General features: G+C 56.0%; 8 protein-coding genes and 1 long non-coding RNA gene across 15 annotated transcripts; 3 read left to right on the top strand and 6 right to left on the bottom strand.

Annotated features, from left to right (window-relative positions):
* Nucleotides 1-9699: 9699 nt before the first annotated feature.
* Nucleotides 9700-12370, bottom strand: LOC127036774 (gastrula zinc finger protein XlCGF26.1-like). The gene has a single exon (XM_050927981.1). It carries the CDS (start codon nucleotides 12040-12042, stop codon nucleotides 10240-10242), a length of 1803 nt encoding a protein of 600 aa, XP_050783938.1. The 5' UTR covers nucleotides 12043-12370; the 3' UTR covers nucleotides 9700-10239.
* Nucleotides 12371-18454: 6084 nt separating this feature from the next.
* On the top strand, nucleotides 18455-28514 carry LOC127036794 (uncharacterized). The gene is made up of 3 exons (XR_007770227.1): nucleotides 18455-18746; nucleotides 24660-28366; nucleotides 28451-28514. It is a non-coding gene; the product is annotated as an uncharacterized LOC127036794 (long non-coding RNA).
* Nucleotides 28515-28521: 7 nt separating this feature from the next.
* Nucleotides 28522-31287, bottom strand: LOC127036890 (zinc finger protein 22-like). Its single transcript, XM_050928160.1, has one exon. The coding sequence runs from the start codon at nucleotides 28909-28911 to the stop codon at nucleotides 28522-28524; it is 390 nt and encodes a 129-aa protein (XP_050784117.1). The 5' UTR covers nucleotides 28912-31287.
* Nucleotides 31288-44825: 13538 nt separating this feature from the next.
* On the bottom strand, nucleotides 44826-46620 carry LOC127036792 (lysozyme C, milk isozyme-like). Its single transcript, XM_050928011.1, has 4 exons — nucleotides 46479-46620; nucleotides 45920-46078; nucleotides 45350-45428; nucleotides 44826-44892 (listed from the first exon to the last, which is right to left on the bottom strand). The coding sequence occupies exons 1-4, from the start codon at nucleotides 46615-46617 to the stop codon at nucleotides 44826-44828; spliced, it is 444 nt and encodes a 147-aa protein (XP_050783968.1). The 5' UTR covers nucleotides 46618-46620.
* Nucleotides 46621-50543: 3923 nt separating this feature from the next.
* LOC127036782 (lysozyme C-like) lies at nucleotides 50544-53387 on the bottom strand. The gene is made up of 4 exons (XM_050928001.1): nucleotides 53249-53387; nucleotides 52047-52205; nucleotides 51079-51157; nucleotides 50544-50717 (listed from the first exon to the last, which is right to left on the bottom strand). Exons 1-4 carry the CDS (start codon nucleotides 53385-53387, stop codon nucleotides 50651-50653), a joined length of 444 nt encoding a protein of 147 aa, XP_050783958.1. The 3' UTR covers nucleotides 50544-50650.
* Nucleotides 53388-54635: 1248 nt separating this feature from the next.
* Nucleotides 54636-76231, bottom strand: LOC127036889 (metalloproteinase inhibitor 1-like). The gene is made up of 6 exons (XM_050928159.1): nucleotides 76095-76231; nucleotides 57925-58073; nucleotides 57072-57172; nucleotides 55978-56098; nucleotides 55323-55444; nucleotides 54636-54875 (listed from the first exon to the last, which is right to left on the bottom strand). The coding sequence occupies exons 1-6, from the start codon at nucleotides 76229-76231 to the stop codon at nucleotides 54636-54638; spliced, it is 870 nt and encodes a 289-aa protein (XP_050784116.1).
* Nucleotides 76232-80837: 4606 nt separating this feature from the next.
* LOC127036780 (RNA-binding protein 3-like) lies at nucleotides 80838-85876 on the top strand. 6 transcript variants are annotated; one of them, XM_050927996.1, is made up of 6 exons: nucleotides 80838-81158; nucleotides 81504-81610; nucleotides 81706-81811; nucleotides 81902-81983; nucleotides 82492-82553; nucleotides 85423-85498. In XM_050927996.1, exons 1-5 carry the CDS (start codon nucleotides 81056-81058, stop codon nucleotides 82550-82552), a joined length of 459 nt encoding a protein of 152 aa, XP_050783953.1. In that variant the 5' UTR covers nucleotides 80838-81055; the 3' UTR covers nucleotide 82553; nucleotides 85423-85498. The 6 variants fall into 6 exon arrangements, with proteins under 6 accessions (XP_050783953.1, XP_050783952.1, XP_050783951.1 ...); XM_050927995.1 differs by lacking the exon at nucleotides 85423-85498 and adding an exon at nucleotides 82956-83635 and having other exon boundaries at nucleotides 80845-81158; XM_050927994.1 differs by having other exon boundaries at nucleotides 80847-81158; nucleotides 82489-82553.
* A 3768-nt stretch (nucleotides 85877-89644) lies between these two features.
* LOC127036781 (cold-inducible RNA-binding protein-like) lies at nucleotides 89645-96359 on the top strand. 2 transcript variants are annotated; one of them, XM_050927999.1, is made up of 7 exons: nucleotides 89645-89762; nucleotides 91524-91638; nucleotides 93444-93550; nucleotides 94440-94530; nucleotides 94625-94709; nucleotides 95177-95241; nucleotides 95685-96359. In XM_050927999.1, exons 2-6 carry the CDS (start codon nucleotides 91536-91538, stop codon nucleotides 95238-95240), a joined length of 450 nt encoding a protein of 149 aa, XP_050783956.1. In that variant the 5' UTR covers nucleotides 89645-89762; nucleotides 91524-91535; the 3' UTR covers nucleotide 95241; nucleotides 95685-96359. The 2 variants fall into 2 exon arrangements, with proteins under 2 accessions (XP_050783956.1, XP_050783957.1); XM_050928000.1 differs by having other exon boundaries at nucleotides 95375-95762.
* Nucleotides 96360-119191: 22832 nt separating this feature from the next.
* Nucleotides 119192-120148, bottom strand: LOC127036888 (olfactory receptor 1361-like). The gene has a single exon (XM_050928158.1). The coding sequence runs from the start codon at nucleotides 120146-120148 to the stop codon at nucleotides 119192-119194; it is 957 nt and encodes a 318-aa protein (XP_050784115.1).
* Between the last annotated feature and the right edge of the window lie 155 nt (nucleotides 120149-120303).

Here is a 120303-nt window from a genome sequence, read left to right as displayed (position 1 = left end):
CTTCCCCCTCCAGACCTGCCGCAGAATCACTTACACTGGGTAGATTAACCTGCCCCCGTGAGGAAAAGAAAGTTTCTGTGGCCTGGTCCACACTACAGCGTTAAATCGATTTAAACAGCATTAAATCGATTTAACCCTGTAACCATCCACACTACAAGGCACTTTAAATCGATTTTAAGGGCTCTTAAAATCGATTTCTGTACTCCTCCCCAGTGAGAGGAGTAACCCTACAATCGATATTACTATATCGATTTAGGCTTAGTGTGGACGGAAATCGAAGTTATTGGTCTCATTCTTTTACTGAGCTACCCAGAGTGCACCGCTCCAGAAATCGATGGTAGCCTAGGACCATGGACGCACACCACTGAATTAATGTGCCCTACTGTGGACGCGTAAAATCGATTTTATAAAACCAGTTTTATAAAACCGGTTTTAATAATTTCGATTTTATGCTGTAGTGTAGACGTGGCCTGTGAAAAGAGGCATTTTTAATCAAAGGGTGCGACAGAAACTGGCCACACGGTGGCGCCACGCCATCAGGCATGAAAAGCACCAGGCCCCAGTCCGCACAGCCCCGGTGAAAACGGGGTGATCACCCCTCACCTCTGTTCCCAGATGTGTTTTCCCTCCAGGCAGCAGCTGAAATGAATTCCCGGGGCTGCTGGAAGGGGCCCTTGGGGCTGATTTCCCTCGGCGCACACCCAACGTTGGCTGGTGTGAATAGCACCCTGGGCCTCTCCGGGAATGGAGGATGGACCCCAGGCTGCCGGGGAGTGAAGGGTCTTTACCCAGCTACCACTGGACACGCCACACGTGTGAGGTGTTGGTGCAAATAGCCCGGCAGCACAGCCCTTTTCAGGGCTTTCGGCTGGGCCCAGAGCTGCCGGGAGAAGAGCTCACGCCAAGACGGGCTGCACGGTGCCCGCATGCCCTGCCAGCCATGCAGGAGTGATTCTCTAACTCAGGGAGAACGAGTGGCAGCATCACATGCTGATTTTCAGGCTGCGATCCGGGGCTCTGTCGGAGGGAATCCCAGCAGCTCAGACACATGGCTGGACCAGGCCCCTGATTTAGGGGGTGGCCATGTGTTTTCCAGCACTGGTGTCTCAGACAATCTCTCTCCCAGAGCTTCAGGCCTGAGTCCCCCTGTTAGGTTCCTGCACTGCCCCAGTTCCCATCACACAGATGGGGATGCAGATCGATGGACGTGATCATTCCCCTCTATTCGGCATTGGTGAGGCCACACCTGGAGTATTGCGACCAGTTTTGGGGCCCCCACCACAGAAGGGATGTGGACAAATTGGAGAGAGTCCAGCGGAGGGCAAGGAAATGATCAGGGGGCTGGGGCACATGACTTACCGGGAATGGCTGAGGGAACTGGGCTTGTTTAGTCTGCAGAAGAGACGAGTGAGGGGGGATTTGATGGCTGCTTTCAGCCCCCTGAAGGAGGGTTCCAAAGAGGCTGGAGCTCGGCTGTTCTCAGTGGGGGCAGATCACAGAACAAGGAGCGATGGTCTCAAGTTGCAGTGGGGGAGGTCTAGGTTGGATATTAGGAAACACTATTTCACTAGGAAGGTGGTGAAGCACTGGAATGGGTTCCCTAGGGAGGTGGCGGAATCTCCTTCCTTAGAGGTTTTTAAGGCCCGGCTTGACAAAGCCCCCGGCTGGGAGGATTTAGTTGGAGCTGGTCCTGCTTTGAGCAGGGGATGGGAGTAGATACCTCCTGAGGTCCCTTCCAACTCTAATCTTCTAGGATTCTATGAAATAATTGCAATGCCCGGAGTCTGAAATGCAGCATTCAACTAGCAAACCCAGCCCCCAAAGCATGGGGGAAATCAGGGCTGGTGGTCTTATGAGGTGATGGCTGGGTGATTAAGATGTTGGATTTGAAATCCCCTGGGGGTTTCCTGCGAAGGTTCAAATCCTGCTTGCAGCGAGGCCTGTGCTTTCAGCCAGTTGCCAAGCAGGGGAATGTGTCCATGTAATCCCCTGAGATGCTCTCAATTAGCCCCCCAGGCCTAGCAACCCCCTCCTCTGCACCTTCCATAGAGATGCCTGGGGCCCTGCCTCACACTGTGACCTTGTGGTCTGCAGCAAACTGCCCCCCAGGGGGAAAACACCCTGGGTTCTTGGTGCCCCACGGCTCTGAGTGTGATGGGAACTGGGGCAGCGCAGGAACGTAACATGGGGACTCAGGCCTGAGGCTGTGGGAGAGAGATTGTCTGAGACAACAGTGTTTGAAACCATGTGGCCACCCCTCAAATCAGAAAGGTCTGGAGGGGAAGGGACTTCCTGTGAATTCAGTTGGCTTTTCTTGTGCTTCTTCTGTTTAGCAAAGACCCAGGATGGAGGTGGGGAACGTCTCTCCAGAGGGAATGGCTTTGAGTCACTTTGCTGCTCCGGTGAAGATAGGCATTATATGGTTTGCTTTAAAGGAGTCCTTGTTGATGGGTAATGTTACTGTTTTCTTGCTAATTGTTTAGCCCTGGAGTCCACCTTGCTAGCTGGTTAATGTCTAATGGGCAGCCAGTGCCTCCCCTCCTTGCATTAAAGGGCAAAAAATGTCATCAGTGCAGAGTTCAAGTTGCCTGGTGGGATACTGGGCTCTTCTAGAACCTATGCTTCAGCCAAATTCAAGTTCGTGAAATACCTCATTAAGGTTTCCCACATAACCTTAACTCTGCCCTCTTTCAGAACTTTCCCGTTAACACAAATACATTTACTCAGCTGACTCCCCAGTGCGGATAAAATGTATAAGCTTTTCACCTCCGTTTACAGACCTTCAAGCCTAAGCCCCTAGCCTCAGATGGGCCTGACCAGGCACTGACCCTAATCCAGACAGGAGCGGAACCCCCTCTCACCTCTGCTACTCAGAGACACTCTCTGATCACCTCCCTCAACCACTCTGGCCCCACCCACACTCCCTGGGTGGGGAGTTTAGTTTCCCTTTTGATGCTCTGAGCCCCACAGGGTGCAGCTGGAGCTGAGATAGGTGCCCGCAACTAGTCCTCTCTTAGTGCCAAATGGTTAATTTGGACAGTGTCAATTCTCTGTGGATCTGGCCCATGTTGCTTATTGAAAGAAACAGGACTCAATTCTCCATTTTAGATATTTTATTCAAATGGTGAACAAGCACCCACATGACGACGGCTAAACTGCCATACACACGACACCACGCATGAAGGGTTGAATTACACCGGCACACAGTTTAAGGTCAAAGTAGTCCATCCAAGCGTGAACGGTGAGATTGCTTTGGAATCCAGCCGTCAATTAAGTCAAGCCATCAGATTAATCCAAGAGAAGATCAACCCTGATAAAATCTAAAACAGAAACCCAAAAAGCAGGTTTGCGTATTTAGTTATAAACTCTAATCAGTGCTGTCTGCCTAGGCAGTACAAACCAGCTGTGGCTGGCTGAATATCTCAGTATGGAGACCAAATTAGCACTTGCATTTAAAACACCTTAAAGCCAATTAAAGCTTCTTCCTTAGGTGTTAGGTTTCAGAGTGGCTCCCATGTTAGTCTGTATCAGCAAAAACAACGAGGAGTCCTCATGGCACCTTAGAGACTAACATTTCTTTGGGCAGAAGAATTCTCTACACAAAAGAATAAACAGACACAAATCAGACATCAAGAATTGTATCATTCAAAAACCAGTAAGAGAGCGCTTCAATCTCCCTGGACACTCAACAACAGACCTAAAAGTGGCCATTCTTCAACATCAAAACCTTCAAAACCAGACTCCAATGAGAAACTGCAGAGCTGGAATTCATTTGCAAACTGGACACCACCACATTAGGCCTGAATAAAGACTGGGAGTGGCTGGTGCCACGGAGAGTGAGGGAGTCGGGGCCCTGCACCCCCGGATTCCTGCAATTCACCAGGACTCTCGGCCGGCCGGTAACACAGAAGGTTTATTAGATGACAGGAACACGGCTCAAAACAGGACTTGCAGGTACAGACAACAGGACCCCTCAGTCAGGTCCATATTGGGGAGCAGGGAGCTTGGACCCTGGTGCCGGGTCTCCCTCCATTTCCCCAGCCAGCTCCAAACTGAAACCCCCCCCAGTCATCTCCTCCAGTCACTCCCTGGCTCCTCCTCCAGCCGTTGTCCAGTTTCCCGGGCAGAAGATGTCACCTGGCCCCAACCTCCCTCCTGGCTCAGGTTACATACTCAGGTATCATCCCCCAAGTGAAGTCACCCCCTGATATCCCATCACCAATGCAGATAGCACCAGTAAAACTCCCCCGCAACATCCCCAGGTCAATCCATCCCCACTCCCTGCCCCACCACAGATGCAACATCCCCAGGTCAATCCGTCCCCACTCCCTGCCCCGTCACGGACGCAACATCCCCAGGTCAATCCGTCCCCACTCCCTGCCCCACCACAGACGCAACATCCCCAGGTCAATCCGTCCCCACTCCCTGCCCCACCACAGATGCAACATCCCCAGGTCAATCCGTCCCCACTCCCTGCCCCACCACAGATGCAACATCCCCAGGTCAATCCGTCCCCACTCCCTGCCCCATCACGGATGCAACATCCCCAGGTCAATCCGTCCCCACTCCCTGCCCCACCACAGACGCAACATCCCTAGGTCAATGCGTCCCCACTCCCTGCCCTGTCACAGCTGGGTCACTACAAAAAGTAATTTTCCCTCTGCTGATACTCACCCCTTCTTGTCAACTATTGAAAATAGGCCACTTCCACCTTAATTGAATTGGCCTCGCTAGCAGTGACCCCCCCACACATTTGGTAAGGCAACTCCCATCTTTTCATGTGATATATATATTGCTTACTGTATTTATCACTCCATGCAACCGATGAAGTGCGGTTTAGCCCACAAAAGCTTATGGCCAAATAAATTTGGTCTCTAAGGTGCCACAAGGACTTCTCATTGTTTTTTCCTTAGGCAATGTTGACACTGAGTATCTTACCTCGCCGCTGTAAATTCTCCCATGTAGCTGGACTTGGCCAGCGGGAGAGCTCTCTGAAACCACTTCCAACGAGCAGCAGTAGCTTTGTCGGGGGCGTAGGGGGAGCATCTCTCACTGTCAAAGTGCTGGCCATACCGCGGCTTTTCGTCGGTAAAACTTATGTCAGTCGGGAGGGTGGTTCACACCCCAGCCAACAAAAGTTGTATCAACAGAAGTGCCATGTGGACATAGTCTCGGCATTCACTAGTGTGTTGCTGATCCTTCTCCATGCCCTCCCCAGCAACGCGCCAGTATAGATACAGATCTTACAGCGACTTTACGCATTTTATACAGTTTATACCTAGCAACTTAGAACGTTGGAACGCTTTCTCAGATGAGGCTTCAGTCATTTCACAGGGCAGAGATTTGGGACCACTAAGGGCTTGTCTACGCTATCCCTTAAGTAACTGGTCCCCAGAGGTTGAGGGTCACACCCCTCTTCCCCCTCTCCGTACCCCTTACCCCCTCCCCGGAGTTGGGGCCAGGAGCAGGGCCGTGATTCCTGGGGTGAGGGTGGGGGGATGCAGACTGGCATACAGGTGCTGCATCTGGGGCTGGGAGCGGAGCTGAGGCTGGGAGTGGAGCTGCATCTGGGCCACGATGGGGGCCCGCAGCCTGGGGCAGAGCCATGCCAAGGCTAGGGATAGGGCCAGGCACGGTGCCGGGAGCCAGGACCATGGCTGGGGGTGGGGCCAGGAGCCAGGACAGTGGCTGGGGGCGGGGCCAGGAGCAGAGCTGGGGAGGGGGCTGGGTGATGCTCCCTCCCCACCCCAAGGAGGATGGCCTAGACCTGCCCCCTCCGCCCCCCTCCCACACACAGACACCCGTACTCCCCAGAATGTTCCTCTGGTGGGGTGCACCCCATAGTTTGGTGACCTCTGGCTTAAGTCAATGTAATTTAAGTCACTCAGGGGTGTGAAAAAGCCCTTAGATTTGCGTAACTATTCTTTCTATAGCATTCCTGGTATGGATTTTCCAGGTGCTTTTACACGCATGCACACACTGAGCCCCCCAATATAACAGAAAAGCCGGGCTGTCCTCAGTTAACAAAAACAAAAGACCAAAAATAGGGAAAAAAAGTTCAGTAAGCGCTGTAGACGTGTGGACTCACCCCTGCAGCGCCTCCTGCTGGTCTCTCAGGGAATTAGCTCGTTCCAGCTCTGGAGCTCCCTCTGCAGGCCAGTGACCCGCTGCCTCTTGGCCAAGTGTCCCTCTCAGGACCCCGGTGCCCTGTTAGCTGGGGTGCTGCCCCCGAGCAGTAACCCCTTTCTCTCAGAGTCTCCTCTCCCCGGGAAACCCCCACCCACTATCCCCACCTCATCTCAGTGCATGGTTACTGCCAGCCATTATCTAGCCCCCATGCCCTGGGGCAGACTGCAGTTCAGCCACTCATCACTGGCAAGGTTGGGTTTGGACCTGCTGCCTTGGCCCACCCCTGGGTTGCCCCCTATAACCTCCAGTACCTATTAGCCCAATGCTAGGCCACAGCCTGGGGCTTTCCAGGCTGGAGCTCCCCAGCTCCTCTGCCTTTTCCCAGCCCTGCTCCACTCAGGTTCCCTGTGTCTAACTCCCTGCAGCCAGTCCCATCTCCGTCTACAGGCAAAGGGAGTCTATTTGGGCTCCTGGCTCACTGCCTCTTATAGGGGCCCACTGGGCCTGATTGGGGCTTGGCCACAGCTGAGCCTACTTTCCCCAATCAGCCCAGGCTGTTTTCCACCCCGAAGGGCAGGAGCAGGTAACCACCCTGCTACACAGCCTATCATGACAAAGGGTTGGACCTCTGCGACTCTCCCATTCTTCAGATGTGCCTGGAGTTGGAGCTGGAGCTACCGTCGGGGACCTAGGTTGTGGGGTAGCTGACCCCGTGCATCAGGCTTGTGAGGTTTTTCGGGTACAGAGAATCTAGTCAAAGCTGGCCTGGCCCGTCTTTGACGTTGTGACTTCCTTCCACAGACAGGATGAGTCTGGAGGTCCAGAAAAGTCACCCCCTCTTTCAGAGCATGTTGACCTGACAGGCAAAGGACTTCTGCTTCTCCCTTCATCTTGATCCTTGATGATTTTCAGGCCAGTGTCAATTTGGAAAAGTCCCGCTTAGCCCAGCATAAGAATATAAAAACGGCCAGACTGGGTCAGACCAAAGGTCCATCCAGCCCAGTGTCCTGCCTACCGACAGTGGCCAATGCCGGGTGCCCCAGAGGGAATGAACAAAATAAGGAATCATCAAGTGACTCGACACAGGCCTGGCTCACAGTCCCTATAGACAGAATTTAAGCGAACGATCGTTTCTCTCATAGCCCCCCCCCCACACACACAATCAAGCTGAGCTGATGCTGTCAAACAAAACTAATATCCCAATATTTGACCAATCAGGACAGAGAGGAAACCCCACAACACAAAGGCATGTCAGACACTTTCAAATTTCCTAGAAAATGAAATTTCAGAGCAGGTGACGTCTGATGACTCAGAATCAGAACATTGTATTCTCCCCTGATGCATTCAAACCTGCTTCACTCAGGGCCACTTCATTATTATTCAGCAGTCCTAGTTACCAAAAAAAAAAAAGTTTTAGCATCACGGTAATGGGGAAAAACAGCCAACGTTCCTACTTTGCAAAGAATCCCGGCTCAGCAGGAAAAAACTTTTCCGATGGACAGAAACCAGGATTAAACCAGGGAATGAACGCTCTGCCTTTGGGATCCATTCAAATCCCCCCTCCAGCACTTTCACCTCCATCCTCGGTGAGTTTAATTTAGGATCAGAGCGTGATAACTCACCGCTGAGTGCTGCAAACATTGTATCATGATTTGGCACTGCCGGAGCTGGACGGGTAGAAAGTGGGGATTATAAATACTGTGGCAGCTCATGCGGACGGCTGGGCTGGGATTGGGGAAGTGGGATCCTGATGGCGATGTGGAAGGAGGGAATCCCTGATCTTCCTCGGGGAAGAGAGGCTGAAATGACGTTTATCCTCTGTGCTGCTTTCTGTTATAGTGCAATCTTCCCCTACCACTCTGATCAACACGCGAACTGGGAATGAGACATTCTGTCCCATAGGCACCGACTCCGTGGGTGCTCTGGGGCTGGAGCACCCATGGGAAAAAAATGGTAGGTACTCAGCACCCACTGGCAGCCTGCCTCAATCAGCGCCCCCCCCCTCCAGTGTTTTCCACATGCCACTATCAGCTGTTCCACGGCATGCAGGAGGCACTGGGTGGGGGGACAAGGGAGAGGTATGCTCGGGGGAGGGGTGGGAAAGAAGTTGAGGGGGACGGGAAAAGGTGGGGCTGGGTGGAAAGAGGCGGGGGTGGGGCCTTGGGGAAAGGAATGCGGGTGAGGCCTGGGGAAGAGCAGGGGTTGAGCCCCACCCGGCATATTAGAAAATCGGTGCCTCTAGGCTAGGAAAAGTGATGGAGATTTGGTGAGGTCAAGGGGAAAGCAAACCCCATTCTTTGTACTGGGGTTTATATCTGCACCACAACTGTATGTGTGTGTTTACATCAGGACAGCTCCCTTCAAGCAGCAAACTCCACATACAGTCTGAGTGGAGACAAGGGACAGGTCGTGGTGAAGCCTGTCTCCCCCACCCGGGGGGATGAGCCTTCCTTGCAGGACAGACACACGCTCCAGTTCCTCATAAGACCACAGAGTGGACAGAAAGGATCCTGGCATTCGCCCCCCCCAAAAAATGAGCTGCAAAAGGCAGAAGCAAGAAACTCACCTGCAGGAGATGAGAGGCATTGCACAGTTCAGGCAATGTGAAAAGAGCCGTACAGGGTGCTGTGTGGGAATTAGCAAATGCATTTAAAAGGAAAAGAAATCTTTGGCAAGGCTTAGTCAAACCATTCATGGCATTCCTCTCCTGTGCGGACTCGTGCGTGGGCATGGGCAGCGGGTGACCCACTGGCTTGGGGAGGCTGGCACCCAGCTGGCCCTGCCCCTCCTGCCCCCCTTCACCTGCCAGTCCCAAAGCTGCTTCCCCTGTGGCCGCCAGGCCCCCTTCCCAGTGCACTGGGTTGGGGGGCACAGCTCCCACCCCGAGCACAGGGTGGGCAGCCCCAGTGCTGGCGGCCCCCTTCCCCCCCGAGCACCAAGGGGTGCAGCCCCAGCACCTGCCCCCCCCCAGTGTTGTGTGGCCCCAGCCGCCCCAAGTCCTGGCCGCAGACCACGCCAGCCCCAGCACACTGCCCAGAAGAGGAGCAGCCAGCCTGCCTGGGCTGTGGCCAAGGGGGAAGGGCAAGCAGGAGGGGGCCTTCTGGGAGGCACGTGGGAGCGGCCACACTGGGCTTATTTGGGGAGGCACGGCCTGCCCCAGCCTATGATACGCCCCGCCCATGCGACAAGGCCTGAGATTCAACCAAAGCTTTTCCCGCACTCAGAGCACATGTTGGGGCTCTCACCCACGGGGAGTCTCTGATGTGTGATAGGGTGAGAGCTCTCTGTAGGGCAGCAGCTCTCAACCTTTGCAGACAACTGTCCCCCTTTCAGGAGTCTGATTTGTCTTGCGTCCCCCCAAGTTTCACCTCACTTAAAAACGACCTGCTTACAAAACCAGACCTACAAATACAAAAGTGTCCTGGCCACCCTAGTGCTAAAAATGTGCTGATGTTCTCATTTTTACCATAGCATTATAAAATAAATCCATCGGAATATAAATATTGTACTTGCATTTCAATGTACACCCTAGAGAGCAGTATAAACAAGGCATCGTCCATAGGAAATGTGAGTTTGTACTGATTTCGTGAGCGCTTTTTACATAGCCTGTTGTAAAGCTAGGCTATTATCGAGACGAGTTGATGTGCCCCCTGGAAGACCTCTGCGTATCCCCAGGGTGATGTGTACTCCTGATTGAGACCAACTGGTGTAGGGCAGGGGTTCTCAGACTTTTGCACTGGGAACCCTTTTCACTTAGCAAGCCTCTGAGTGTGACCCCTCCTCCCATCTTATACATTAAAAACACTTGTTTAAATATTTAACACCATTATAAATGCTGGAGGAAAAGCTGGGTTTGGGATAGAGGCTGACAGCTCGTGACCCCCGTGTAATGACTTTGTGCCCCCCCAAGGGGTCCCAATCCCCAGTCTGAGAAGCCCTGCTGTAGGGTGTCTCTCCATTGTGGATTCTCAGAAGCCTAATAAGGCTTGAGTTCTGACTGAAGATTGTCCCACACTCGGAGCACATATAGGGTCTCTCACCAGTGGGGATTCTCTGGTGTCTAAGGAAGGATGAGCCATGACTGAAGTTTTTCCCGCACTCAGAGCACGTTCAGTGTGTCTCCCCCATGTGGATTCTCTGGTGAGCTATAAGGTTTGAGCTCTGCCGGAAGCTTTTCCCACACTCGGAGCAGGTGTAGGGCGTCTCTCCGGTGTGAATCCTCCGGTGTGTGATGAGACTGGATCTCTGCCGGAAGCATTTCCCGCACTCGGCGCAAGTGTAGGGTGTTTCCCCGGTGTGGATTCTTCGGTGGGTGGTCAGGGTGGAGCTGTGGCTGAAGCTTTTCCCGCACTCGGAGCACGTGTAGGGCGTCTCGCCGGTGTGGATCCTCCAATGGGTGCGGAGGCCGGAGCTCCGCCGGAAGCTTTTCCCGCACTCGGAGCATTCGTAGGGCGTCTCTCCCGTGTGGATTCTCCAGTGCGTGGTCAAGGCAGAACTGTGGCTAAAACGTTTCCCGCACTCGGAGCATGGGTAAGGGGTCTCCCCAGTGTGGATCCTCAGATGTCTAATAAGGGCAGAACTGTGGCTAAAACGTTTCCCACACTTGGAGCATGCGTAGGGAGCCTCTTCCATGTGGATTCTCCAATGTGTGATGAGGGTCGAGCTCTGGCTGAAGCTTTTCCCACACTCAGAGCACGTGTACGGTGTCTCCCCCGTGTGGACGCGCCGATGTCTAATAAAGGTGGATCTCTGACTGAAGCATTTCCCGCACTCGGCACAGGAATAAGGCGTCTCCCCGGTGTGGATCCTCCGATGGGTGTTCAGGTTTGAGCTCTGCCGGAAGCTTTTCCCGCACTCAGCGCAGGTGTAAGGCATGTCTCCCGTGTGGATCCTCCGATGTGCAATGAGGGTCGAGCTCAGACTGAAGCGTTTCCCGCACTCGGTGCAGGCATAGGGCATCTCTCCTGTGTGGATCCTCTGGTGTGTGATCAGGGCAGAGCATCGATTGAAACTTTTCCCGCACTCAGAGCAGGTGTAGGGCGTCTCCCCAGTGTGGATTGTCTGATGTCGAATGAAGGTCGAGCTCTGACTAAAGCATTTCCCGCACTCGGCGCAGGTGTAGGGCATCTCCCCGGTGTGGATCCTCCAATGTGTGATGAGGTTTGAGCTCTGCCTGAAGCTTTTCCCGCACTCAGCGCAGGTGTAGGGCGTCTCACCGGTGTGGATTCTCTGGTGCATGATCAGGTTTGAGCTCCGCCGGAAGCTTTTCCCGCACTCGGCGCAGGTGTAGGGCGTCTCGCCGGTGTGGATTCTCCTGTGGGTTACCAGGGATGAGCGCTGGCTAAAGCGTTTCCCGCACTCGGCACACGCGAACGGGGTCTCTCCTGTGTGGATTCGCTGGTGTCTAATAAGCGAGGAACTCTGGCTGAAACTTTTCCCACACTCAGAGCATGGGTAGGGTCTCTCGCCCGTTAGGATGCTCTGACGTCTCATAAGGTGTGAGCAGCTCCTGACACTTTCCTCTGCCCTGCGCTGACTCTCACAGGCTTTGGTCGGTGGCCAACCACGGCAAACGTCCCTTTTGCATCTCCCTGCAAACGTCCCGCGAGGCACTCCTGGATCAGCATCTTCCTGCTGGGGCTTCTCCTCCCCGTTCTCACTCGCCATCCCGGCATCACCTGCTGGGACAGAGAGAGAATCCAGACATGGGTCACCCCTTGTGCCGGGGAGACAGAAAACCTCCGAGAGAGGGATGGGGAAAGAGAGGAAGGAACAGCAATAAGGGACGGATGGATCAAAGAAAACAGGAGCTGAAATCTCCCTCCCCCCCAAAAACCCTTCCCCAAAGGAAAGAGATGGGAGGGGATCAAATCTGGATCCACAACCCGCCCCTGCATTCAGAGGAAGGAACATATTGGTTTCTTCACCAAGGAGGGTAACTGACAGTAAGAGTTTTTTCCCCGGAAAGATGGATCACAGCCTATTTGGCTCCAAAATGGGTGAGCTACAGACATGAGGGTCTCTTGTTCATGAAGGGTTCATGATTTTATTTGTATATGTAGCCATTTCTGTCCAATACTTCTGCTTCCTGCGACGGAACCTCTACGCTCGATTCAATCCGGCTCCCCTTGCTTTTTCCACTACCTCCTCCAGGGCTGCCCAGAGGGGGCGGGGGCAAGTGGGACAATTTGCCCCAGGCCCTGGGCCCCGCAGGGGCCCCCACGAGAATATAGTATTCTATAATATTACAACTTTTTTTATGGAAGGGGCCCCCAAAATTCCTTTGCCCCAGGCCCCCTGAATCCTGTGGGCAGCCCTGAACTCATCAAAGTGCTGTAAGTAGAGAGGAGCTGTGATCTGAGGTGAAACGGGTACGCTGGAGCAAACTGTTTCTTTGCAAGAAGCAGATCAGAGAAAACGGTCAGTGTCCAGGGAACACTCGGGAGTTCTCGGAACAAACTTTTTGCTGGCCAACTCTTGCTGGTGACCACTCGGACAAATTTTCCTAAAATACTTAATTAACTTTGGAGAAAAAAACAAATAAATTTGCATACGTACAAGTCCAAATCATTGTAATTTATTTCTTTTTTTTTCAGGCTCCATAATAAAAATAATGTACTGCTGTATTTTGGTGCCCCTGGCTCCTGCTCCCTTCCGCCACCCCCTACCCATCACCTCTAGCCTCCACTGCCTCCCCCGACTCCCCAATGCCCCTGGGCCCCACTCCTTTCCCCCCCCCATTGCCCTGAGCTCCCTTCTACTCCACTTCTTGCCTTTTCACCATGGCGCCCGGTAAGACTGGCTCTGCTGAAACCCAGAGCCGGAGCCCCATGGCTGAAGCCAAGGGAGCCTCCTCTGGAGCCCCTGGGCACTGAGGGGGCACAATCTCAAAGGAAGGACATGTGAGCACTCCCCGTGTCTCCTCTGCCCAGCTATTCCCCAGCCCTCAGCCCAGGTGACACGCAATCCCCACCCCACATTACCTGAGAGGGGGGCTCCATCCTTTCCCCCTGCACTCCCCCCTCCCGGCACATTCAGCTGCTTTCCCTAGCAGCCAGTCCTGGGCAGGGAGTGGATGGAGCCGCTTCTCATGACGGCTGAAGCTGGCTGCTCCGGTTTGCTGCTCTAGAGCCTGGCTGGGGAGGTGGCGGTGGGCTGCTCCCCTCTGAGGCTGGCTACCGGGCACAGGGTCCGACCATGCCAAGGGCAAAAGAGTGTGAGGGGGGTTCTGGCTTTCTCAGCCCCTATCACCAGCAGTCAGGCCCCCACCTCCTCCCCAGCCTGGGTCTCTCCATTCTCCCGCTGCGACAAAGTGGGAATAGGAAGCCAATGCCTGCCTCAGTTTCCCTCATATGCTGCATGGTTACTTAGTGGATGGAAAGGGATTGTTTGGGCTAAGACACGGGGGTGAACAGTGCTTAGCTGCCTGGGGTCCTTAGGTCTCATGTCGATTGAGCTCTGGCAGATCCAATTGCCCGGATGTGGACACTCAGCAACTGACTTCCCTGCTGCTCAGCGGCAGGGGGAGGGGGGGGCAGAGCTGCATGTGCCCCAGCACGGGAGCAAAGGACTTGTGGGGGTATGAGATGAGGAGTCGGGGGGCTGCTCAGAGGGAAACCTGATTGAGGAGGTCCGAGGGAGTGACACAGGGAGACAGCTACGGACTCCGGCTAACTAGAATGGACTCTGTTTATTTCTCTGTGCTAATCCCGGTCATCCTGTGCCGTGCTGCGGTCAGCTAATAGCCCAGAGGTGAGCAAACTCTGGCTCACGGGCCACATCCGGCCCACAGGACCCTCTTACCTGGCCCCTGAGCTCCTGCCCTCCCCTGCTGTTTCCCCTCCCCTGCAGCCTCAGCTCCCCCCATCGCCAGTGCAACGGCTGCAAGATCTTGCCGGACAGCGCAGCTGCAGATCTGCAGCCTGACCCAGTGGTCCACGCTGAGCAGTGGCGTGGCTGCCTGTCCTGGCGCTCTGAGCAGCGCGGCTGTAGCACCACCAGCCACCGGCGCTCCAGGCAGCACGGTAAGGGGGCAGGGGAGTTCGGGGGTGAGGGTGTAGATGGGGGTCAGGATGGTCAGAGGGCAGGGAACAGGGGGTCAGGAGTCCCCAGGGCACTCAGGAAGGAAGGGGGATTGGATGGGGTAGCAGGGGGCAGTCAGAGGCAGGGGCTCTGGGGCCGGTCAGGGGATAGGGAGAAGGGGTGGTTGGATGGGGCAGGGATCCCAGGAGGGCAGTCAGGAATGAGAGGAGGGGTGGATGGTGCAGCGGGGGTCAGTCAGGGGTGGGAGGTCTGGAGGGTGGTCAGGGGACAGGGAGCGAAGGGAGGCCAATGGGGCAGGAGTCCTGGGGGGGGCATCAGGGAACAGGGGTGGTTGGATGGGGCAGGAGTCCTGGGGAGACAGTCAGGAATGAGGGGGGGTTAGATGGGGCAGTGGGGTGCAGTCAGGGACAGGGGTTCTGAGGGCGGTCAGGGGACAGGGAGCAGAGGGGATTGGATGGGGCAGGAGTCACGGGGGGGCCATCAGGGGGCAAGAATCAGGGGATCAGATATGGGGCAATTCTGGAAACCCAATATGGCCCTCAGGCCATAAAGTTTGCCCGCCCTGTAACAGACCCTCCTCTTTGCCAGCAAGGGCTGAGTGCCACTGACAATGCATGCGGAGGCGTACTGGTCCCTAAGACTGTACGAGTCTCCCTCAGGGGGTCTGTCTCAGTGGGACTCCTTGAGCGGCTCTCGCGGGGCGGAGCAGGGGTGCTGACGGCTCAGAGGCCCCAGCCTAATGAGGTGATGAAGCTGCGTGGCTGACCCTGGTGGAAGAGTGGGACCCGCTATGGGATCTGGCCCACTAGAAGGGGTCCTCTCAGGGACTGCTCCAAAGCTGTGACCACGGCACCGGTGCTGGGGATCCATGACACCTCCCCTGCCCACTTCCCAGGGGTGGGGGCCTTCCTCCCTGCTCTCCCTTCATGCCTGGCACCACAGATACTCTCCCGTCAAGAGAGGGCCTCATCTGACTGTCCCACAGTCTGCACATAACATAGCTGGGGTGGCCAACTTTGTACTATTTAAAAATAGGACCCTCCAGCAGGAGTGCCAGAACCTTTCCCGATGCCCCGCCTCTTCCCCCAGAAGCCCCACCCCAGGCCCTTGCCCCACCCCTTGCCCCAAAGCCCCGCCCCCTTAAATCCTCTTCCTCCCTCTCCCTGTCACATGCTGCTTTTCCCCCTCCTGCCCAGGTCGGGAGGGACTAGCCCGCGGAGCCAGGGTTGGGCCCTGCAGCTGCCCGACGCAGGTAGGAGGCAGCCCCCGGCTGAGTAGGGGGTGGGTTGGGTGATGACCTGGTGCTTCCGCATCTCCCCAGCCTGCAGTAACAAGACTTTTGCTGTCCAGTCAGTAGATTTGACCGAACACTGTCAAGTATCCTTTTCTACTGGACTTTCCGGTCGAAAACTGGGCTCATGGCCACCCTAAATAATAGACCTATTTCCTAAAACAGGGCTTCTCAAACTGGGGGGTCAGGATCCCTCAGGGGGTCATGGGGTTATTACATGAGGGGTCGCAAGCTGTCAGCCTCCCCCTCAAACCCCACTTTGCCTCCAGCATTTATAATGGTGTAAAATATATTAAAAGGTGTTTTTAATTTATAAGGGGGGGTCGCACTCAGAGGCTTGCTGTGTGAAAGGGGTCCCCGGTGCAAAAGTTTGAGAACCACTGGCTTTATGTAGTATTGTACTAGCTGCAAATGTTCCTCTCAGAATGAGGACAAGACCCCAAAGCTCAAAGTATTAACTTCGTTTTTACATCCCCCCGAGAACGAGAGATTACATTTAAAAACCATATCGTTCAAAACAGCCACCACCACCAAAAACACGCAGGTCCAAACATGACACCAGGGACAGCAAACAGAAAGGGGGCATGGAGACCTGCCCAAATTACACAATCGAGTTATCACTCCTCTGGATGTCACTATCCTTACCCCACTCACTGCCCCCTGACAACCTCACTATTCGCAGGGGAGCTGGGCCAAGAAGTTTTTTGAGGGATTCCCGTGCCTAATCCACTCAAAGCAGCCGGGAGGCAACAGGGTGAGGGGAGAGAGAGCCCTCCCCCACATCCCCAGGATGCACGTTTTTCATATTTATCACACATGTACTAGCCGGAGGCTGATACAGGAGATAAAAGCCCCCAGAAGAGTCCAAGGACAGCCGGAATCCCAAAACCCACTGCATTAAAAAAAATGATAAAACAATAGACAGTAGAACCCCAGAGTTACGAACTGACCGGTCAACCACACACCTCATTTGGAACCGAAAGTACACAATCAGGCAGAAGCAGAGACACTATATATATACATGTTAAATGTAAACTAAAAAAATAAAGGGAAAGTTTTTTTTAAAGAAAAAGATCTGACAAGGTGAGGAAACTGTTTCTGTGCTTCTTTCATTTAAATTAAGACGGTTAAAAGTAGCATTTCTCTCCTACATAGTAATGTTTCAAAGCTGTGTTACATTAGTTGTAAACTTTTGAGAGAACAACCATGACGTTTTAGACATTTCAGACTTGTGAACAACCTCCATTCCTGAGGGGTTCATAGCTCTGAGGTTCTACTGTATAACACATAAAAGGAAGAGGAAGTTGATAGAAAAGAATATGAGTCAGAGGCTGGAATTGTAGAACATTAATAAGGGAAGCAGAAGGATACAAGCAGCATATGGCACCTGTGGTCAGCATAGTGAAACACAACATGAAGCAGTTTTTTTAAAAACAAGAAGAATCCTAACCATGAGATGGGCCCATTACTAGAGGGAAATGCTAAAATATCAATAATAATGCAGAAAAAGCAAAAAGCGTTCAATATATATTTCTGTTCTGTATTTGGGGAAAAACAAACAGATGATGCAGTCACATCATATGATGATGGAGACACTCTGTCCATTCCACTAGTAACTCAGGAGGAGGTGAAACAGCAGCTACCATAGTTAGACATTTTAAAATCAGCAGGTCCAGTTAACTTGTCTGCAAGAGTTTTAAAAGAGCTGGCTGAGGTGCTCGCTGGACCAATAATGTCCATTTTCAGCAGGTCTTGGATACTGAGGAGTTCCAAGACTGGAGGAACGTTAGTGCTGTGCCAATATTTAGAAAGAGTGAAAGTCCAAGTAATTATAGGTCTGTCACTCTGACATTGATAACATGCAGGCTAACGAAGTAGCTGATATTGGATTTGATTAATTAATACCAATCAACATAGATTTAGGGGCAATAGATCCTATCAGACTAATTGGATATCTTTTTTTGCGGAGATTAAATGTTTGGTCAATAAAGGTAATAGTGTTGATCTGCAGACTTTGGTAAGATATTTGACTTAGTACACACGATACTTTGATTAAACTAGGATAGGGGTCAGCAACCTTTCAGAAGTGCTGTGCCAAGTCTTCATTTATTCACACTAATTTAAGGTTTCGTGTGCCCAGTCATACATTTTAACGTTTTTAGAAGGTCTCTTTCTGTAAGTCTATAATACATAACTAAACCATTGTTGTATGTAAAGTAAATAAGGTTTTTTAAACGTTTAAGAAGCTTCATTTAAAATTAAATTAAAATGCAGAGGCCCCCGGACCAGTGCCCAGGACCCAGGCAGTGTGAGTGCCACTGAAAATCAGCTCTCGTGCCGCCTTCGGCACGCGTGCCATAGGTTGCCTACCCCTGAACCAGGACAATACACAATTAACACGACACACAGTAAATGGATACAAAAATGACTAACTGAGAGGTCTCAAAAAATAATGGAGAACCACGGTCAAGCGGATGTGTTTCTAGTGGGGTCCCCCAGGGATCGATTCATGACCCTACACTATTTATCATTTTTATCAGTGACCTGTCAGAAAACATAAAATCCTCACTAATAAATTGCCAGACCACACAAAGTTCGGATAGGGGCAAATAATGAAGTGGGTCAGGAAAGTCAGGCTCCAGCTCTGCGGTCTGGGAAGTTTTTCCAGCCCTGGATAGGTGAGTTATTTCCTCTTCCACAAACAGGGAACAGCCCGACCCCTAGGAGTCTGTTCCTAGAAACTATGCCCCACCTTAAACTAGGTCTGGCAGATTTTTCGCACCAGCGCTCTCCCCTTCTCCCCACTGTGTATTTCCTGCCCTCCTCCCACCTCCAGCAGCTCTCGTTGTCCTGTGCGTTTACTGCCTCTCTTCTTCTGTCTGCAACCTCCCCTGCCCCACCTCTTCCCCTGAGGCCCCTCTCCTGCCCCACCTCTTCCCCTGAGGCCCCTCCCCTGCCCTGCCTCTTCCCTCTGAGGCTTCACCCCCCATTCACTCCTCTTCCCTCCTTCCTCCCATCGCTTGCTGCTTTTCCCCTCCCATCTCCCCGCCCGGGTCAGGAGAAACTCGGCTGCAGAGCCAGGACTGGGAGCTGCAGCTGCCCAACGCCGGTCAGAGGCGGCCCCACCTCCCCTACCCACAGTAACCGGACATTGGGTGTGCGGTCAGTAGATCTGACCGGACACTGTTAGGTCCCCATTTTAACCAGACTTCCTGATTGAAAACCGGGCCCCTGGCCACCTAGATCTGGAGTGCAATGGGAATGCTCTTCTGCAGCTGTAAAGGTAAGACGAGCAACTGGAGAGATTTCACACGGAGCTTTTTCCTATTTCCCTCCCTGATTCCACCGTGGGCTTTTCCTCCTACAGTCAGACCATCAAGACTCTGCCTCCCCGGGAAACAGGCAGGCCATGTCTACACGACACGGTTTTGTCAAGAAAAGCCAGGAGGAATCCCACAATGCCATCTGGGGTGTCACCAGTTTACAAGGTTGTTTGATGCCTCAGCCTTTTCCCCATCTCTCTTGGGAGCACCCCTTTAGCAGGCAGAAGAGAGAATTAAAGAGACCCGGTACCTCTCGGTACCAGGTAGCGTCTACAAATACCCAACTGCGTAGGGCATGACACTGGGGGCACCAAATTGCCCCGAATGTCGTGGTGCCCTATTCAGCTGCTTGCTTTGTATGCGGCGGCTAGCCCCATCCCCCAGCTGCCCCCCCTGTGAGTTCCTAAGGGGGTGTGGGGCCCAGGACAACTCCCTCTGCCCCTGCCCTGCCTCTTCTCACTGTGTCGCTCCGCTTCCTGCTGCCGGTGAGAGTGGGGGGGAGGCGGACCCACTTCCCCCAAGCCTCCTCCCCTGAGCGACACAGCTGGGGCAGGGGGAGCGGAACAGGCTGGGGCCAGGTCATTCCACTTCCTGCTCCCTACCACCCCACTAATCCCTGGGGTCCACGAGCCTTGAGTGCAGCCCAGCCCCTCCGCGCTGCGGGGGGGGGGGAACAGGTGCTCAGGCTGCGTAGGGCACCTGCCCCAGTGATGCCAAAATAGCTTCCTGTTTTAGGGGGCCCCTGGGAGGGATTTTATACCAGGGGCCAACAGGCGGTAAAGAGGGAAAATGTGAGTGAATTTCGTAGCAGGATTTGATAAGCAGAGAGAAAAGGGGCGACAGGCACTGGACTTTTATAGCAATGGTCAAGAATTTAGGGAAAGGCCCAAATCTGTGGAGATTTTAGACTCATATTTGATCATTAGAAAGACGGGGAAATCTCAGGGAATGTTAACTGAAATCGTAGGATTGGAAGGGATCTCAAGTCCAGTCCCCTGCATGCAAGGCAGGACTATGTATTATCTAGACCGTCCCTGACAAGTGTTTGTCCAACCTGCTCTTGGCAGAGATTCCACAGCCCCCCAGGTAATTTATTCCAGCGCTTAGCCAGCCAGACAGCTAGGAAGTTTTTCCTAATGTCCAACCTAAACTGCCCTGGCTGCAATTTAAGCCCGTTGCTTCTTGTCCTATCCTCAGAGGTTAAGAAGAACAACGTGAGTAACATGACTGGGGGGGGGAAAGCAGGGTGAGATGTTAGGGTATTTTATATCAAACTTTGAGAATTGGGGAGAAAATAGGTCAAAAAATGAAATATTTGATCATACAAGAGAAAAAAAGCCAAGATCTGAAGAGAAGATCTGAGCAATCTAAAGACGGTCAGTCATGCAGACTCCACCACAACCAGTGGTAAATTGTTCCAAGGTTCACCAGTGACTCTCACTGTTCCAGATTTACCTCTTCTTTCGAGGTTTTGTGTCACTGTTAAATAACTGAGGGGGGGGGGGGGGGACATTAGAAGGGATGGTGTAGGAAAGTGAAATAGACTCGCGGACAGGAATAGTCCCCCCACCACCACCTCCAGAAGCTTTTGGGATGTTGCTTTAAGAGGGCAAGTGATGGGTTGTGGGGCAGGCAGGAAGGTGGGCAGGTAACTGGTAGGCCATTGTGGGGACAGTACCTGGGGCTGAGGAACCTCGAACTGGGCAGCCCCCTCATTACCCCTTCCATGCCTTCTTGCTGGCAGAGAATGGCTGCCCCAATCCACCCCAGAAGCAGCCGAGTCTCCGGGATCCTCCAAGCTGCACCTGCTGGCCCCCTTCCCATTTGGGGAGCGACTCAGGGGCCACCATTTCCCATCTAAACAAGGACAATTTTCGGCAGGTCAAAGGAGTGGGAGAATACCCCACATCGGAGGAGATTTTAAAGGGACATTGAAGAATTAAGAGACAAAATGGGGCAAGATCAGAGGAGGAGATTAGAGACAGAGGAAAATAATTTGAGAGAAAAGCGGAGATGGGGGGCAGGGGGACCTGCAGGGATTTTATATTCATAGGTGATCATTAGGGAGAATTTTATCTGCATTTGAGGGACAAGTGGCAGAACCAGGGCAGATTTCATTAGCCCCCTAACCTCTCTGCCCCTGGAGAGTCCTGGCTACACAGAGAGAGTCCGATCCACCACCTTTCACACTGTCTTTGACTCCCCTCCCTCTCTGCCTTGTTTTCCACACCCTAGCCTCGCCTGGCCCACCTCCCCCTCCACACACACACAGGGAAAATCCCTTTTCTTTCCTCCACTGAATCTCCCCCGTTTTGCTCCTGGGGCAGCAAATTCAGTCAAAGCACCGACCAGCCCAGTCTCATGAACAAGGGAGAAAATTCTCAGGGGCTGCCAGATCTGAGGCTCCCAACCCCACTGGGGCAGAGACTCACTTTCCTCCCCGTCCCCAGCACACACCCCTTCTCCCCCTCAATTACCTGCTGTCTCCAGCTCAGGGGGTGGTGTCCGCAGAGCCCAGGGCTGCCCTCGGTGGGCTGATTCCAGTCGGAGAAAGTCTCCCCCCTTTAATGAAGGGCTCTCCCACTGCACAGACCCCACCGGGGAAGCAGCAGCTGCTGCATCTTGCATCTTTCCAAAGTACCCACGCCCAGAAGCTGCCCAGGGCTGCTTCTTTGTTCTCCCGGCTTCCTTCCTGCCAGCACCCCCCTGCTCCTAGCTATTCCAGCCCCTTCCTGTCTCCTTCCAGACCAACCCGGGCTGCAGCCTGTCACACACTCCCTGGGACAGGGGGAGTTCTCTGGAGGGAACTGCTAACCCTCCTCTCTGCTGCTCCTCCTCCTCCACATTCGCTGTATTTATACACACAGAGGTTCTGGCTCCTGTTAGCCCCGATCCCGCCCCAGGAGGGTGAACGCGCCCCCCCTGGAACAGGAAAGTGACTCTTGTCTACACTACAAAATTAGGTCGACTTAATTCAGATTCGCTTCCAGACCCCACAGTAATTCAATCCGCTGTTGGTGTCCGGGCGCGACCCTCCTTCTGCCGGTGATGGGCTGCTCATCAGCAGCATTTGCACCCTCCGAAGTGGGGTGCTGACACACCTCTGAAGGAGAAAAGTTGTGTCGTTCAGTTTCCAGTGTAGAGGAAGCCTCAGGCTCTTTATCTTCCCCGAGGCCGGGAGGCCGCAGGTGAGTAGGGAGGGAGAGCATCAAGAAAGGAAAGGCTTGGTTTGACCTTCATGTTTTTCATTAGGTTCAAATTGATGGTGATGATGCAGGGACGTGCCTGTCTCTGCCCGTTCCTGCCCCTGTCTGAGGCTTTGTCTACACCGGCTAGTGAAAGACAAAACTGTTGTCTTTCAGAGGTGTGAAAAAACACACACACGCCCTGAAAGACAGAAGTTTTATCGAGGGAAAGCGTCGGTGTGAACTGCTCCTGCCGACAATGCAAACGCCGCTCATTAGGGGTGGAAGATTTTTTCCTGCCTACAAACGCATCTTTTAACATCCTAGCTGTAGCACGGCACCAGTGTGTCGTTAAAAGCTGCGCAGTGTAGACAAAACCTCAGTCATGAAATGGAGAAAAATATTTGTTTTCCTCTACTGGGAAACGAGCTCACTGGGGAAAAAAACAAAGAAATGGGAATTTTCAGTGTTGTGTGTGTCATGCGTAATGAAATTCCCAACTCTTTCCTGGGAGTCTAGTGCAGCAGTTTTCAATCAGAAGCATAAGAACATAAGAACGGCCAGACTGGGTCAGACCAAAGGTCCATCCAGCCCAGTATCCTGTCTACCGATAGCGGCCAATGCCAGGTGCCCCAGAGGGAGTGAACCTAACAGGTAATGATCAAGTGATCTCTCTCCTGCCATCCATCTCCACCCTCTGACAAACAGAGGCCGAGGACACCATTCCTTACCAGCCTGGCTACTAGCCGTTAATGGACTGAACCTCCATGAATTTATCCAGTTCTCTTTTAAACCCTATTATAGTCCCAACCTTCACAACCTCCTCTGGCAAGGAGTTCCACAAGTTAACTGTGCACTGTGTGAAGAAGAACTTCCTTTCATTTGCTTTAAATCTGCTACCCATTCATTTCATTTGGTGACCCCTAGTTCTTGTACCCAGAGGTCTTCCAGGGGGTAACATCAATTCATCTAGACATTTGCCAGGTTTAACCACAGGCTACATAAAAAGTGCTAGCGAAATCAGCACAAACTAAAATTTCATACAGACCAGGACTTGTTTATACTGCTCTGTAGTCTATACACTGAAATGGAAGCTAGGTCCATGGAAGACAGGTCCATCAGTGGCTACTAGCAAGGCTGGGCAGGGATGGTGTCCCCAGCCTCTGTTTGCCAGAAGCTGGGAATGGGTGACAGGGGATGGATCACTTGATGATAACCTGTTCTGTTCATTCCCTTTGGGGAAGTTGGCATTGGCCACTGTCGGAAGACAGGATACTGGGCGGGATGGACCTTTGGTTTGACCCAGTATGGGCCGTTCTTATGTTCTTATGTTGTGTTCTTATGTTCTTAAGCACAATAGTTATATTCCAATTGATTTATTTTGCAATGATATGGTAAAAATGACACCGTCAGCCATATTCTAGTCATAACGTGCTGGGGCACTTTTGTGTTTCAATGTCTGATTTTGTAAACAAGTCGTTTTTAAGTGGGGTGAAACTGGGGTAGGTAAGACAGTTCCGACACCGGGAAGGGGGTACAGTCATCTGGAGAGGTTGAGAGCCAATGATGCAGCAGTGGGGATTTGCTGCTCTGTTTCTCTAGCCTGTGTTTGATTCCTGGAAGACAAAGGCTTTTCCCTACCTAGGCTGGGCTTTCCTGAAATTAAAGGAACTGGAATCTCACAAGAACTCCCCACGCAGAAGTTTCTCCCCTGCCTGATTGCGGGTACGCATGTCACGGGGCAACTCTGCCCCTTGGAGAGGGAACATATCTGGCTTCAAGACTGAGCTTGATAAGCTTATGGAAGGGATGGTATGATGGGAGAGCCTAATTTTGGCAAATAATTAGTCTTTGACTACTAGCGGTAAATATACCCAATGGCCTGTGATGGGATATTAGTGGGGCGGGAGTTGAGTTACTGCAGAGAATTCTTTCCTGGGTGCTGGCTGGTGAGTCTTGCCCACATGCTGAGGGTTTAGCCGATCGCCATATCTGGGGTCGGAAAGGAATTTTCCCCCAGGGCAGATTGGCAGAAGCCCTGGGGGGTCTTCGCCTTCCTCTGCAGCGTGGGGCACGGGTCACTTGCTGGAAGATTCTCTGCACCTTGGCATCTTTAAACCACGATTTGAGGACTTCAATAACTCAGACATAGGTTAGGGGTTTGTTACTCCCATACTAAGGCCATGTCTACACGTACAAGCTTCCAGTGACACCACTGTAAGGTCGCTCTGGCCACCGTGTTCAACATGATAAACCCAGCTCCACAAGCGGCAGAGCTGTGGGGATGGGAGAGCGTCTCCTGCCAACACGGCACTGTGCACCCAAGCGTTTATGCTGGCAAAACTTACATCGCTCGGGGGGGGTTCACACTCTTGAGTGACAAAAGTGTTGCCAACACCATGTCGCCATGGCATAAGAAAGGAGAGCTCCAGAGAGAAAAAGGAGAGAGAGAGAAAGCCAGACAGCTCCACATCTGCCGGTCTTGTGGGAACTGGATTAAATCTCTGCTTTGGATTCAGCCGGTATTATCTGGGACCATCAAGTACAGCAGCATGGGGGACTTTCAGAAGAGGGGCACCATGGCTAAAGCACCTGCCTAGTAAACAGGAGGTCCTGGGTGTAACTCCCCGTGATGCCTGGCTCTGCGTCCTTTGTCTCTTCTGCTCCCGTTTTCCTTTCTCCTTCCAGGAAACCAAAGACCCCTCCCTTGGCCAGGCTGGCAAAGGCTTGTAAAAGAAGAGACCTCTTTGTGGAGCAGCCTTGGAAAGAATCCAGCCAGGAGCTGATGAAAAGACGGCTGTGATGGGCATAGGCAAGGAGGTGGCTTTGACTGCAACAGGACGAGAGCCTGTGCCACGTGCCCTTGCGATTCGCTGGGGATGTCATCGTGCGGAGATCCCAAGAGTGCCACGTCTGCAGGGCTGGCAGGAAATGGAGCGTTACTCCCAGTTCACCTCACTTTCGATTGTCGTTGGGGAAGATGTGGAGCAGGGAGGAGAAAAGCCCCCCGAGGGTGGCACAGTGGCTAAGCTGACAGCAGGATCCGCCGGGTAAAGAAGAGATTCTGGATCCGGCTCCCAGGGTGCCTCGCCAAACGTGTCTCCTCTTCCTACTTTGTTGTCTATCTTTGGAAGAAACGGAAAAACCCACTGGATCTGCGGAAGACACTAGGCAGAGAACTAAGCACTCTGTGGCCACAGCTGGGGACAGAGGAGTCTCCGCCAAAGTCCTTTCCCACTAGCAGGGACCTCTCTGTGCACGGAGCTCCTGAGAGCTGGGTGTCTCCAGGGAGTGGAGAACTCTGTGTCGGCCGCTCTTTGGGTCTTTCCCAGTGAACATCTGCCGTGGTTGTTGCAAGGCCTCCAGAGAGTGGCCTTTCGGGAGAGCTGGCCGAAGAGCCTTCCCGGTAACCAGGAGATGCCGGCATGGCCGGCCAGTTGTTCCTCGCTGAGCCCAGCTTGTCTGTGCGGCTCCGTTTTTTGTCACTCTTCCTCGTAAGCCGACACACACAGCCCTTTACAAAGCAGCTACGCTGCCTACTCTGACCCCAGCCACAGGGACCCTATGGGAGCTGTCCCCAAAACTACCCCACCCAAACTCCAGAAACTTCCGAAGGTGAAGGAACAAATCCACCTAGCAACAATGACCCAGACACAACTCACGCCTACTCCTTCGCCCCGCTGCTAAGGGGTCTCTTAAAGAGATAGCTCCCTATTAGGCACATGGGTTACAAACGCAGAGTACAAACCACTATGTGACCTCGGCTGCCACTTTGAAAACTCTCTCTGTGCCCACCTGTGGCTTTCTGTGCCCAGGGAGCCGGACAGCTCCATGTCCGCCGGGCTTGCAGAAAATGGGTTAATTCTCTGCTTTGGAATTGGCCAGTTTCCTCTTGGACCACCAAGTGGGGCAGTTTAGGAGGGCTTTGTGAAGGGAGGCACCGTGGCTAAGCAGGCTATGAAAAGGCGGCCATGACGGGCATTGGCAAGGAGGTGGCTTTGACTGCAGTTGCTGCGGGACAAGAGCTGATGCTGTGTGCCCTAGCAATTCGCTGGGGATGTCAAGGTGCAGAGATCCTGATATTCAGTGGAGAACAGCCATGTAATGCATTGCCCACCTCCCAGGAGAATAGACTCATAGATTCATAGACTTTAGGGTCAGAAGGGACCAATGTGATCATCTAGTCTGACCCCCTGCACAAAGCAGGCCACAGAACCCTACCCATCCACTTCTATAACAAACCCCTAACCTATGTCCGAGTTATTGAAGTCTTCAAATTGAGGTTTGAAGACCTCAAGCTGCAGAGAATCCACCAGCAAGTGACCCGTGCCCCATGCTGCAGAGGAAGGCGAAAAACCTCCAGGACCTCTGCCAATCTGCCCCGGAGGAAAATTCCTTCCTGACCCCAAATATGGCGATCAGCTAAACCCTGAGCATGTGGGCAAGACTCATCAGCCAGCACTCAGGAAAGAATTCTCTGCAGTAACTCAGATCCCATCCCATCCAGCATCCCATCACAGACCACTGGGCATACTTATCTGCTGATAATCAAAGATCAATTGCCAAAATTAAGCTATCCCATCATACCATCCCTTTGATAAATTTATCAATCTTAGTCTTAAAGCCAGATATGTCTTTTGCCCCCACTACTCCCCTTGGAAGGCTGGTCCAGAACTTCACTCCTCTGATGGTTAGAAACCTTCGTCTAATTTCAAGTCTAAACTTCCTAGTGTCCAGTTTATATCCATTTGTTCTTGAGTCCACATTGGTACTAATCTTAAATAATTCCTCTCCCTCCCTAATATTAATCCCTCTGATATATTTATAAAGAGCAAGCATATCCCCCCTCAGCCTTCTTTCGGCTAGGCTAAACAAGCCAAGCTCTTTGAGTCTCCTTTCATAAGAAAGGTTTTCCATTCCTCGGATCATCCTAGTAGCCCATCTCTGAACCTGTTCCAGTTTGAATTCATCCTGAATACCCTGATCATCCAAGCTGTCCAGTCATTCCTGCCCTTTTCTGGACCAGTAAACAGGGCTTCATTTGTGCCTGGCACCTCTGGGCCTGGCAGTTCAGAGCCCTGGCACCTCTGGGCCTGGCCATTCCTAGCCCTGGCACCTCTGGGCCTGGCTGTTCCAAGCCCCGGCACCTCCGGGCCTGGCCGTTCAGAGCCCTGGCACCTACAGGCCTGGCTGTTCAGAGCCCTGGCACCTACGGGCCTGGCCGTTCCTAGCCCTGGCACCTCTGGACTTGGCACATCAGTTAGGAAAGTAAAAAATTGCTTGAGTCCCGGCACCTCTTCCATTACAAATGAATCCCGGCCAATAAGTAACACTGGGCATGTGGCACAGACGCTGTTCACCAGAGCTCAGCATCTCAGAGCTGCCCCAGTCGTGGAGGTGATTCGATCCCAGATGGGTGAGGTCTCCCGGATGGCATGGTGTCCCTCTCTGCCTTCCCCAGAGATCCTAGTCCGACGTTCCTTCCAGGGGTCCTGCTGGTTCTTTACCTTTTCTTTATGGCACATGCAGACTCAGGGAAAGGATGGGTCTGGAAGTCAGTGCTCCTGGGGTCTCAAATTGTGGGGTCACAACCCCTCGGGGGGGGTCACAAGGTTATTATGTGAGGGCTGCAAGCACACGCCTCCCACCTAGCTAGCAAGTCTGGTTGCAGGCTCCCAGGGATTAATTAACGCCTGCTCTGTGGCCCTGCGGTGACATGAGGTTTGGGGAGGCTTAGCCTCCATCAGCCTCCATTACGTATTGCCAGTGGGGGAGCTCTGTAATGAATATTCCCTTGACCAGTATTGATGTGATGCTCAGGGCTTGTCTAGGCTAGGAAAAGTGATGGAGATTTGGTGAGGTCAAGGGGAAAGCGAACCTCATTCTCTGTCCCAACGTTTATATCTGCACCGGAACTATATGTGTGTGTTTACATCAGGATAGCTCCCTTCAGCAGCAAACTCCATGTACAATCTGAGTGGAGACAAGGGACAGGTCGTTTTCACCTCACTGGAGCTAGCTGTGGTCAAACATATCTCCCTCACCTGGGGGGATGAGCCTTCCTGGCAGGACAGACACACGCTCCAGTTCCTCATAAGACCACAGAGTGGACAGAAAGCATCATGGCATTCGCCTCCCCAAAAATGAGCTGCAAATGGCAGAAGCAAGAAACTCACCTGCAGGAGATGAGAAACCACAATTCAGGCAGTGGCGCAAAGCGCTTGACAGGGTACAACGTGGGAATGAGATGTGTATTTAAAAATAAATAAATAAATAAATAAAAGAACACTTTAGCCCAGCCTTAGTCAAGACATTTGTGGCATTATCCCATGTGTATTCCCTGAGGAGTGACAGGGCCTGAGCTTCAACTGAAGCTTTTCCCGCACTTGGCGCAGGTGTAGGGTGTCTCGCCGGTGTGGATTCTCTGGTGCGTGATCAGGTTTAAGCTCCACTGGAAGCTTTTCCCACACCTGGCACAGGTGTAGGGCGTCTCGCCGGTGTGGATGGTCTGATGACGAATGAAGGTCGAGCTCCGACTGAAGTGTTTCCCTCACTCGACGCAGGTGTAGGGCATCTCCCTGGTGTGGATCTTCCGGTGTGTGATGAGGTTTGAGCTCTGCCGGAAGCTTTTCCCGCACTCGGCGCAGGTGTAGGGCATCTCGCTGGTGTGGATTCTCTGGTTCGTGATCAGGTTTGAGCTCTGCCGGAAGCTTTTCCCACGCTCGGCACAGGTGTAGAGCATCTCGCCGGTGTGGATTCTCCGGTGTGTGACCAGGGATGAGCGCTGGCTAAAGCGTCTCCCGCACTTGGCGCACACGAACGGGGTCTTCCCTGTGTGGATTCGCTGGTGTCTAATCAGCGAGGAGCTCTGGCTGAAGCTTTTCCCACCCTCAGAGCATGGGTAGGGTCGCTCGCCCGTGAGGATGCTCTGACATCTCATAAGGTGTGAGCAGCTCCTGACACTTTTCTCTGCCCTGCGCTGACTCTCACAGGCTTTGGTCTGGGGCCAAGCACAGAAAACGTCCCCTTTGCATCTCCTGGAGACTGTATTATGCTGAGAATCCAGATATGGGCCACCCCCTGTGCCGAGGAGACAGAAAACCACCGACAGAGGAATGGAAAAGGGGGGGAAGGAACCAAAATAAATACCAGAGAGATCAAAGAAATCAGGAAATGAATCCCCCCCCCGCAACCCTTCCCCAGAGGAGAGAAAGAGGAGGGGATAAACTCTATATCTAAGCCCAAGAGAGACACACTGGATCCTTCACCGAGGAGGCCAGCTGACAGCACAGGTTGTCCATTGGGAGAGGGATCACAGCCTCCTTGGCTCTATAATGGTGTGAGAATGGTGGAGGAGCTACACATTGGTAGGCATGCATGTCTTGTTAATTAAGTCTAGCCTTTAGAAGGCGAGTTACAATTTTATTTTATTGTAACCGTTTGTGTCCAATATTCCTACTTCCTACGACTGAACCTCCATGCTCCGTTCAATCTTGGTTTCCCTGTACACTTACCAAAGAGCTGTATGTTAAGTGGAGCAGGGATCTGGGGTGAAACTGGTAAGCTGGGACATACTGAGTCTGTTTGCACTGTGACATAAACCTGTGCGTGAGCCTCAGCGCTATCCCAATCCCTCCTGCATCTACATTGCAACCGAGTTAACCCAGGAATCAGACCAGAGCCCCGGAACAAACAACACTGATTACCCCTGGCCGCTCTTGCTAAAGGGCCAATGTAATCAAGTTGTAAACCAGCTCCAGGCCCTTTTATTTGCTATTTTAGAGGCTATAAAAGGGTTCAAAAAGAACTAGATCAGTTCATGGAGGACAGGTCCATCAATGGCTAGTAGCCAGGCTGGGCAGGGCTGGTGTCCCCAGCCTCTGTATGCCACAAGCTGGGAACGGGCAACAGGAGATGGATCACTTGGTGATTCTTTACAATCTGTTTGACATTACTGCTTATATGTGGCCACCAGCCAGTGGCTTGCAATTTAGCCAAGGTTTTTTGTTTAAATGCCCCCCCCTTTACAGACTAGGGAAATTATTTTTGTTTTTAAATCTGTGGTTACTACTCAAACCCCTTTTAAAAAAAAATGCTTAGTGTCCCAACCCACAGTCTGAGAACTGCTGCTCTGGTATCGTTCTGGGTTGTGGATCTGGCCTGTTAAACTCTCTGTTGTGTCTGTGTAACTCCTGTGCAAAGGGAGTGTAACATCCCAGCAGGATGGCTTCTGTCACCGGTGACAATTTGCAGTTCTTATGGCTTGTTAATAAGTCTCTCATCAGCATTCAAAACATGACGTCGTTACACCCCCAAAGAGAAGCCAAGTGCAAGCTGAGAGCTTTCACCGACGTGAGTCTAAACAACACACTGTTCCTTCACACATCATGTTGCTTGATTACGTTTTTCTGAAAGGCTCTGAAGAAAATCTTCCAAAGTGCCTAAGTCAACTGGGTCCTTCTGAACATTTTGCGCTTTAGTGCATCATTTTGTGATCACGTGGCCCTTTTTGGAAACTGACAACTAAACTTGGATATTTCCCTCCCTCCAAAATGCCCTAGAAAATGTAAAATGCTACAGTCAGCATTTCAAATTGAATATTATAAATCAAAATGCTAGGAGAACTTTATCATCCAGCTAAAATAAAGCCGCTTACAAGCTTAACTAGGGTGTTGCTGCCATATGAGATGAATGATTATTGTTGACAAAGTCATATCCAAGGAAACACGGAGGATAAACTATAGTGGAAAATGGGAAATCGTTTCCAGTCTGCCAGCCTAACTACTCGAGACCCTACTGAAATAAATAGGGTGCCGTTTGTGAACAATATTCGTATCTAGACAACAGCACTTAATGGAACCACCAAGAATGGGATGTTTTTACAAGGTGTGGCAAAATGGCCGACATTGGTATGGTGGGTCCTGTCATAAACAGATAGTTAAAGATTAATGTCTCTTTTACCTGTAAAGGATTAACAAACAGGGAACCAAAAACACCTGACCAGAGGACCAATCAGGAAACAAGATACTTTCAAATCTCAGTGGAGGGAAGCCTTTGTTTGTGGTTTTTGGGTTTTGCTTTGTTCTCTCTGAGTCCTGAAAGGGACTAGACGTGCAACCAGGTTTCTTGCCAATCTCCCTGCTACAGTCTCTTATATATTCAGAATAGTGAGTATTGAGTAGAAAGGCGGTTATAGTCTTTTGATTGTTTTCTGTATTTGCAAATGTGTAGTTTGCTGGAAGTATTTTAAATTGTATTTTTGCTGGGGGGAGGCTTCTCTCTGGTGTCTATAAGCTGAAAGACCCTGTAATATTTACCATCTAGATTACAGAGACAACTTTTACTTTTTTTCTTTCCTTTTATTAAAAGTTTTGCTTTTTCAGACCTGTTTGATTTTTTCCCCTTGTTGAGGCTCGAGGGAATTGAGTCTGTACTTACCAGGGAAGTGGTGGGAGACAGGGAGAAAGAAGGGAGGGGGAAAGGGGAAATCTCTTTGTTTAGATTCACGGAGCTTGAATCTGTCTGTCTCCCCAGGATAGCTCAGGGAGGGAACGCCTGGGAGGGGGAAAGAAGGGGGGGAAACAAACCTGATTTCTCTGTGTTGTGATTCAAGGAGTTTGAATCACAGTGATCCCCTAGTGTACCCAGGGCGGGAAAGATCTGGGAGGAAGAAAGGAGAAGAGGGGAAGTGGTTTATTCCCCTTTGTTGTAAGACTCAAGGAATTTGGGTCTTGGGGTCCCCAGGGAAGGTTTCTGGGGGGACCAGAGTGCCCCAAAACATTATATATTTTTGGGTGATGGCAGCTTATCAGATCTAAGCTGGTAATTAAGCTTAGAGGAATTCATGCTGGTACCCCATTTTTTTGGACTCTAAGGTTCAGATTGGGGATAGAATACTATGACAGGTCCCCTGCTTTTCTTGGCAGGGGCCTAGGATCCAACCCCTTGCTCCTGCTCTTGGGGTGCCAAGGGCCCTGCAAGGGGCCCAGGAAGGTGGTAGAAGAGGGAAGTGAGGAAAGGGGTCTGGGTTTGCTCCTTGCTCTGAGCCCCAGCCTCTCTCAACCCCTGCAAGTTTCTAACCCTCTTCCATCCTTGACGCTGGGGGAGGGGAAACGCTGGGGGAAGGTCATTCAATTGTCAGCCACACAGAGACACAGACCCCCAACTCTATGGTTGTTGTTGGGGAGTTTTGTTTTGGTGTTTTTTTCCTCTCTTTCTCACAGCCTCTCAGTCAGTCACACACACTCTCACTCACACACAAGGATGTCTCTAGGTATTTTGCCTCCCTAAGCAAGGCAGGCAGGCTGCCTTTGGCAGGTCCCCAGTCCTGTGGATTCGGCGGCACACCTGCGGGAGGTCTGCCGAAGCCGCGGGACCAGCAGACCCTCCGCAGGCATGCCACCGAAGGCAACCTGCCTGCCGCCCTTGTGGCGACTGGCAGAGTGCCCCCCACGGCTTGCCGCCCCAGGCATGCGCTTGGCGTGCTGGTGCCTGGAGCCACCTCTGCTCACACACAATCTGCCTGAAGCAGGGTTTTTTAGTAGAGTCCTGACAGGGCCTTAATTGACTACAGGTGCTCCAATTAACCTGTAGCCACCCTCCCTAATTGACAGGGAACTAGCCTAGGGCTTATATATCTCCCCTCTCCCACTGCTCCCTGGCCCTGCTGTGTCACCTATCCCCATCCTCTGCTGCAGGGCTGGCATATCTGCCATCTCGTATGGGTGTGGAGCTGCTGTGCTTGCTGCTGTTGTTGTCGGGCCTTGTGGGGCTTGGCTGCTGGCCTGGTTCCTGGAGAAGGAGTGAGGGACCCCGCCTCTGCTGTTGCTGAAACCACCCCAGAGCTGCCTCCTGCCTGGTTCCCGGGCTGCCTGCTGCAGCCTCTGCTGCCTGGGAGCCTGCTGGTGCCTTGAGGAGGAAGACGGAGACCTTCGCTACGAGGGGGATCAGGCAGGAACCCTGCAGAACTGAATCACTTTCCAACTTTGCTCTTGTGCTGGGGGTATTCACGGTTGCTGTGGGGAGACTGGGGGTGTGGCATGGACAGGAGCCTGCCCCCTGGTCCATGTGTCCCCCCTGCACCCACCCCCACTGTTGCCCCCCTCCACCACCCCCACCAACCCTCTGCCTCCGCTCCTTCCTCCGGGACTCTGCTGCTGGCCTTGCCCCGCTCTCCACCAGCGGGGCCTGTGGCAGGAGCCAGCAGCGCACTGTGTAAACAAGGGCCCAAGGGCCCGTGGGCGCATGTGCCTCCCCTTGGACTGGCCCTTCTATCTCTGGCTGCTTTCTCTTGGCGGACTTTCCCCGTCCTCTGCCTTGCCCGCCTGTCTCCCTGCAGCAGTTCCGCCCCCTGCCCCGCCCGTCCCTTGATGCCCTTCTCCCTCCCTCAATTTTTTTTTTGGTTTTGCCATGGCCCCAGGTAGCTTCAGTTTGTTTGCCTGCCCTGCCCCAGCCCCCGGAGCTAGTTCTTTCCATTTTCCTGCCTTGCCCCCAGTCTGTTTGCTTCACCCTTCTCCCTCTTCGGTACCCCCTCCCCAGCTAGCCCCCCTGCTCCATGTGCTCATGTCCCCCCCGTGCTTCTGCTCCACCTTTTACGTTGAACCCCAGTATTCACCACACTCCCCAATGACAGTGTAAGGATCCCGCCCTCTGTTCTGCTGGCAGGTGCTGCTCCAACTGGGGGCGGAGAGGCCCTTGAGGGTCCTTTTTGGTCCCCTGCTAGGGGGCCCAAATCCGGGAACGTTATTCCTCAGGGGAGGCCCGATTCTACCTCTGCTGGGCAATGGGGCACATCCAGAGGGACTGCCCCCTGGCCTGGCATGGAGGAGCATCTGGGACCCCCAAACTCCTGGTGGCCTGGCATCCATAGTCACCCCTCCTCCTTCCCAGCCTACCACCACTCCCACTCGGGCCCTGGGGGCAATCCCACCCCAGTACACCCGGGTGGGAAGGCCCCACCTCCACGGTGCATGGTCCAGTGGGGCCCGTGGAGGAGAGTACGGTGGGGTTATCCCTGAGTGTGGGAGAGGGCCCGTCCCAGGGGGAGTTTTCCCTTCCTCATGCTGCCCCCCCACTACCCTCCCGACATCCCATCCCACCGCCCTGCCCCTGCTAGACAGCCGTCCGATGACACCTCGGAGTGCTGGGTCCTCATTTGGGGGAAGCGGGGCAAGCGGAGGGGGCGGAGGCCCCCTGTAAGACCAGGAAGGGGGCTGCTGGGAGTGAGCCTTCTGTCTTGCTCCCAGATACGCTCCGACCACCGGAGCCAGCTGCGGGTGTCGTGGCAGCAACGAAGGGCAATGCTGCCCCTCTTCTGGAGTCCCTCCTCGTGGGGCCCTCTGCTGGAGCCTCTCCCACCCCCTTTCCATCCGTGCCCCCCATCGGCACCAGGGTGAGTGTTGCCCCGGATGCCGCTGGAGAGCCCTCCGGGGTAGTGGGTGGAGACTTCTCCTCCATTTTTGAGGAGATTGAGGCCCTGGGTCTGACCCCAGTTACCCAGGGAGAGGACGACCCTCCGTCAGCGAGCCTCGATCTGCACAGCTTTGCACCTCCCACTTCCCGCAGTTGCTTACTCCCGAGGAGCTGCCGGACTCATCTGCTTGCCTGGCCACGGACGGCATCTCGCTAGTGGCCACCAAGCGACAGTTGTTGCCACGTATCCGGGCAGAGCGCCACTGGGCAGCGTCCGCTGGCTCCCTAGACTCCTTCGAGGAGCAGTGGGGGCTGTCCGGGGTTCTCTGCTGACCCAATCTGACTACTCTCTCCCTGCAGTGGCAATATTTTCACTTTCATTTTCACTCCTACTTAATTATCTCTCGAAGTGGAGAGGAGCCACATAACCCAAACGTCTCAGCGTTTCTGTCCCTGGTCCTGAGTTAGCAGCAGTCTGGTTTGCAAGGCAAAATGGAACTTAAGAAGAAATTTATTGAGACTTGGCAAAAAGGATATGGGATTGCATCTACTTCAATTGTCTTATTAATTTTGATAGGGATCGAAAAGGTAATGGAAGTTGAATTTAAATGTCCTCCAAAGAAGACCTTAAGAGACTGGTACAGTGTCCTCTATTTTGTTGTGCCAGCTGTGCTTTTCCTTTTCATGAGCATGGCTTTTCAGCAAAAATATCTCAAGAGATGCTGCCGTAGCTTTGATCACTGTTTTGAGTCTTCCTTTAGGATTGTCTTGCCTTCTATTATATGGATTGTCATTCTTCTCCTGGATGGAAAATATGTGGATTGTCTGTGTAAAACATCTGAAGACTTCACAGCAGACAATACAGACCAGCCCAGTGACTGTTATGTAACATCACAGGTAAGGTTCTCCCATTACAGATCTTTCATGAGAAACTCAACCCTCTCTGGCATTTTGCTCTCAGCTGTCTTGGATTCTTGGTCCAGTCTGGAAGAGATGAGACAGTTACAAATGCAGGGTTGAAAAAAGTACCTTGATCCAAAGCCTGGGTCAGCCATGAGACATTAACGCTGTATAAGAATGACTGGTAAATGCTATGTGAGATGTATTGCTTGGGGGCACTCAGGCAATAAATAATAACACACAAAACAGATCCAAAATAGAGAGTTAATTCAAAGCATACGTAAAACAGATCATCTTAAAAGAATATTAAGGTTGGAAGTCAAATGCTCTGAAGTTAGGAAATGCAGCTTTATGGTTGCCTATGTGGCCTTAATTCTGTCTTTGTTATGATGCAGTCTTTAATTACACAATTACACACTATTTTTCCAAGCGACCCCTGTTGTCAAAAGAGAGTCTCAGCAGCACTGAAACATATGGGATCACAGCCACAGTTTTGTGTGCTTCTTTCTTCACTTTTTGGCTTTGTCTAGCTTAGGAAAAGACGTATCATTCGTAGGTAGGGTGACCAGATGTCCCGATTTTATAGGGACAGTCCCAATTTTGGGGTCTTTTTCTTATATAGGCTCCTATTACCCCCCCACACACACACCCCATGTCCTGATTTTTCACATTTGCTATCTGGTCACCCTATTCGTTGGGTTTCTTTGTACAGTTGAACCTCAGAGTTACGAACCTCTCGGGAATGGAGGCTGTTCGTGACTCTGAAATGTATGTAAATGTGAACAAAACGCTGACCATTGACTTAATCCAACTTTGAAACTTTACTATGCAGAAGAAAAATGCTGATTTCCCTTTATTTGTTAGTAGTTTACAGTTAACACAAAACTGTTCTGTATTTGCTTTCTTGTATTTTCTTTTCTGTCTCTACTGCTGTCTGATTGTGCACTTCCAGCTTCCAAAGGAAATGTGCGGTTGACTGGTCTGTTCGTAACTCTGAGATTCAACGGTATCGTAGTAACACCTCAGAGACCAAGTCACAGCCCCGGGCGCCCACTCAGCACCCACTGGCGGGCCCCACCAATCCGATCCTCCCCATCCCCCCCAGCAGCTCCCACCCACTGTTCGTTGGAGGGCTGGATGCACTTGACAGAGGTGGCGGAACAGGGCAGGAAGAGGGGGTGGGGGTCTAGGAGAAGGGGTGGAGTGAGGGAGGAGTCTGGGGCAGAGCAGGGGTCAAGCAGAAAGTTGGCACCTCTGGCAGGGAAAGTGGGGCAGGATAAGGGTCTGTCAGTGTCACATTCTCCCCTCAACCCAGATTGTTTTGAAATGTGATGTGTTACGGGGCATGGAGAAGGGAAGGGACCCAGATTACTAAATTATACTCGTGATAACTAGATTGTGTCAGTAAAGCCTCCAAGGCTTGATTCACGCCTACCTGTGCACAGGGACCGTAAACTATACGTCACCCTGTCCCTACCCCCGGTGGTGGGACGCAAAACATTTGTGAAGAAAAAGTCCAATATAAATAACAAATCTGAATGTGCTGATTTTTCTTTTTCCTCTCCAGATTGCGGGTCTAGGCTTCATTTTCGGGGTGACTGCCTTTTTTGTCATATACAAGCGGTCACTTTGGTGCTCCAACTGCTGTGAAAGCGATGAGACGCAAGATCAGTTTGAAATGACCACAAAACAAAAATGTATGGAGAAATTAGTGAAAGACATCGTGGAACCTCATGTCTCAGTTTGTTTGGACAAAGTTCTGGCGGTTATTGAGGAAGAGCGTTCATGTGATTGACGTCAAACTGTCCCTGAGTAGAGTGACCGGCTAGCACACGGGTGGGCAAACCTTTTGGACTGAGGGTCACTTCGGGGTTGCAAAACTGTATGGAGGGCCGGGTAGGGAAGGCTGTGCCTCCCCAAATAGCCTGGCCCCCACCACCTATTCGCCCCCGCCCACTTCCCACCCCCTGGCTGCCCCCCTCAGAACTCCTGACGCATCCAACCCCCCCTGCTCCTTGTCCCCTGAGCGCCCCCTCCTGGGACCCCTGCCATTAACCCCCCCAGGACCCCACTCCCTATCCAACCCCCCCTTCTCCCTGTCTCCTGACTGCCCTGACCCCTATCCACACCCCTGCCCCCTAACAGGCCCCTCAGGACTTCCACACCTATCCAACCCACCCTGTTCCCTGTCCCTTGACTGCCCCCCCGAACCTCAGCCCCATCCAACCAGCCCCTGCTCCTTGTCCCCTAACTGCCCCCCGGGACCCCACCCCTTATCCAACCCCCCTTCTCCCTGTCCCAACTGTCCCCCCGACCCCTACCCACATCCCTGCCCCTAACTGCCCCCTGGGTCTCCACCCCTCCTGCTCTTTGCCTCCTAACTGCCCCAACCTCTATCCACACCCCTGCCCAAAACTGCCCCCTGGGTCCCCACCCCCTATCCAACCCCCCCTGCTCCCTGCCTCCTAACTGCCCCAACCTCTATCCACACCCCTGCCCAAAACTGCCCCCTGGGTCCCCACCCCCTATCCAACCCCCCCTGCTCCCTGCTTCCTTACTGCCCCAACCCCTATCCACACCCCCACCCCTAACCGCCCCCTGGGTCCCCACCCCCTATCCAAACCCCCCTGCTCCCTGCTTCCTTACTGCCCCACCCCTATCCACACCCCTGCCCCTAACCGCCCCCTGGGTCCCCACCCGCTACCCTGTCCCCTGACCGCCCCTTATTGATTTTAGTATCCTGAAGAGAGTCTGGTCTGTACTTCCCACTGCTGGTGAGTGCAGGCCTGGCCCTGTTGCAGTTCTCAGGGGAGTGGGGGCTGGGGTGGCTAGGGACGACCCTGCTCGGCACCCACTTTTTTTTCTGTGGGTGATCCAGCCCTGGAGCACCCACGCAGTTGGCGCCTATGAACCGGATTGTAGGCCTTGCGGGAGCCCTTGACATAGGAACATAAGAGCAGCCAGACTCAGTCAGACCAAGGGTCCAGCCAGCCCAGTGTCCTGTCAAATGCCAGTGGCCGATGCCAGGTGCCCCAGAGGGAATGAACTCCTCAGTTTGGCATAACTAACAGTGTGAACCGGAGTACGCCTGGCCGTGGGCAAATACCAACCCACTCGGTATTATCTAACACCAAGTAAGCACATTCCTGACCGCAGAGGAGGGTACGAAACCCCACAGATCTCTCAAGTAACTGTGGAAACTAGTTGCTAAGAAGTGCTCCAGCAACACCCCGACCCCGTGGATAAGATAAGGACGGGCAGGCACAAGGAGAGGAGTGGAAACTAGCAGACGGCGTCCGGAACGTGATACGTAACTTGTTTGTGCCAGTGTCTAAAGGAGAAGTCTGAGGAGGGCAGCGTCCTGGTGCACTGACTGAGCGGGTCCGATTGCCGCGGACACGGGTGTGTTCATAGGTGGCGAGTTGTATGGGCCCATGGTGCCCAGGCTCCAGCAATATTCAGGGCTCGGGGGCCCGGCTCTGCCAATGTTCGAGGCCGGGTCTCTCCCCCAGCCCCACCTGCTGCCCCCATGCGCCTCCCCCGAGTGTCCCCCGGCCCCCACTTGCTGCCCCCCCCCGCATCTCCCCGAGGCCCCAGAGCAGCTCCATGCTGCCTCCTGCATCAACTGCCGCCGCAGGGTCCTAGTGCCCCCCACCCCGCCACTACTGCCAGGGCAGACTGACCCTGAGCCTGCCCTTCCCCCTCAGACCTTTTCATTTTTCTATGGGACCCTCCACCAGCACAGGGGGCCCCCTCCCCGCCTGCAGTCACCACTCCTGCCCCACGCTAGACAAGGGGCAGCCCCACCCCCAGTGAGGCTGCAGGGAGGGGCAGCAGCAGGGGCGGAAGTGCACATGTGATGGCAGCCCCCCCACCCAGCACAGGGCTGCAGGGGAGGCAAGGGGGCTTCCTGTACCTGAGGGGGGCACTGGGAGCACACGCAGTGACTGTGGTGTGAGGTGAGTGAGATGCAGGGCAGGAAGTGGCGGGGGGGCTCCCCTGGAGCTGGCTGCTGCCTGGAGGAGAGGGCTGGGGGGAGTCCTCCTCCCTGGCCCTTGCCCTGGGGCAGCCTGTCTGCACCCCAAACTCCTCATCCCCAGCCCCGTCCCACCCCAGAGCCTCCAGCCAGAGCCCTCACCCCCTGCACTCCAACCCTCTGACCCAGCCCTGAGCCCCTCCCACACCGCAAACCCCTCATCCCCAGCCCCACCCCAGAGCCTTCACCCCCTGCACTCCAACCCTTTGCCCCAGCCCTGAGCCCCTCCCACACCCCAAACCCCTCATCCCCAGCCCCATCCCACCCCAGAGCCTCCAGTCAGAGCCCTCACCCCCTGCACTCCAACCCTCTTTCCCAGCCCTGAGCCCCTCCCACACCCCAAACTCCTCATCCCCAGCCCCATCCCACCCCAGAGCCTCCAGTCAGAGCCCTCACCCCCTGCACTCCAACCCTCTTTCCCAGCCCTGAGCCCCTCCCACACCCCAAACCCCTCATCCCCAGCCCCAACCCAGAGCCCTCACCCCCTGCACCCCAACCCTCTGCCCCAGCCCTGAGCCTCTCCCACACCCCAACCCCTCATCACCAGCTCCACCCCAGAGCCCTCACATTTTTATAGTATTTTAAAAAATATACAGTAACTCCTCACTTAATGTTGCAGTTATGTTCCTGAAAAATGGTACTGTCATGGTATAATTCCCCACTCTGAACCTTAGCGTCCAAAAGATGGGGTACCAGCATGAATTCCTCTAAGCTCAATCCCAGCTTAGAACCTGTAGCGCTGCCACCAACCAGGAATTCCAGTGCCTGGTACACTCTGGTCCCCCCAAAACCTTGTCCGGGGACCCTGAAGACCCAGACCCTTTGTATCTTAACACAAGGAAAGTAAACCCTTTCCCTCACCATTGCCTCTCCCAGACTTCCCCTCCCTGGGTTACCCTGGAAGATCACTGTGATTCAAACTCCTTGAATCTTAAAACAGAGAGGAAAATGCACCTTTCCCGCGCTCCTTCTCTCTTCCCCTCCCAGACTCTTCCTGAGAGAGAAAGTAATCCTAACACAGAGAGAAATTAAGCTCTCTCTCCCCCTTCCCTCCTTTCTCCCCACCAATTCCCTGGTGGATCCAGACCCAGTCCCCTGGAGTCTCACATCAGAATAAAAAAACAATCGGGTTCTTAAACAAGAAAAGCTTTTAATTAAAGAGAGAAAAAACAGTGAAAATTATCTTTGTAAATTTAAAAAATGGAATAGGTACAGGGTCTTTCAGCTCTAGACACTGGGAATACCCTCCCAGCCTAAGGATACAAGTACAAATTAAAATCCTTCCAGCCAAATACACATTTGCAAATAAAACAACCATAAGCCTCACTCGCCTTATCTACCTAGTACTCACTATTCTGGACATATAAGAGCCTGTATCGGAGAGATTGGAGAGAAACCTGGTTGCACGTCTGGTCCCTCTGAGCCCCCGGAGTGAACAACAACCAAACACTAGCAGCACACACAAAAACTAACAGCACACACACAAACTTCCCTCCCCCAAGATTTGAAAGTCTCCTGTTCCCTGATTGCTCCTCTGGTCAGGTGACAGCCAGGCTCACTGAGCTTGTTAACCCTTTACAGACAAAAGAGACATGAAGTACTTCTGTTCCATTAACTCTTAACTATCCCTTTATGACAGGTACGTTAGGCGAAATGATGTTAAGTGAATCCAGTTGCCCCATAAGAATTAGTGTAAATGGGGGGGGTTAGGTTCCAGGGAATTTTTTTTTTGCCAGACACAAGACTCATATATACACAGTATACGTTTTAAACAAACAATTGAATACTGTACACAGCAATGATGACTGTGAGGCTTGGTTGAGGTGGTGGAGTCAGAGGGTGGGATAGTCCCCAGGAAGCCTTACTGCTAAACGATGAACTAGCACTCGGCTGAACCCTCGAGGGTTAACACATTGTTGTTAATGCAGCCTCACGCTCTGCAGGGCAGCACAAATGGAGGACGGGGGGAGGCAGCATGGGAGAGAGACACAGAGACACACACACCCTGTGTGTGAGAGAGAGACACAGAGACAGCAGCCGCTGCCAGCAAGCACCCTCCATTCTGAGCCCTGTCGTCCCCACCCACCCACACACACACATGCTGCTCTGTGGAGATGGGGGGCAAGAAAGGGGCAGAGGGACACCGTCACAACAGCATCCCTTTCCCCCCCTCACCCCACTGCACATAGGGTGACCAGACAGCAAGAGTGAAAAATCAGGAGAGGGGTGGGGGGTAATAGGAGCATCTATATGAAAAAGACCCAAAAATCAGGACTGTCCCTATAAAATCGGGACATCTGGTCACCCTACCTGCACAGCAAGCAGGAGGCTCCCGGAGGCAGCTCCAAGGCAGAGGGCAGGAGCAGCACATGGCAGTGGGGGCAGGAACAGCTGAACTGCCCAGCAATTGATAGCCTGCTGGGCGGCACAGGGAACTTAGGGGAGCTGATGGGGGGCTGTTGTCCCACCCTGGTTCCAAGCCCCCACCAGCTCACTCCAGCGGGCTGCTCTTCCTGCAAGCAGTGGACTGTGATTAATCTCTGAGCAAAAGTATTGCCAAGCTTAAAATGAACAAAGGTATCGTCAATGTTAGGCCTCAAACTTCCACTTTGCAGGGTGATAAGGGCGAGCTTTGCAGGGTGATAAGGGTGACCTTTGCAGGGTGATAAGGGCGAGCTTCGCAGAAGTGAAAAGGGCGAGCTTTGCAGGGTGAAAAGGGCGAGCTTTGCAGGGTGAAAAGGGCAAGCTTCGCAGAAGTGAAAAGGGCAAGCTTTGCAGAAGTAAGATAAGACTTATGGTCAAAACGAGCTGCAACCAGATAACACATTCTAACTCCTATGAAGTGAGATAACTTGTGCCCCCAGGCACAGCTTGTCTAACCCACTATTAAAACAACTGGCTACAAGAAAATAACTAAATATAAATTATACGGTCAAAGAAACACAAGGAGATATGTAAGCATAAATTCTGCAGCCAAGGCGACAACATTAACCACATTAAAGATTTGGCTGACCCTAATTGATCAGTCTGTTTTAAGACACGGCCGACAGATCAGATAAAAAGTACGAAGGCACGGGACTGTGTGTGTGTTTTGGTCATAAGGGAAACCTGACCCACACCCCCTGAACCGAAGGGACGTGCTCTTCGCAACCCTCTATACCTGGCCAGTGCAGAAAACGGCCAACTGAAGGGTAACGTCAGGGCCGGCTTTAGGAACTGCGGGGCCCGATTTGAATACCTGGCAGTGGTCCGGGTCTTTGGCGGCACTTCAGCGGTGGGGGGTCCTTCACTCACTCCAGGTCTTCCACAGCACTGAAGGACCCGCCGCTGAAGTGCCGCCAAAGTCGAAAGTCATTCAAAACTTTTTTTGAGAAATAATCAGTAGTTTTAGTTTTTCTTATACAGGTGCCACTCAACCTCATTACATCTGTGTTGGGTGGTGGGAAGTCGTGATCACCCAGGGCCCAATTAGGGTCCTGACGCCTGCCTCCCTCTTCCTTTATCTCCACATGGACAAAGCAGGCGGCTGCCAAACAACACTATAAAGGAGTGTTGGGCAACTTTAAACGAGCACTCAGAGGTTCTCAGACTGTGGTCCATGGACCACCAGTGGCCCGCGAGCTCCATTCAGGCGGTCCGCGGATAGTTCCCTCTAAGGAGCACCCCTGGGCGGCCGCCCACGAGAGAATGAAGGGCCATCCATCTAATTAGTGGAGCTGCGCAGGCGGGGTTCCACTAATTAGGTGCCTGGACCCTGGAGAAGATGCACATGTAAGGTGGGGTGGTGGCCTTGGGGGGAATAGGGAGTAGGTGGGAGGGGGCAGTGGGGTGAGAAGAGGGAGTGGGGGGAATTTGGGACCCGCAGGGCTACGGTGGCCACAGAAAGCGTCTCAGGGCTGTGGCTGCTGGGGAGAGACCCTCCCCTTTCCAGTCCCAGCGTGGGGGCTGCTGCAGCAGAGGAGAGACCCACCCCCCTCCTTTCCAGCCAGAGCTCAGAGGCTACTGTGGTGGGGGAGAGAGGGAACATCCATCGCACGTCTTGCTTCCGCCATGTAAGCTGGGCCTGTTAGGACAAGGGGCCCTGAGTCTCCACCTCTGTTGGAAACAAAGCAGGTTAGCACGTCCTCTGCGGGTCTGTCTCCCCGAGAGTCAACAGGAAGTGGGTTGGGCGCAGGAAATAGAGTGGCTGCCTGAGCTCAAGCTAGTTTCCTGAGCAAGTGGAGGCAAAGAGAGAGAGATCTGCCCGCAGCAGATAATCCTCCAATTCAGTGCTGGTCATCGGAGGTGGCCCGAGAGCTGCCCCGTAGCTGGTCCCATGGTGCTAGGGTCCCATGGTGCTAAGGGTCCCACGCTGACTCCTCTAAGTGCAAATCCCCGTGGGACCGGGACGTGCTAGCAGGAGGGATGGAGGCGCCATTGTCTCACCTGCTGTTTGTGCAACCCAGGCAGTGTTGGCTCCAGGCCCCAGCATGCCAAGCTCGTGCTTGGTGCGGCATGCCGCGGGGGGCGCTCTGCCGGTCACAGGGAGGGCGGCAGGCAGGCTGCCTTCGGCGGCATGCCTGCAGAGGGTCTGCTGGTCCCGTGGCTTCGGTGGAGCCACGGGACCAGCGGACCCTCCACAGGCACGCCTGCGGGAGGTCCACCGGAGCCAAGGGACCGGCGACCGGCAGAGTGCCCCCCGCGGCAAGCCAGCGTGCTTGGGGTGGCGAAATATCTAGAACTGCTCCTGAAGTCAGGGGCCTAACAAGGAGATCGCTCTGCAAGAGACCCATTGCCGGGAGGCAGGCCTGAGCTGTGTCTGGGTCTTTGCTGCGAGGCAGATTTAGCCTGCCACCTTTGGGGGGTGGTAATATGGGGTCTGCTCTGATAGGTTCCCTGCTGCTGGGATCAGACGCCATGACAGCAAGCAGTCAGGGCAACTGCTTTGCAGGGGGCAAGGCCGTTCCTAGCGGGGGGCAGAACATAGGTGCCGGGTGTTTATCTGCCAGGGGGAGCTCCCCAAGTCTCTGCCCAGGCCACAGCCCCACCCCACGGAGGTGTGTGCCTCAGTTTCCCCTGAGTACCACATGATTTACCAGGGGAGAGGGAAAGGGCTTTTCTTTGCAGAAGAATCCAGAGATCCTGCACCCTCTCCCCACCCCCCAACAATGGCCTGGCCCTCTGCATGGAGGGGCACTGGCTGGAGAACAAAGAGTGCGTCGGGAGGAGACAAGGTGACCTTGTTAGCCCTGGCTCTGGGTACCAGGCTGGGGTGGGCCCTGGGGCCTGATCTGTTTTCACTGGAGGGTTTTCATTGACTTCACTTCACTGGTTTCACTTCACAGGGGTCTCAGGGCCCCTGGCAGCCTGCGCGGGCATCTGACCAGAGAAACACAGCAAGAAGATTTCAACCAACGGGGTTTATAAATTCCTTCGAGACTGCTCAGTGCAGGGAGCATTCGTGTGAACGGACAGACAGACACAGGGAGAAGGACAGACGTCCCCCGTGGGGGAGACACGCTCGGGCCTCACAGATTACAACTCTCAACCCACTCAGTCAGGTCTTGCTTCTCGCAATGTTCCTTCCAGTCGTCCCTGAGGGAGGGGAAGTGACAGATGAGATGACGCGTCACCAGGACAGTAACACTGAGAGAGAAGCTGTGGGGATGGCTTGCCCAGTGCTGAGATGCAGCCACTTCTGGGGAGGGGCAGATGGAGAACAGTTGCACATAACACTACACTGGGATGGCTCACCCGGTGCTGAGATGCAACCACTTCTGGGGTGGGGCAGTTGGAGAACAGCCGCACATAACACCACACGGGGATGGCTTGCCCAGTGCTGAGATGTAGCTACTTCTGGGGCGGGGCAGATGGAGAACAGCCGCACATAACGCCACATGGGATGGCTCGCCTGCTGCTGAGGTGCAGCCACCTTTGAGGCGGGGCAGCTGGCGAACACCCACACATAGCACCGCACGGGAAGGTCTCGTCCAGTGCCAAGATGCAGAGCTCCTCTGTTGGGAATACCCCTCTGCCCAGGGAGCCCCCTTACCAAGCCTCCATGCCCTGAGGATCCTGCACCACTCTCTTCACACAGTTGATGTCATCCTTGATGTCGGGGTTCAGCAAATCTGGGAGCAAGGGAGGGAGGGTAAGGCAGGGATGGGCCCCCTCAGGGAGGCTGCAGAGTTGCGGGGCGGCTGGGAAGAATGGGGAGGGGGTCAGATTGGCTCCAACCACAACAGCCAAATCCACCACCACCCCGAATCCCTGCTGCCCCCCGGTGTCTGCTGACGGGAAGGGCGTGTGTTCTCACCGCACCCCATAACACAGCCCCCGGTGTGGCTCAGCAGGCAGGGAAAATACTCCAGATCCTGGGGGGCTGCAGGACGCAGGAGTGGTTAGAAGCATGACTGGGTGTCGCACAGGAATGTACCAGAGCACAGCGCCCCACTGCTGAGCCCCCCCACTAACCCCCTGCCTGACCCCTGCAGCCCAGTGCCCCTCACTGAGCCCCCCCACTGACCCTGCAGCACAGCACCCCCACTGACTACCACCCGCCCCCTGCAGCACAGAGCTCCCCACTGACCCCCCCACAGCCCAGTGCCCCCTGGCGCCTCACCCTGGCAGCGCACATGGCACAGGTTCTCCGACGGGATCTGGGCGTCCTGGCACCACCAGCCACTGTTGATCTGGAAGATCCCGTAGTCGGAGCTGCCATCCGCATTGGCCCCCACAGCTGCCGTGTCGAAGCCGCTCGTGTAGAATGCCAGGCAGACCCCTGGGGGGCACAGCCCCATACAGATGGGAAGTGGGGGGGCACACAGCCCCATAGAGATGGGGAGCAGTATGGGAGGGGCACAGCTCCATAGGGAGTTCCCGTGGGGACTGGGGGGCACACAGCCCATAGGGAGGTCCCATGGGGGGAGCGGTGCAGGAGGAACACAGCCCCATAAGGAGGTCCCATGGGGGGGGGTGATGCAGGAGGGACACAGCCCCATAGGGAGGTCCCATGGAGAGCGGTGCAGGAGGGGCACACAATCCCATAGGAAGACCCCATGGAGAGTGATGTGGTAGGGACACACAGCCCCGTCTGTTAGTCTATAAGGTGCCACAGGACTCTTTGCTGCTTTTACAGCCCCATAGATAAGCCCGTGGGGCAGGCCTGAGGGCTCACTCACAGTTGGCCAGGCTGTATCCCTCGTATCCGTCCATCCCGCTGTCCTGCAGCGTCTCTGCCAGCTCACAGCGGGTGAAGATCTTCCCCCGGCCCCCCATGCTCAGAGAGGCCAGCAGGGTCACCAGCCCCAGGACCCCCATCCCCACAGGGCCAGGGGGGGCAGCCGGACTGCGGATCGAGGGGAGCTGAGATGGGGCGCGCCAGGAACGGGCCAACGGCACCGTCGGGGCCGCACTGGGCAGACAAAGCGATGGAGAGAGAGATGGAGGGTGTTTGGGGCTGGCCAGAGGGGGGCTGGGCAGCAACTGGGAGCTGTATGGGGGCCCCCCTGCTCTCCGTGGCTGGGGGTCATGGCCTCCCTTCTAGAACACCCTGTGGTGTCATGAAGGCCCCGTGTTCTAGAACCGCCCCTCGGGGTTCCGTGAAAGGGAGTGACTCTGGATTGACCCAGGGACAGGGGTGAGGTCAGATTCCCAACTCCACCCACACTGCAGTCACGGGGTGACTTCAGCTGGAGCCAGGCTGCAGTGCGCCCCAAGGATCTCTTGGTGCCGACGGGCAGGGGGCGCTGGGCGTAGGGTGACCAGACGTCCTGATTTTATAGGGACAGTCCCAATATATGGGGCTTTGTCTTATAGGGGTGCCTATTACCCTCGTCCCGATTTTTCACACGTGCCGTCTGGTCACCCTAGATGGACATTTCACGTGGATCCCCAAGCTCCGATCTGTGCCCGAGCCCTCACTAAGGGGGGGCGGGGAGGTCGCTCCCCAGAGCCAGTCGCCCTCTGCGGGCAGGTCTACAAATTCTGGGGCCTTTGGGATTTGAGTCCGACCTCCTGTCTGCCAGGCAGGGGACCTTCCCCACAATAATTCCCAGAGCAGAAACACGGCCCAGCTGGATTTAAAAGCAGCCAGGGATGGAGGATCCGACGCCCGCTTTGGGGAAATGTCCCCATGGGTAATTGCTCCCAGTGTTAAAAAAAATCCCACCTTCTTCCCAGGCTGAATTTGACCAGCTTCTACTGACACCTTTGTCTGCCAAATCAAAGAGCCCGTTATTAAATATTTGTCCCCTAAGTGGGGCACCTTGCTGGCTACAGCCCAGTCCTCCAATTTATCAAGATCCCTTTCAACGTTAGCTCTGTCCTCCCCCAAGGACAGACACACTCCCCCCTCCTCGATCGCAAACCCCTCTCGCTCTGTATCATCTGCAGACTGGATCTGTCTGCTCTCTTCTCCTACCGCTGAGCAATGACACCGGACCCGGGACACTTCCCTGTGGAGACGTATAAAATTCTGGGGGCTAAATTAGCTGCTGCCCCTGAAGGAAAAGAGCTTGGAGTCATTGTGGGAAGTTCTCCGAAAACAGCGGTAGTGAGAAAAGCAAACGGAACGGTGGAGTCGTTGAGAAAGGGAGAGATAATAAGGCAGAAAATACCATGTTGCCTCCATATAAATCCATGCAGGGCCGCCGAGAGCGGGTTCAGGCCCCCCCCAGCAAGGGTGGACCAGCTAAACAGGGCGGGGAAGCCGGGCCCCCTTCCAGACCAGGACCCCCTGGCACAGCACCCCTGGGGCCGGGTGGGGAGATGGGGCAGTGTGGGGACCCCCTGGCACAGCGCCCCCTGGGGCCGGGTGGGGAGATGAGGCAGTGTGGGGACCTCATGGCACAGTGCCCTCTGGGGCCGGGTGCGGAGATGGGGTGGGGCCGGGACCCCCTGGCACAACACCTCCTTCCAGATCACCGGGCCTCCCCCCACCCCCCCGCCTCATCATCCCTGAATCCATGGTACACCCAAATCTGGAATACTGATGCAGGTGTGGTCACCCCATCTGCAAAGACATATATTGGAATTGGAAAAAGTTCAGAGAAGGGCAACAAAAAATGATTAGGGGTCTGGAACGGCTTCCATATGAGGAGAGATTAATCAGACTGGGACTGTTCAGCTTGGAAAAGAAACAACTCAGGAGAGATATGATGGAGTCTATAAAATCATGACTGGTGCGGAGAAAGTAAATCAGGACGTGTTATTTACTCCTTCTCAGAACACAAGAACTAGGGATTCCCCAATGAAGTGAACAGGCATCAGGTTTAACACAAACACAAGGAAATATTTCTTCACCCAACACACAATCAACCTGTGGAACTCCTCGCCGGAGGACGGTGTGAAGGTCGAGACTATAGCAGAGTTCAGAAAAGAACTAGGTCAGTTCCTGGAGGATACGTCCATCAATGGCTACTAGCCAGGCTGGACAGGGATGGTGTCACTAGTCTCTGTTTGCCAGAAGCTGGGAATGGGCAACAGGGGATGGACACTTGACAATTCCCTGTTCTGTTCATTCGCTCTGGGGCACCTGGCATTGGCCACTGTCGGAAGACAGGATACTGGGCTGGATGGGCCTTTGCTCTGACCCAGTCTGGCTGTTCCTTGAGGGAGGTTCCCACTCAAGACCTCCCTCCAGACCCTCATCTTTCCATTAATAACGACTCTTTATTTGCAGTTGTTTAATCATGTACAGAGCCACTTAATGGCAGGTCTGCTGAGCCCGCCTGTCTCCAGCTCACACCTCAGGGCTTTGTGGAAGGAAATCGGCCAGAGGAAGCCAAATCGGGTCAGGTGCAGAGACCGAGCGGCTGGGCTGACCAGGGGATGGAGGAGACTACGGGGGGCTGGCTGGTTTAGGGGAACAAAATGAGGGCGCTCTAGTTTCTTTCAATAGCTACATTGGGGGGCTACGCCCCAGGACCGAAGAAGAGTGACGGAAGCTAAGGGACGATGGGCAGAAACGTGCCACCAACAAATTCTGGTTGGAAATTAGGAGATGGTTTCTAACCATCAGCAGGATGAGGCTTGGGACCAGCCCCCCACTAGGAGAGGCGAGGAGCAAACAACGTAATTACTTTGAAAAGCGAGCAGATGAGGGCGGTCAGAGGCCGGCATTGCTTGTGAGAGCAGGGACAGGGCTCAGCTGCCCTGGGGCTCCCTTCTGGGTTATGTCGTATGTCATTAATGTTCATGCTTCAGGGCTCCCGTTGGCCGCCGGCAGGGGTCAGGAAGGGATATACCCCAGGACAGTTTGGCAGGGACTGAGGGGAGGGTTCCCCTTCCTCTGCAGCAAGGGATGTGGGTGATTCGCCGGGATTATATGGGTGTCTCTCCCTTAATCCCTGCCCTGACATTGGGGGGCCTTGAATGTTGGTACACCCCGGTTCCACCTCTCTGCACAGCGCAGTCTCGTCTCCCATGGGCTGTGATATGTGGGTCTCGCTCGGCCATGGGGGTTGGTGAGTCGGCACTGGGGGTGGTCTGTGAGATCCAGAAACTCAGACTGGGTGAGCGGGGCTCTTCTGGCCTGAACTCAGAAAAGCCAGGAACAAGGAGAGCGCAGGGCCCGTCCCCTCCAGCAGGGGGCAGCAGGGACACACACACCCTGCAGGGCCAGTCCCTCCAGCAGGGGGGGACAGGGACACACACACCCTGCAGGGACAGTCCCTCCAGTAGGGGGCAGCAGGGACGCACACACCCTGCAGGGACAGTCCCTCCAGCAGGGGGCGACAGGGACACACACACCCTGCAGGGACAGTCCCTCCAGCAGGGGGCAGCAGGGACACACACACCCTGCAGGGCCCGTCCCCTCCAGCAGGGGGCAGCAGGGACACACACACCCTGCAGGGCCAGTCCCTCCAGAAGGGGGGGACAGGGACACACACACCCTGCAGGGCCAGTCCCTCCAGCAGGGGGCGACAGGGACACACACACCCTGCAGGGACAGTCCCTCCAGCAGGGGGCAGCAGGGACACACAGAGGGAGAACATTGTCTACACTTTGGGGCTGCTTTCGCCATCGGGACACGTCTCTCACTGATCAGACCCCTCTCCCCCCACCCCAGCCTCTGGAACTCCCCTCGGGTCCCTCTGGCTGCAGTGACGGTGCCCCTTGCGGTTCCAGACACCCCGGGGCCCCGTGCCAGCCCCCAGCCCCGATCCCAGCCACTCCACAAGCCCAGCGAACTCGGCCCTCGAAGGGATGGTTTATTGACTTTCCCCTTCCCCATCCATTGTGTCTAACTCTCCCTTGCGTGTGGGGGGCCCCTCGCCCAGCCCTGCCAGTGGAGCTGGATGCAGAAGCCGGCTGGGTCCTTGGAGATGGGCGCCGAGGTCCTCTGGCCAGATCACAGGTTGCAGGAAGCCACCCAGTGACTCAGGTCCCGACCCTTACAATGGTTGCACCAGGGCATCCTGACCGGGCAGAGAAGAAAGGTCAGGGTATAGGAGCAATGAAGATGCTGAAATGCAGCCACCTCTGGGGCAGGGCAGCAGGGGAACAGCTGCACATAACAGCGATGGGGCATCCAGAAATGAAGGTCAGTTTCATGTTACCTTGTGTGGTGATACATTATATAACACCTTGGGTTGCACTGCACTGTGTTGTGTTCTCTTGTGCTACATAATCCATCCATTTGTTGTATTGTGTAGTGATTCTTAGGGTTGCAAAAAGACAGAGCTAAGAGTGGAGATAGATAGATAGATAGAGGGGGTGGCTGGGGATAGATAGACAGAGGGGGTGGCTGGGGATAGATAGATAGATAGTTTCCCATACCAGACTCCCATCCCCTGCCAGTCCATCACGACTTTCTTGACACAGTTGATGTCGTCCACTAGGTCGGCAGTCAGTAAATCTGTGGGGAAAGAATGAGATGAGATGTGAAGGGGGTCAGGCTGCGCGGACTCCGATCCCCGAGCTGGGCAGACCCCCCGGGCAGGCCCTGGGGCCAGCTATCCTGGCCCAGACAAATCTACACTTCACAGGGCTGCTTCACCCAGCGCTGAGATGCAGCCACCTCTGGGGCGGGGCAGCTGGGTTACTAGACTGCAGGTTGTATGTCATGCTGGGAAAGGCCACATGGCTGAGGAAAGCTGAGTCCTACCTATCTATCCCCTCTATCTATCTATCCCCATACACCCCATATCTATCTCCCCATCCACCCCATCTATCTATCTATCTATCCCCATACACCCCATATCTATCTATTCACAGTCACTCCCTCTATCTATCTATCCATCCCCAGCCACCCCCTCTATCTATCTATCCCCATACACCACATATCTATCTACCCCTATCCACCCCATCTATCTATCTATCTATCCTCATACACCCCATATCGATCTATCCCCAGCCACCCCCTCTATCTATCTATCTATCTATCTATCTATCTATCTATCCCCAGCCACCCCATCTATCTATCTATCCCCAGCCACCACATATCTATCTACCCCTATCCACCCCATCTATCTATCTATCTATCCTCATACACCCCATATCGATCTATCCCCAGCCACCACCTCTATCTATCTATCTATCTGTCCCCAGCCATCTATCTATCTATCTATCTATCCCCAGCCACCCCCTCTATCTATCTATCTATCTATCTATCTATCTACCTATCTATCTATCCCCACAGCCCCTCTAGCTATCCCATACTCTCCCAGTCTCTCCCCTGCCCAGCTGGGTGGCCGTGTGGGGCTGGGGTCCCTACCCCCTCTCCCCCGGGGGTGGGGGGGCCGCACCGCGGCAGCCTGTCTGGCACAGGTTCAGCGTGCGGCTGCGCTGGTCGCTGCACCACCGTCGGCTGTTGATCTGGAAGATGCCGTAGTCGGAGCTGCCGTCCAAGTTCTCCGTCACGGTCCCCGTGTCGAAGCGGCTGGCGTAGAAAGCCAGGCAGAGCCCTGGGGGAGGGGGAGACATATCAGGCAGCCCCTTGGCCTCCAGTGCCAAGAGAAGGGGGGTTTCCCTCCCTCCCGGCTGGCAGGCATGGCCCCCAACAACTGAGAGCCTGGAGGGTGGCTGGAGGCAGAGAGAACTGAGGCTGGGACGACCCGAACCAGCAGGGCCTGTTCAACCCATATTGCCCAGGGCCAGGCGCTACCCCCAGGAAGGAGGAAGGCCGGCCCAACTGGGGACTGTGTTGTGCAAAGCAAGGACCCTGGAAAGGATCTTGGGGTCCCCGGTGGACAAGGAGCCCAACCGGAGCAACCCAGGCCAGGCGGGGGAAACAGGGATCTGGAAATCCTGGGGCGGGCAGACAGGAGAGAGGTGCATGGGAGCCAGGAGACGGTTTTGCCTCTAGCTGGCCACTGGTGAAACAGATAGTGGCAAACTGAAGCCTGTTTCCCAGCCCCCCCTGCTCTAACCACTAGACCCCACTCCTCTCCCACAGCCAGGGAGAGAACCCAGGAGTCCTGACTCCCAGCCCCCCCGCCCCCGCTCTAACCACTAGACCCCTCCTCTCCCAGAGCTGGGCAGAGAACCCAGGAGTCCCAGCTCCCAGCCCCGCCTGCGCTAACCCACTCGACCCCACTCCCTTCCTAGAGCCAGGGAGAGAACCCAGGAGTCCAGGCTCCAGCCCCCCCTGCTCTGACCACTAGACACCACTACTCTCTCAGAGCCAGGAAGAGAACCCAGGAGTCCTGGCTCCCAGCCCCCCCTGCTCTAACCACTAGACCCCACTCCCATCCCAGAGAACCCAGGAGTCCTGGCTCCCAGTCCCCCCCCCCCCGCTCTAATCACTAGACTCCTCCCCTCCCAGAGCCAGGGAGAGAACCCAGGAGTCGGGCTCCCAACCGCCCTTGCTCTAACCCACTTGACCCCATTCACCTTAGTTGGGGGGGGCGGATGAATTGTTGGGAGATTTCAAGGGCGAGAGCCGGAGATGCGGGAGCAAAGGGCTGGGAGGGGGGAGGAAGGAGGAGCATGGGGGATGGGCACTCACAGTTGTCCAGGCGGTACCCCATGAACCCGTCCAGCCCCCCTCTCTTCAGCAGCAGGGCCAGCTCACAGCGACTGAATACCTTGCCCCGGGCCCCGGCGCTCAGGCAGGCCAGGATGGGAAGCAGCGTCAGAGCCCTCATGCCCACACGGCGGGGCAAGGGCGCCGGGTTTGGGGCCCCACACCCTCCGTGCTACCTGCGGGGGGAGAGAGAGATGAGGGAGTGGCGGTTAGAAGCGTGATGCTGGCCTCCCGCATAGAGCAGGCAAAGAACCCAGGAGACCTGGCTCCCAGCCCCCCCTGCTCTAACCACTAGACCCCACTCCCATCCCAGAGGACCCAGGAGCCCTGGCTCCTAGCACCCATCCCCCTCCCCCACTCTTACCACTAGACACACACACACCCCTGCCTCACCTGCTGGGGCCAGAATAGAACCCAGGAGTCCTGCCTCCCAGCCCCAACCTCCAGTCTAAGGCACTTGTGCCCAAGCCATTCCATGCCTCTGTTTCCCCAGCAGGAAGACGATGCAGAGCGGGTCCCCCGGGGCAGTAGCTCTGGGGCACTTACCAGGCCCTGCAGCACCACGGACCCCCAGTGACCCCCAAAGCCACACACCCGCCCCTTGCTCTGATGTCTCCCAGCCGCCCCGGGTTCTGGAACATCCCCGTGGAGACCTACCATGACAACACACCGGGCCATAGCCTGGAGTCGGTCAACAACCCCCGCATCTGCACACAGCCCGGATGCCTGGGTTCTCTCCCCAGCTCTGGGAGGGGAGTGGGGTCCAGTGGCTAGAGCAGGGGCGGGGCTGGGAGCCAGGACTCCTGGGTTCCCTCCTTGTTCTCTGGCAGGGGCAGTGGGTCTCAGGGGCACCGGCAGCACTTGGGGTGGGGAGCCCAGGCCCGGGCTGGCAGGGGGCTGGTGTTTTGTGTGATGTGCGGCCATTCCTCAGCGACCCCACCCCAGAGGTGGCAGCATCTCGGTCCCAGGCGAGCAGTCCTCATGTAACGTTTTGTGTGTCTGTTTGCCAGCTTCCCTGCCCCAGAGGTGGCTGCAGCTCAGGAGCTGTACATAGAGAACTCCACTCCTGGAGGGTGCAGTGGATGGGGGAGCAGCCAGGGATTGGCACCTGGGAGTGCTCTGGGGTATGTGCCAGGGGGCAGCTGGGGCTGGGGTTCAGTACAAGGGGTTCTCACGCGCCCCCAGCCCTGGGCTGGCAGACGACGGTGCAGATCTGGCTTCCAGCAATTTATTTATTCAAGAATCAAACTCAGCAAAACCATTTTAACAGAGCCCGACCTGGGGTGGGGGAGCAAAGATCGGGGGGGTCAAAGGGAGAGGGGGTGACAGTTCTGGGGGTTAGGGTGGGGGTCAGGGGTGTTTCAGGGGGTCACGGCCCGGGGGAGTTGGCTGTAGCCTCGTCGAAGCTGTCCTCGAGGGGTTCCCAGGCGCAGAAGGGGCCAGCGCTGGGGGGGTCCCCCTGGCTGGGGCGGGGCAGGCAGGCCTGGTCCTGGTCCTGGTTCTGGTCCTGGTCCTGGGGCCCCTGCCAGCGCCAGTCCTGCAGCCCGTCGGTCCAGAGGCACTGGGCATCGCCCGACAGCTCGCACGGCGGGGAGCGACACGGCACCACCTGGGGAGGGGGCGGGGTTAGAGAGAGCCACGCCCACCCACATACCCCACCCTCATCTCATCGGCCTTGCCCCCTGAACCCCATCCCCCCACTTGTGTGCTGGGAATGGCTGGGGGGGAGTGGGTGGAGTTAGAGAGAGACACGCCCACCCCGCATAGATTTCCCCACCCACCCGCAGAGGGGCCCCCTGGGGCACACCCCTCCCCCACAGACCCAGCGCCCCCAAGCCCCACATCTGCCCCCCACCAGGCCTGATGTTACATGGCATCACCTGGGGTGGGGAGGAGGTGGGGTTAGGGACACTCCCAGCCCTCCAAGGCCCCCGCCCCCCATCTTCCAGCCCTCCAAGGCCCCCTTCTCCCAGCCCCAGCCCCCCCAGGCCTCCCGCCCCCCATCTCCCAGCCCCAGCCCCCCAGGCCTCCCATGCCCCAGCCCACAAGAACTCACGTCACAGGCGCAGCCCCCTCCATAGGCCTGGCTGACCCCACGGCGCTGGCTTGGAGGGAGGTGCCCCCAGGGGCGCACGAAGGAACAAAACGAGATAATCAGGCGCTTGTCCTGCCGCTCGGCTGGGGGGAGAGGGCAGAGGGAGTGGCTGGCACTGCGCCCCATAGTGATCAACAGCCCCCCACAGTGACCCACAGAGCCCCCATAGCCCCCCCAGATCCTGTAGCACCCCATAGCACTGCACCGCCCTCCCCCTCGGGACCACTGGGCAGGGAATGCTGTGTTTTGGGGGGCAATACCCGGGGGGGCTAAATGGGGAGGGGGCTGTCTCTAGGGTGAGTGGGGGGCACTCAGCAGAAGAGGTAGATGCAGAGGCTTGGAGGAAGGGCAGGCGGATGAACATCTGCATTCACACGGCTGGCGGGAGGACTTCACTGCCTTGGGGGGTGCGTCTCCCCCCACAGGTCCAATTGAGGGCCGGACCCAGGACGTGGGGAACTCGAGTGGCTCGGCCCAGGGAGCACCCGACCTGTGGATCTGGGACCAGGGGGAATTACCCCAGAAGGGGACTGGTGTCGAGGGGCCCTGAGGGGTATTGGGAAGTCCCTGGGAGGGGCTGCCCCAGGCCGGTGTCAGGGTGCTGGGGGTACCTTACCCATGATGAGATACTCCTCCTCCCCGTTCAGGGGCGCCGGGTGCTGGTACCCACAGAAGTGCTCCTGGTCCCAGGAGTCTATGAAGAGCACATCCCCCCATGACTCGAGCCCCTTGTAGGTCTGCGGGGAGGCGCACGTCAGAGCAGCAGGGGGTGCTGTGGGGAGCACGGTGGGGGACTGGCTGTGGGGGGAGCTCCTGGCTACGCCAGTCCCAGCCTGGACCAGCAGGGGGCGCCATGGGAAGTGCGGCAGGGAGGTGTGGAGTTGGTGGGGGCTGGCTGTCGAGGGAGCCGTGGGGAACAGGGCAGGGGGGTTGGTGGGGGCTGGTTGTGGGGGGAGCCGTGGGGAACAGGGCAGAGGGGTTGGTGGGGGCTGGCTGTGGGGGGAGCCGTTGGGAGCAGGGCGGGGGTGTTGGTGGGGGCTGGCTGTGGGGGGAGCCGTGGGGAACAGGGCAGGGGGGTTGGTGGGGACTGACTGTGGGGGGAGCCGTGGGGAGCGGGGCAGGGGGGTTGGTGGGGGCTGGCTGGGGGGGAGCCATGGGGAGCAGGGTGGGGGGGTTGGGGGGCTGGCTGTGGGGGGAGCCATGGGGAGCGGGGCGGGGGGGTTGGTGGGGGCTGGCTGTGGGGGGAGCCGTGGGGAACAGGGCAGGGGGGTTGGTAGGGGCTGGTTGTGGGGGGAGCCGTGGGGAACAGGGCAGGGGGGTTGGTGGGGGCTGGCTGTGGGGGGAGCCGTTGGGAGCAGGGCGGGGGTGTTGGTGGGGGCTGCCTGTGGGGGGAGCCGTTGGGAGCGGGGTGGGGGTGTTGGTGGAGGCTGGCTGTGGGGGAAGCCGTGGGGAGCGGGGCAGGGGGGTTGGTGGGGGCTGGCTGGGGGGGAGCCATAGGGAGCGGGGCAGGGGGTTTGGTGGGGGCTGGCTGTTGGGGGAGCCATGGGGAGCGGGGCGGGGGGGTTGGTGGGGGCTGGCTGTGGGGGGAGCCGTGGGGAGCGGGGCAGGGGGGTTGGTGGGGGCTGGCTGTGGGGGAGCCGTGGGGAGCAGGGCGGGGTAGTTGGTGGGGGCTGGTTGTGGGGAGCAGCGGGGTCTTTGGGGGGCAGGTACCTTGGTGATGTTGATCTCGTAGCGAATCCAGGACTCGAACTCCTGGGTGCTGCTGCTGGTGGGGCTCAGCGGAGTGACCCCCATGAACTTGCCCCGAATCACTGCATGGCAGAGGCAGGGGTCAGGGCACCCTGAGCGGCCCCCCACCCCCGCCAGGCCCCCAGCATCTAGAACCACCAGAGTCCTCTAATATGACCCAGACAATGGCGGGAATCCCTCCCTCCCGGACTCCGGGGTCCCCCTGTGCCTTGGGTCTGGGATTCAGGACTCCTGGGTTCTTCCATGCCTTGGAAAGAGGAAGATTCCTCCACACACACACACTCTGTGGGGCATCGGGGCTGGAGCCGGGACCCCAGAGTCAGTTCAGGGCCTCTCCAGCAGGTAATAGCTATACTGACGCTGGGGCACAGGGGGAGCGCTCCCTGGTTGACGGTGCGAGAGGGCGGCAGGACGTCTCAGCTGGGGGGTGGGGTTTATAGCTCTGGGGGAGGGACACAAGAATTTATGGGTGTTCGGGGGAGTTGCAAAAATTACAGGGGGAACTCTGCTGGGGGATGGGGCATTGGGGGTCACTCACCTATGTCAGCCTGGCAGAACGGCATCTGGGGGTGCTGGGGGCAGGGTGGGGGGCTCAGAGGGGTGCTGTGGAGCAGGGGGGGTCAGGGGTCACTCACTAACATCGGCCTGGCAAAACGCCATCTGGAGGTGCTGGGGGACAGGGTGGGGGGCTCAGAGGGGTGCTGGGGGGGTCAGGGGTCACTCACCAACGTCGGCCTGGCAGAATGCCATCTGGAGGTGCTGAGGGCAGGGTGGGGGGCTCAGAGGGGTGCTAGGGGGGTCAGGGATCACTCACCGACGTCAGCCTGGCAGAACGCCGTCTGGGGGTGCTGGGGGGTGCAGCTGCAGGCGTCTGTGGCGTCCCCCAGCACCAGGACCAGGATCGCACCCGCCAGCAGCCAGCTCGAGGTGACAGGGCTCATGGTGACGCTGGGTTCAAGGGGCCTGAGGGTGGGATGGAGCCAAGAGATGGAGACACCCCAGAATCACCCTAGCCTGGCCTCTCTCAACAGGGGGCGCTATGGGGGGGCTCCCCATTACTCCAGCCACGGACTCTCCTAGCAGTCGCCTCTCCAACCTGAACTGGGCCTGGAGATGGGGAAAACCCAGGCCTGGGCTAGCAGGGGCTAAAGGTCGGGAGTGGGGGGCACCTGCAAAGCTGGGGGGGAGCCCAGGGCTGGGAGAGCAGGGGCTGTGGGTCAGGAGTGAGGGGTACCGTCAGGGCTAGAGGGAGCCCAGGGCAGGGCTAGCAGGGGCTGTGGGTCAGGAGAGAGGGGCACCAGTACAGCGGTGGAGGGGGGGGGGTATTTCTCTGCCAGAAAATAAGGGCAAGTTAGAAGATGGGGGGGCAGCATGGGAGCTGGGGAGACCAGTGGAGGGGGGCAGCAGGGGGGCTGGTGGAAGGGGAGCTGGGGGGGCCCAGTGGAGGGGGAAGGGAGGGCCCAGTGGAGGGGGGCAGCAGGGGGGCTGGTGGAAGGGGAGCCTGGGGGGCCCAGTGGAGGGGGCAGGGAGGGCCCAGTGGAGGGGGGCAGCAGGGGGGCTGGTGGAAGGGGAGCTGGGGGGGCCCAGTGGAGGGGGGCAGCAGGGGGGCTGGTTGAAGGGGTGCTGGGGGGCCCCAGTGGAGGTGTCTGAGGGGCCCAGTGGAGGGGGGCGGGAGGGGGGCTCCTCTCCCCTACCTGAGACCATGGAGCAGGCGAGGGCTGGAATCTCGACTTGCTCGGTGTGAGGTTCAGCCCCACTGGCTCCTATATAAGCAGCACCACACTTCTCCCCTCCCCACACACACACCTGCCAGGCTGGACAGGAGGAAGGGAGGTGATGTCAGCCGGACGTCAGTCTGACGTCTCTTGCTCAGTGCAGGGGGGACACCACCCCCCAGCACCCCTCCCTGGGGGTGAGGGAAATTTCTGGTCACTCAGCACCAGCAGCAAGTCGGGGAGGAGAGGGATGGAAACCCAGGGGAGGGGGACAGCATGGGGCAGAGCAGGGACTATGATGCAGGGGGTAGGGGGCCTGTGCTGGGGGCAGGGGGGGCTCAGTGGGGCACTGTACTCTAGGGGACAGGTGGGGGGCAGCGTGCTGCACAGGGTGGTTGGGGGGATGGATGGAGTCATGAGAGAGTGGATGGATAAATGGATGGGGGGGGATGTGTGGGGGTGGGCAGGGATGGACGGATGGATTAGTGCAGGGGTCGGCAGCCTTTCAGCAGTGCTGTGCCAGTCTCTCTGATTTACGGTTTCGCGTGCTAGTCATACATTTTAACGTTTTTAGAAGGTCTTTCTGTAAGTCTACGATATAGAACTAAACTATTGTTGTATGTAAAGCAAACCAGGTTTTTAAAATGTTTAAGAAGCTTCATTTAAAATTAAATTAAAATGCAGAGCCTCCCGGACCGGTGGCCAGGACCCGGGCAGTGTGAGTGCCACTGAAAATCAGCTCGCGTGCCGCCTTTGGCATCCGTGCCATAGGTTGCCTTCATGTATCAATTAACACGGTATCATATGCATATGATATTATTACACTCATGCACTCACACTCACACACACACACAAGCACACACCATCTTATTGTTGTTACCAACTAGTTGCTCCCCCTAACTGCACTGGCCAGGTGAGTTAGATGGGGGAGGGGTGGAGCCAGGCTTCTGCCGATCCGGATCAATGCTCCATGTGGACAAGACGAGACGGGGTCCTCTGCAAGACACCTCCCATTTATAGCAGCTCTTCTCTCCTGCAGATCTGCACCAGCTTCAAAATCTGTGTCTGTGGCCGCTGGGCCTTTGTGCTGCTTCCTTCGGGGGGCTGTTTCAATGCTGCATAGAGGCTGTTTCCAAAAGAAGGTGCTGGCTTCTGACCCCCGTCAGTGTGTCTGCTTGTCTTTACTGAGCCCACTTGACCGGTTTTATTGTCCTTGGGCCTGACTCCCAGCCCCCTCCAAGGGGTGCAGCTGTCTGGAGGTGCTGCCTTCCCGCCTTCCCCCTTCACACCTCGGTCATTCCACAGGGCAGTTGATTAAAAGACTTGGGGAGGGGGGCAAGATCTTGTTCTACTCTGAGCAAAAAGACATTTTTCTTCTATCTTATTCTGTCCTTAGGGGCTAGAACATTATACCAAGGGCAGTGATACAAAGTGTCCATATACCAAGGTGTGATGTTATGATTGTGATATAATATCTCGTTAGAAGGTGACAGGGCCAGAAAGAGTTAATTACCTTCCAGACTCACCTGACCCATGGGTGAATCTTAAGGACTGGTTAGGAAGATATGTAAATGAAGAGAGCTTTGAAATGTAAGTCTGCATTGTTAGAGATCTCCAGGGGAGATGTTTGCTCAGGTCTTGTGATATAAGCAAACAAGTCTTGCCCATTGCTATAGTTTTAATTCAAAGATACAAAAGGGAATATTAACATTTATAATGATACTTAAGTGAAATAGTGTTATTGTCTATGTGTCTCTTTGAGGGGTGTGGTAACCTGTATTTGAACTGTTTAATGGATAAATTACTCTGTGCTAATTGCCAGGATGTTTGGGAGAAGGAGTTAAGCCTATTATTTTCTCAGGCCATAAGGCTGCTGGAAATGTATAAGCAGCCTGGGACACGGTCCTTCTTCATCTCAGATCTGCTTTGGGTTTCAAGAGGGGGAAACCTTAAGCCACAAGGATTGAGATCCCCAGTCACTGACTGGAGCCATCCTGAATATGGACATTGGATTGTAACTATTTCTAAAAGGTCTTTTGACAGCTACAAGCTCACCACTACTATGTGTCTGAACCTCAAGAATTGAATTCAAGTCTGTCTGTATATTGATCTTTTAACCAACACTCTTTCTCTTTTCTTTTTTAATAAATTTTAGCTTAGTTAATATGAATTGGCTGTAGCATGTATTTTGGGTAAGATCTAAGTTGTAATTGAACCTGGGTGTGTGGCTGATCCTTTGGGATTGGAAGAACCTTTTCTTTTATGTGATGAGATCAGATTTTCAGGAATCATCATCATATCTGACAGGTGTATCTGGACAGAGGTCTGAGGCTGGGCACTTTAAAGGAACTGCAGTGTTTGGACTTCTGAGTAACCAGTGAGGTGCTACAGAATCTGTTCTGTGCTGGTTGGTAAATCTAAGTATTGGAATAACCACCAGCTTCTGGGGTTTGTCTGCCTCATTTTGTTTGCAGTTCACCCTAATTGAGTGACCTCGGCTCTCACGGGCAGCACCGTCACACAAGGCTCATCAATACAAGGTTTCTGTATGAGGCTTTGATACAAAGTCTCATGAAAACAGAGTCACACATGGGTAGACCCCACTACAAGGTTATATGAAGAGGCACAATGTAAAGTCATATGAAAATTATCAGAGATTTATCTACAGGTGGTGGAATGGCTGGGTAGGTGCATAAATGAGTTCTGAGGAGGGAGTGTGGATGCGTGGGAGTTGGGAGGATGGATGGGAGTGTGGGTAAATGGATGGACTGGTCAATGAATGGGTGGATGGATCAATGGATGGGTTGATGGATGGATGAGTCAATGGGTGGGTGGATGGATAGATGGTTGGGTGAGTCAATGGGTGGGGTCAGAGGGTGGATGGAGGTTTGGGTGGGTCTGTGGTGGGTAGATGGATGGATGAGTCAATGGGTGGGTGGATAGATGGATGAGTGGGTCAGTGGATGGATGGATGATGGGTGATCAGGTTTGTGAGCACGTAGACGGTGGATAGGTCAATGGGTAGATGGACGGTGGGCTAGATGGGTCAATGGATGGATGGGTCAATGGGTGGGTTGATGGATAATGTATCAATGGTGGGTAGATGGGTGGATGGATGGATGATGGGTGGGCAGGTTTTTGCGTGGGTAGATGGGTGGATGGGTGGGTGGGTGGGGGAAATCACAGTCATACTCTGCTGTCTCTGGGTGTCTCCCCGTCTCTCCCCCGCAGTGGACGGGCAGTGGTCCGAGTGAGGGGAGTGGTCCACTTGCACCCGGCTGGGATGCACCGGGAGCATCAGCTGCCGGGAGATCATGGGGCAGCAGAGGCGGATGCGGGAGTGCAAGGGGAGCAGCCCTGATGGGAAGCACTGCAAGGGCACTTATATCCATATCTGCAGCTGCTACAACATGTATCGGTGCAAACGTGAGTGTCCGAGGTGGGGCAGGTGGGATACCGGGCTGGAGGGGCCCATGGGTCTGATCTGGGGGGGCATCGGGCTGGAGGGGCCACTGAGTCTGATCCAGAGGCCCATGGGAAGGGGCTGAACCAGGTGCTGATCTCTCCCCTTCCCCGTAGGATGGTGACCCAATGAGTGGGGACCACTAGGCCAGTGAACGTCAGCCCATCAACGGGCAGGCCCTGGAGGAGAAGGATGGTGAGCTGGGGGGATGTTGAGTGGGTCAAAGATGGGGGGGTGGGGAGGGCTGGGAACCAGGACTCCTGGGTTCTTTTCTCATGGTACAACCTGGGTGCAGGGCTACAAGGCGGATGAGGTTCTGCAGCAAGATCTGCCGGTTCTGGTGATACCTGCCCCTTTGGCCGGGACACTGTTACTTGCCTTGAGCATGAACCCAGGGCTGAGCTAGCAGGGGCTGCAGGTCAGGAGTGAAGGGCATCTCTGCCCTGTGTGTGCCAGAATGGGGTTAGCCCCCCACAGCCAGTGTCCTGCTCCCCATAGCGCCCCCAGCTGGGAGATGCTGGGGCTGGAGCAGTGAGGAAGAGATTGTGTGTGGGAGGCTCCATGTGGCTGGAGGGGCAGGGGGGAGGAAGAAAAAAATCCGATGACTGCTACAAAGTGGGGACTAACTGGCTAGGTGGTCGCACGACTGAAAAGGATCTGGGGGTTCGAGTGGATCCCGAATGGAATAAGAGTCAACAACAGGACGCAGCTGTGGGAAAGGCTAATCTCATTCTGAGTGTGTCAATAGGAGGGTCTTTTGCAAGACGCGGGAAGTCTTGGTCCCACCCGGATCAGCACTGGTGGGGCCCCAGCAGGACGACTGTGCCCGGCTCTGGGTGCCTCACTCCTTAGGAAAGTTGAGAACATATTGGAGAGAGTCCAGAGCAGAGCAACCAAAAGGACTGAAGGGTTAGAAAACCTGACCTAGGAGGGATGGTTAAAAGAAACCAGGCATGTTTGGCCTGGAGAGAAGGAGACTGAGTGAGGACCTGAGAACAGCCTTTAGCTACATCACGGGCTGTTCTAAGGAGGACACTGGTCAATTGTTCTCCGTGTCTGCTGAGGCAGGACAAGAAGGGCTGAATCTGCAGCCAGGGGGATGGAGGTTAGATATTGGGAGAAACTTTTTAACTCAAGTCATTCAGTTCTGGAATTGGCTCCCAAGGGGGCTGTGGGACCCCGTCATTGGAGGGGTTTAGGAAGAGGTTGGACAAACACCTGTCAGGGCTGGTCTAGGTTGACTTGGTCCTGCCTTTGCACAGGGGGCTGGATGTGGTGACCTCTTGAGGTCCCTTCCAGCCCGACACGTCTATGATTCTATTCCAGTCTATCGATGTTTTTATATTGTGTTCACCACGGAGTATCTGGCTGGGTGGGAGACAGGAATGGATGGATGGCAGGTGGATGGGTAGTTGGCAGGGCCAGTGCAAGGAAGTTTCGCGGCCTAGGCGAAACTTCCACCTTGCACCCCCACCAGCTAACCCTGCCCCACCCACAGCAGCTAACTCAGCCCCCCACCAGGGGAGCCCTCCCGCAGCAGCTACCCCCCCCCCGCAACAGCTAACCCCTCTTCCCTCTGTCCCCCCATGGCAACTAACCCTGCATGGGGAGACTTCCCCCCTTCCCCCGGCAGCTAACCCTGCCTGGGGAGACTTCCCCCCTTCCCCACCCCCCGGGCAGCTAACCCTGCCTGGGGAGACTTCCCCCCTTCCCGCCCGCCGGGCAGCTAACCCTGCCTGGGGAGACTTCCCCCCTTCCCCCCCCCGGGCAGCTAACCCTGCCTGGGGAGACTTCCCCCCTTCCCCCAGCAGCTAACCCTGCCTGGGGAGACTTCCCCCCTTCTCCCCCCCCCGGGCAGCTAACCCTGCCTGGGGAGACTTCCCCCCTTCCCCCCCCCGGCAGCTAACCCTGCCTGGGGAGACCTTCTGCGGAAGCTAACCCTGCCTGGGTAGCCCGCCCCAGCTCACCTCGGCTCTGCCTCCCACACTGAGCACGCTGGCGCTGCTCTAATTCTCCTCCCCGCCCAGGCGTGAGGCGCCGATTGGAGGAGACTTAAAACTGGGCTCTGTGCTCAGCGGAGGAGGCAGACTGGAGGTGAGCTGGGGCAGGGAGCGGTTCACCTGTGCGCGCCCCCCCCCCGTTATTGCAGGCAACCCTCCCCGCGCGCTCCCTCCACCCAGCTCACCTCCACCTCCTCGCCTGAGGGGGCTTTTAGGTGCCCCCAACCACTAGGCGCCCTAGGGCAGCCACCTAGTTTGCCTAAATGGTTGCACCAGCCCTGGTAGTTGGGATATGGGGGGCAGGGATGGATGATTGGGTGGTTGCATGGACAGATGGATGGATACATAGATGGGAGGGTGAGTGGACAGGGATGGCTGGGAGGATGATGTTGGGACCTTATCCACTCAGTTCCCAAGAATTCAGCTGGACACCAAGCTCATCAAGGAGGTTTCTCTCCTGGCATCCAGGCCCTGATGCTGAGGCTTAGATGCAGGGGGTGGGTCCAGGGTGAACCACTGTGACATTCTCTACCTGTGGGGGAATGTGCAGTAACCCCCATGTTCCTCATTTTCATATAATCGTGATCTTACGTATAAAGCAGGCCTTGTAAGGTATCAGGGGAAAGGCTATGATCTGAGGAAAGTCATTTCTCTATCCATATATGTGTATCATTAATATATATGAAGTTATGAGAATTGTGTTGTGTGGTTGTCACTAAAACATGCTGTAAGTTGTGGGAATCAGACAGATATTTGCTTCCCAGAGGCAACAGCAAGGAACGTAGCCAACATCTGGGCGGGGTGTGAAACAAGCCAGCAACAGCTATTGTCCCGCAAGGAGTACAATGCAATGACTCACCTGGACGAGCCCACAGCAGGGGAATTGCTCAACCCTGCCGGGAGAGACTCACAAATGCTCACCTGACTCTGAAGGTGCTGGGGGGAGCCATGGGGGAAGAAAGGACATGATAAGAGGGAGAGATGTTTGCCATGGTCTTCCTCTCCCTTCCACCTCCATCTACAGACAACACCACCAAATGACAGAAGCGCCGATCAAAGGGGAGAGCCTGGCTGAAAAGTACCTAGGCCACGGCGAGAAGCACCTAAGTTTGAAAGGACACTGAAAGTGTTAAAATCAGCTTAGAATGCGTTTTGCTTTTCATTCATTTGACCAAATCCGACTTGTGGTGCTTTGACTTATAATCACTTAAAATCTATCTGTACAGTTAATAAATCTGTTGGTTTATTCTACCTGGAGCAGTGCGTTTGGTTTGAAGTGTTTGAGGGGCTCCCCTTAGGTACATATCAATTTCTTTGTTAAATTGACCAATTTATATAAGCTTGCAGCGTCTAGCGGGCATAACTGGACACTGTAAGACAGAGGCTCCCAGGATTGTGTCTGGGACTGGAGATATTGGCTAGTGTCATTTGCTTGCAAGTAGCTGGGAGCAGCTGACACACCAGAGGCTGCACGTGAACGGCCCAGGAGTGGGGTTCTCACAGCACAGCAGGGTAAGGTTGGCTCCCAGAGTCAAGGATTGGAGAGGCCTAGAACATGACCGGTCCAGACAACACCAGAGGGGAACGTCACAATGGCACAGTGAGCAGGGGATCTGTACGGCTCGTTACTCCAAGCGAAGTTCACCCTTAAGCCCTGATATTTGCAATTTTAAGTGAATCTGAAGTGCGATGGCTAAGGACAGTCAGGAGCAGGTCACCGTTTTGTTATTTTCTGAAAGGGGAGTAAGAACAGGAAAGCAGGAAAATGAGTGAAAGTGGAGAAGCGACGGCGAAGTTGGAGCTGTTGGGGCTTCAGTCTGCAGAAAAGGAGAGAGGGCACCAGAGATTACTGCAACTGAAAGAACTGGAGATCAGAGAAAAAGAGAAAGAGGCAGCCAGGGAGGAAGCAGAGGAAAAGAGAACGAGAAGGAAGAAAGAGAAAGAGTAAAAATTTGAAGATGCTGTTTTGCAAAGTTTTCCGATTACCACTGAAACATAGAGAGTTAAATTTAGGAATGTTAAGAAAGATATTGGTCTGAATAATGGATGTAAACGAAATGAAAGACTTGTCACAACCACACACCCAAAGTACAATTCATTCACCAGCTGGTAAACACATCCTCACACAGACATCGCCCACGGTGTTCTACATCGCTTTGCATACTCTGTGGTCAGTTCCGTACTTCCTGGGAACCAGTCCCCGTACAGGTGACCGGCTGTTCACACGTTCACCATTGTCCTGCTGTTCCCTTATCTACTAATTACATATTTACAAGGCTGCTGGGAATTCGGTTTTTGTTCATTGTTCCGTGGCCTTTGTCAGAACAGATCTATAAATAGGTGAGGGGGTAGGGATGGTTGGGCGAAGGGATGAATGGATGAGTGGACGGGGTTGGGTGGGTGGGTGCATAAATAGGTGGTTGGAAAGGGATGTGTGGGTGGGTGGACAGGGATGGATGGGGGACGGATAGGTGCTTGAATGGGTGGGTGTTTGGGGAGGTATGGATGGGTGGGTCAGTGGTTGGAGGGAAGCTGGGTGAATTTTTCCCAGTGACCTGGCCCAACTCCTTAGCTCTTCGTTCTCCTGCAGAGGGGCTGACTGTCCATGGGGGTTAGTTCCAGATACCCATGGCTGGGCAGTTGTCTGGGTCCAGGCAGGCGTCAGTCACACCAGGATCTCTGGGTCCTTGCGCATACCAAACAACCATTTCTCACCACCTTATTAGCCAGGTGCCACATAGGGGAAACTGAGGCATGTATAATATTCAAAATATGATGAAAATTTCCACTTCATCACACATTCTCCAGCAGGGGGCGCAGGGACACACACACACACACACACACACACGAGTGCAGGACTAGTCCCCTCCAGCAGGGGGTGCAGGGGACACACACATACACACACAGCGCAGGGCTTGTCCCCTCCAGCAGGGGGCACAGGGACACACACACATAGTGCAGGGTTTGTCCCCTCCAGCAGGGGGCGCAGGGGACACACACACACACACACACACACACACACACACACACACTCACACACACACACACACACGGCGCAGGGCCCATCCCCTGCAGCAGGGGGCACAGGGACACACACACACAGCACAGAGCTTGTCCTCTCCAGCGGGGGACGCAGGGGGGGACACACTCACAGAGTGCAGGGCTTGTCCCCCCTGAATACATTCCGTGTCCCCCCCCCCCCCCCCGCCAGTTTGAGACCCTCTAGGTCAGTGCTTCTCGAAGTGGTGGTCCGCGGACTGGTGCCGGTCCGCGAGACATCGGCTGCCAGTCCGCGGCGAGTTTCCTCATAAGAGCATCCAATAGGATAATAATATGGCACCGGTCCCTGGCACATGGGGGGGGAATTGCCGGTCCCCCACATCAGACAGCTTGAGAAGCACTGGGCTAGGTTAGAGCGGGGGCAGAAGTCAGCTTGGATTTCATGTTTACTCTTGGCCTTCTGAGCGTGGGAAATCAAAACGCCACTAGAGGGGAGCAGAGGCCCATGGTAGAATCACAGACTCGTACAGATTCGGGTTGGAAGCAGGGTGACCAGACGGCAAGTATGAAAAATCGGGACAGGGGATGGGGGGGTAATAGGCACCTAAGACAAAGCCCCAAAAAATCAGGACTGTCCCTATAAAATCGTGATATCTGGTCACCCTGGTTGGAAGGGACCTCAGGAGGTATCTACTCCCACCCCCTGCTCAAAGCAGGACCAACTCCAACTAAATCCTCCCAGCCAGGGGCTTTGTCAAGCCGGGCCTTAAAAACCTCTAAGGAAGGAGATTCCTCCACCTCCCTAGGGAACCCATTCCAGTGCCTCATCACCCTCCTAGTGAAATAGCGTTTCCTAATATCCAACCTAGACCTCCCCACTGCAACGTGAGACCATCGCTCCTTGCTCTGTCATCTGCCCTCACTGAGAACAGCTGAGCTCCAGCCTCTTTGGAAACCCCCTTTCAGGGGTTGAAAGCAGCCATCAAATCCCCCCTCACTCTTCTCTTCTGCAGACTAAACAAGCCCAGTTCCCTCAGTGTCTCCTGAGTCATGTGCTCCAGCCCCCTGATCATTTCCTTGCCCTCCGCTGGACTCTCCACTTTGTCCACATCCCTTCTGTGGTGAGGGGCCCAAAACTGGACGCAATACTAATGCTGAATAGAGGGGAATGATCACGTCCCTCAATCTGCTGGCAATGCCCCTACTAATGCAGCCCCAAATGCCATTAGCCTTCTTGGCAACGAGGGCAACCTGCTGACTCATATCCAGCTTCTCATCCACTGTAACCCCAGGTCCTTTTCTGCAGAACTGCTGCTTAGCCCATCAGTCCCCAGCCTGTAGCCATGCCAGGGATTCGTCCGCCCTAAGTGCAGGACTCTGCACTGGTCCCTGCTGAACCTCATCAGACGAGGTTTCTCTTGGCCCTACCCTCCAATTTGTCGAGGTCCCTCTGGGAGCCCTACAGAAGGTGCTTGGAAGCCGGCCACTCTCACCAATAACAGATCTTACCTCCCTCGCCTCGTGTCTCTAGGACCCGGGGACTGCCCCGCTTACAGTCCCACTGCATACCTGATACCGTGAAGCGGGGTCACTCCCAGAGCTGGGGGGTGGGGGTGGAAACAGGAGTGGGTGAGCAGGGGGTTGTGGGTCGGAGATGTGGGGGTCAGCCCAGGGCTGGGCTGGCAGGGGGCTGCTGTTTTCTGTGTCCTGCTGTAAGTGCATGAGCCCAGGGCTGGGAGCTGTAACAAACCTGGGGGTCTTGGAAAGGAAATGAGAGAGAATCGTTAGACCATTGGAAAGCAGGGAGCCAAAGAGAGAGAGCAGAAAATGAGACATCAGGTCTGTCCCCTCTAGGGGGCGCTGCCCAGATCCAGCCTCAGAGTGGGGACTGGCTGGCTCACGGGGTGGGGAATGGGGCCTGAGGCCTGTCCCGTCTGGGGACGCTGGCTCCCATTGGCCACATGGCAGGGACCGGCTGGCTCGGGGGGTGGAGAATGGGGCCAGGGTCTGTCCCCTCTGGGGGCCCCGGCTCTCATCGGCCTCAGAGCAGAGACTGACCGGTTCAGGGGGTAGGGAATGGGCTGGGGGCCTGTCCCCTTTGGGGGGCGCTGGCTCTGATCTCCAGCTCTTTAGCCCAAGGGTCCTGACAGGACCGAGTGCTTCGATCACCGTCTTTTAGTCCCTTATGGGGAAGGAACTCACTAAGGGGCTGGTCAGTCCAGCGCCGGCAGGTCGAACCCCGTCCCATGGCTGGAAGTTGAAGCTGGACAGAAGCCTTTGTCCCGAGAGAGCAGCGAACCCTCGGGACCCTTCCCCGGGGCGCAGTGGAGTCTCCAGCATGGACCAGGTTTAAATCCAGACGGGCGGTTTTGCTGAGTCTTGCCCTAGATCAAACAGGAATTAATTCGGGGCAGGTCTCTGGCCTGTGCGATCCAGGAGGTCAGACGAGAGGCTCACAATGGTACTGACTGCAGACTCTGCCCTCCGCTGGCTTGGCCAAATCCCTATTTTGGGAACCTCGGTCAACCAAACACAGAGAGTCCTTCAGTTCATTCCCCGTTTTGGGGCTCTGCTGTTCCGTTCTCACCCTGCTGCCTTGCCCCAGACGCGGCTGCATCTCAGCGCCGGGCGACCCATTCTCATGTGGTGTTATGTGCAGCCATTCCCTAGTTGCCCTGCCCCATAGGTGGCTGCATCTCAGTAGCTGCACATCTAAAACTCAGCTCCTGTCCCAGAAGCAGAGACCTGGAGCTGATGGAGGAATCACTATTAGCTCTTGGTTGTGTAGGGAACACAAGTGTCTGTGTTTCAAGCTCACAGCACTAACACACACACACACACAGCAGGGGCCGGCAGGGACACACACACACACACACGCAGAGCAGCCACCTGGGTTCTCTCCCTGGCTCTGGGAGGGAAGTAGGGTCTAGTGGTTAGAGTAGGGGGGGCTAGGAGCTAGGACTCCTGGGTTCTCTCCCTGGCTCTGGGAGGGGTGTGGGGGCTGGTGGTTAGAGCGGGGGGAGCCAGGACTCCTGGGTTCCATGGCAGAGCTTGCTCCAGAGATAACAGGAAACCCATTTATCCGGCAGTTGCTCAATGCCTCACAACGCTAGGAGCAGCCAGAAAGGGGGCAGGCTGCTCAACCTCGAACCCACCCATTACAGGCCCCACAGGGAAAGGCCATCAAAACAAATCCGGCCCCCTAGTGCCAGGCACTGCTCAGGGCTGGGCTAGCAGGGGCTGCGGGTTGGGAGTGGGGGGCACCAGTACAGCAGTGGGGGGCAGGGCTGGGCTAGCAGGGGCTGCGGGTCGGGAGTGAAGTGCACCGGCAGGGCTCGGGGGGGGGAAGGAGGGGGCTTGTTTTGTCTCTGCTGCTGTTCCCAATCTCGGTGGATTTACACTGACAATGGGCAGCCCTGATTACTGGAACCTTATCCCAGACCTGGGCCGGGGGGGTGGGGGTGGGCTGCCACACACAGAGCCCCCCTCCCCTGAGCTTCTCAAATGCCTCACCCCCACCATGGAGCTCCCCACAATGACCACCCCCATTGGGTCACTCCAGCCTCTCCCCCCATTACTGACCTCCCCGCTCAGTGCAGACCCCTCCCTTCCCAGGTACAACACAATCTGCCACACACAGAAAGGGCCCATCCCCTCCAGCAGGGGGTGCGGGGGCACAGGGACACATACACACCCCTAACTACCCCCAACAGTTGCGCCCCTGCTGTCTAGGGCTCGCAGCACCTGGGGCCCCTCTCTGGCCCTGACCCCCACGCCTGCCAGGACCTGCCTTGAGGGGAGGGATGGTCCCCACTGAGGGGGGAACTGATTGGTCAATGCAGACACCCCCCAAGAGGGGAGGGGCGGAGTCAGAGCCGACTTAAAAGTTTGGGGTGGGGGCCCAGGGCGAGGAGGAGGGAGTGCAGGGAGGGAAGAGGAATGGTGCGGGGTTAGGTGACGGGTACCCCCAAACTGTCAGCACCATGGCCGGTGAGTGGGGACCCCCCCGCCTTCAGGGATGAGTCCCTTCTAGAGAGGGGGCAGAGAGAGGAGGGGAAAGAGGGGTCGGGGTTCAGGGAGAGAGATGGGGGAACCTCTCTACAGCCAGAGGGGCTGGTAGCCAGGACTCCTGGTTTCTCTCCCTGGCTCTGGGAGGGGAGCAGGGTCTAGTGGTTAGAGCAGGGGAGCACAGCTGGGATCCAGGACTCCTGGGTCCTACCTTATCCCCCAAGGCTGTTCGTCAGCGATTCCTTCCGACGCCGCCCTGTCCCCAGGTGCTGAGCCCGACCACCCAGCACTGACCCCACATCCTCTGGAGCCATGGCAGGGACTGGCAGCTCGAACCGTGAGTGGGGTCCAAGGGGGGGACCTGCCACTACTCCTCCCCCATGCAGAAGCAGGGTGAGGGCTGGGAGCCAGGACTCCTGGGTTCTCTCCCTGATTGGGGGGGTGGAGTGGGGTCTAGTGGTTACAGCAGGCGCGGGGGGGCTGGAAGCCAGATCCAAGGCCCCAGGTCATGTAGACGTTAATGAGAAAACTGCTTGGCACAGACTCTCGGGGGCTCAAATTCCCTCCCTGCCTCCCACCCCCCAGTCCCAGACTAATTAGCCTCCCGGGAGCATTGTGTCCCCCGGGCGCTGCGTTCTCACGCTCTCAGGTTCGGTGGGCCGGGTGGGGAGGGGTGATCAGGTTCCCCCCACTTAATCCCGGGGATCACAGCCGGGAATGACAACAGCCTCTGTCCCCAGCGGGGCGGGCGGGGGAACTCTCAGAGGCTGCCACCGACCTGCCGAGAAGGGACCTTGTTGGGGCGTAGAGACGTTCCCCCCACAGCCGGCGACGCGCCACCCCAGTGGTGCAGACCTCCATGCACTGAGCTGCAGGGGGAGCGCTCCCCACAGCAGAGGTATTAGGGCTTTTACCATTGCTGGGCCACTAGGGGGCACAGGACCCCGCCACGGGCACTGCGCATTGCAGGCGAACGCGGGGACAGAGGTTAGAAATATCCCCCCATTTAAAGTAGAGGGGGTGGGGGGCAGGGAGCCCAGGGCTGCGCTAGGAGGGGCTGCGGGTTGGGAGTGAGGGGCATCAGCAGGGCTACGGGGGGACAGGGCTGGGCTAGCAGGGGGCTGCGAGTCAGGAGTGAGGGGCACTAGCAGGGCCGGCGGGTGTCAAGTCTGGGCTAGGACAGGATGCGGGTCGGGAGTGAGGGGCCCCGGCAGAGCTGGGGGGGTCAGGACTGGGCTAGGAGAGGGCTGCGAGTCAGGAGTGAGGGGAACTAGCAGGGCTGGCGGGTGTCAAGGCTGGGCTAGCATAGGATGCGGGTCGGGAGTGAGGGGCCCCAGCAGAGCTGGGGGGGTCAGGACTGGGCTAGGAGAGGGCTGTGAGTCAGGAGTGAGGGGCACTGGCAGAGCTGGGGGGGTCCGGGCTGGGCTAGCAGGGGCTGCGGGTCAGGAGTGAGGGGCACCGGCAGAGCTGGGGGGGTCAGGGCTGGGCTAGGAGGTGGCTGCAGGTCGGGAGTGAGGGGCACCAGCTGAGATCCTGACACCGCCCCCTGTCATCTCCAGACACTATCAGCCCCGCCTTCAGGAAGGCCCCAGAGATGCCTGGCCTGGTGGGGGGACCCCCGGCTGATCCCCCTTCCCTGCACTTCACTACCCCCACGCGCCGGCGCCATCGCACCAGCTTCACCCAGGAGCAGCTGGAGCAGCTGGAGACCGCCTTCGCCAAGAACCACTATCCGGACATCTACGTGCGCGAGGAGCTGGCCCAGGCCACGCGGCTCAACGAGGCCAGAATCCAGGTACCCGGTGGAGGGCAGCAGGGCGGGGCGGGGCGGGGGGTGCTCCCCGGCAGTCAGTGCTGGGCACTGCAGGGTGTTCTGTGTGGCTGTTCCCCAGCTGCCCCGCCCCAGAGGTGGCTGCACTCAGCGCCGGGCGAGGCATCACTGAGGTCCCGGCCAGGCGCACTCCTGGGTGAGGGGCTCCGTGAGGTAATGCAGCTGGATCTGGATGGCGTCTTTCTCTTTCCAGGTGTGGTTCCAGAACCGCCGGGCCAAGCAGCGGAAACAGGAACGGGCCCTGCTGAAGCCCAGCCCCCCGCGGGGCCTCTCGGTCAGGCCGGTACCTGCTCCCCCACCCCGGCAGTACCAGTACACCCCGACCCTGGGCCCCCCCCACCACCACCACCTCCCCCGCTTCCCTGCCTCCTACCCCCCAGGGCTTCCGCCTCCCCCTAGCCAGTTCCCGTGCCCCCACCCTCCGCCACCCCCTCGTGCCCCCGAGGACTGGTACAGCTCCCTGCGCGCTATGACCTCCACCCCTGCCCCCCCACCCCCTGTCATCTCCCTCAGCCTGGACCCAGCCGCCCACTGGAACTGAGGCCCATGGGGCACTGGATGCAGCATGGAACGGTCATAAAGATGTTGAAAGATCTCTGACTCAGTCTCCTTCATTCCAACACAGGAGGATGGCTCTCCCAGCACTGAGATGCAGCCACCTCTGGGGCAGGACAGCTGGGGAACAGCCACACATAACGCCGCCTGGGGATGGTTCGCCCGACACTGAGATGCAGCCATTTCTAGGGCAGCGCAACTGGGGAACAACTGCATATAACACCGCATGGGCATAGCTCACCTGGCACTGAGATGTGCCGCCTCCCATTATTATTACGAAATAATTCAATATGAGCAAACAGGACGTTCCAACCTGTAACATATTTTTTTCTATGTGCTTTGAACAGGCTTATTTCCTAATGGAAAGAAAAATTATGAGTGAAATTGCCTTGGAGGAAAAAATTAGATCGTAAAATACGAATGCAAATGAGGAGTTTTCTAAGAAAAGGTTCTCAGATGATCAAAAAGCCACAATTCCAGAAATCAAGAAAGTGGGGACACTTGACTAAAAGCCCATGTTCTTTCAGTGGGGGAAATGAAGGCATCCGTTTGACATTTAAAAAGCCACATATAAAAAAATGGGAAAAAAATACGAGCTAGTAATGGATATAAATTAGTAATTGATATAAATTAGAAGTGTATTTGGCTAGAAGCAGGATGAGGTACTCATATCAAATGCGGGTGATGGAGCACTTTCCAGGACATTAGGCCTGGACCCCCAAAGGGACTTACTTTAATCTTTTTATTACTGACCTTGGCACAAAAAGCAGGAATGTGCTAACAAACTTTGCAGCTGACACGAAGCTGGGAGGTATTGCCAACACAGAGAAGGACCGGGATATCCTACAGGAAGATCTGGATGACCTTGTAAACTGGAGTAATAGTAATAGGATGAAATTTAATAATGAAAAGTGCAAGGTCGTGCATTTAGGGATTAATACCAAAGATTTTTGTTATAAATTGGGGACACATCAGTTGGAAGTAACAGAGGAGGAGAAGGACCTCGGAGTATTGGTTGATCACAGGATGACAATGAGCCGTCAATGTGATATGGCCGTTAAAAAAGCTAATGCAGTTTTAGGATGAATCAGGCGAGGTATTTCCAGCAAAGATAAAGAGGTGTTAGTACAGTTATACAAGGCACCGGTGAGACCTCATCTGGAATGCTGTGTGCAGTTCTGGTCTCCCATGTTTAAGAAGGATGAATTCAAACTGGAACAGGTACAGAGAAGGGCTACTAGGATGATCCGAGGAATGGAAAACCTGTCTTATGAAAGGAGACTGAAAGAGCTTGGCCTGTTTAGCCTAGCCAAAAGGCTGAGGGGGTATGATTGCTCTCTATAAATATATCAGAGGGATAAATATCAGGGAGGGAGAGGAAATATAGAAGCTCAGTACCAATGTGGACACAAGAACAAATGGATATAAACTGGACACTAGGAAGTTTAGTCTTGAAATTAGACGAAGGTTTCTAACCATCAGAGGAGTGAAGTTCTGGATTAGCCTCCCAAGGGGAGTAGTGGGGGAAAAAGACATACCTGACTTCAAGACTAAGCTTGATAAGTTTATGGAGGGAATGGTATGATGGGATAGCCTAATTTTGGCAATTAATTGATCTTTGATTATCAGCAGGTAAGTATGCCCAGTGGTCTGTGATGGGATGTTAGATGGGGTGGGATCTGAGTTCCAACAGAGGATTCTTTCCTGGGTGCTGGCTGGTGAGTCTTGCCCACATGCTCAGGGTTTAGCTGATCCCCAGATTTGGGGTCCGGAAGGAATTTTCCTCCGGGGCAGATGAGCAGAGGCCCTGGGGGGGCTTCGCCTTCCTCTGCAGTGTGGGACACACACGGGTCACTTGCTGGAGGATTCTCTGCACCTTGAGGTCTTCAAACAACGATTTGAGGACTTCAGTGGCTCAGACATAGGTCAGGGGTTTGTTGCAGGAGCGGGTGGATGAGATTCTGTGGCCTGCGTTGTGCAGGAGGTCAGACTAGACGCTCACGATGGTCCCTTCTGACCTTAAAGTCTAGGAGTCTATGAGACCCCCCCCAACAAACTGGCACCGAAAGACACACACCCCAACGACCCGATGCTGCCCTTCTAGGCCCCTTAAAAAATTGCTGCGATCCACAGAGCCCAAGTTAGGAGCCTGGACTCCGCTACAGAGAGCAGGGAGTGACAGGCGCCCCAGAATGTGACCCACAAATGTGACCCCAGAATGTGACCCTGCCCCTCTTGCGGCTTTCAGCACCTAAGTCTGGACTCCACGCAGGTCCTGCTCGTCCACTAGGGGAGGAGCCGGGACCTCTCCGCCTCCGAGGACTGGCCCACTTCCCATGATGCTCAGCCTCCCCCCTCCTTTAATGTTGAAATGCCTTTTCCGGCTTGCCCAGCTTGGTGGGTGCATCTCACCGCTCTCCAGTGTCCTGGGCAGCTCCCCAAGCGGCCCTGCCGACTCCTGGATCAGACGGGAGGTGTCGGATCTCCACAAAACTCAATGGTGAGAGGGACGCCCCTCTGGCTGCCAGCCTCCCGGTGAGAGCCCACATCCAGCACGGGGGAGAGGCCCCCCTCTTCGCCTGCCAAGAAGAAGAGATTTGAACAGGAATCTCTACCAGGACCCCTAAGCACCAGGCTGCAGAATCACCGGCCCAATTAATGCTGAATGAGTTAACCCAACAGGGGAGGGAGAGGGACACGCCTGAGAACGTCCCCCAGTTCAGAGATCAGGGCGCTTGGCTAAAATACCCGTGTTCAAATCCTTCCCGTGTCTTGGGCGAGCACTGTAACCACTGGGCTAAAGGCAACCCTAGGATCAAAGCCGCAAGGAGCCCCCGGGCTCATCTCGTTTGTATCACACAGGCCGGAAACCATCCCCAACATCATTCCTAGAGCTGATCCGGTAGAGAAACAGCCCGGCTTGACTGAAAAACGGCCAATGGTGGAGAATTCACCATGACCCCTGGGAAATAGACCTGGTGGCTCATGACTCTCATGGTAAAAAACTGATGCCTTATTCCCAGGAGGAATTTGTCCAGCTTCAACTTCCAGCCATTGGCTCAAGTTCTGGACTGAAGAGCCCATTAATAAATATTTGTTCCCAACGTCGGTACGTACAGGCTGGGATCGAGTCATCACCCTTTCACCGTCTCTTTGGTCCGCTAAACAGATCGAGCTGCTGGCGTCTCTCGCTCTCAGGCAGGGCCGTTAATCATCCTCGCGGCTCTTCTCTGACCCCTCCCCGATTTATCTGCGTCAACATCTAGGAACAAAGGATGAGGGCCAGACTCACCTGCTGGGGGACTCTCTCCTGGGAAGCAATGACTCTGAAAAAGATTTGAGGGGTGTGGGGGAAAATCAGCGGAACGTCCGATCACAGTGGGACGCTGGGACCAAACAGGAACCTAATGTGATCCCGGGATGTATAAACAGGGGAATCTCGAGTTGGAGCAGAGAGGGGATTTTCCCTCTGGCTTTGGCCCTGGTGCGGGCACTGCTGGGATCCCACATCCCGTTCTGGTACCCGCATTTCAAGAAAGATGTTGCATAGGCGCTGACTTTTCTCGACATCGTGCTCAACCCCCCAGCCTCGCCCCCATTCCAACCCCTTCCCCAAAGTCCCTGCTCCAACTCCGCCCCCTCCCTGTCCCTGCTGGACTCCTGCCCCAAATCCCCACCTGGCCCCGCCTCTTCCCCGAGAGCACCTCGTTTCCCCTCCTCCCCGCTCCCTCCCAGGGCTTGCTGCTGCAAAACAGCTGTTTCGCGGCCACAAGCGCTGGGAGCTAGGGGGAGAAGCGGAGCCGCAGCGTGCTCAGGGGAGGAGAGCTACTGGTGGGTGCAGAGCACCCACCAATTTTTCCCTGTGGGTGCTCCAGGCCCGGAGCACCCACACAGTCGGCGCCTATGGGCTGTTGATCAGTTGGGGAGGGGTCAGAGAAGGGCCCTGTCTGAGAGTGAGACACCAGCAGCTTGGTCTATTTAGCTCAGAGGTTCCCAAACTGGGGGTGCGGACACCTCAGGGGGTTGTTAGGTTATTAAGTGGGGGGGGTGCGAACTGTCAGCCTCCACCCACTTCGCCTTCTGCGTTTATAATGGTATGAAATACATTAAAATGTAGTTTTAATTTATAAGGGGGGGTTGCCCTCAGAGGCTTGGTGTGGGAAAGGAGTCACCAGAACAAAGGTTTGAGAATTTTAGCTGAACAAAGAGAAGGTGAAGGGGTGACTCAATTCCAGTTTCCAAGTGCCACCCCGGGGAACAACCACGGGTAACAGGCCAGTCAGACCAGTGGAGGAAGAGCTCACGTGATCCAAGGGCTGGAAGTTGAAACTAAACAAATTCAGCCTGGAAATAAGGCGTCCGGTTTTTACCGAGAGTAATGACCTGGGGGCAGTTTCCCAGGAGGACACGGTGGATTCTCCGGCACTGGCCATTTTTCAGTCCGGACGGGCTGTTTGCTACAAGATCTGCTCTGAGAATTAGCATGGGGGAGCTCCAGCCTGTGCGACACGGAGGTCAGGCTAGATCATCACAACGGGGAGATGAAAGCCAAAAGGGGCGGGGGGAGGCTGTGCTGGACCACGGAGGTGTTGGGTTATTGTAGGGTCTCTTAGGAGTGCTCGAGTCTGGTTTGTTATGGGGGTGTCTCTCGGGGCCGGGTCGTTGGAGGGGGGGGTCTTGGGGCCAGATTCTAATGGGCGGGGGAGGTCCTCTGGCAGGAGGGTTGTTATGGGGGGTGGGGTCCTTCAGGGCCGGGTCATTGGGGGGTCTCGGAGCCGGGTCATTGGGGGGGGGGGGTCTCGGAGCCGGGTTCTAATGGGCGGAGGGGTCTCGGGGCCAGGTTATTAGGGGGGTCTCGGGGCGGGGTCTAATGGGCAGGGGGGTCTCGGGGCTGGGTTCTAACGGGCGGGGGGGGTCTCGGGGCCGGGTTCTAATGGGAGGGGGGGTCTCAGGGCCGGGTTATTGGGGGTGGTCTCGGGGCCAGGTTCTAATGGGCGGGGCGGTCTCGGGGCGGGTTATTAGGGGGGTCTCAGGGCCAGGTTATTGGGGGGGTCTCGGGGCCGGGTTCTAATGGGAGGAGGGTCTCAGGGCCGGGTTCTAATGGGAGGGGCGTCTCGGGGCAGGTTATTGGGGGGGTCTCAGAGCCGGGTTCTAATGGGCGGGGCGGTCTTGGGGCGGGTTATTGGGGGGGGGTCTCGGGGCCAGGTTCTAATGGGCAGGGCGGTCTTGGGGCGGGTTATTAGGGGGGTCTCGGGGCCGGGTTATTAGGGGGGGTCTCGGGGCCGGGTTCTAATGGGCGGGGCGGTCTCGGGGCCGGGTTATTAGGGGGGGTCTCGGGGCCGGGTTCTAATGGGCGGGGCGGTCTCGGGGCCGGGTTATTAGGGGGGGTCTCGGAGCCGGGTTCTAATGGGCAGGGCGGTCTTGGGGCGGGTTATTAGGGGGGTCTCGGGGTGGGTTATTGGGGGGTCTCGGGGCCGGGTTCTAATGGGTGGGGGGGTCTCGGGGCCGGGTTATTGGGGGGGGGTCTCGGAGCCGGGTTCTAACGGGCGGGGGGGGTCTCGGGGCCGGGTTATTAGGGGAGGTCTCAGAGCCGGGTTCTAACGGGCGGGGGGGTGTCGGGGCCGGGTTATTAGGGGGGGGTCTCGGAGACGGGTTATTAGGGGAGGTCTCGGAGCCGGGTCTTTGGGGGGGGGTCTCGGAGCCGGGTTCTAACAGGCGGGGGAGGTCTCTGGCGGGGCCGGGTCTCTCGGCAGCACGGTGACGGGAGGGCCGCGGGGACTAGGCGGGGACAGGACGGGACCAGGCCGCGTTGCTATGGTAACCACGGCGCGCAGGGTGGGCAGGACCCGGATGTCGGCCGGGGGTTGGCGCTCAGGGCCGTTCTCAAGGAGGGGGCGGGGCTCAGGCAGCGAAGGGACCCGGATGTTCCGGGGCGGGGCTATATAAGGAGCCGGATCCGGCTCGGCGGGCGGGGCTGTCGAGCAGGGGGCGGGGCTCAGCGATGGACCCGGATGTGCGCCAGTGGAGGGGGAAGGCGGGCTGAGCCGTGCGCAGGTCCCGGGTTTTTCCCTGAGCCCGGCTTGGCGGGAACAGGCGGGGCGGGATGGCGGTTGGGCAGGACCCGGATGGATGCCGCGTGCCAAGGTCCCGGATGGGCGCCGTTCGGCTGGCCCCTCCCTCCCGCGCGCGCGCGCTCTTCGGCGCCCGGTCCAATGGGAGCGCCGGGTGCGCGTCACGTGACCTGAGGCCGGTGGGCGGGGCCTCTATATAAGACTCGGCCGGGCGCCGCCTCGGCCGCCTTCTCAGCAGCTCCAGCCCGGGACAGGTCCGCTCGGTGAGTGTGGCGGTCTCGCGCAGCTTGAGGGGCGTCTGCGAGGCCTTGCGTCGCTCGGCGGCCCTCACGGAGGGGAATCGGGGGCTCGCTGAGGCCGCAGCGGCAGCCCTAAAATGCGCGTGCGCGGCTGGCGGAGCTCGGGTGAAACGGTGGCCTGGGGGTTCTCTTCGGCTTGGGGGGGGAGGGGCTGAGGCGCGCGCATGCGCGCGGCAAGTCTCAACTATCCGGGGTGTTCTGTGGGGGCGGGAGGGTGGAACGCGGCGGGCGCGCACGCGCGGGAGGCGCCTGCTTCGTCGTGTCGCTCGGGTCGTTCCCGCGCTGGTTGGGGGGGGTGGAACGCTGGGGGGGCCGGCGTTCCATGCGGCGCTGGCCTCGCCACTGCGGCCACGTGACCGCCGCCGCCGCCATCTCTTCTGCGCGGGACACAAGATGGCGGCCCTCGGGGGAGGGAGGCTGGGGCCAGGCGCCCTTCAGCGGGGTGGGGTTTGTGCGAGGTGCTCCATTGGGTTGGCGGGAGCAGGGGGGTCCTTGGGGTGGCTGGGATGTGGGCTGGATCTGTGGAGGAGGGGGCCTGGAGACGCATGCCCTGCCCGAGGCCCTCTTCTGTGGGGTCACCCTGCGAGCCCAGCTCTCACTAGGTTAGCAGCTGTAGCGTGCAGGTTGGCAGATCATCCCGGAGCTGGTGGTGACATTCCCTCTGCCAGAGAGCTTGTACAATGGGATCCTGGAATCCCTTCTCCCTGGAGGGCGGGAGCAGACAGGGATAGGGCTCTGAGGCTTAGGAACAAGCTGAGGCTATCAGGCTCCCAGGGAGAAGGGACTCTAGGAAGAGCAGTGCTGTCCAGTTGCTCTCAGGGGGAGGGGGAGAGAGCTCTTAGGCTCTTTACCAAGGCAGGAAGGGCCGAGGCTGACACTGGGGAGAGTGCCTCCCCTGTTGCAGTGTTTCTCTTGTCCTCCTTCCGTGTGGGGACTGCAGCTGTTCTGGTCCTTCTAACCACTTTGCATCTCCCTCCCCAGACTCCTCCTCCTCCTCCTCACCATGTCTTCTGAAGAGGGAAAACTCTTTGTTGGGGGTCTGAATTTCGAGACTGACGAGCAAGGCCTGGAGCAGCATTTCAGCTCTTTCGGCCCCATCTCTGAGGGTAAGGATCCGGTTATGCCCATGCACCTGGTCCCTACCGCTGTGAGGAGAAGTGGTTTGGCTGGAGCACTTGGGAGGGCAGGGGGGAGAGGGAGAAGAGCTGTCTTGCTCTAAGCCTTAATACCAGCTGCCCTAGTAAGAGTTGTACAGATCTTGGTATAAGAGGTCATCTGCTGATACCACATGGCAGGTTCAGATACCCAACACCTGAGCACACTGCTGTATCTCTGGGACCAGCAAGGTTACATAATGTCTGCACTACGTAAGGACGATCTGTAGACCCAGGGCAGTTCCTGTTGCGTAAGCTCAAAGGGTGAGGACCAAAAGTTATTTCTTTTCCTTCCAGTGGTTGTAATTAAAGACAAAGAGACCCAGAGGTCCAGAGGCTTTGGCTTCATCACCTTTGCCAACCCGGAACATGCATCAGATGCCATGAGGGCAATGAATGGAGAGGTGAGTCTCTTTCCAAAGTGACGGGGACTGCTGCCTAACCTGCTCCCTTGTGTGCCTAGCTCCTCCTTTCCCAAACATGTCTTGTTCCACTGCAGTCCGTGGATGGACGTCAGATCAGAGTTGACCATGCTGGGAAATCTTCCCGTGGATCCAGAGGTGGCTCATTCGGAGGCAGAGGCCGAGGCCGTGGCTACTCCAGAGGTGAGTCTAGCAGCCCTCCTGTTCTGAGCTGAACGCCAGCTGGCCCTTGAGAGGAAGAGCACTCATGTTTTTCTGTCCTTTGCGCTGCAGGAGGCGGAGACAGAAGCTACGGTGGTGGCCGCTATGACAACCGAAGTGGAGGCTATGGCGGGTCCCGGGACTACGGCGGCAGGTAACTCATGCAGAGAGGTGGCTGGTACCCTGCTGGTGGTGAATTAGAGGGGGCCCAGGCAGAGCCACCAGAATGATTAGCAAACTCGCTTAGTAAGGCTCCGGGAGCTCTATCTGTGCAGCTTAACAGCGAATGTTAAAGGGTGACTTGATTGAAGTCTGTAAGTACCTACATAGGGCTCAGCACTTTGACATTGAGTGCTCTCTGCTGAACTGAAGAGGTCTAACGTGATCCAAGCACTGGAAGTTGAAGCTAGCCAAAGTCTAGAAATAAGACGTGGTTTGTAAGTGAGGGATGTTACCTACTGGGACTGAGTGGGCTTTGGGGGATTTGCCATCACTGCTACATAGAACTCAAAACTGGGTCTTTTTTTAAAGCACTTAGGTTCTTGATTAAACTAATCTTGGCTGGCCTGTCTTATGGGTCAGATGAGATCAGTGTTCCCATTGCCTCATGAATTGAGGGCATCTGGAGCCAGTGTAAAACAGTTGTGCTTTGCTTTCAGAAGTCAGGGAGGATATAACGACCGCTACTCTGGAGGCTCTTACAGAGACAACTATGACAACTAAGGTAGGTGAAGCTCAGAGAATGAAATACAGCACTTCTCTTGCTTAGCAGGTGTACTTAAACATTTGCAACGCACCGTCTTGTGCTGAGCAGTGGCCGTACTCGAGCCTTATTATCTGGGACGACTCTTTATCCGCCTTAACAAGCCTGTCTGAGTCTTATTGTCGGGCCTTGGTTCTGTGACCCTGGTCAATAGCTAACGTTAAATGCATGTGGAGGCTTAGAATTCCATTTAACACCAATGACGGCCATCGAGCGTCCAGTGACTAGCTAACTGGGGGAGGGGGAGTCCTGGAGATTCCTAGCCTCGCTGAACCCAAAAAAAAGGCTAGGAGTTGGTGAAATGCTACAAACATGTCCGTATGCTACAGTGCCTTTACGATTGTACCTACTTCTTGTCCTCAGCTCGCAACGAGTAAAAACCCTTCCTGACTCAAGATCGTCCTTCCAATGGCCGTATTTATAAAGAGTTTTGGAGCTTCGCTGAATCTTATTGTTTAGTTCTATCTACCTGTATCTTCCCTTTTGTAGTCTTGTCACATGCAGCCTGACAGCTTCTGCTACGAGATGGCCCGTTGAGACTTTCCTCAAGAAAGCTCTGTTTATTTTTGAGGTTTTTTTAAGCATTTTTGAAATCTGGTTTATTTTTCTCTTGATTTGTCGTCAACCTGAGGTTTCTTTTAAATTGCCAAGACAGGGCCCTGAAACTCACTTTAATGTGTTGTTCCCGCAAGCTGGAGTTTCTAAGACAAGTGCAATGATACCTTGGAGTTCTGTTCCTTTAGTGTATAGCAAGGGAGGGGTGAAAGGCCTGACAGCCTTTGGTATATCTAAAGACACAAGTGACTCGTAAGTTTGATCTGCAGAAAAAAAGGTATTTTCACTGTACAATGTAACAGCCCCCAGAACTAAGACTTGCAACAACTTTCCACGAGCGGTTCTTGGAAATGTTTGTTTATATTGTCCCGTTTTTACTGGAAGAAATGCGCATAATTCCATTGGTATTGTATTTGAAGTGGTGAAGGAATTCCTGTATTCAGTTCTCTGGCTTTACGAAGCCTATTAAAAGACCGTTCTGAAACGAACTCTTTGCTCTCGACATTTTGACATTTCGTTGCACTGCACAAGACAGACAGAGATGGGAGTGAGGTTAGGGCAGAGGAGACTGTTTCTGATCCCATCTACGCTGACCTAAATGTCGCTGTACGTGGAACTAGAAGGCAGCCTGGCCCTGATCTCCTGTCAGCGTAGCACAAACATTAAACCCCGTTATCCCCTCTGTCTGCCTTGTTGAGCAGCCTAAAATATCAAAAGGGGTTTGCAGTCTAATTCTGCTTCTGAAGCTTTGCAGCCGCATAAAGGACAAATTCCCAGCTAAACCGGCAAGGATTCTTGAATCTGGCTCCAAAAGTTAGCCTTGAAACCAGCACCGGTTTCCATGACTCCTTGGGTACTCCGTCCAGTGTCTTGCAATCCAAACATTGCCACCATGAGCTGCAAAGTGAAAGTGCTTGAGCCTAAGCCAGAAGCTCTCGCAATTGGATTTGGTGGTGGAGGTGATTTTTTGGGAAAGCCATCATTGGTTTCCTTAGAAACCAAAACACGACGCAGCTGGCTGGCCAGTGATGCCGGAGGATCTTGGATTGTCTAGGCTGCTCAGTTCCTAAACAGCACGAATCCCTAACTGAAGTCGCTTCAACTTCAGCCGGCACGTCACATCTTCCATTAGTGCCCAAGTGAAGCTGGAAAAGGGACAGTAACTTAAACCACTGAATCTCCTGGAGCTGGCACACATGCCACAGGGGTACGGCTGCCCCTCGCTCTGTGCTGTGACACTGGCTGGGAGGGTGTATTTGCTCACCCTTCCCAGGGTGTGTGGGAAGCCAACCTGGAGTGCGTGGCCAAGATTAAATCCAGCAGTCTCATCCATAGTTGATGAACGTGGGAGCTGTCCTCCCAGTCCACAGCAGCAGGATGGTGTGTCAAATCATCCTGTTAGTGTGCCCCCCACCTTGGGGGTGCCTCGTCCCTCCGGTCTCCTTTTAATGCTTGGATCTGTCGGCTGAGCGGTCAAGAGGCGCTGCTCTTTGGACCCGGCAGCCCAGTTAGCACAGAGCTAGGGTCAGAGATGGCCAGCTGGTGTCAGAGGGGTAGGTGGGCCTGTTGTAGCTAGCCGTGTCCTGATCTTACCCGCTGTGAGCATTCTCTGCTAGCGTATGGAAACCAGTGTCCTTCGAGACCCCGAAGTGTGTTGTGACTCCTTCAGTGCGATCCGTGTGAGACGAAAGCTGCTCTCTTGCCTAGTTCATATGTGGATATAGTCCTGTAATTCGAGGTAACTCTTTTGCTCGTGTCCGCATCTTCTCTCCTCCACAGCTCGTTCCCTAGGGCTAACGCTGGCTTTTTTTTTTTTGACTGACTCTTTTTGGAGGGCCTGTCTGAGTTGGGCCTGACCCCTACTGCTATGGGAGTGGCGGGAGGCAGTTTGGCCTGTACCAAACACCCAGCCTACCCCTCGCCATCACTGCCGTTTGGTCCAAGATTTTAATCCATGCCTTGTGCAGCCCTTGGACTCGTTGCTGGGAGGGGCTGTTCCCAGTACAGCAGGGGGGCGGGGGGGACTCCGGTGCCTCTGGACCTGCCAGGTTAAATTGCGATGCGCCGGTGACAAATAGACAGACACCTTTTGGGTAGGGTTCTCAGAACGTGGGGTTGGGTGGAGCCTCCGTAGTGACTTACACTCCAGGGCTGGCCAGTGGACGGCATCGGCCAGCCCTGGAGTAGCCTGCGCAGACCGCCGGGTTCAGCAACTGGTTTGTGTAATGTGCTGGGTGAGCTGAGACCGGCTGGTAACGCGGCTTTGCTTTGGCAGGTGCAAGAGGATGGTGCCAGCTGCTCTACCTTGAAACAGAGGGATACGGAGACCAGAACGGACAGTTCGGCCCAAGGTATGGATCCTGGCCACATCCCATGGCAAAGGGCATAACTCCACCATGGCTATGAAGCAGGGGTGGGCCCATAGCCCATTGGGCTCGGATGGGAGCGGATGGAGGGAGGTGTCTAGTGAGGAGCTGGAAGTGGGGTAGACAGTCAGTAACTTAGCCCAGACCCTCCTGAAGCATAAACCTGAGTCATCTCTCCTTCCAGGTGGTCAGCACACACAGGAGTTTGCCACAAGGGCACCTGCATGCCTGAGCTGGACAGGCCCAATGACCGTTGAGGAGAGAGTCGGGCCCTGCTGAGCCCATTAGCCGGCGGGGGCACAAACAAGCAAATCCTGCCTTGGCCAGAGTCCTTTTTAGTGTAACAATAAAGACTGCTGGACACAGTGTCTGTGGTGAGCCTTGGTCTGGGCAGTGGGGCTGAGAGACTCCTGGGGGTCTCACTCAGACCGTGGAGGTGGGGGACGACTCCCTTTGCTACCCCTGCATTGGGGGCCATCTGGAACCAGCCCAGAAGAGGCACTGATGCGAGGGGTTGGCAGTGTCTTGGCCACGCTGCTCAGTGGAATTAAGGCCTGGGGGTGGGGGGACAGCCACAGCCTGAAAAGGGAAGGCAGCTGGTGTGCAGGGGCTGTAGGCTCCTGCTTTTCTCTCGCAGTAGCTCTGGGCTGCTGGACTGAGTAGATGCCCAGGAACGTACCTTATTTAGTCTGCTCAGAGCTCTTCAGCTTCCTTCCTGTTAAAGCAGCCACCCTCCCTCAGGGCAGGAAGCAGGCACCTCTCAGAGGCCCAAAAGCGGAGCTCTACGGGATAGCAGCCGCTGCAGGCTTCTAACCTCTGGCTGGCCAGTGTCGGCTGGGCTCTCGCCAGAGCAAGCTGGCACCTACTCTGCCTCTGGTCTCTTCGTTCTGGGCATAGACCCGGGCCCTGGAGGGGCTCACATGACTGGAGGGGCTGCCTTGGCAATGGGGCTGGGGGAGCCGTGGCTGCAGCCCAAGGCCTGTGGGCTTTGGGAGGGAAGTATTGAGCAGCCTGGCCCTTACTGGCCAGATCTCAAGGGAGCAGTGTCTCTCCGCTCCCTGCTCTGGTATCTGAGCTCCCAGGTGGAGCTGAGATTTCAAGGCTGGAAGGCACGGGTGGCTGCTGCTCCTGGGGCCAGCTTGCCTCAGAGTGGCCACTCCCCATGTGCTAAGTACGGTGGGTTTATTGTTGTGGGAGGGTGTGGGGCTGGCTGCGGGGAGGAGTTAAGTGCCTGCCAGGAACCTCCCTTTTTAAGCCAGCTTCCTTGTTTGGGTGTTTGCCTGTGACTGTCTCTCACCACGGTGGGAGGCCTGGGCCTAGCAAAGCAGCCTGCTGAGCTACCCTCTGCTTACAAACCCCCTCTCCCAGTCACTGCATCCAGTGGGTGAGGGCGGGGGAAGACCCTACAATAACACAAGGGCAGGGGCCCTCCTCCACCCAGTGGCTGGCTCTCCTACAGCAATGCTGCCAGATGTTGGAAGGCATGGGCCAAACTGCGCCTGGCTTGTAAATCAAGGGGCAGCTGGGGTCTGGAGGTGGTTGGGGGCAGCAGGCCCAGCCATGCACCAGAGCAAAAGGCCTGAGGGTCAGGCTGGGGTGGGGGGTCTTTCCCTCCAACCCGAGTTAGGAAAAGCCCTTTCATTCCCCATGTTGCTAGGCCTGCACTGCTTTCTGCACACCCCATAGCTGCTCCAGCTCTTGGCCCAGAGGGTCTGAGAGCAAGAGCTGTAGGTGACACCACCACCCTCCTTCATAAGCCTAGAACAAGCCAGCTTTGCCCCCAACTTGTCACCCTCTCCTCCACCAGCATTGGGTGTGACCTAAGGGGTGCCCCAAACCTCTTGGGCTGGTCAGGAGGGGGAAGCTCTTTGTTTAAATGCCTGCCTGCTTTGAGCTGGATCTCAGGGCTGACTTACAGTGGGCGCGTAGAGCTCACAGCAAGGAGCCTTACCCCGGCAACAAAGCAGGAAAGAGATCTTGGAGTCAGCGTGGACAGTTCTCTGAAGATGTCCATGCAGTGTGCAGTGGTGGTCAAAAAGCAAACAGGATGTTAGGAATCATTAAAAAGGGGATAGAGAATGAGAGAGAGAATATCTTATTGCTCTTATAGAAATCCCTGGTACGCCCACCCCTTGAATACTGCATACAGATGTGGCCTCATCTCCCAAAAAGATCTACTGGCACTAGAAAAGGTTCAGAGAAGGGCAACTAAAATGATTTGGGGTTTGGAGAGGGTCCTGTATGAGGAGAGATTAAAGAGGCTAGGACTGTTCAGCTTGGAAAAGAGGAGACCAAGGGGGGATATGACAGGTCTATAAAATCATGAGTGATGGTGAGAAAGTGGATAAGGAAAAGTTATTTAGTTGTTCCCATAAGACAAGAACTAGGGGTCACCAAATGAAATTAATAGGCAGTAGGTTTAAAACAAAGGAAGTTCAGCACACAGGCAGCCTGTGAAGCTCCCTGCCTGAGGCAGTTGTGAAGGCTGGGACTATAACAGCATTCACCCACGAAAGCTCATGCTCCAAAACGTCTGTTAGTCTATAAGGTGCCACAGGATTCTTTGCTGCTTTTACAGATCCAGACTAACACGGCTACCCCTCTGATACTTGACAGCATTTAAAAGAACTAGATAAATTCACGGAGGTTAAGTCCATCAACGGCTAGTAGCCAGGCTGGGTAAAGAATGGTGTCCCTGGCTGCTGTTTGTCAGAGGGTGGAGATGGATGGCAGGAGAGAGATCACTTGATCGGTACCTGTTAGGTTCACTCCCTCTGGGGCACGGCATTGGCCACTGTTGGCAGGGAGGATACTGGGTTAGATGGACCTTTGGTCTGACCCAGGACGACCGTTCTTATGGCGTGGCCTAGCTTCACAGGCTGGGTGCTCCACCCTGGCTATTAAACGGGCCTGTGGAGGAACCTGGGCAACGAGGCAGGCCCTTAAGGGGTCACACTCTGCCTGCTGGGCAGGCCATGTGCCCTCCACCACCACCCCAAGACAGTCTCAGCTCCACCCCTCCAGGTGAGGCCAGAGCCAGACTCGGGGTAGAGGTGGGTACCTGCTGCTGGGGGCCAGGAGGGCCAGGGCCATGTGCCAGCCTGGCTAAAGCCGCATCGTGGTGTTACCAAGCCCCTTAACAAGCCATCCACAGCACCCCAGGTGGAGATGTACCACGCCCACTTGGAACCCACCTGTCCTCCCCAGGAGCCCTCGCCTTTCGCCTCTGGGACAAAGTACAGAGGGACGCTTAGGCAGGCAAGGCCTCCTACCTATCTCTGAGCACAGTTCTACAGGAGGAGCTGAGAGCCTGGGGGACTGGTTCTCACCCCTAATTTCAGCCTCCCCTCTGCTCTTACTGTGTAGAGCCTATGGGGGGGGCTGGTTCACACACACCCCACTCTAAGGGCCTGGGGCCCATGGTTATGGGGGCTGGATCTCACCCCTAACCCCCCTCAGGGCCATGGGGGGGGCTGGTTCACGCGCTCAGGGTTTGGGGCCCATGGTTATGAGGGGCTGGTTCTCACCTCTGCCCCCCAGCTCAGGGCCAGGGGCCATGTTTATGGGGGGATGGATCTCACACCTACCCCCCCCCCCTCAGGGCCATGGGGCTGTGGCTGGATCTCACCCCAACCCCTCCCCTCAGGGCCTGGGGCCTATGGCCCGGGGGGGGGGGGGTTGAAATGGGCGTGGCTTTATTCTTTTGCCCCGCCCCCTTTCCGTCCGTCTCTCTGTGCCTGCCAATCAGCGTTACTCTCACGTAGGGGGCGTGGCCTTATCTTGGTCCCAGCCCTGGCCATTCCAGCCAATCAGCGCTCCCAACAGTGAGGCGGCTTCTTCACTAGCCAGTCAGAGCTTCAGGCTGTGAGGGGTCGTGGCCCTCCCGCTGTCTGTCTCTGTGCCAGCCAATCAGGCTGCCAGGGGGCGTGGCCTTATTTCCCTGGCTGTTTCCTACTGAGCCAATCAATGCTCCCTGCGCTGTGCGGGGGCGACCCAGCTAGCCAATCAGGGCCCCGGCCCGCGAGGGGGGGGCCTGGCTCTTGTTTCGCTGACCAATAGGCGGCGCGCTCACAGGACGTGACCGTGGGGGGGACGGAGCGCGCGCCCTCCCCCTCAGCTTCCGGCCGCCAATCAGCGCTCGGTGGCGGGAAGGGGTGTGGCCTGCGTAGCCTCGCTCTCACTCTCGCTTCTCCCGCCGACGTCGAGGCAGCAGCAGCAGCTCCGCCGCGCTCCGCTCCGACTCATCCCGGTGAGCGCCGCTGCCCGCAGGGCCGGCAGCGGGGAGAGGCTGAGGGGGGGCCGGCGATTGGGGCGGCCTGGCCGGGGAGAGGGAAGCGGGAGCGGGGGGTCAAAATGGCGCCGCTCGCCGCCGCCTCGGCTGGGCCTTGGCTGCAGGGGAAGAGGCGCTGCGCAGCCTGCGCATGCGCGGCGGGCGCCGAGGTGGCGGCGCGCAGGCGCGGCCCCGCGTTTCCTTGGCCTCGAGGCGGGGCGGGTGCGCAGCGGCGGGCGGTGGAAGGGCCGCGCGCGCTGGGGAGCCCCCGCGCATGCGCCTGGATGCGCGCGCGCCCTCGCTCGCGGCCCTGCGGGAGCCTGGGGTGGTCGCCACGTGCGGCGACCGGGCCCCACGTGCTCGCTGCCATCTTGATGGGACTGGGGGCGGGAGGGGATCGCGCCCCCGCTAGGGATTGTGGGGCAACAGCGCCCCCCCAGCCTGGGGGCAGGCCCCCTTAACTGAGGGGGCGCCGCTCCTCCCCCCCGTCGGGGGGGGGGGCTGCAGGTGACTCCCCCAGCATCGCTTGCAGCTCCCCCTCTGGGGGCTGTTCCCCTGCTCCCCGAACTGCAGCTGGCTCCCGATCCTCCTGGGAGGGGGCACCGGGCCCATCTCGCTGCATCCGGCGTCCCTGGCCTTGGGAGAACTCCTATTTGGCGGGTATCCATGTAAATCTATCAGATCCCTTCTCTGGCAGCACCCATCTTACTGTCTGCACCTTTTTGGTGATGGTGATATTTTTTCCGCTAGTTTGTTTGTGTGTCTATTGAAATCGATATTTGTTAACATTTGCCAATAAAAATGAAATCTGACCTTTGGTTTACCATGGAGCCACGTGGTGGGGGGGGAGGATGCCCATGTGCAATGCTCTGTACACATGTACAACAAAAAGAATTCTTGCCTCAAGGATCTCACCATCTAAGTATCAGAGGAGAGACAACAGATGGAGACAGGCAGATGGGGATACAAGGAAACAATGAGACAATATTAATCGGCAGTGGTTTTAGCACACCAGCGGCCAGGCTGTTGAGAGTTTTGGTGTTTTGGGGTGTGGGATAGGATTTTTTTATAGTTTTCAGGAGGGGTTTGACAATAGCTAATGGGGTAGCTCTGCAGATGTTTACAAGGAGAACTCCCAAGGGGGAAGGGAGGCATGGGCAAAAGCATTTTCAAACAAGCCCCGTCATGCACCAAGTGGGAGCCAAGTGGAAATGTGCGTGGATACCACATGAGGGCCGATGGGCCATGAAAGGGCCAAAAAACAGAACACAGCTCGCTCGTGTCTGATGCAGTAGAGGAGGGGGAAATGGTGGAATGGGACACGGGATAACTTGGTCTGTAGCAGCTCTGAGGTCTCGTACACAGAAGAAATTCCCCCTCATTTCATTTATGATGGCACTTGCACTGAGTGTATGGCTCTCTGAAGAGCTTTAATAGTGCCTGCCACTGGAGATGATATGCTAGGCAAACCAGGACCACCAGTCTGCTCTATCATTGGGCAACTGGTCTGACATGGGGCAGCAAAGATGGAGTGTGGGGCAAGTACTTGTCTGACTGGGACAATTGGCCTGATGGGGTATAGGGCAGGAATACTGGGCTAAACGTACCATTTCCTTGATCTAACAGTCTCAACGGCACATGTGATGCCTATTAAACTGCAACTTTTCCACTAAGCCAGGTGTTCACTTCAGAGCCTGTCTGCGCCTGCCTTGATTGACCAAGTGTTCCCTTCATCTGCAGGTGACTTCAGTCATGGCATCTGACGAAGGCAAGCTCTTCATCGGAGGACTCAGCTTCGACACCAATGAGCAGAACCTGGAGCAGCTTTTCTCCCCGTATGGTGACATAGCAGAAGGTGAGTTTGCCTGTCATCCAACCCCACAGCAGAAAAACAACCCCCTCGCTAGGAGCCCGGTGACATCCATGACTCAGCCATGGAAATCCTAAAACATGCAGCCTGCCTGTTAGCATAGGGGCTGCTTATGCATAAATGGAGGCAGGTCTTCAGGTGTTTGAGTGAAGTGCTGGGAGAGGAGAGGTTGGCATGGCTTAAATATTGCTGTGGTTATGTTTTAACAAGGGGACCAGACAGGAAAGTGGATTTCTTCATGGAAAACGCCTCTTCCCTGCAGGGAAAACATCAATATTTTGGCTGAAAAGTCCAGAAAGTTTCAGGTTTGGGCTGAAAACGGGGCTTGCTGGGGCTCATTCAGCCAGCCCTAGCTAACAAGAGTAGAGACTTGTGGGAATCCACTTTGCATCTTCCAATCATAATCTGGGCTCAGACCAGCCACGTAGTCCCATGACAGATGAAGATTGTGCCTGAAAGCGGCTCGAGCGAGAGCAATTGAACTGAATTGTCACAAAGAACACTCCAACTTTAACCCCAGCTCGCTTTCAAGCAATTGCATCTTGGTGCCGGCAGTGTATAGTTAGCCACGGCAGTCCCAGGATAGGAGAGACGCGAGGTGATACCTTTTAATGGGCCATCTTCTGTTGGGCAAAGAGACAAGTTTGCGAGCCAGAGATGTCCTATGTAGCTGGAAAGCTTCTCTCTCTGCCAGATATTACTTCCCACCTACCTGGGACCAGGCTGATTACAGCTACACTGCACACATTTGTAAGCTGTCGGTTACTGTTGAGTAAGGGCCAGCCAAGAACAGGCTCCTGCTTTGTCTGTCCAGGGCAGGAGAGCAGAAAGGCCTTGCCCTGAGGAGCAGAGTGGGAGAAAGCAGAGACATCAGTCAGTGGAATGGCAGGGAACACAGAGTTTTTGGAGGGGATCAATGAAATGTAAATTAAAGGGAAAGAGGACATTGATTGAAGGGGCAGGGCTGGGGGAATGAAGCAGAGGTGCAAGATGGGAGAGCTCTGGCTCCTCTCTGTAGTCCCCCCACCTACCCACACAGGCCACCGAGGGGTTCTCTCCTGCACTGGTCTAGGTTGGGGACAATGCTGGGTGGGAGGGTTGGCCCCAGCTGGGTCTCATTTTACCCCCGTGCCCCTCCAACACTGTCCCTGCTTTGGCTGTTTCTGCCCTGGCCGGCTAGAGTCTGGTGTCTCCAGCATGTCGCCCTGACTTGTAAAGCACTGCGCAGAGGGGGAGTCTCACTCCCTCTTAAAGCGAGCCCCTCCACCCCGGAGTCAAGCGTAGAACCCAGGAGTCCTGGCTGCCAGTCACTGGTCTCCACCCCCAGGCTGTCTCCCTCTGCGCCTCGGATCCCTGGCGCTACAAAATGGGTGAGTTGGCTCCAGTAGGCCCTTGCGGGGGGAGTTGACCAGACACCATGGTGACAGGTGACACCAGTTAGGACGGTTGTCTCCCAGTGCATGGGGGGGGGAGGAGTGAAAGTGCAGGCACCCCACTATGACCCTGGCCCCTGTCAGTGTGCACAAAACCAGTAGCTTATAAGGCCTCAGAATTAATTCAGACCAAGGCAGGGTGTGAATGATGTGAAGCCCAGCTACTGTTCCTGACTATTTCCATGTATGGATGGGCCCAGCCATGGGGCGCTGTGAGCAGGATCTCTAGGGCACATCTTGGCTGCAGCTAGCCTGGGGGCAGCATCCATGTTGCAAACTGGAACCCTACGCTGGGATCCCTGGCGGGGTGTCCCTGGCCTGACAGGAAGCCTGATGCCCTACCTCTTGCTCTCCCAGTGGTGGTAGTGAAGGACCGGGAGACCCAGAGATCCAGAGGCTTTGGCTTCATCACTTACCGCCGTCCAGAGGATGCCAAGGACGCCATGAGAGCTATGAATGGGGAGGTGAGTGGGGGCCAGTCATCTGTTCCCCCCCAACCCCCAAATCACAGGCATCGATGCCAGAGCACCCGCGGGAGACATCTGTCGCCATGTGCCTCCGCCCCATCTCCCCACAGCTGGCCTGCTCTCGTACCAAACATGCTTCCAGCAGCCCTGTACGTTGGGGGCCCACAGGCAGCAGCTCGGGTGCAGTAAAGGGGGCTGGGAGCTTGGCAAGCCGGCAGCCCCTGGGCCAGGTGAAAAGCTTTTCCAAGCCCAGTCTGTGATCCTCAGACACCCTCACTGGGCCGTGGCTCTGAATGCAGCGCTCCTGGGTGTGCGCATAGCCAGTCCCGGACAGCAGAGAGGCTGCAGGTCAGTAGCCCAGGCAGCAGACACGGTTGCCTGGAGCTGAGAAGATCTAGGCTGATCTTGTCTGTAGCCCAGCCATTAGATTGCCCCCAGCTGCCCGAGACTTTAGTTAGACCAAAACATCTCAGCCCCTGGGAGGCAGTGAAGCCAGGGTGCCACCAAGGGCAAGGATTTGGCAAGGTGGGGTTCCCGGATGTCCCCACAGGTGACTCGTGCCAGAGAGGAAGGTGAGAACCCCCAGGGTCCCCACTGATCCACCTGACCCCAAATCTGAGCATGACATGGCTGCCAGGCCCCTGAAGTGGGGTTGCCCCCTCACTCACAACTAGGGCCGTTGCTCTGAGGCCATATGCCTCAGAGGAAGGCAGGTGATAGATCTGTTGTGTCTCATCCATCTGGCCTGGCTCAGCAGCTGACCTGCTGCAGTTGTGGCGCATGAGGGCATCTTACACTCATGGTCTGCATCCCCGGCTCTGTCGCAGCCCCCCTTTGCTGCCGGGCCTGCAAAGCCACTTCTAACCGCATCCTTTCCTCTCCCCAGTCTGTGGACGGGCGCCAGATCCGAGTTGACCAGGCTGGGAAATCGTCTCGTGGCTCTTCTGGGGGCAGAGGCCGTGGTGGCTTCTCAAGAGGTGAGTGTCTTCATCCCCCCGTTTCTCCTCCCCCCTTTGCCAACCCCCGGGTGCAGCCAATGCCAAACACCCCCTCCTTCTTTCTCCACTGCAGGAGGCGGTGACCGAGGCTATGGTGGCGGCCGTTACGACAACCGAAGTGGAGGCTACGGTGGGTCCAGGGATTACTATGGCAGCAGGTAAGCGGGCCTGGGGGGTGCTGTGATCTGGTTTTGATAGTAGCTAGAGGATGATCTGGGGTAGGGGTGGGATTTATTCAGGACGGCCTGTTTGTAACTAGTAACCAGCCGAGATTGGAGCCCTGTTCGCTCTTCTGCCATGTGGTGTGGGCTGCCCCGTGCCCTTCACCCGGCTCGTTGTGTGGCATGATGGGGAGAGAATCTGGTCGACTCTCCCTCCCCAGCTTCCTGTGGCCTTCGCAGGCCACCTCCGGGAGTGAGGCTGTGACCCTAGCACTGCCCGTGTGTGTGAAATTAGCGCATGAGCAATGCTGGAACCGCAGGAGGCGGGCAGAGAGCAGGTGTGACTCTACTGCTAGTGTTCCTGGCCCTCCTTCGACTGATCTAACTAGATCCCTTGCAGCCTCCCCACTGCAACTGAGATCCGCTGGCTGGGGTCCCGGTTTCACGTCTCGCTTTCCCCACAGGAATCAGGGAGGCTATGGAGACCGCTACTCCGGAGGCTCCTATAGAGACAGCTATGACAACTAGGGTGAGTGTGTCCTGAAGTAACCAGCCTGAGCAGCCCGGTCTCTTCCATCCGTCCCGCCCGCCGTCTAGCCTAAATGCATGTGGAGACTTTAACCCACCAGGGACTTTTAATCCATCCAACTTCTCTCTTAAAGGGGTGCTGTTGGGCCGTCTTATAAAACCCCAGAGCTGCCTTTAACCTGACTGGGGGAAAACGCCCGCCAAACTGTAAGTTTGTAGGGGGATTTAATGCCCCGCCTTCACGCAGGACCTACTCCACACCAGTGGGGGCTGCAGACGATGCCCGAGCAAGGAAATAAGCGACGGCTGGAAGCCGACCTGGGTCCTTTTAAGAACAGCACCCTCCTGGCCCCCCGCCCCAGGGAGGGAGGCGGGGCGCGAAATGCCGCCGGCATGTCTGAATGCCGCAGTGCCTTTACCATTCTACCTGCTTCTTATCCTCAGCCCGGCAATGAACAACAGCCCTTCCCGAACTGAGATCGTCCTTCCAATGGCCGTATTTATAAAGATTTTTGAAGCTTCGCTGAATCTTACTGTTTAGTTACATCCGCCTGTACTTTTCCCTTTTGTAGCCTGGTCACATGCAGCCCCAAGAGGGGAGGCCCGTTCCAGGGGCCCCCCCTCCCTTCCACCTCCCCTTCCCCCCCCTGCAAAGCAAAGATCAGGCTGGTTTCACGAGTTCTTAAGCATTTGGGGATCTGTTTCTTGTTTTCAATTTGGCTTCTTTTAATTGGCCAGAATGGGAGGTGGGGCCTGCCTCTGACCCGCGGAGCATGAGCTGTGGAGGGGTTTTCACTTTTTTTTATAACACCTTTGTAGTTTTGTAAATTTTCTTTAGCATGTAGGAAGGGGAGAGGCAAATCTCTCAGGTAGAACAAAGGGAGACTCACGACTCGTGTGCAAAAGGTATTTTTCCTGCGAGATGTAACCGAGCCCGAGCTTAGATTTGCAAAAACTTTCTGCGAGAGGTTCTCGAAAATGTTTGTTTATATCGTCCCTTTTTTTTACTGGAAGAAGCGCTCATAATTCCATTGATACTGTGTTTTTTGAAGTGGTGAAGGAATTCCTGTATTCAGTTCTTCGGCTTTACGGAGCCTATTAAAGACAGTCCGAAACAAACTCTCTGCTCTCGACCTTTTGCCAGTAGCTAAGACGGCCAAAGTTGGACGGGGTTCTGAATGTTAGAGAGGGTGGAGTGACAGGAATTCGATCACAGGATGACTGAGCTGTCGAGGCGGCTCTGAAAAAGGCCCCCCTAAGAACAGCCATCCAGCCCTGTATCCTGTCTTGAGGGGAACGTTCAGGTCAGGGCGATTATGGAGTAATTCACTCCTGTCTGCCTCCCCCAGCTTCCAGTAGTCGGAAGTTTAGAGTGGCCCCAAGCGTGTGTCCCTGAGGGTATGCCAGCTGGGCTGGGACTCGGGAGGGGAGTGGAAGGGCTCTCCTGGGCCCTCATCTCTGCTCCTGTTGGCGCTTTGAGAGCCCTGGTAAGAATCCAGCTCTGCCCGTTGACCCAAGGCAACCTGCCAGGGAGCTGTGGCTGGCCCGGCCAGACACAGTTGCATTGGGCAGGGCTGAATTCAGCCTGCGTGTAGCTAGCTCTCTCCTGACCTGGCCCACCGGCAGAATTATCTGTTAGCGTGTGAGACCCAGACAACGGCCAACCTGCATGGGGTTTGAGGTAACGCCTGCTCCCACGTTCCTCCTCCTCGAGGCCGGTCTGACACTTCCCTTGGGGGCAGCCTGACCCCCAAGGCTCCATTCCAGATCCTTTAGCCATGCCTTGCAAAGCAGCTGTGCCACAGCGGGTAAGGGAGGGCAGGAAAATAGACTGTGGTGGCGGGACACCGGTGTCCCCAGTGAACAGCCCTGCATAAAACCCCTGAAAACACCCATGGCTTATTGCTCAACCTGGGAGACTCACCTGGAGCTGGTCTTGTGCCCGCTCTCACCCTGGCCCCGCATTGTCTCTTGAGAAAGCATGTCCACCTCGCTGCCACTTTGCAAGGGCAGAAGAGGAGCACAGAGCAACAGCAGGAACTGGTAGCTGGGAACAGCCCTGAGAGAGCTTTTGGGCAGAGGGCTGGCTGAAAGAGACTAGGAGCAAGGAAACTGTTCCGGGCTCTGGAAATAACAGGGATGGCCAAGGGAAGTAGCTGACTAGCACCGATTTCTCCAGCAGAACCCTTGAGTTTGGCTCGCTAATAGGGTAAAAAAGGGTAAGATCGCAACAGCTGAGCTGCGTCCATCTAGCCCAGCATCCTGTCTGACAGCAGCCGGTGCCAGGTGCCAGAGGGAATGAGCAGAACGAGGCAATTATCAAGTGATCCATCCCTTGTCTACAGATTCTGGCACTTGGAATGTGGGCTTCCCTCCCTGTCTGTCTTGGCTAATAGCCACTGAGGGACCTATCCAGGAACTTCTCTTTCTTGAGCCCAGTTCTACTTTTGGCCTTCACAATGTTCCCCGGCAAGGAGTTCCACTTGTGTTGGGTTAAGATCCTTTTTGTCTGTTTGAAACCTGCCTGCTTCATCAGGTGCCCCCAGGTTTGTGTGTCATGTGAAGGGGTAAAAACACTGAATGTTTCCCTAGTCACTGTCTTCACCCCACTCATTGATTTTCTAGACCTCACACATCCCCACTGAGTCGTATCTCCTACGGTGAACAGTCCCCATCTCTTTACTCTCCTCTCATGGAAGCTGTTCCGTGCCCCGGTTGATTTGATTGCCCTTCTCTGCACCTTTTCCAATTCTGATACAGCTCAGCTTTTCCTGGCTGATTCTGCAGGTGGCAGAGGGCCCTTTGCCCTTGGGTGGGGTTCATGCCGCGTTGCGAGCCCGGCAGCATCACCCTTGGCAAAGGGCAGGGCCAGGTGCGTCAGCATTGGCGTTATATCTGTGGCCTGCTCGGACGCTCATCTGGGGCTGGCCTGAAGGCAGCAAGATCTGGGGGCCAGTACGAACCCTTTCATCCCCTGCTGGGGTAGAAGAGAACCAGACTGAAGCTTTTCTTCCCCAGAGCTGGGAGAGTCTGTGCTTGGCTGCCTTTGGGGGCTGGAACCACCCCAGTGCTCCCTGGCTTCCAGCTGTTGAGTGTCACTCTGCACCTGGGTCTCCTGGGAAGTTGAGTCACCAGAGGGGAGTTGATGGGGGGAGATTAGCAGAGCTGGGAGCTGATCTTGGGGTGGGGGATCAGAGCAGGAGGGGGCTGGGAGCCAGGTCTCCTCTTACAACTGTAGCTCTGGGAGGTGAGGGGGGTCTGGGTGGGGATCCAAGACTCACTTCTGTCACTGAGTGTCAGTCTTATAATAGCTGTCTGGGGGCTGGGATGAAGGCTGGCCTAATGCAAATGGAAGACTCTTCTCAAGCCATCAAATGGTTTCTTTCCCGCGAAGGGCGTTTTACACTCTCACCGTTTGTGATGGGGCAGCGAGCTGCACCCTCGACATGGGGCTGGACGATGCAGGAGGGTACTTAGAACGGCTGTGAGTGGTGGCTGTTAATATTTGTTTCAAGGACACGTCTCTCCTGGGACAATCCTGGCATCAGGAGAAATTCACCTGGGTTCCTGTTGTTGGGCCCCCACGTGGCTGAAGTCTTCAAGTCTCCCATTTGCCAAACATGAGATCCTAGGACTGGACGGGACTCGAGAGGTCTACTCAGTTCTCATGGCAGGACTGAGTATTCTCTAGAGCAGTGGTTCTCCATACCCGTCTGCGGCTTGTTCAGGGAGGTGTTGGCTGCCCTTCCCACAGCACCCGCACGCCTGGAGTGGCGAACCGCGGCCAGTGGGAGCCGCTATCGGCCAAACCTGCGGACGCAGCAGGTAAACCGGCCCAACCCACCAGGAGCTTTCCCTGAACAAGTGGCGGGGGGACCGGCTTGGAGAACCACTGGCCTAGACCACGGCAGGGAACCCACGGGCTGCATCTGCCGTTGCTTAATTTCATCTGGCCCTTGGCAAGTCTCTGATTTCCCCCCGTTGGGCTGCAAGCGCCAGCTCACCCTGCTGCTGGTGGGAAGCCCCCAAGCCTTGGTGTCTACCCCCTACGGGGCTGGATCCACAAGCGCTGGCTCACCGTGCTACAGCTCTGCGCCTCCCCGGACGGGTGAGTTGAACATTTATATTTCAAAACTTGGCGGGGGGTGCAATTTTTTTCTGTGGGTCAGTGGCCTGTGATAAACGGTTCCCCCCCCACACACACACACACTTGATCTAGATCATCTCCCCCCACCACCTCCTTCCCTTGAGGTTGGTCACCATTATAAATGGAGGGGCCTGTTCCCAGCTCAGATGTGGCTGGATTTAACTTTGAGGGAGGTGTGTTTCCCTGCTACAAAGAGGCAGCATTCGATGCAGGAAAAAACAGCATCAGGAGGACCAGAGTTCAACGCCCCCCTGTGCTCGACCTGCTGGAACCAGACCCTGCAGGTACGTGAGGGGTGCAGTGTTTGAGAATCAGGTGGGACAGTGTCAGAGTGCACTGCCTTTTAGATTTGTTGCACCTCAATTTGAGGGTCAGGGTCTTCCCTCCCCCCACCCGCTAGCTCATCAGCACCGCAGGGGTTAGCAGAGGAAATACAGCAATAGAAACCAGTCATGCCTGGAAACTGGCCTAGTGCATAAACACCAAATAATTGAGGTTATTACGTCCAGCCCCTTGCCTCAGTGCTTTACAACACCCCAGTGCCCTCGAGGCCAGGGGTCAGCAACCTTTCAGGTTTCGCGTGCCAGTCATTCATTTTAATGTTTTTAGAAGGTCTTTCTGTAAGTTTATAATGTAGAACTAAACCATTGTTGTATGTAAACTGAATGTTTTTAAAATGTTTTAAGCTTCGTTTAAAATTAAAATACAGAGCTTCCCCCTCCTTGCCCCCGGACGAGGCCAGGACACAGCAGGGTGTGAAAATCAGGTTGCCACCTAGGCAGGGTTGTGTGACAGTTGGTCCCTTACACCAAACATCACAAATGTGTGGTTAACTACCAGTCCCAAAGGACTCGCCAGGTAGGCTATGGGCATGTTTCCTGCTATAGACCCCAAACAAACCATTTTTGTTTTCAGAAGCCTGGCTTAGCCCTGGGTACACCATAGCCAGAGAAGCATAGACCCTGCTCAGCTGTGCAACCTTCTTGTGAAGGGAGAGACATTTCTGCACGGGTGGGATGGGGATCCTGAAAATTCTTCACTGCCATAGCAGGGCAATGACAGTAACGTGCACTGCTTTATCTGCATTTTCCCATGCCATCCTTGCTGTTGCATTGTTTCCCTGAACCTCCTCCAACCCCCCCACCCCTGTAATAAATAAGAGTATTTCAGTTCTTGAAACATTGACTTTTTATTGCACAAACCAAATACAGTAACATTGGGTAAACTGTGATAAAACTGGGAGGGGAGAAGCCAAGCCAGCCTGCTCTTTGCTCGTAGCACTCACCTCCTCTGCAAAGTTTAGGGGAGGGACATTGGGAAACAGGCTATGTTTGCAGGCCCTTTTGCGGAGGGAGTTTAGCCTCAAGAGTTTAGCCTCAAGCTGTTTTTTCTTGAAGCTCAACCAGATGCCTCAACATTGGTCCTTCAGAAGGTGCCATGCATCTCCTGCTGCGTGGCCTTTAGAAGGTGCAGCTGCCCTTGTTAAAGGTGATTGTGGAGACCATTAAAATAAACTCAACAATGGGGGATTTCAATTATCCTCATATTGACTGGGTACAGGTCACATCAGGATGGGAGGTAGAGGTAAAGTTTCTTGACACCTTAAATGACTGCTGGTCCTGAAACCCATTAGAGAGGTAATTCTTGATTTAGTCCTAAGTGGAACACAGGAGGTGACCCAAGAGGTGAATATAACTGGAGGGCTTGGTTTAGTGACTGTTATAATTAAATTCAATATCCCTGTGGCAGGAACCCAACACTGTAGCATTTAATCTCAGAGGGGAACTACACAAAAATGAGGTTAGTGAAACAAATGAAAAGGGTGCAGTGCCCCAAAAGTGAAATCCCTGCAAGCTGCGTGGAAAGATGCCAGAGGCTCAACTTAAATGTGTCCCCAAAGTAAACAACCCAAAGAGGCACCGTGGCTAAACATGTAAAAGATGCTGTGAGAGGCAGAAAAGCATCCTTTAAAAAAGTGGAAGTTAAATCCTAGCGAGGAAAATCAGAGTATGTCTACACTTAGTTTTGCAGCGCTGGTAGTTACAGCTGTGTTAGTACAGCTGTATAGGGCCAGCGCTGCAGAGTGGCCACATTTGCAGCACTTGCGCTGTTGGGAGTGGTGCGTTGTGGGCAGCTATCCCACAGAGCACCTCGTCCCATTTCGGCGCTGTGGCTTGTGGGAAGGGGAAGGAAGTGTGTCTTTCCGCTTCCTGTTCCAACGCCCCGTGGTGCTTTGCTACACATTCCGAGCAGTTTGGCGGCATTGTGATTCTACAGCGCTTTTTCTGCGATTTTTGTTATAAATGGAGCCTGAGCAGCTGACGACCTTATTGATGAATGTTGCCAGCACATCGCGCATGGCAGTGGAGCTATTCCTTCAGCTGCAGGTGACAGTGACAGTGAGGAGTCAGACGATGATATTGAATCGCCTCACGGTGAAGACAATAAAGTGCTTGTGGCAGTAACAGACGTGCTCAGCTCCGTGGACAGGCGCGTTTGGGCTCGGGAAACCAGCACTCAGTGGTGCAAGCCTGGGATGACGAGCAGTGGCTGCAGAACTTTCGGATGAGAATAGCCACTTTCATGGCACTGTGTGCTGAGCTCGCCCCTACCCTGCGGCGCAGGGACACGAGATTGAGAGCTGCCCTGCCGGTGGAGAAGCGGGTGGCTATTGCAATCTGGAAGCTAGCAACTCCAGACAGCTACCGATCGGTGGCGAACCAGTTTGGAGTGGGAAAGTCGACAGTTGGAATGTGCTCGTCATCCCAGACTTCCATGACGATGTGATCCCACCACCCAGGGCTTGTTTCCCGAGGCCAAACGCGGCGTTCCACGCTGCTGAGCACGTCCGTTACTGCCACAAGCAATTCAGCGTCACACGCGTCAGGTGACTCTATATCGTCGTCGGACTCCTCACTGTCACTGTCACTTTGGAGCTGAAGGAATAGCTCCACTGCCAAACGTGATGTGCTGGCGACACTCATCAGCAAAGTCCTCAGCAGCTCGGGTTCCATTTCCCACGGAAATCGTGCTGCACAGAAACCGTTGGGAGAGTCACAATGGCGCCAAATGCGGATGGAAAAACAGTGACGCTGGGATGTGTAGCGATGCACCATGGGGCATTGGGACAGGAAGCGGAATGACCCACACTCTTCCGTCCCCTTCCCACAACCCACGGCGCCAAAATGGGACGAGGTGCTCTGTGGGATAGCTGCCCATAATGCACCACTCCCAACAGCGCTGCAAATGCTGCAAATGTGGCCACACTGCAGCGCTTTCCCTAGACAGCTGTAACTCCCAGCGCTGTACAGCTGCAAGGGTAGCCATACCCTCTAATTAAGGCCCCTGGGCTCGTTCCAGTCAGGCAGGGGAGAGCCAGGGAGCCAGAGGAGAGGAAGTGTGGCTGAAGGGCTGGTTCATGACGACACCCCCAAAACATCATTAAGGGAGCCCCAAAGTAACAGTGAAGGAGGGAGAAGCGGGAGAGCTGTGGGGAAGAGGCCCAGGGAAATGTAGCAACTCTGGCAGTGAAAGGTTGGCTGCCAACAGCTGCTACCATAAGGGTCCCTGGGCCAGAACCCAGAGTAGGGGGAGCCTGGGTTCCCCCCCAACCCACCACTACAGGAACATCACCTGGGAGGGGAAGTCAGGCTCATGAGGCTAAACGGTTGTGAAATAAGCCCCCAGGGACACACAGAGTGGGAGTTCTCTCACCAGCCTCCTTGCAGGCCCATGATGAACAGGGCTCAGTAGACTAACCCTGGCCCTAGAGAGAGAAGGGCTACGTGGAGGGTCATGGTGAGCCCCTGAGGCTAGCAATAAACTGCTTAGAAGCGCAGGACCCATGGGGGCAAGGTCAGAGCTCTGCCACAGACCAAATAGATACATGAAACCGCAAGTCACCAGGACCTGATGGGGTTCACCCAAGAGCTCTGAAGAACTTCAGTGTGTCGTCATAGGCGGCCGTGGGATAAGAGGGAAGGAAGATGCTCTGCTGAATCGGTCACTGGTTAAAAGACAGGAAACAAAGGTTAGAGATAAATGGTCTCACACACACAGCACCAAACAAAGCAGAACTTGTCCCGTCCAGCAGGGACATGCATTGAGCCAGGCTCTTCTAGGGCGGCCTGTGGCAGAGGGTCAGGTAGGAATAGGGGCTGGAGTAGGAGGCAGGTTTCAAGTCCAGGCCAGCCCCTCTCCCCATATCCCCACCTCAGCACTCAGTCCTGTCTTCACATTCCCCTCCCTGCTCACAGATCAGCCCGGCGGGATACCGGCCAGTCCCTACCCAAACAATGCAGCACTTTCCCAGCGAGGAGAGCAGGACAGTGCCAATGTTTGGGCCGGGACCGGCCAGGGTGGGTCTGGGTGTCCGGCTGGCTCCACACCCCGGTCCTTGCAGAGAGTCTGTCCCGAACCTCACCCAAACGATAGAGCACTTTCCTGGAGAGCAGAGCAAAGAAAGTGCTATTGTCTGGGCCAGGGGCAGGCAGTGACCTCCTGCTCCTACCCCTGGGGGGCGCCCTGTTCCCAACTCCATGGGGCAGCCCATCCTCTCAGCGAATCCAGGCCTGAGGGGGAGCCAGGGGGGTTCCCCACCCCCACTGCACAGCCCGGCCCCTGCCCCACACAAACAATATAGCACTTAATTGAAGCTGAGGTCACAAAGAAGTGCCAGTGTCTGTGTGGGGTGTGGGCAGCCACTTTGGTGGGTGGGTGGCCCCCCCAAAACCCTACTGCACATGCATCCCCAGACAAGCACAGAGCGGTGACATGTTCTGCCCAGCATAGTCAATCAGTAGATCTCAAAAATCACTTCACACCAGCAGCGTTCTCTCTTTTTAACAGGGAAACTGAGGCAGGCCAGCAGAGCTGAGAGTGGAACCCAGGAGTTCTGAGGCTTGGGCCAAGCCGTGCCACTCTGTGTGTGTGTGTGTGTGTGTGTGTCCACTCACAAATGCACACAACTCAAAGTGTGGTGACATCATTTTTCTGGCTTAGTCAATTCCTTCATCTGAATTAATCTTAATTGATTTAGCCACCCATGTGGTTGCGCCTTCACAATGAAAGTGACCTCACTCTGGTTCAGCAGAGTTCACTTTGGCAGTGAACCAAACTGAGACCACTTCTAGTGTGAATTTGCAACCCCACAGCAAAGAATTCCAAAATGGAGAGGACTCTCCGAGAACTGCAAATGGATAAAATATGACAGACACAGGGAAGTACCTGGAATCAGCACATGGCTATCACACATTTTAGATCATAGAATACATGTAGAATTGGAGGAATATAAGACAGTATGTGTGTGTATATTATACACACACACACACAGACACACACACACACACACACACACACAGAGTCTTTAGTAAGAGTTTCATATTGTGGCTGCATTTAATGTATTATATACAATTTTCTACACACATTCTTTTACACAACCGTGGATTCCGTACATCCATTTTCTAATTACAATCCAATTTCTATTTAACTGGAATTTCTATCCATTTTATAATCCAACTTGGCACACGATTTCTTTATTAGAATCAAACTGGCATTCAGCATGCAGTTCCCATCCATCCCATCGTATAACCAAATTTGATTATACAGAGAGACAATTTCTAGACTAACATTCTCCGGTATGGCAAGTCTTCTGCCTTGTTTTATAATCAAATTTGAACAACTTTTCCTGTACCCTAAAGCTAGATTTACAGGGACATACAATTGTTATGCAGCCATCAGATCTGAACATGCACACAATTTCATACAATTATTTCATACAGTCGCTGTATAGTGTCTGCAGATCATCTCATTCATATAAATACTTGTTTCACAAGTATTTATATACAGTTCCTGTCCTCTTTAATCAGCTGTGAGTTATAGAAACAAGAATGTGCATCTCCTGTGTAGTGTGAAATGATCTATAGCAATCTTAGAACTGTGAATTGTAACATCATATGTGCAATAATGAATATACATTACACACAAGGGGTATTATGCACAATTCCTGTCTATGCCCTATTTTATAATCAGTGTAGCCATATACAATATTGTTTTATATATTCATATAGAACATCATTTCCATTAGATACATGCTAGATAATATATAGACACACTAGGAAACACGTCTAACTACATGTACATTTTATATATAAGGAAAATAAACTAAATCGATCACTAGTTTGTATATATTTTAAAAAAATATACTATAGACACTGTATAAATATTACATATAAACTATACTATAGAGCATATAGAAAAACTATTCAACTTAATCAAATAAAGATATGTATATAATTTATATATAATACTATATATACACACACCCAGTAAGTCACACTATATATAAACAGAAACCTATAGTGTATGAGCACAAACTGCAGACTAAAAATGGAGCTATATACAAATTATATGCTCTATCCACACTGCACTATAAGAACTATTTATACAAACTAACATAGTATATAAACACAGGCTACATATACACTAATTTTATATATGGCAACCTATACAAGGCTATAAACTATATATCATATACACACATAGTACTATATATGTGTATATATTATATATACACACATGCACACACACACACACACACTATATACATATGTGTACATACACAGAATACTGTATTTACCCACTAACTATATACTGTTAATTTATTAAGATTTCAGTACATTTTAACGTTTCTAGAAGGTCTTTCTGTAAGTCTATAACATAGAACTAAACCGTTGTTGTATGTAAAGTAAAGAAGGTTTTGAAAATGTTTAAGCAGCTTCATTTAAAATTAAGTTAAAATGCAGAGCCCCCGGCCCGGCCCCCATAGGCTACCCACCCCTGCACTGTGCCCTCGCATGGCTGGACAGCCGAAATGGGATCACCCAGCAGCAGGGGCTGCTGCAGGCCGTGTCTGACAGACTAGATCAGGGGTTCTCAGACTTTGTACTGGGGACCCCCTTTCACCCAGCAAGCCTGAGTGCCACCACCATTATCAATACCGGAGGCAAAAGGGGTTTGGGGTGGAGGCTGACAGCTCACGACACCCATGTAATAACTTTGTGCCCCCTCCCCCCCCCCGAGGGGTCCCGCCCCCTAGTCTGAGAAGCCCCGGACTTGCTGGATCTGGAGTCAGGGAGCGCCCCCACGTGCTGGGGCATTGGGAAGGAAGTCAGTGGACTGGCTGGGTGTAGACAGGATCTGGAGTCAGGGAGAGCCCCCACGTGCTGGGGCATTGGGAAGTCAGTGGACTGGCTGGGTGTAGACAGGATCGGGAGTCAGGGAGAGCCCCCACATGCTGGGGCTTTGGGAAGTCAGTGGACTGGCTGGGTGTAGACAGGATCTGGAGTCAGGGAGAGTCCTCACTTGCTGGGGCGTTGGGAAGTCAGTGGACTGGCTGGGTGTAGACAGGATCTGGAGTCAGGGAGAGTCCTCACTTGCTGGGGCATTGGGAAGGAAGTCAGTGGACTGGCTGGGTGTAGACAGGATCTGGAGTCAGGGAGAGTCCTCACTTGCTGGGGCATTGGAAGTCAGTGGACTGGCTGGGTGTAGACAGGATCGGGAGTCAGGGAGAGTCCCCACGTGCTGGGGCATTGGAAAGTCAGTGGACTAGCTGGGTGTAGACAGGATCGGGAGTCAGGGAGAGTCCCCACGTGCTGGGGCATTGGAAAGTCAGTGGACTGGCTGGGTGTAGACAGGATCTGGAGTCAGAGAGAGTCCCCACATGCTGGGGCATTGGAAAGTCAGTGGACTGGCTGGGTGTAGACAGGATTGGGAGTCAGGGAGAGTCCCCACGTGCTGGGGCATTGGAAGTCAGTGGACTGGCTGGGTGTAGACAGGATCGGGAGTCAGGGAGAGTCCCCACGTGCTGGGGCATTGAGAAGTCAGTGGCAGGCCCACACCCGGGGTCTGGACCATACAGCCGGGGCAGTGTGGACGTGGGTCTGTCTGGAGCTGTAACGTGCAGGTTTCAGGGGCCAGTTGCAGGTCTGGGATGGGCCGAACTGGACGGGGGCCCGTTTAAATGGCATCTGAGCCCCACCCCATCTCTATGGGTGTCAGGCAAGAAATTAGCCCCAGTGCATGAAACTCTCCTTTGCCCACCCCCCTCCCCATCCCCGGTTCGTGTGGGCGTCCCTGACCCCGGTTCGTGTGGGGGTCCCTGGACCCCGTTCGTGTGGGGGTCCCTGGCCTCGGTTCGTGTGGGGGTCCCTGGCTTTCCGCCCCCCAAGCGCTATGAGGCGCAGGATGCGCACCCCCGGCTCTCCGGGGGCGGGGGTTGTGGTGGTGGCTGTGAAGGGAGGTTTGGCTGGGCGGATGCCCCACTGCCCCACCTACAATGAGGATCCCTGGGGAGCCAGCCCCCCCCCCGGCTGCCCCACTGCAGAGGTGGCCGGACCAGAAGCTGCCAATACAACGAAGCACTTTCAAGGTGGGGGCACAAGACAGTGTCACGGTATTGGTGGCCTCCGGCCGGCGGGGCCACACGGGCCCCAATGCATAGCGCCCCCACTCCCCACGCGCGGCCCCACAACACCGCCCCACGCCGGTCCCTAGGGATCCGCAGCCCCACAGCTCTCCGCCAGGCCCCGCTAAGCGGCCTTCAGACCCGACTGACCCCGCACATCAGCCCCAGCCCCTCCTAACTCCCATGCAGGTCCTACTGCCCCCAGACTCGCAACCCCAGCCCCACAGCTCACCGCCTTCAGACCCGACTGACCCCCTGCACCCAGCCCCACACATCACCCCCAGCCCCTGCTAACTCCCATGCAGATCCTACTGCCCCCCCGACTCCCCCCAACCCCAGCCCCACAGCTCACCTCCAAGCCCACCCTGACCGCACTATAACTCCATCCAGCCCCACACCACTCCCTAGGGACACCCAGCCCCACAGCTCTCCCGGGACCCATTAACCCCCCCCCCCACACACACACACACACAAACTCACAGCTCACTCCAGGACCCATTAACCTCACACACACGTCCAGCCCCACAGCTCCCCCACGCACACACACACACCAGCCCCACACTGGCCTATAGGGATCCCCAGCCCCACAGGTCACTCCCAGACCCCAACTCACCTCATCACCTAGCCCCCCCGGGAGCACCCCCTTCCCAGCCACCCAGCTCACCGTTCCCTACTCCCAGCCCCTCACCAGAGCTTCTCAGCCCCGGGACATCCTACTAACCCCCCTCCCAGTTCTACCTCTCCCCCAGGTATATCCAGACTCACAGTTCGGCCCCCCCAACACCATATGGGTATATGGAGCCCTTCATTTCACCCCAAGACCCCACTAACTCCCCCTCCCCCCCAATATCCAGAGTTACAGCTCACTCAGACATCCTCAGAGGCACCCCCCATTCAACCCACCGATCCTAGCCCAAAGCCCAGACCCCACCACCCCACTCCAAGCCCCCCCATCCCCTATTCACCCCTCTACACCTCAACCCACCCCTCACCCAGAAAGGTGAGTCTCCCTGAGGCCCCCACCCCAGCCCCGAGATCTCCCCCATCCCATAGCTCATCCCCCCTTCACCCCACTACCCCCCTACATACCTGCCATCTGCTGGGCCTGTGCCCTCCTGAGCTCTGCGGGTCCTGGCCTGCCCCCCAGCTACTCAGGACCTTATAAAGGTCGCACCCCGCGGGCTGCCCCCTCGCGCCATTGGCCCCCGGGCTCCCTCCACTCCCAGCCTTTCCTCCAATCAAGTTCAAGGCCCCCCCTCTCGCCCCCCAACTCTTGGAGAACAAAGACCCACCCAGCCCCTCCCTGGGTGATTCAGCTCTGGAGGGGGTGGGGGGCTGGATGGGCCATTGGCCCCTCATCAGCCAGAGACAATGGGCCTGGAGTGGTGGGTTGGGGGGGGTCTCTGCATACCACACTCCCTCCCCTAGCCCCATGGCCAGAGGGGTGGGGGTGGGGTCCACTGGGGAGCAGGCCGCTGGGGCCGGAGGGCTGAAGTCCTGAATGGGTAGGGGGAGTTGGGTGCCCAGATAGAGCCATGTATCCCCCTTACTCCCGCAAATCAGACCCAGAAGCCCATCTACCCTGCTATCAGGCCTCTGTCAGTAGCTCTGGGGAGTCCGGCCCTGCCCAGCCCCCCAAAGCTGGCTCAGACCTGGGCATGACAGGGGCAGCAGGAGCCTCTCCCCACCTGGAAACGGCGCTAGCACCCCACAGCTCCTATCCCCAGGGGTGCGGAGGGGGGAACCCTGGTGTCCTGGCCAAATCCTCTCCCACGGGAGTCCAGTTACTCTGCCCCAGAGGCAGCCGCACCTAGCACCATGATCATGTGGCCTTATGCGTGGGTGTTCCCCACCCGCCTCACCCCAGAGGTGGCTGCAGCTCAGCGCTGGGCGAGCCATCCTGGGTTAGTGGGTACAAACTGTTTCGGGGCCCTTTTGCAGCCTGGGGAAATCTTCAGTCCCAGCAGGACACCCCCTGGGTCAAATGAGCTCCCCCAATTCACCTCCGAAACCTCCGCCCAGCTGGAAGTGCCCAGAGGGGGGTGTATGCAGGCCCCGGTGCAGGGCAGGGGGGAGCAGCTCTGGGGCTGGGCCCTGATGGGGAGACATCTCCCCCTTTTGGTCCTGGGGGGGCAAGATGGGGGCTATTTGGATTTCCACCAAGCGGGGGAGATGCCTCCCTTGGCTCAGGGGGGTCCTGCATCTGAATGGGAGGGGGGCTTTGCCATGAACCCCAGAAGCTGCTCCAGGGAATCTCCCCAGCCTCCAGCAATGAACCCCTTTTACATCTGCTCCTGGGCCTCCCCCTGGGCAGAGGATCCCTCAACTCACAGACCCCCTCCATCCCATCTCCCGGGGAGGGGATCCCCCAGCTCACAGACCCCCCCATCCCATCTCCCGGGGAGGGGATCCCCCAGCTCACAGACCCATCCCAGCCCTTCTCCTGTGGAGGGGATCCCCCAGCTCACAGACCCCCCCCAGCCCTTCTCCCGGAGAGGGGATCCCCCAGCTCACAGACCCCCCCCATCCCATCTCCCAGGGACGGGATCCCCCAGCTCACAGACCCATCCCAGCCCTTCTCCTGTGGAGGGGATCCCCCAGCTCACAGACACCCCCCCAGCCCTTCTCCTGTGGAGGGGATCCCCCAGCTCACAGACCCCCCCAGCCCTTCTCCCAGGGAGGGGATCCCCCAGCTCACAGACCCCCCAGCCCTTCTCCTGGGGAGGGGATCCCCCAACTCACAGACCCCCCCCAGCCCTTCTCCCAGGGAGGGGATCCCCACACACACCTGGGGATCAGCCCCATTGACCCCACTATAGCTATGAAACCCATGGATCTTAGTTGGGGATCTGGCCCTCCCCCCCAACCCACCCGCCCCACTGATTGACCCCTGGGGGCCCAGCCCAGGCTGTTTGGGAGTCATTTATTAAGTTGTTGACCAAGGTCTGGGCTGAATGTTCCCCCTGAAGAGGGTGAATCCCCCCCCCCCCCAATTCAATCAGCTGGTCCTGGGTCAGTGGGTACAAGGCCCTTTCGCAGCCTGGGGAAATCTTCAGTCCCAGGACACCCCCTGGGTCAAATGAGCTCCCCCAATCCGCCCCTCCAACCTCCCTCCAGCTGGAAGTGCCCAGAGGGGGGTGTATGCAGGCCCTGGTGCAGGGCAGGGGGGAGCGGCTCTGGGGCTGGACCCTGACGCTGGGGCATCTCCCCTTTTTGGTCCTGGGGGGCAAGATGGGGGCTATTTGGATTTCCACCAAGTGGAGGAGATGCCTCCCTTGGCCTAGGGGGGTCCTGCATCTGAATGGGAGGGGGGCTTTGCCATGAACCCCAGAAGCCGCTCAAGGGAATCTCCCCAACCTCTGGCAATGAACCCCCTTTTACGTCTGCTCCTGGGCCTCCCCCGGGCAGAGGATCCCTCAACTCACAGACCCCCTCCATCCCATCTCCCGGGGAGGGGAGCCCCCAGCTCACAGATCCCCCCCCATCAGGGGATCCTCCTGGGGGGAAAATCCTGTTAGTCCCAAGCGGCCTTCTCTGGCCCAGCTAGGGAGCCAACAGGCCCGCCCAAGGGAGCTCCCCTGAAAAAATTAAACCAGGCCCAGCAAGGGGGGAAGATATGTGAAGGCCAAATGACCAGAGATTGAACCCAGGAGTCCTGGCTCCCAGCCCCCTGCTCTAACCATCAGACCCCTCCTCCCCAAGTCAGGGATTGAACCCAGGAGTCCTGGCCCCCAATACCCCCTGCTGTAACCACCAGACCCCACTCCCCTCCTGGAGCCAGGGAGAGAACCCAGGAGTCCTGGCTCCCCTCCCAACCACAAGCTGCCACTTCCCTCCCAAAGGAGAAGGGCCTTGGGCCATCACCCCACATCAGCTCCCCAAATCCCTGCAGGCCCTTTCTCCGCTGTGTCCCTCACTGCCCCCCCCATAGATTCCCCCCAAACTCTGGGATAGTGACCAGAATGCACCTGGCTCACGCTAACCCCAGCTATGGGCCAAGAAATCCTCCATCAGCCCCGGCTCCCTGCCTTGGCCCCAGGGCTGGGCTGGGGGTCTGAGTGGGTGGGGACAGATGGGCTGGGGTGAGGGGCAGCTCTGTGATGGGGGGCAGAGGGACTGTGATCAGGGCCAGCTCCAGAGATGTCACGGGGGGCTGACAGACTATGATGGGGGTGGCTCTGTGACCAGGGGCAGACGGGCTGTGATGGGGGATCTCTGTGACGGGGGCAGATGGGGTGTCATGGGGGGATCTCTGTGACGGGGGCGGATGGGGTGTCATGGGGGATCTCTGTGATGGGGCAGATGGGCTGTGATGGGGGATCTATGTGATGGGGGCAGACGGGCTGTGATGGGGGATCTCTGTGACGGGGGCAGATGGGGTGTCATGGGGGGATCTCTGTGACGGGGCGGATGGGGTGTCATAGGGGATCTCTGTGATGGGGTGGATGGGCTGTGATGGGGGATCTCTGTGACGGGGCAGATGGGGTGTCATGGGGGGATCTCTGTGACGGGGGCGGATGGGGTGTCATGGGGGATCTCTGTGACGAGGGCAGATGGGCTGTGATGGGGGATCTCTGTGACGGGGGCTGATGGGGTGTCATGGGGGGATCTCTGTGACGGGGCAGATGGGCTGTGATGGGGGGATCTCTGTGACAGGGGGCAGACGGGCTGTGATGGGGGATCTCTGTGATGGGGCAGATGGGGTGTCATGGGGGGATCTCTGTGACGGGGCAGACGGGCTGTGATGGGGGATCTCTGTGATGGGATGGATGGACTGTGATGGGGGATCTCTGTGACGGGGCAGATGGGGTGTCATGGGGGGATCTCTGTGACGGGGGCGGATGGGGTGTCATGGGGGATCTCTGTGATGAGGGCAGACGGGCTGTGATGGGGGATCTCTGTAATGGGGTGGATGGGCTGTGATGGGGGATCTCTGTGACGGGGCAGACAGGGTGTCATGGGGGGATCTCTCTGATGGAGGGGATGGGGTGTCATGGGGGGATCTCTGTGACGGGGCAGACAGGCTGTAATGGGGGATCTCTGTGATGGGGCGGATGGGCTGTGATGGGGGATCTCTGTGACGAGGCAGACGGGGTGTCATGGGGGATCTCTGTGATGGGGCAGATGGGGTGTCATGGGGGATCTCTGTGATGGGGCAGATGGGCTGTAATGGGGGATCTCTGTGACGGGGGCAGACGGGCTGTGATGGGGGATCTCTGTGACGGGGGCAGATGAGGCGTCATGGGGGATCTCTGTGATGGGGGCAGATGGGCTGTGATGGGGGATTTCTGTGACGGGGCAGATGGGGTGTGACAGGGGATCTCTGTGACGGGGTAGATGGGCTGTGATGGGGGATCTCTGTGACGGGGCGGATGGGGCGTCATGGGGGGATCTCTGTGATGGGGGGCAGATGGGCTGTGATGGGGGATCTCTGTGACGGGGCGGATGGGGTGTCATGGGGGGATCTCTGTGATGGGGGGCAGATGGGCTGTGATGGGGGATCTCTGTGATGGGGAGATGGGGTGTCATGGGGGGATCTCTGTGACGGGGCAGATGGGCTGTGATGGGAGATCTCTGTGATGGGGTGTCATGGGGGGATCTCTGTGACGGGGCAGATGGGCTGTGATGGGGGATCTCTGTGATGGGGCAGATGGGCTGTGATGGGGGATCTCTGTGACGGGGCAGATGGGGTGTGACAGGGGATCTCTGTGATGGGGGGCAGATGGGCTGTGATGGGAGATCTCTGTGATGGGGTGTCATGGGGGGATCTCTGTGACGGGGGACAGATGGGCTGTGATGGGGGATCTCTGTGACGGGGCAGATGGGGTGTGACAGGGGATCTCTGTGATGGGGGGCAGATGGGCTGTGATGGGGGATCTCTGTGACGGGGCAGATGGGGTGTGACAGGGGATCTCTGTGACGGGGTAGATGGGCTGTGATGGGGGATCTCTGTGACGGGGCAGATGGGGTGTGACAGGGGATCTCTGTGACGGGGGGCAGATGGGCTGTGATGGGGGATCTCTGTGATGGGGCAGATGGGGTGTCATGGGGGGATCTCTGTGACGGGGCAGATGGGCTGTGATGGGAGATCTCTGTGATGGGGTGTCATGGGGGGATCTCTGTGATGGGGCCAGACGGGCTGGGGTGGGGAGCGGCTCCGGGAAGGGGATGGGGGGGCCGATCTCTATTGTTCTCCCTGAGCCTTTGTCTCTATTTGCCTTTCTCCCCCCTCCCACTCCAGCTCATTTGCAAACTAATCCAGCTCAGCCCTGGGCCCAGATTCCTGCATATCAGTGGGGCCCGAGGGGGGTGGGCTGGGCCCAGCGGGGAAGGGGAAATCTGCTGTAGAAAGTCTAAAGACAGCTACAAGCCCATTTACTGGGGGGGGCTGGGAGCCAGGACTCCTGGGTTCTCTCCCTGGCTCTGGGAGGGGAGTGGAGTCTGGTGGTTAGAGTGGGGGGCGCTGGGAGCCAGGACTCCTGGGTTCTCTCCCCGCTCTGAGAGAGAAGTGGGATCCAGTGGTTAGAGCACTTTACATTTGGGGGTGATGGTTTCCAAGGCTCCCATGGGGTGAATGTGGGGGGTGGCTCTCTGTGGGGTGGAATTCTGGGGGTTCAGTCTGAGCGCCAGGGAAAAAGAGCCCCGTTTGGATTTCAGGGTGAATGTGGAGACTTGAGGGAGTCACAAGTGTAACTTTGGGGCTAAGGTGAAATGCGGGGTTCTCAGAAATGGAGGTTAAAATCAAGGCAGGGGTCTGAGGCTGGGGGGACAAGTTTTGGGGCTGGGACCTGAGTTTGGAGGTCCAACATGTGGCTGGGAGCTGAGTTGGGGGCAGGGGCTGAATTTGAGGGTGGCTGGGATGCAGGGATTTGGGGGGCCCAGAGGCTGGGATGGAAGTTATGTTGGGTTTTGGACAGGAGCTGAGTTGGGGGGCAGAGGCTGAATGTGAGGGGGCTGGGATGGAGGTTATGCTGGGGGCTGGGACAGGAGCTGAGTTGGGGGGCAGGGGACAAATGTGAGGGGGCTGGGATGGGGATTATGTTGAGGGCTGGGACAGGAGCTGAGTTGGGGGGCAGGGGCTGAATGTGAGGGGGCTGGGATGGGGGTTATGATGGGCCAGGGGCTGAATGTGAGGGGGCTGGGATGGAGGTTCTGTTGGGGGATGGGACAGGGGCTGAGCTGGGGGGCAGGGGCTGAATGTGAGGGGGCTGGGATGGGGGTTCTGCTGGGAGATGGGACAGGGGCTGAGTTGGGGGGCAGGGGCTGAATGTGAGGGGGCTGGGATGGGGGTTATGTTGGGGGCTGGGACAGGAGCTGAGTTGGGGGCAGGGGCTGAATGTGAGGGGGCTGGGATGGGGGTTATGTTGGGGGCTGGGACAGGAGCTGAGTTGGGGGCAGGGGCTGAATATGAGGGGGCTGGGATGGGGGTTATGTTGGGGGGAGGGGGCAGGGGCTGAGCTGGGGGCAGGGGCTGAATTTGAGGGGTTGGGATGGGCGTTATGTAGGGGGGTTGGGAGCTCAGTTTGGGGGGACTGGGGAGAGAAGACTGTTTGGGGGGACTGAGTTTTGGGGGGCAGGGGCCGAGTGTGGGGAGAAGACGCAGGAGGGGGGATGGGATCTAGTTTGGGGGCTCAGGGCTTTGCTTGGGGTGATTCCGAGGGGCCAGGGCTGGGCGAGGGGTCAGGCCTGGGGGGTCCCGCCCTGGCTGACTCTGGCTCCTGCTGGCCGGCAGCTTTGCATGCCAATAGCCGCCTGGAGCCAGGGCCCAGCCCCACACAATGGGCCATCTCCTGCCCTTTGATATGCGCAGCTGGGTGGGGAGCCTCATGGCTGGGCGGCGGGGGTGGGGGGGGAAGCTCTTAGACCTTTGGCCCAGAGATCTCTTCCTCTCTCCTCAGCCCCCCCACTCACCCTGACTGAGCCCCCAAACCTGCCCCCCGAACTCAGTGAGCCAGGCCTCCCCCCAGCTATGGGAGGGGAGTGGGGCCTGGTGCCTTGGGGGCGGGGGCTGGGAGCCAGGACTCCTGGGTTCTTTCTCAGCTCTGGGAGGGGAGTGGGGTCTGGTAGTTAGAGCAGGGGGGGCTGGGAGCCAGGACTCCTGGGTTCTCTCCCCGGCTCTGGGAGGGGAGTAGAGGCTAGTGGTTAGAGCAGGGGGGCTGGGAGCCAGGACTCCCCGGTTCTCTCCCCGGCTCTGGGAGGGGAGTAGGGGCTAGTGGTCAGAGTGGAGGGCTGACATGCCAGTCCTGGGCTGGAGAGAAGCGAGAGGCTTGTTCCACTTCGTCCCAGGCCTTGGCCACATGAGGTTCGATTCAGGGCGGGGGGGGGAGGATCTCCGTGCGACGTCCGGCCTCGGCCCGCGTGCGAGGGGCCCGTTCAGCCTGAACCGCCGGGGCCACGACGCAAGCTCCGAAGCCCTTGACGGTGCTTGAGTTACAAACTGATTTCAGCTCATGTAGGGTGATGCTCTGGTGTAGACAGGGCCTGGCTCCTAGCCTGGCTGGTTAGAAAGGGGCGGACGTGTGCCCGTGTCCCCTGGGGTGTAACCCAGCCGGCTCCTCACATCTAGAGCGAGCAGCGGGAGCCAGCTGGGCTCTGCCCTCCTGGGGTGGCTCAGAACTGGCCCCTCCCAGAGGGGAAAGGCACCAGGTCCTGTTCCCCACCCCGCAGAGCCAGCCAAGTCACCCTAAACCTACCCCTACTGGTCCCCACTCCCCTCCCAGAGCCAGAAGAGAATCCAGGAGTCCTGGCTCCCAGCCTCTTCCTGCTCTAACCACCAGACCCCACTCCCCTCCCAGAGCCAGGGAGAGAACCCAGGAGTCCTGGCTGGTCTGGGGCTGGCACTGGGGGCTGCCTGAAATCGTGTGAGAAGCTGCCCTGCTGAGCCCATGGACCGGGCGGGTTTGCGGGGGTCCTCACTGAGAGAGTCTTTGCAGCTTCCTAAACCCTTCTGCCAACAGCTGCCCAGACCCAGACAGAGATCGGGACCCCATCATGCCCGGCGCAGCCCAGACCCCGACCGAAATCAGGGCCCCAATGTGCCAGGTGCTGCCCAGACCCCAGCTGAGATCAGGGCCCCCTGTCGTGCCCGGTGCTGCCCAGACACACAGTGACACAAGCTCTCGCAGTCTAAATAGACAAAGAGTGGGAGAGAAAGCGAAGCCCGAAGCAGGGACATGACTTGCCTGGGCTCATCCCGCAGGGCAGAAGCAGAGCCAGGAAGAGAGGCCCCATGATTCTGGAGACTCTTGTTCTCTGCATCAGGCGGGTAAATTCGCAGCCTGATTTTCAAACGAGCTGAGCAGCCGACAGCTCTGCTTGATGTGAGGGCAGCCTGGGGCATTTCTGAGAAAGCACTCGCTCGACCAGCTCAGCCCTCCGGCCCACCTAACCTGGTTTTCCAGCTCCACCAGAGCCTGGCATCTGATGCTGCAGAGGAAGTCCTCGTAGTAGCAGAGGAGAGGTGATCTGCACCCCCCCACCCCTACCATAATCCCTACTACCCAGGCACTGGGTATGGTCAGAGTAAATTCAGAGTAAGGGCTGAGTAAACCCTGGGTGTGGGCCGAGTACATTCAGAGTAAGGGCTGAGTAAACCCTGAGTGTGGGCCGAGTACATTCAGAGTAAGGGCTGAGTAAACCCTGGGTGTGGGCCGAGTACATTCAGAGTAAGTGCTGAGTAAACCCTGGGTGTGGGCCGAGTACATTCAGAGTAAGGGCTGAGTAAACCCTGGGTGTGGGCCGAGTACATTCAGAGTAAGTGCTGAGTAAACCCTGGGTGTGGGCCGAGTACATTCAGAGTAAGGGCTGAGTAAACCCTGGGTGTGGGCCGAGTACATTCAGAGTAAGTGCTGAGTAAACTCTCATGGCCTATTGTAGCCTACAAAGTTAGGTCGATCTAACTACGTTGCTCAGGACTGTGAAAAAATTCAGATGTGAGTGTTGTAGTTAAGCCTATCTGAGCCTCAGTGTAGACACTGCTAAGTTGATGGAAGAATTCCCATTGTCCCGACGGTTCATTTCCCTTCCCATTAAAAACATACGTCCTATTTCCAGTCTGAATTCGTCTAGCTTCAACTTCCAGCCACTGGATCGGGTTAGAGCTTCCTCTGCTGGAGCGAAGAGCCTGTTATCAAATCTTTGTCCTCCACGTTGGTCTTTATAGACTGGGATCCAGTCACCCCTTCACCGTCTCTTTGTTCAGCTAAATAGACAGAGCTCCTGGAGTCTCTCGCTCTCAGGCCGGGTTTCTAACCCGTTAATCATTCTCATGGCTCTTTTCTGACCCTCCCCGACTGATCAACCTCCTTCCTGAACTGTGGCCACCAGAAATGGATGCAAGATCCCAGCACCAGCTGCCCTGGGGCCAAATCCAGAGACCAAATTGCCTCTCTGCTCCGACTCAACATTCCCCTATTTACTCATCCCAGGATGGCATTAGCTCTTTCAGTGCCAGTGTCACATTGGGAACTCCTGTTTGGCTGATTCCCTCCCCGCCCCGAATCATTTTCAGGATCCCAGCTTCCCAGGAGAGAGTCCCCCACCAGTGTTCCTGACAACATAGCTAATGTCGCTTGGGAGGTGGTGGCAGATATTGGCAGCAAAACTCACTGGGGTGACACTAGCAGTGCTAGCAAAGCATTTGCTCCATAAACAGGAGTTTATTAATAAACAAGACTAGGGCCAGAATAAACTCTCAGAAAGGGTTGAGGAAAAACAGCCGAGTAAGGACCGAGCAAACTCTGAGTAAGGGATAAGCAAAGTCAGAACAAGTTGAGTGAAGACTGATGAAACTTTGAGTAAGCACAGAGTAAATCTGGAGTGAAATCTCAAGGACCTCTGAGTAAGCACAGAGTAAACCTGGAGTGAACTCTCAACGACCTCTGAGTAACCACAGAGTAAACCTGGAGTGAATTCTCAACGACCTCTAAGTAAGCACAGAGTAAACCTGGGGTGAATTCTCAAGGACTTCTGAGTAAGCACAGAGTAAACCTGGAGTGAATTCTCAACGACCTCTGAGTAACCACAGAGTAAACCTGGAGTGAATTCTCAACAACCTCTGAGTAAGCACAGAGTAAACCTGGAGTGAATTCTCAAGGACTTCTGAGTAAGCACAGAGTAAACCTGGAGTGAATTCTCAAGGACCTCTGAGTAAGCACAGAGTAAACCTGGAGTGAATTCTCAAGGACCTCTGAGTAAGCACAGAGTAAACCTGGAGTGAATTCCCAACAACCCACAGGGACACGCCTCTTCATTCCCCACAGGGACACACCCCTTCATTCCCCAAAGAGACCTGCCTCCTCCCCTATCCCGGCCCTAGCCCTCCCCACTTGCCCTTCGGCCCTACCTCTCCTGAGCCCAGCCCCGCCACGCCCCCCTTAGCCTGCCTAGACTCTGGCGCAGGGCAGCCTTTATGTCCTGGTTGCGCAAACTGTAGATGAAGGGGTTGAGTGTGGGGGTGACCACGGTGTACATGACTGTGGCCAGCTTGTCCCTGTCCCCAGAGTAGCTGGCGAGGGGCCGGAAGTAGACGCTGATGGCAGTGCCATAGAAGAGCCCCACCACAGCCAGGTGGGCACCGCAGGTCTGGAAGGCCTTCCTGCGCCTCTCGGGCACCCGGAGCACGTCCCAGAGGATGCGGGCGTAGGAGAGGACGATGAGCAGGAAGGGCCCGATGACGAGGACACCCCCCTCCAAGAAGCTGAGTAGCTCGTTGAGCCGCTTCCGGGAGCAGGCCAAGGCCAGCAAGGGCTGGAAATCGCAGAAGAAATGCGGGAGGCGGGTGCGGCCGCAGAAGGAGAGCCGGGACATCAGCAGGGTGTGCAGCAGGGAGTGGAGATGGGCCAGCAGCCAGGAAGAGCCCACCAGTGCCTGGCGCCGCAGAGGGCTCATGAGGACGGCATAGCGCAAGGGCCGGCAGATAGCCAGGTAGCGGTCCAAGGCCATGACGCCCAGCAGGAAGTTCTCAGTGATGGCAAAGGCCACAAAGAGATACATTTGCACCAGGCACCCGATGTACGGGATGCCCTGGCGCCTGGCACGCAGGTTGGCTAGCATCTTGGGCATGATGGTGGAGGTGAAGCAGACATCCACCAGCGAGAGGTGGCTGAGGAAGAAATACATGGGGGAGCCGCGCAGGCGGGGGTCGGAGCGGGTCAGCAGCAGGATCAGTAGGTTGCCCAGCAGGTTGAGAAGGTACATGCAGAGGAAGAGGGAGAAGAGCAAGTGCTCCTGGCCGGGGTGGCTGGAAAACCCCAGCAGGAGGAAGTCGGGGTGGATGCTGCTGTTGGTGCTGTCCATGGGCCTGAGCAGGGAAAGAGATGGGGATACAGCTGAGAGTTTGGGTGTTGGATGAAAGGAGACCCACCCATTTGTCTAGCCAGCCACCCATCTGTTCATCCATCCATCCATCCATCCATCCATCCATTGCCAGACACCCCATCCATCCATCCATC

Source organism: Gopherus flavomarginatus, chromosome 18 (assembly GCF_025201925.1).
Source record: "Gopherus flavomarginatus isolate rGopFla2 chromosome 18, rGopFla2.mat.asm, whole genome shotgun sequence".
Lineage (NCBI taxonomy): Eukaryota > Metazoa > Chordata > Testudines > Testudinidae > Gopherus > Gopherus flavomarginatus.
Note: the sequence above shows the minus strand (reverse complement) of the source record. Positions and strands in the feature narration are given on the sequence as shown.

What these genes read in the sequence shown, in the direction of transcription:
- LOC127036774 (XM_050927981.1), bottom strand. Translation starts at nt 12,042, where the DNA reads ATGTTCCTTCCTCTGAATGCAGGGGCGGGTTGTGGATCCAGATTTGAT.
- LOC127036780 (XM_050927994.1), top strand. Translation starts at nt 81,056, where the DNA reads ATGTCTTCTGAAGAGGGAAAACTCTTTGTTGGGGGTCTGAATTTCGAG. An exon ending in AGGCCGTGGCTACTCCAGAG is followed by an intron (nt 81,812 to 81,901) that starts GTGAGTCTAGCA and finishes TTTGCGCTGCAG; the next exon opens with GAGGCGGAGACAGAAGCTAC. An exon ending in TCCCGGGACTACGGCGGCAG is followed by an intron (nt 81,984 to 82,488) that starts GTAACTCATGCA and finishes CTTTGCTTTCAG; the next exon opens with AAGTCAGGGAGGATATAACG.
- LOC127036888 (XM_050928158.1), bottom strand. Translation starts at nt 120,148, where the DNA reads ATGGACAGCACCAACAGCAGCATCCACCCCGACTTCCTCCTGCTGGGG.
- LOC127036890 (XM_050928160.1), bottom strand. Translation starts at nt 28,911, where the DNA reads ATGAGATGTCAGAGCATCCTCACGGGCGAGCGACCCTACCCATGCTCT.
- LOC127036782 (XM_050928001.1), bottom strand. Translation starts at nt 53,387, where the DNA reads ATGAGGGCTCTGACGCTGCTTCCCATCCTGGCCTGCCTGAGCGCCGGG. An exon ending in GGGGTACCGCCTGGACAACT is followed by an intron (nt 52,206 to 53,248) that starts GTGAGTGCCCAT and finishes CCCCTCCCCCAG; the next exon opens with GGCTCTGCCTGGCTTTCTAC. An exon ending in TGGCAGGGGATGGGAGTCTG is followed by an intron (nt 50,718 to 51,078) that starts GTATGGGAAACT and finishes CTGCCCGGTCAG; the next exon opens with GATGCCCTGGTGCAACCATT.
- LOC127036781 (XM_050927999.1), top strand. Translation starts at nt 91,536, where the DNA reads ATGGCATCTGACGAAGGCAAGCTCTTCATCGGAGGACTCAGCTTCGAC. An exon ending in CCGTGGTGGCTTCTCAAGAG is followed by an intron (nt 94,531 to 94,624) that starts GTGAGTGTCTTC and finishes TCTCCACTGCAG; the next exon opens with GAGGCGGTGACCGAGGCTAT. An exon ending in AGGGATTACTATGGCAGCAG is followed by an intron (nt 94,710 to 95,176) that starts GTAAGCGGGCCT and finishes CTTTCCCCACAG; the next exon opens with GAATCAGGGAGGCTATGGAG.
- LOC127036889 (XM_050928159.1), bottom strand. Translation starts at nt 76,231, where the DNA reads ATGTGGGCTCTCACCGGGAGGCTGGCAGCCAGAGGGGCGTCCCTCTCA. An exon ending in GCCCAGGACACTGGAGAGCG is followed by an intron (nt 58,074 to 76,094) that starts GTGAGATGCACC and finishes TCCCACCCTCAG; the next exon opens with GCCCCTTGAACCCAGCGTCA. An exon ending in ACGAGATCAACATCACCAAG is followed by an intron (nt 56,099 to 57,071) that starts GTACCTGCCCCC and finishes GCCTCCCCGCAG; the next exon opens with ACCTACAAGGGGCTCGAGTC.
- LOC127036792 (XM_050928011.1), bottom strand. Translation starts at nt 46,617, where the DNA reads ATGGGGGTCCTGGGGCTGGTGACCCTGCTGGCCTCTCTGAGCATGGGG. An exon ending in GGGATACAGCCTGGCCAACT is followed by an intron (nt 46,079 to 46,478) that starts GTGAGTGAGCCC and finishes TGTGCCCCCCAG; the next exon opens with GGGTCTGCCTGGCATTCTAC. An exon ending in GTGCCATGTGCGCTGCCAGG is followed by an intron (nt 45,429 to 45,919) that starts GTGAGGCGCCAG and finishes CCTTGCTCCCAG; the next exon opens with ATTTGCTGAACCCCGACATC.